Source organism: Lampetra planeri, chromosome 21, assembly GCF_965212315.1.
Source record: "Lampetra planeri chromosome 21, kcLamPlan1.2.h2, whole genome shotgun sequence".
Taxonomy (NCBI): domain Eukaryota; kingdom Metazoa; phylum Chordata; class Hyperoartia; order Petromyzontiformes; family Petromyzontidae; genus Lampetra; species Lampetra planeri.
In genome coordinates, this window is record NC_136127.1 from 973,091 (window position 1) to 1,085,793 (window position 112,703).

A 112,703-nucleotide genomic window follows, 5' to 3' on the forward strand; every position below is an offset into this window, starting at 1 on the left:
AGTGGCGAGTGTGGAGCAGAGTAATATAGCAAGCTCCTAAATAAAAAAACTATCTGTGGTCTGAGCAAGATCACACAACTAAAACACTTTAGTTTACCAGGTAAGGCCCACCGAGCTATTCGCCCTTTTTCAGAAGCGGCCTGGCCACAAATGATGGCTCAACGAAGTTGCTTATAATGTGGAAAATGTATAGCAGCCAAATACTATAAACGTGTGACTAAATGTGGTGCGAAAAACATGAGGACCCAGATAAAAATCCACGCGACCACGGGGAGAACATTCAAACTCCAAATATGCAGGCATCAGGGTTGGAATTGAACCCATGACCTCTTGAAATCCAGGTGAGGGAGATAACATCTCCTAGCCACCACGGTGCCCTAGATCACGGTAAGACACACAGGAGATACAGTAATCCCTTGCCAACCGCGAATTTACCAACCACGAGATTTGAGTGCACGCGAATTTACTTCTGTACACCTGTTTACCAACCGCGAGCATCTCGGTTTGCGTGATACACGCGAATCGCGAGTCATTGCACCAAGTCGTGAAATCAAAATTGACGTTGCCGCAGAGCATCCGCCCCATGTCTCGCACACAGGCTGGCATCATGAAAGGGGCCACAATGGTGGGGGGAGAGGTTGATCTAATTACCTCATCAATGTCCCCACACCTATTAGCACGGTTGGCTACATATGGTGCGAAAGGTCAGCATAATACATAAACCGCAGTTCAGATAGTAAAATACGGCAATGCCAGAGAAGGAGACATCACAGCTGAGACCTCACATTTGAACAGGGCAGAAAGCATAAATTATGCTGTTTTGTTGTAACTTATACTGTAATAAGATAGGAGATGCTTAGACACAGATGTCAAGTTATTGTTCTATTGGAAAGGGACGTGGTTATTTACCTCAGTGTTAATAGCCAACATCAATGTAAATATCCACACCGAGAGGATATATTTAGTTAAAGTGTTTATTTTCATCAGTCAGTTCTGCGGTGGTGACAATTGTCTGGTCTGTAGCGACGTGGAACAACCTGATGATTGCGTCACAACTACCAAGGCATTTTTCGTGATCGCGTGGTTGTCAAACATGAGATCAAGCAAGGGTTCAAGGTGTTGTCTACACGGAGAGACACAAACTTGACTCTTGGTGCTAACAAATACAAATTTAGATTTCATGGGACTTTGTTGATAGAAGCGTTTTTCCGTATATCGCTTTGAAGCAAATACTGTACTGAAAACTGCCAACTTCTTCGGTGTCCAATCTGTCACCAATACAAAAATAAAGTACTCTGCCTCACTACAAATTCTCACAGTGAATTTAATTTCCACGTACCTAAGAATACCTATATCATGTGTGTGTATTCGCCTCATGTGTACAAGTATACTTTGCAAGGAGTGTGTTCTCTCAGTGTTAAGTGTGCTTCGGTTTTTTACACAGAGTATGCGGACTTATTTTTACATTGGGTAGGTGTGCTCTCTTAAGTGTGGGTACAGTGTTAAAACATTGCGTGCTCTCCCAGCTACCTTATATAATAATTCTCAGTTTGGTCTTAAAACCCTTTTGTGTATCTTATCCAGAACGGTACCAGTCACCCGCTACTGTGCATATCCCATAACCAACTCGTGACATTTTCTTCTCTGACTCAGTTTCTATGGTCAGCGAATTCCTCTCGTCGCCAACCAAACAGCACCATCCCTCTATACCAGGCCTCCTAAAACTGTAGATTCGCTATAAATAGCGCCACATATCTACAAACTAAGCCTGGCTGCGTCTACAAACTAGTGAGTGCACGGAGTGCGCAGTTGCATAATCCGCGGCAAGACGTACCGCATCGTTATACCGAGCATTGCAGCTGCAGCAACATGGGAGGGAAGAAAGTGGCGACGCCGTTCCAATCCTCACACACCCTTCAGTATGGGATGGAGCTCATCACGACGGAGGCCAATGGCGCGCAGTCCTGTCGTTGCTTGTTCTGTGTTCACCAAGGCTGTGATGTGGTCGAGGTGACGGGCGACTCGGGCCGCAAGCGCAAGAACCGCACCGACATCAAGTACTTCACGAAGCCGTTCCTGCCGCATCAGTACCGCCACCATCTTGAAGGGCAGCACAAGGAATCGTGGATGCTCTACCAGACGCTGTCGCCCGATGAGAAGAAGAGCTACTTCAACGGCATGGCCAAGCGCACCAACACGCTCCACAACTACATGGACCTGTCGACCGCATCGATCGACTACGTGATCCAGAACAGCATCGTTGAGACAATTATCGGGGACTTGTTCTTTCGCGATGGCGACGAGGACAGCGGCGATGAAAACGACGACGAGGACGCGGCCGCAGCCATCGCCAAGAAGGCCGCCAAGAAGGCCAAGGAGAAGGTCAACGCGATGAAGCTGTTCGTTAAGAAAGTGAACATCGAGACGGGGACGTATACGTACACGGCAACAATCAAGAACGAGATGCGCTTCGAGCTCGCCATGGACCACGTCGGTGTCGGCATGTCGTTCCGTCAAACGGCTGCTGCCATCGATCATGTCAGGATCCGCACCAACACGCCGAAGCTGCAGGGCATGAACGACCTCATCGTCGCACAGTCAGTCCGTGTTCTGGTGGCCGTCGGGCTGCAGATGATCGCCAGGATAATCGACGATCCATCGGTGTGGGCCTTCTCTCTGGCTGGCGACGGCAGTACTCACCGCGGCCAGTCGTTCTTCGACCTGCGCACCCGCGTTTGTTACCGCGGCTTCCTCGTCAATCTGCACCTGGTCGCGATCCCTATGTTCGAGCGTCACACTGCTCAGAACATCTTCCGCATGCTCGTCAAGTTCCTCGACGCGCTGTACCCCAACTGGCGCGCCAAGCTGATCGGCTTTTCATCGGACGGCGAGAATACGATGACTGGGCGTCATGGGGGGCTGGTGACGCTCATTGTGAAGGAGGCCGAGAACGACGTCATTCGAATCTGGTGTCCGCCTCATCAGATCGATATTGTGGTCAAGAAATCCGCCGAGTGCGTCTTCGATGGCAGCTGGGTGAAGATCGTGTACCACTTTTCGGTGTACCTCCGCGCCCAAAACAACCTGATCATCAAGATGAAGGTCAAGTGCCCCAGGAAGGCTAACCGATGGGCCAATCTCGGGAACGTGCTCAAGTTCTACAAGCAGTACCGCCGAGCATTGATCGAGTACACTACTGAGAACAACCCCGCGAAGCTGCCCACCGCCGATTGGTGGGTTCTTACCTACGCGCTCGCGCCCGCCATCGACGCCATCAACGTCACTATCGTCCAGCTCCAGAGCCAGTCGCTGCTCATCGCGCAGCAGGAGGAGCATATTCAGTCGCTTATCGGGTCGCTCACCGTTTTGTTCAGTGTTGAGATTGTTGATGGCGTCAACAATCATGATGAGGCGTACGTGTCGTATCATGATCAGTCGATGCGCATCGCGTCTGCCGCGATCATTGCCCACATTGAGGACCAGGGATCGTTTGCGCAGGAGAGCTACGAGGGTCTCAATGAGGTCGACAAGACAAGGATCGTCAAGGAGATCTCGATATATGCGATGACGCTGATCGCGGGTCTCAACGACGTCAAAGCAGAGCGTAACGACGCCAATCGAGCTCTCGACCAGGATGCGGCGCCCGTGATGCCCGCTCAGATCGTGAAGATGCGTCCTGGTGTTCATGAAGGACGTGCTGGCAGTGCGTCGCGTGCATGTTACGAAATTCTGGTCAGCTGTGAAGGTCGACATGGTCGAGGAGGAGCATCGCCAACTGGTCAAGCTCTACAAGGAGGACACGATCATTCACGACGCCATCAACAAGCACACCAACACGACGACATTCAACGAAGCGTGGGATGTGCTGCCGAGTGGTTTCGACAACCTCCGCGCTTTCAGCGGCGGGTTGGCATCGGTGCTCGCCAACACGACGGCGGTCGAGTCGGACTTCTCGATACTCAAGTGGGAACTCGACGAGTTCCGCAGTTCTATGATGCATCTGTCCCTTGAGGGCATCTTCCAGACAAAGCAGCGTCGCCTCCTGGTGTCGTTGCTTCGTTAGCGAGCGTAAATCAATGAAACAATGGGGCTCTATAGATGATCTACATTTATTCTACAAACTAATCCTGGCGGTGTCTACAAACTAAGCTAGTCTGTATAGTTTGTAGATATGCACAGTTTTAGGAGGCCTGCTCTATACTCTCAAAGCTCGACCTGTCCTGCGTCTCCGCTGCTTTGCAACTCCGGTTCGGTCCGTCACTCCAACCCAACTCCCACTCTAACCCCTCAGTTCCATTTTATCTACCTCACCAGCCTTCTAGAATTGTCTGTATCCCTTCATATCCCAGTGAACTGTCAGCCCCGGTAGCTCCTACTAATCTGCTTTGCAACATTTTCCTCCTGCACTGTTTTCCTCCTCTCATCTCCATCACCGCTGTCTGCTGCTTACTGCTTATCTATCAGTACACTAGCATTGGGCTCACAATAACATTCACTAGAAACAAAGTGTAAAACAATCCGATAATTGCAAAAATTTGAGCCACTGCAGATACAAAAATTACACTTTTGGTAAAACTTAAAACACGTACAAAAACATTGGAATGCAAATATGGCAAGAGATAATTGGCCAGCCAGGTAGCTCAGTGGTAGAGCAAGAAGTTCGCAATTATAAGGCTGCCAGTTCAAATCCTGGCTTGGGGTTCGACTCCAGCCCATTATCCCTCCGAAGTCAATAAAAATACGCACCACTTTGTGCATTCGTCAACAGTGGTCATCCTATTGATAGACCCACCCCTGATATAGGAATGTATCATTTACACTGGCTCAGGGCTGTAAACAGGAGATGAGCATTGCTTCAATGCTCATTTAAGCAGGAAATAACTTTGAAGAGGTCTTCAGTTTACAGTAACAAAAGCACACTTCGTGAGACAGCAACGTGGACTCAAACCCTCGCTAATTTTAGGAGCCAGGCACTTTGGCTTGCTTGAAATTTGCATAGTGAAGTCGCAGAAGTTCCTTTTGCACGTGATTATTCGTCTTGGCTGGTGGGACGGGTCCTGTCGACACTGTCCGGCTCAGGGCAGCAGGGACAGCATGTAAAGCAGCCCAATGGAGTCCACGGTGACCAACCGATTTCCATCTGGGGAGGTGTGCACGCGCTTCAGGAGACTCCCTCGAGGGTAGAACGTCTGTAGCACACGTCCACTCTCCACATCCCAAAACTAGCAGACACGCAGATAGACACAGACACGTGCACACAGACACAAAGACACACACAAACACGCACAAAATATATACAAAAACACGTGTACACAGACACAAATAGACACAAATGCCCAGACAGTGTTACACAGTGATGAAGGCACAGAGTGCTACACACTGAAGGAGTTGCACATCAGGAATAGCTCACTTTGATGTTGTCAGCTGCCGAGAGTAATATCCGCCCCTCTCGCACAAAGGACACCTGAGTCACCCAGGCGTGATGGCGAGCCGTGGGCTGGCAGCTCCACTTCTGGCCACTCTCCACACTCCACAACTGCAGCACAGAGCATACCCACACACCGTTTCACATACCACATGTACTCCATATCATATTACCCACACCACACCTAAATGTTTGACATACGACACCGCAACTATTCACATTCCACACCACACCCACACCAACCACACAACGCAATGCCTACCCACACCGTAACGTATATATACCACACTCCCACACACCGGAAGGTTCCACGTATGATCCTTATGGCGGTACCCCGGGGTACCAAATAATACAAAATGGCCGAGGCAATTAAATATTTTATTTCTCGGACACTATTTTTTACAGGGGTGTAATTAACTCCGCGACTGGGGTACCAATCAATCCGAAATCAGTGCTACTCCGCGATGTTGATAACGGATTTTTAGCATAAAAAATCCGTTATTGAAAAATTCAACTTTGAATAGTGCATCGTGTACAGCTCGTCGAGATGAGTCGATTGCTGCATTGCTGACCATCACCAGATTTAAAATGACTGCATCACGGACATTATGCGAGAGCCGGGGTACTATGGTACTCCGGGGTACCGCCATAAGGTTCATATCACAGCAAAGACAAAGATCCACCGTATAGCATGAACAGACTGTTGGGGCAAGTGCTGTTAGCAAGCACCGATGAAGGCCGGCACGGCACACGAGGGGGTGGGATGGCCAACACCGCGTCCCGGCTGCCTTTGTCCCTTCAGTGGCGATGTTTACACACCACATCAGGTACTCATTTGAGGCTGAGTCGACCTAGGGGAGGCCCAGGACCGGTTCAGATAATCGTCACTGGTGTTGGCCTTGAGTGGGAATCAAACTCAGGTCGCTAGGTTCGTAGCACAACGCGCTAACCGCTACACTACCGTTTCCCACGACATATCACAGCACACCCACATAAAAACGCAGTTTCAAGCACACCGCACCAGAACTTGATAAGGGTGACCTAGGCCAGTCTTGCAAACGGGACTAATCCTTGTTTCTTGGGTTCTCAACTGGTTAAACAGAATCAGTTTGAACTTGAACAAAAAAACAGGTTGATCACATCATACGGGACATTGTGACAACCGGTCAGTTTGATTGTGTTGAACCAATGCTGCTGAAGCAACGTATTTCCAGAAAGTCATGTGGCTGCTGGGATGTGTAAAAAAACACTTATTTTTGTTATATGACAGATATGTGGAGATATATATACTTTTGCCATACAAGCTGAAAGATACTTCCATAGATGTTGGCAAACAACTCAACACAAGTTGCTACTTTTCAAATTAAAATACTGCCCTAAGTGCTCTATGTCAGGTAGAGTCCACATGCTGTAGGAATGGTCACATCAAGAAGGCGTCTTGTTCATAACCCAGTGATTCCTGTCGTCGCTCACACCAACACATGCCCTGCCATCATCATGGATGATGAAATCAGTTACAGGGAATCCCCATAAACGTGCATCACATTACTAGGCCAAATGCACACGTTAACCAATGTTCGGTCATGGATAATTTTGGAAAAAATTTTCGACTTTTTCTTTTCATTAACATCACAAAGCCTCCATCGTCCCCAGTGCCCATCACTAACGTCACCACCATCGTGTCCCAGCAGCAAACGCATTCACCACTTATTGTAGAGGTTCGCGGTTTGAATCCAACATACCGCCCTGATTAATAGTGCTGCTGTATTAACTGTATTAACCATAACAAGGTCTGCTTCAGGGTGGATGTTAAAAATCCGGTGATGTCACATAAAAACTGGAAGGCCATCACGTGCCGACGTCGTGGTCCAAATTAGCCAAATTTGAAAATGTACCTGCACATAACTTAATCGGGAATACAAAGCATGGCGAAATGGGATTTATTGGAAGTTATTGTAAATATGTTAATGTGAGTGTATAACAGGGGAATGGTTTACCCATAAAACACCCCTCATGTTGATCAAGGGATTGGTTTAACCCACTAAACAGCCCTCATGAATGACACGGAAATGGTACAGCCCATAATCCACAGCTGGTCACTAGGAGAGGAAAGTTCAAGACTGTGAGAGCCATGTGCAATATCGGCATGAGGTCTTTGCTCAAGGACGAATCATTTGGATATTTTGGGCTAAGGACAGGTGTACGTAGTTTAATTTAATACAGTAAGAAAATGACTGTTTAGAGAATGCAGATACATGGGGGAAGCTGATTTAAAATTATGTTAAAGTGAACACCAATACAGATAATCGTCCTGTATATTTACTGTATAGGTATAGATTGTGTTATACAAGTGTATAAACCAATGAAATGTTGACTATGGTTGAAGGTATTACACCAATAAATGTTTATTTTGGGTTAATACTGTTAATGTGGAGAAGTAATGTTCATGTGTTACGATGTTGTTTATATCTGAACGTGATTCCCAAAATATATTACGAGGACATAATTAGAGAAAGTAGGCGTAATATAATTGTCGAAGAGGGATATTGGTGGGTGTTATGGGGCTCTGTACAATGGTGCGCTCATTGTCACGGCCACGTTATTTGGAGCTGAAGTCAATGAGTGGCTGAAGAGGAGGTGGATAAGGTGGTGACTCCGCTGAGAGCATCGTCAGGGGTCGTCAGGCTATGCAAGAGGATTTTAAGCGCGCTTCCCCTGTTGACATGGAGAGAGCCGTCGGGCTCCCTGCTCATCTTTTGGATTCCCAAAGACCTATTCCACTCCTGCAAACCAGGCTGTTATAGCAACGGCAGTCTAGTTACAGAGACAGTGCTCCAAGAATTGAAACGTCCAAGCTCTGTCACTGCGCTTCTGTGTGTGCAAAACCGGAGTGTTGCTGTGCTATCTAATTGTCCTGTTTTTCATGCTTGTTTTTTTAATAAACATGAGATAAAAGGCTCTTGGTCATGTGCCCCTTTTTCCAAAAATTTATATTAAGAATAATTAGGTCAAAAAATATATATTTTTTAAATTAAATAATGAAAACAACCCGCTAACCCTCGCATGCCACACAAAAAAAACGTGGAAGGCCATTAAACGGCAAGACTTCTGAGCACAGAGAGGTCAGAGATATCCAGATGGACGAAAGGTCGATGGCCTAACCTTCCCAAGACGTCTGGAGATGCACGGATAACGTGCAGAGCAGAGAAAAACAACTGTTGCAACTCGCGTTTTCTTTAACGTTTTCCTTAACGAAAAGTAGAAACTTAACAAAAAGAATCAACCAACGGTATAAGACTGCAGCCTACAATAGGTGCTTTGTATTAGTAATTCCCTTATTTTACTCGTACTCACCGCATATATATTATTTTGTATTGTATGTTTCTATTTACATGACCTTACCAAAAACTAAAGAATACGAATTCCAGCAGTCAAGAAAGCTTAAGTGGAAACTTAGTTACACTTAACCTCAGGACATTAAAATATAACTTGAGTAAAACAGTGCAATCCCTGTATACAGATAGACAACAAACGTCAAAATCTCCTCGGCCACCTTTGTCTTCCCACGATTCGGCACGAAAATAGGCCCGCAATAAATCCGTGGAGGGAACCTCTCTGGCCTCGGGATTACCCACTCAGAGGGAGTGGGGGGTCAGGGCGGTCGCGAGGAGGGGTCGGGAGGGTGTCTGTTTTTTTCGGTTTTGTTGTTTCTCTCGCAAGAGATGCGCAAGGAGGGAGTCAAAGGGTCGCGAAGGGGGGGTCTGTGCCTGACACTCCTAGCGTATATTTTTTTTTTTTCACGTTTTTGGGTTTTAAGCACAACGCACATCACGCAGTGCAGTCTGGTTCGAGTCGCGCTCAGTCTCGTGACTCGGCTTGCGACGCAGCATTGCGAGGGAGGCTGAGTTGGGGCGCATCGTGCCTCGAGGAGAGATGGGAAGAGGAGGGGTCGTTAGAGTCACAGAAGTCTGAGTTCAGCCTGGGTCGAGGCTGGGTTTCAGCCGTGCCCAGGCTGGCGGTGCCGTAGTGAGGGAGCAAACACTGATACCGATGGCCGGTGTCGCTTCTCGCAGAACGAAGTGGCGAGGTGTGGTTAAGTGCGAGTGAAACTGACGGAGATTCCAGTTATCATTCTCGAGCAATAGCGAAGTCAACTCAACGTCAACCCAACGTCCACCCAGCAACGAACGAGAGCATCGTTCATCGCCAGAGCGCTCCAAGCCGGTGAGCGCACACAGCCGCGTCGTCCAGAGCCTGAGCCAACGCAGCCCTGAAATAAGGGCGGGTGTCCGTGTGAAGCTGGCAGCGATCAAGGAGAGAGCACGGAGAAAATGAGGAAGAGGAAAGCGCCATCGAATGCGCCGTGTGTTTAATACACATACATACCGACCAACACCCGCTGAGAACAGAGAAGACGTCCAGCGGTGGCGGAGCTGCGCGCTATCCGACGACGGAATCATCACGCACCACGACGGCGAGTGTCGTGCCGACGCCGCTCAATCTAGCAGCGGAGAGAGAAAGCCGACTACGGGCTCGCTGCGGCCACGCCCAAGCGAGAGAGAACCTCTCTGAAGTGTTGGTGGTATAACCCCTCCCCCACCCCCCGCAAGCTAACGACACAACTCCCGGCTCAAAAAATAATAATAATAATAATTAATTTTACAAGGGGACAATGCACACACAACACGCACACGAATAAGACTTTCAAAAAGTTATCTTTGTGTTTCAAAAAGGGTTGCCATTTCAAGGTGGTACGTTCAATATCAACTGATCGTGCAAAACAGTTGCTGCCGTCGAGTTACATGAATAAGAAATGTTTTAGTCATTTATTTTCGTTAATTGCATAATCTTGCCGATGAATCTATTGACGTATGCTTTCGCCTTTGCATATTAGAGTGTCATATGTTTGTTTAGAATTAAAATTGCTTAACAAAAGCGTTTGAGTGTTCTTTCCAAGTCCATGCAAAACTGTCTTATTTATAAGAACTGTATCCGGCGTTGAGATATGAATTTGGAGACCTAACATAATACAAACACACTAAGATAATCAAGAAATGTTTAATCAAAGATAATCGTTTTATCCTGATTGATACAACTCTGGATAACGAAACTAAGCCTAATTATCATAACTACACACATTAACATAATTGCAAGCATTCGCATAAATTACTATGATTATCTCCGTGATTATCGTAATTTATGCATATAATTATACACATTAGCATTATTTATGCGAATTACGCATTTTTTTTTTTCCAATTTTCATAATCCAGTAAATACAACACACCCTCCTCAACCCATCGGACTCTCACACACCCCGAGCTGCAAATTATTCGGCTCCGTAACACGTAGTGTCAATCATCGCCCGATACTGGAAGCCTTCAGATTGCAGGCCAGGTGCTGATTCATCTTGTGCCACACAGGGCAAAGGGGGGTACCATTTCAAATGCTTGCGATGAGATGTGAAGCTGCTTATGGAGTGCAAAGCGGTCTCAGATGCCCCTGCATAAAGGGAAATCTATGAGAAGCAAATCACCACTGTAGCAAAATTTAATCATTTCCAACTCCAATAACATGTAATGCCTTTCAATTGTGGATTATTTACGGATGGTGCCTGCTCCCATAATCTGCGGCACACCGCAACAGATTGAAAACGCCTTGCGAAGGCACAAACCAGCATCCGTAAAAGTTAGCGGTGCTAAAGCAGAGCTACAGAGTGAAGCTGCAGAGAAAGCGCAGATATAAGATTTTTTTTATTTTGCCTCAACACAGACTGGCTGTGCTCATGTGATTTGTTGAGTTGAAGATGTTTTGCATTTTGTATACTTTATGCACCTGCCCCACCTGGGTACGTGCGCTGGAAACAAGTCATACTTTCAGCATTTTTTAGACTTCATCATGTCAAAAAAAATTCAAGACATTATTTTACACAGAAAATATTACCTACTTTTAATCCGCAAATTTAGATCGGATTAGTATAGCTGCTATTCACATGCTGTGCTTCCCCTGTTACCTGTGATTTTTTTTTTGTAAATGAACAAAATAACACAGCTCTTTGCTCCTATAATCCGTGGCACACTGCGTCGGCCCAAATTTTAGTTTTTTACGGATTATAGTTGTAACCTCCGTGTTGCATGCCGTGGATTACAGGATCTGTGACATGGTCCCCTCCCTGCACATTAGCGTGGATTATTGGATTCCTGCTGCATTACCATCACAAAACCTTCATCGTCCCCGGTGGCGAGGATCTTCCCGTCGGGGGAAAACCCGCAGCTGCGAACGCAGTCCGTGTGTCCCTTTAGCACATGCAGCGGCATCGCACCACCGTCCAGCTGCCACACCTGCGTACGGTGCGGTGGAAACAAATCACTGTTCACCATGACCCATGCTCTCATGATGCAGACATGTGACCGTGCTCTCATGAATCAGACATGTGACCGACGCTCCACCATCACCACGTCCTCAATTCCATTCAACATGTCCACGGGCGACACAAACATACCGATAAACTTTATCTGGAGCATGTTGACTTAACTTTGAATCTCTTCCCGAAACCTGAACAAAATGTTAGTGTGACCCAAATATAAAAACATAAAAGCGGCAATTATAATTGATATGTTAACTTTAAGTCCTAGAACTGCCAAATACAAGTATTAATCTGGCAATGAGAATGTTTTAGTATGGCCAAATTTCAGGATTAAAGTCAGCTGAAAAATAATAGAATCAGAAGGTCGTGAGATCAAATCCTAGGTTGAGGCTGACTCAGCCCATCATCCCTCTGGGTTCGATAAACTGAAAACCACTTTCTGGGGAAATCAACAGTGGCTGTCATAAGGATCGACTCAGCCCACCATAGTAATGTGGAATTTCCACCACTGGCTTAGAGCTGTAAAGTTGATGTGAGGCACTGCCCTGAATGCTCATGTGAGCAACATGAGACTACACAGTGAGTGTCTGGTTGACGAGTCCTCAACACGGGTAGAGATACCAACGAGTGAAGTTCACACGAATAGTATAACAGCACGAAGGTGAAGTAAGTTGTTTGTGCTCACCTTTGCTGTCTTATCGGTGCAGGTGACGACAAAGAGGCCTAGGCTGGGCATCACCTGGCACGACAAGATGGCGGCGTGTGGCTCCTGGCCACAAAATGTCCGCACTAATGACAGCTCGTTCAGGTCCCACAACTGCAAGTAAAGTGGCACAATAACAGGATAGTGGCAAACACAGCATAACACAGACAGCACATTAAACTATTTCAACTTTTTTTTTATTTACATAGAACTTACCTCACCAATAAGAGGAGGGCAAAGTTCAAAAATGCATCCCCAGACTGCCCTAAATGCCTGCGGGGAACTATATAGACATACCTGCATGCCATTTGTCTGTGCCTGGATATCACTAGATCGTATCAAGACACTTAACTATTTGAACAAAAAATATACATGGCCCTCGGTAAAATCCCCTCCACAGCACACTCTACTCCAAAATTGTCAACGTCGTAAAGAGAAAAGCTATAACTAGGCAACTGAATAGATCACGAACCCTCATTGTAGTTTGTTACCTACGTCAGACGAGTCGGCTGGCCATGCTGCCCATGAGGGCGGGGCGGGGTCAGTGTCTAACGCAGTACACTTTTTTTTTTAAACATCCCATCCATATCCCCTTTATAAGGTGCGCCTCTCTCATGGGTAGGTTCTCAACAGTTGCCGTTTTCTCTGGCAGAGGGAATGCGGTGATGGAAAAATGAATTCCCAGGACACCCGTGAGGGCAATCCCCGCAATGTTTTTTTTCACGTTGAATGGAGCCTATCGCTAAACTATATAGACCTTCTTGAGTGCATATGGATCTTATATTTTTAGGTTTTTTCGGTAAAGTCACGTAGGTAAAAAATTAAAATTAATAAAAGTAAAATAAAAATAAAATAAAAATCACGACGTTTCGGAGGCAACACAAGCTTCCGTCTTCAGGTGGAACAGTCACAGCACGATAGCTGTATCAAGTGAGAGAAAATTCCAAGAAAACCGTATTTGTATATATACTGGTTGAGGGTGGGAGGAGCCAAGGTAGGCCCTGAATATTATTTTTGTGAAGTTCGGTGCGGCTGAGGCACGCTGTTAGGAATGAGCCTTTGTTGTGTAAACTAGGTGCGGATGATGTAAAGGTGCATGTAAAAGGGACTGAGCCTTTTTGTTATGTAGAGATAATGCGGCTGAAATCGCTGCCAGGAAATGAGTCTTTGTTGTGTAGAATGGTTGACTGAGCCTATTATTATGTAGAGGTGGTGCGGCTTAAATCGCTGCCAGGAAATGAGTCTTTGTTGTGTAGAATGGTTGACTGAGCCTATTTTTATGTAGAGGTGGTGCGGCTGAAATCGCTGCCAGGAATGCTCCAAATATGTGTAGTTAAATCTGCATATGCATCTGTTGAAATAGCTTGACGAAATTTCATCCGCCGATAAAAAGCTCGCTCCCTCGGCCCCATCGTCTGCCTAGATATATATATATTTTTTTTACCTGGTACACCTCAAGCAGTTCCTGCTCAAGGAAGAAACATACCCAGATGGCACACCCCTCCCCCTGTCATGATTGTTACCCTTGTCTGTATGTGCCCTCTGTTGTGATTATTGATATTGTACTCTTAGGTTTTTTGGTAATGTCACGTAGATCAAAAAAAATAAAGAATAAAAATTATAAAAATAATAATAGAAATAACATAATAAATCACGACGTTTCGGAGGCAACACAAGTCTCCGTCATCAGGTGGGACCGTCACAGCTAAATTTACTGTATCAAGTGAGGACAAATCTAAGAGACAAGCTCTTAAATACGTGAATTTACCGAAAAAACCTAAGAATATGAATACTTGCAGTCACGAAAGCTTCAAATCTAGAATAATTGATATTGGGTAAATACACGTTTATTTTACCAGGTAAGGCTCCACTGAGCTATGTAGTTCTTTTTCAGAAGCGATCTGGCCATCACAAATGATATCTCAATGAAGTGGTTTATCATCACGTGTAAATATATATAAGCAGCCAAATACTCAAAATACATGTGGATTCTAAATGTGGAGGGAAAAACCGGAGGATCACACGACCAGGGGGAGAGAGACATGCAAACTCCAAATATACAGCAGGTGATCCACTTCTGTATAACGTACTTCCCACACCATTTAGGTCGTAAGCACAGACATAGGTGCATAGATTTACACAATACCTGTCAAATAAAAAAAAAATTTAAAGCAATAAATCTATCTAATGTGAGAGAAAAATCCACGCAGCCATGGAGAGAACATGCAAACTCTAAATATCCAGGTGTTAGGATCGGGACCAATCTCACAACCTCCTGCATATCAGGCGAGGGAGATAACATCTCGCCACCATGGCGCCCAATTATAATAACATGCCCTGGTGTATTGATTGACAAGTAAAGGAGGAATTTCAGAGATAGATTGAAATTAATGAGGGCCTGAGATGGGGTAGGGACTGATACTTTTTTTCACTGAATATACGTGTGGATAAGAGAAGAATAGGAATTTAAGATGTGGTCATATCAACTTCTTATAGTAACCTGGTAAGAGCAGCAGAGTGGACGGATGAAGAGAGAAAATCATGAACGTCGAAAGTCAAGACACTGACAATGATGTGGTGAGAAGCAGCTGATCATAGATAGGAAATCAATAATTCTACCATAATTTATTAATCGAGGAAAGCCTTTACAAGTCTCAAGACTCAGCAGGATCTTGAAGTGATATGTTTGACCAATTCTCGTTTAAGCAGTATTTTGCTTGGGAATTAAAGTGGCCAGAGAAAACCCACATTTGTGAAAGGATAATATTTAAACGTCTGTACGGAACGCGAATAAATTAATAGGATGGGAAGTATTGGCTTTAGCTAACATACACCACAATAACCAGTCTCGATTGAACTCATTTCTTTTTAACTACTTTTGGTGTTTAGTTTGTTGTCCTTCCCCCTGCACCTACGATTATCATGGTTGGCTATGTATGGTGCAAAAGAAGTTCAACATATACATGCAACACGGGGATTAATGCAGCCAAGATTAATATTTCTAATTCATAGATTTGGCCAAATATGTGTGGTAAGACCCTCCACCACTAACAGCCAAACAAATCAATTGCCAGACATGCGTTTGACATGCTGATTACAATTATTGTTACAGTGTTTGGATAAGTTGAAGAACAATATTCACAAACAAATTTATCACTTTGTATAAAGTTTCGCTTGAAACTGGAGCCAAACTTTTTTCAGACAAGATCCAAGAAGTCAGAATAAAATTTAAAACCTAACCCAAAAATAAATGTTTAATCAAAAGGTTTTAAGGTTGCTTGACGAAAGGAAAATAAAGGTTACATGAAATGCAACTGGTGACATTCCAATGCTGAAATACTACCCGCAAATTACTACATTTGATTACACACAGCGACAAAGTCAATCTCTAATGTGAAAACCTGTCTGGACCCTCCTGAAAAAGGGTTGAGACTCCGCATGGCTTTCCTGAGTAAACAATAAAAGCCTGTACTTTACCCCTCATACAACACCTGAAATAAGTTTTCAGAATAGAGGGTTGGGAGACCGGGAACGAGGATAAGGGGCATAACAACGGCAGATTAGACGGGAGCCGGACTCAGAGGGGTAGAAAGAAAAAATACTCGTCTCGTCGTCCCTTATGTTTTGCTGCTCTTTATGTCAGCTGTGTTTCAGTTAAACCCCTCTCTCCTTTCATCATCCCTTCCCCTTTACTAAAAAAAACTCACCCTTTCCCCCTTCGGTGAGACCCCCCCCCCCTCCCCCGTATGGTCTGATGCAGCGAGCCCGTTCCGCATCTTTTTATCCCCTTGATTTTCGTAACCGGTTTGGCTTATGTTAATGGTGTGTACACATAACGGGCCCGCACATTGCCTCAATAATAAAAAAAGGCTGTACTTGAATACATTTTGCGAGTGTGTGCGGTTACCGCAGTGAGGCCTTACCTTGGTGGTTCCGTCAAATGAGCAGGAGAGCAGGAGGCTCTGGGACAGAAGGCAGAAGCACTTCACGTCCTCTGTGTGCTCGTCAAGCAGGGAGCACTGCCCCCCCCCTTCCCTCCACCTCCACATCTGAGCACAATGGAAGACAATTAATTCAACCTCCATTTATAAGAGCAGATAATTACAATTTCACTTGCAAGTAAGTTGACACTCTCGTAACAATATTCTTTGCATTTATGTGGCATTGCTTAAATGCCCCGACGACTCGAAGAACCTTAACATCCTCGTGGCACGTCCCCACCTTTGACTGCGACTCCATCATTAAGAGTCAAGGTCTTCAGAGAGAATCTAATTCCCTTCCAAAGTCAATTAAAAGTAAAGCCCCTATCTCATGGCAGATGTCCCTATGAGACAATTGCACCTCCGATTAGCACGGTTGGCTACGTACTGTGCGAAAGTAGTTCAACATAAAGTACATACATAGGTGACTAAGCACCGGCCTGCAAGCAGTGGGCAATAGTTCACCAGTAGGGGGCAATGATTGCTATGTTTGTAATCCCAATTCGTGAGTCATTTGCCAGAAATGTTTTGCGAATTCGGAAATCTAGGAACACATCGCACACACAATTGCCTACTCGTTTGGAACGACGTAAGGGGATTTTTGACATACATCCGCAGCATTAACCAGGATGGCCTGCCGGATACGATCCACGAGCCTCTGTAACAAGCAGTGAACATGCTATCGCTGGGCTATGGCTTATTTCACACAAAGCCTCCTGCTCACTCTTAACACGTCCCATGGAGATGAGAGACCCCATGACGCTGTTTTATTATTTACCACTGTCAAGCAGCTCATGCATTGCTATAAATTAAGAGCGGAAACATCTAGTGTCTGTGAATCCTCTTATATGCGGTCTATCTTCCACATCATCGTCACAGAAGAGAGGCGTTCTCCTCAATGTGAAAAACGTGTCCCCTTGTGTCATAAAAGTTTGGGTGATGCCCAGTGGGGGGTGAGGTTGCTGTCATCCGAATTCAGTAAATTTGCAGGTAACTTTTCAGCATCAGAATGTTTGCCCAATAATGGTTACTTTATTTTAAACAATAATTTGTGGGAGGAAACGGGGGATATCACATACAGAACATGGTGGTGTAATCTCATACAGAACGTGGTGAGAGCATACAAACTGTGCACACAGATAGGCGTCCGAATCAGGAATCAAATTCAGGGGCTTCTTGCTGTGACGCACGGGTGTGTATGCACGTGGGAAGTTGAGTGCATGGGAAGTTGAGTGCATGTGAAATCACGCACCCTCAGAGTTGCATCATCGGAACAGGAGAGGAGAACGTGTCCATCCATCAGGAACTGGCATTGTCTCACGCACTTTGTATGCCCCTCCAATACGTGCAGGATGTTGCCACTCTCTGTGTCCACAATCTAGTGCACACACACAACAGATCCCTCAAACTATGGGGCAAGTTAAGTTTATTATATTTAACTAGATGAAAACTCTTTAGAGACACGGAATAGTCTCATTTGCAAGAGTGACTTAGGTGACCAACGCTATGAGAAACGTATGGGGGCCAGCACGGTGCACGGGGGGGTGGGGGAAGTGGTGTGGCCTGAACCACTCCTGGCTACCTCTGTCTTTCCATTGTTGACGGTCATGCATTGCACCAAATGCTCGTGTAAGGCTGAATCGACTTAAGGACAGGTAAGGGCAGGTTCAATCATATCTTTTGATGAACATGCATGGCGAGATATCAAATACGGGTTTGCTGGAATTACAGAAAAATACAAAGGTTAATTGTATAACCATTACAGACTGTTGGGACAAGTGCTGTTAAGCAAGCACCTTGAAAACCAACACGGTACACAGAGGGGGTTATTGTGGTCACTGCTGGTGTCGACTGCTGCACCAGATAGACTGAGTCAACCTAAGGACGGCCTCGAACAGGTTGAGATATGTGCCCGTCATGTCGGAATCAGAATATATTCAGCATCAGAATATTAATTTTTACTGGAGGAATGCCAAATTTCATTCGTGTTACTGTGACGTGAAATTTTCCAAAACGTCGCCGATTACACATTTTTAATTTTAAGGCTACAGTGTTATTGACGAATGAGTTGATAATTGTGATATTTATGCTAGTGAACCACTGCCAATGCAAAATCACCAAATAATTTGGTTAACATCCATTCGGATGTTTTTTCTCTTGCTTATTTTCGTACTTAAATTTTATGTGATTTTTTTGTAATGTTGTAGCGCTGCGCACTAACTACACCACTGCTCCATGCACCTTTCCACCGCTTTCCAAAGACAAAGATCCCCCCTATATAGCCTAAACAGACTGTTGGGGCAAATGCTGTTAGCGAGCACCGATGAAGGCCGGCACGGCATACGAGGTGCGTGGCCAACACCATGCCTGGCCGCCTTTGTCTCGCTATTGGTGATGTTTACACACCGCACCAGGTACTCATTTGAGGCTAAGTCAGCCTAGGGGAGGCCCAGGACCGGTTCAGATATTTGTCTCTTATGTGGACAGTGAGCGAGAATTGAACTTGGGTCCCCGGGTTCGTAGCGCACCACCCTAACCACTACACTGTGCTGTGCAATGAAGTCTGCGTGCGTGTAAACCTGCATGATTCCGCTCTCACAGCCCATCGCCGCAATGCTTCCATCCCCGCTCAGGCAGCAGCAGCGAACACGCGATGGCAGTGGGTCGCTCACGCTCACCACCTGCCCCGTCTCGTCAACCACCTACACCCGCCCACACACACACACAACAATGCAAGTTTCTCTCTTCCCCCCTCCCCGCCTCTGTCTACCAAGCGGTAAGCATGGCTACACCACAGTTAATCAATCAGCAGTTCGTGGGTGGTAGGGTAAAGTGTGGGTAAGGCCGACCTCTTATAACATCTAGTCAACGTGGTACAGTAGACCAACACAATCTTGAGCATTCACGCCGGTGGAGGCCGTTCCACCAGCAGCTGAATGAGCAAGCAAATGCAGGGCTGCCCCTGTGCCTTTCACACACGTGTGTGTATGATATGTATCATCCATCGACTAAATTTGAGTATCCAAAGGTAAGTACGGTGTTAAGGAAGCCACATGACATGGGTTTCACATCGTTGCATTACAGCATGACCTCATGTTATTGCATAACGTCATGTTACAGATTGTGCGGGGCCGTAGCTGAACAGCTGTCCGTCTTATTTGTTGTACATTCCGTACAATAATTCTCGCAGGGCATAGACCGTGTCACATCGCAACCACATTCACGTTGCGTCTGTGGCCTGGAGGAAGAGGGTGGGCTGAGCCCCTCCTCCTTCTAAATCAGCTTTTCCTCCATCATCTCATTGTCATCATCGTTAATATCATAGGTATGTAAACTTAATTTAATGTTTATTTATGATTTATTATGTTATTGTGTCATGCACTGTATTTTACTCGGTGTTTAGTTAATAAACAGGCAACTTAGTTAAGCTATGATGAGTATGACAACGGCCGTAATTCCCCGAACCTATTTTCCATATTCCTTGTACTTTCAAACCACGGATTTGCCTACCGCAGCATTTTCCAGGAACCTAACCCCCGCAGTTGGCGAGGGATTACTGTATGCCTAAACAATGTGCAATGAACACTAATTCATGAGCAAATGAAATGCAAATGTACGCAAATAGAACGTGGGGGGGTAGCCTGGATCGACTCGAACTTTCCCATCCCCCCTCAACCTAAAAAAAGGCAACCCGGCTAAGCGTGCTGACGAACAACGAGCTGTGCACAGATCGAGGCGGTCTACGCTCCCACACCCGCAGGCAGTTGTTGATGTCAGGAGCAGCGATATGGAGAGAGCCGTCCTCCCGGAAGAGCGTGTGCGTGTCGCGTTTGAGGTACACGCCGGCCGCACTCTCCTCCCCGTTCACCTGCCACAGCTAGGCACACACACCTCCGATTAGTACGGCTGGCTACGTACGGTGCAAAAGAAGCTCAACATACATACATACACAAGGGGCCCACGTTTACTAAACCAAAAAATGATAAACTGCTTTCATTTCACCAAGTAAGGCCCCACTCTACGATATATCTCTTTTTGAGAAGCGACCGGGCTATCACAAATTATAGCTAAACAAAGTGTCTTATCATCACGTGGAAATTTATATCAGCAGAATAAATAACAAACGAACAATAAGCAGAATAATATAAGTAAATATATAACTGGAAAAATATTGATAACTATAAATAAAAATGAACATATAATAAATACACCATATGCTACTACAGCAATATACGATTACTACAGTAACTATATACGCTACTACAGTAATACATACTATATACGCTACTATAGAGTTCAGAGCGAAGCGGTCAGGTAGAGTGATGATCCAGCACTCACCGATTCACTCCAGTCACTCGCAACACTGGCAGTCAGACACCTCCTTGTCACTCCTCTCGCTTCTACCATGGTTACTGTTCCCGTGAACTTCACCGATGCCTTCACCCATGTTGAGGGCTCGGTTTACCAGACTGACTGTTTTATCTCACCCATACCGTGTTCTACCACCACACTGCAGGTCACAACAATGCACTCACTCACCCACCTACCTCACCCCCTTCCCCATACACCACCCACTTCCCCATACACTCACCCACCTCACACTCACCAACTCCACCACTCACTCACCACACTGCAGGTCACCTCACTTCTTTGTTTCTTCCTTTTCCATTGCTCTACTTTGGAATTCCCTACCATTGTCTCTTGCTCAGTTCTATAAACATGATAACTTTAATCTATTTACAACTTTATTAGTGCTATTTGTTGCTGGGCCGCTTGACGTGTTGATCCCTTGGGGCTGTGCTTAGCAACAGTGTAAAAGACAAAAAGCCTTTCCTTCAAGTTCAGAATGAGGGCACTCACGGAGACTGTGTGGTCCTCCGAGGCAGACAGCAGCCACGAGCCGTCGGCTGAGAAGGCGACGCCGTGCACCCAGCCCACGTGACCCCGGTAGTCCGCCGTCTTGCGGCAGCTCTTGACGTTCCACATCTGAGAGGACGATGCAGAAGAAACAACGCGGGCGCAAAGCGAGGTCGGCCCACTGCGCAATCGACCTGCCCAGTGCTGGCCAACGGCTCGCGCAACGCAAAACTCAAGCGCACCCTGGCTTACACATCCAGGAATCTCCTCCCATCCCCACACAGCTGTAGAAATGTCCAAGGTTCTCACGTTTCTAATTCAAATTAGGGCGGCAGGGTGGCAGCACTTGGGCCTCACAACAAGAAGGGCCTGTGTTCGATTACAGACTCGGGTGCCTTTCTGCGTGGGTTTTCTATGTTCGTCCCCTGTTATCTTATCTTAAAATAACTTATATATCGCCTTAGATAAGGCGATATATAAAAACAGAATTAACAATGATACATATGAATGTAATGGTGGAGATGGGGTGAATGAAATAGATGAGAGGAAGCAATGGCCAATCTCGGATGTGTGAATTCGGTGAAAGTTAAATTGATGACAGTAAATGATGATGAATGGACTGGATGAATAGGGAATGAATGAAAGCCATATCATGAGAATATGAAGAGGGAAAGTAATGGTGGTGGTTATGGGGGGAGGTGAAGGGGTCGTGGGGTGAGCTAGGGAACAATAAGTGAGTTTTGAGTGTGGAGCGGAAACTAGTGACCGCAGGTGACTGCTTAACAGTAATCAACGCAGCCAGGTGGCTCAGCAGTAGTTGCGGCTCGCAAGTGGAGCTTACGAGTTTAAATAACGGTTGGGGTTCTACTCGGCGCATCATCTCTCTCAGGGATTGATAAAACGAATACCACATTGTGGGGAAGTCAACAGTGGTTGTCCTACGGATAGACTCACCCTCGCTATAGGAATGTGGAATGTATGCCGCTGACTCAGGGCTGTAAACACGAGACAAGCACCAACGCCTCGACGTTCGGTTGAGCAGGAAAATCACCGGAACTTCACGACCACCGCGCCGCCTGTTCCAGATGTTGCAGCACCAGTACCTCTAGGGAGTAGGAGGAGAGCCCCACGGCGCAGTGCAGGCTGTCGGGAGCGAAGGCCACTGCCAGGATGGTGCAGTGGGCGTGAGTCCTGAGCACGTTCTCGCACGCGACCGTGAGAGCATTGAACACCTGGCGAGACAACGACGCCACCCCCAGGTGAATTCCGGCCAGATCGGGGGGCCGGCCCCACCTGCTGCCCAGGGCGCAAGGGCGGTGTTGCTGAGCTCGTTTAGGGCCGCGCGCGAGTAGGGGGATTAACGAGGCGTCATTTGCGACAGAGACCTGGGGAAATTCATTGACCAAGGACGAATCGCAACATGCGCGTCCATTACATATGCCGGGTAAAAGACTATATGAAAAATAAAGTCATTGGGTGATGGACATTAACTTGGTTGAGCCTGGTATGCAGCAGGTCTTGGGTTCGCTACCGACGCCTGTATATTTGGAGTTTGCGTGTTGTCCCCATGGTCACGTGGACTTTTCCCTTCATATTTAGAAACATGCGTTTAGATCAGGGGTGGGGAACCTTTTTTCTGCCAAGGGCCATTTGGATATTTATAACATCATTCGCGGGCCATACAAAATTATCAACTTAAAAATTAGCCTGTTATATTTGGTCAAAAATTTAATTAACTCACCCCTAATGTGATGGCTGTAACTGCTTCTCTTTGGCAAGGCGTGTGATGTTAGCTGGTATTGATGATGTTGCTACTTGCAACTGCTTTTCCAGGTTTGGTCTTAGATTTATTGAATTTCGAGTTCCGCCTGCGGTTGCCTTGGCAGGGCCAGACCAAATTATTTGGTCGTATACGGTCCGCGGGCCGGACATTCCCCACCCCTGGTTTAGATTATTTGGCTGCTATAAATTTCCACATGACAAGCCACTTCGTTGCACTATCATTTGTGGCCAGGTCGCTTCTGAAAAAGAGCTGCACAGCTCAGTGGGCCTTGCCTGGCAAAATAAAAAAGACAGTTTATAGAGTTTGACTTATTTATCTGATGACGTCACACATTTGACCAGCTGGCTCGGCGGTAGAGCGAAACGGCTCGCAATCAGAAGGTCGTGAGTTCAAATCCTGGTCGGAGGTCCACTCGGCCCATCATCCCTCGGGGCTCAAAAAAATTTGTACCACTTTTTGGGGAAGTCAACAGTGATTGTCCTATGGTAAGACTCATCCCTGCCATAGGAACGTGGAACTTCCAGCACTTTTTACAGCTGTAAACGAGAGATGAGTGCCGCCTCAGGAAATCGACCACTCACGAAGATGATGTTTTCTGCGACGGCCACGATCCGGCTTCCGTCCGGGGACCACGCGCAACTTCGGAGGGCGAGGGAGCGCTCCCCCCTATTCGTTGCCCCATCCTCGGAGTCGACGCAATCGCGCACGTCGACAGAGCACTCCTCCTGCCGCAGTTTTACGCTCCACACCTAGGGCGCGGGTGCGCAGACCCAGACACACGCAGACGTAGAAAGACAAAGATCCCCCCATGTATAGCCGTGACAGACTTTTTGAGCAAGTGCTGTTAGCAAGTGGCATTTACGAAGGCTGGCATGGCACACCAGGTGGTGGGTGGCTAGCACTACACCCAGCAACCTTTGTCTCCTGAGTGGCGAAATTTTCAACAGGTACTCATTTAAGGTTGAGTCGACCTAGGGGAGGCCCAGGACCGGTTCAAATTATCGTCACTGGTGTTGGCCGTGAGTGGGAATCGAACTTGGGTCACAGCGCACACAGTCACATGTACACAGACACACACACACATGTATTAAACAGCGCAGATACACATGTGCACAAGAGTTGACAGGATGTAGCCATGAGCGAAACACTTATGAATGGAACTGGCCAAACATCCAGATGCAGGAACCTCCTGTAAAACGTAGTCTTGATATTCAGTGAGGCTTTCTTGGGTAAATAAAGAGCATTATTTATAAAGAGCCTTATTTATCATTATATATCTACGCGAGTGGCTTGAATAACGAATGTGGAATTTTATTTGTATGGAGTGCGATGCCATCTGAGTGGCAGTACCTTGAGTGTGCAATCAACAGAGCAGCTCACAAGACGCTGGTCATCCGGAGAGAAACAGCAGCAGCGAACCGGCCCAGAGTGGCCGAGAAGGGCCGAGCCTTTCCCCTGTCCCTTCCACTCCCACAGCTACGCACACACACACAAAAAGACACAGATTTCTTATCGTCTTAACAGACTGTTGGGGAAACTGCTGTTAGTAAGCACTTAGGAAGGCCACTATGGCACACGAGGAGGTGGGTGGCCAGCGCCTTGCCCGGACACCTTTGTATCCATAGTGGCGATAATTACAAGTTCCTAACAGTGACATAACTTAACACTATATTGGATCATTCTTACAAGAGTTATTGTGACCCCATGTTACAGACAAACGGACCATCACAGATAATGCATAAATGCATGCAGACTTAGCTGGAAAGCATCAGCAAATAAATTGCATTTCCTACCCTTTTGTAAAACAAAAATATCAACATGAATATTCTTGCGAACAAGATTAATTGCATTTACTCTGGATTTTAATATAGAACGATATAATCATGTACGTAATTAAACATACAATACAATGCAACATAAGTGCATGTACAAAATAAATATTGGACCAACGACCCTGAAGTACATTCATAATAATCGTTGCATTATTATGGCATTTCTTATATGGCTCAGCAACTCAATGCGCCTCACATCTCATCATAAATATGCAAAGGGAATTCCCCAGTGGCTGTTCCTGTGCAGCACCGGTCTTTCTCAATCTTGTTTGGCCCGCGGACCACTCGGCCGATAAGAACAAATTCGCGGACCACCCAGCCCACAACCATTTGTGACAAAACGCATTCACTTCTCTCTCTCAAGCAGAATCTTTATTGAGACGAGAGGAATCCAATGAGCTATGAAGCTCTTTTTCACAAATACCAGTCATCTAAAATTATTCATATTACTATGTAATGCTGGCCCTAGAGAGGCACGGCGTGCGGTGTATTGACATCGCAGACACCACTTGGATGTGGGTGCAATACCGGCCCTAGAGGGGTTTGGTAAGCGCTGATCGATAATGCTGGATGGCACCACGATTGGCGTGGAGTGTCGGCCCCGAAAGGATAGGGTGTGGGAGTGCCGGCCATGGAAATAGGGTTACTAAGGGCCGTGGCACTCCGGTTGACCCCAGAGGACACGTGACCGGTTAAGTCTACACAGGGACCCCAAGTTGGGGCTAGGGGTGGTCACGTGTCAGGGTCGAGATCCTGCTCGAGGATTCTGGAAGTTGGTCATGGCCAAGAGCGGAGCCAGCCACGCCACAGAGGATATAAGCCGGGTCCCCCAGAGGGACTGGCGCTGTTGTTCATGCTGAAGAAACCTTCGTCTACGTTCTACGTCCTACAGAGTCTCCAACACGTGGACCAGGATCCAAGCTGCGGTCCGGTCCTTTGTAGCTAGTTACGGTGCAATTAGTGTAGTTAGCCTGGTGGTCACCACCATAGGTTGTTATTCTGTAAAGGGGCAGTTGCCCCGTGTGTTGGTGTTAATAAATGTGCTGCCTCCAAAGAGTACGTCTGCGACTCAGTTGAACTCACTACACAGGTATAAGTTTTTTTTTCCACGTCCGACACAAAAGGTATAAACGTTGTCATTATTGTCTGGATCAACCGGCGTTTGCATCACAGCCCCGCGGACCACACAGGTGGTACCGGGCACCGCACTCTGAGAACCACTGCTGCGCAAAACGAGGTGACCGAGCACCTGCCCACAAATGGCTACGAGGTTGCAGTCGGAAGGCGATGACTGCTGCTCCGTGTGTAGACCCACTGGGTGACCGAGGCGAGCGCGAGCCGAGATGAAGCCACTGAACCCGTGTGAGCGTTGTACCTTGATGGAGGAGTCCTGAGAGCACGTGGCGAGCAGTGGCTTGTGGAAGGCGTGCGCGAACGTGCAGTGCTGCACCTCGCCGTCGTGAGCCCTGTGCGTGCACAGCAGCCGGCCAGACTGCGCATTCCACAGCTGCAGTGCCACCCACAGCACACATTCACAATACACCACAGTTGAGTATCACAGAGCATCATCATCATCCATGATAAATACCCTGCTGAATGAAGGCCTCCCTGAGCTGGTGCCGCCGCCACCTTACAATACAAGAATCCATCCAGCACCTGCACATGGACAGAGTTCATTGCTCCGTCTCTCAGAGCATTATCCTACAAAGGGTCACGCACGTTTATCTATGCGGATGACCTTGTCCTGGTAACGCAAGCAAACCACTTTCCACAACATCGAATCCACTCTGAACCAAGACCTAAACACCATTGGGAAATATTTCCGGAAATGGAGTTTCAAGCCAACAGAAAGTGTGTTCCGGATTAATTGCTCTTGTGGCAAATGCTATGTTGGTCAGACAGAATGAATGATCAGCATGGAACTTAAAAAAACACTAAAGGAATATTGAATATTCCCAAATATAACTGTTGGCAGCGTTAGAACATGCGTGCCAACAAAGACACTCAATTGATTTTGATAATGTTGAAGTCCTGTACAAAACTAGTTACTACTGGCCAAGGCTAATTACAGAATCCATCGAAATTGAGAGAAATAAAAAAATATTGTACTCGTTCAGATATTTAAAGGCTTAGTGCTGCACTACACTGTTTAACTGCATGCCTATACAGGTCACCATAGGTCGATAGTGATTAAATGTGAGCAGACAACAATAGGTACTGCGATTTTACATGCTCACAAAAACAGGCATGTGCGTGCATGTGCATGTATAATGTATGTTGATTACCCTATAAATATCCAAACCGGTAATGGATATCCATTGTAATGTATATGCATATGTAATAAGAGAGCGCCATCTCCTGTATTATTGTTGGGGGTACATTACCTTATACAGGCTATGTTTATCTATAGTGGGCATTACATCTACGTGAAAGGTGATGGGGCGGAGCCTCTGTAACGTTCCCGAAGGTTCCAGGAGGATCGTGGACAGAGGCGGGGTTTAGACTCCGGGGAGCGAATATAAGCCGGGGGCACAGCAACGTTAGAGGTCGGTGTCTGAAGATCAAGAGAAGCTCCCCGTCGCTGCTGCCCCGCCATCTCCACTTGGCGGCTCGACCTCCAGCCGCTCAGCCGCTCCCTAGTGCGCCGTCAGCCAACGGCGTATTGGTGAGCGGGTGAGTGCCACGTGGCACGGGGCAGCGCAGCTACCCGAGTGGGTGGACATCCGCAGAGAGAGAAACGAGGCTCTACCGAAGATGAATTAATAAACAACTTGAAGTCCTTACTGTGTCGGAGCCACTCATTACACATACATTAACCCCCCCCTCCCGGCCTTCGCACCTGATTGGTTCACAAGTGACGACATCACATTTATCCCTCTATTTAAGAACGAAACAGGAAGATTTCTCCATAAATCGGGTTGTTGCCTGATGCTAGTTGTAATTACTGGTAAAACCTCGTACTCGAATTGTAAATGTTGTGGGTTTAGTCTCTAACACACCGGTGTGCTGTACTAGTAATGGATTGGCATGTATTGTTTACGTGATAAACCTTACTAATTGGCTGTGTCAGGTGGTGGCAGGTTTAACGACATATTTACGCAAACTCACCCAAAAAAAACCTCTATTATGGATAAAATTAGAGCAAGTGGCCAGTGCATAAGAGGGGAAAGCTTAGCAACAACAAGAAGAGTGAGAGCAGCAGCCGGATGATCCACCACCCTCTTGCACTCTCTTGACTCCCCTACTCACTCATCCAAGGGGCTGTCCATAAATTACGTCATGCGATTTTGGACGATTTTTTACCCCCCCCCGTCACACGGCGTCACAAAAGGTCAGACCTCTCCCCCTCAAATATGACGTCACAAAGCTCTGCCCCCCCCCCCCCCAAAAAAAAATAAAACATGCTTCAAATCGCTTTCAACTATTGTCATTTTAGTGCATATTTAATGTGGCGCTGCACTCTGATGTTGTAGGAGAAAATATTTATTAAAAAGTCTATTTAATTATTAGAACGTGTTGTTAATATTGATTTAAAGTTGCGCATTTTGATGTGACGTCACATTTCTCAACCCCCCCCCCCCCACGTTACACATCGTCACAAATGTCTGACCCCCCCCCCCAGGTGCGTGACGTAATTTATGGACGGCCCCCAAACGCATTCCACCAAGCTTTCGAATCATCGTTGGTGAGTATTGTATTCATTTATTTGTTTAAAATTAGTAAAAACTCATACCTTTATTAAAGTCTCTGCTTCAAATGATGAAAGCAATTACACTGTAAATGTAATGGCCTTAGGCTGGCAAAAAAATCTCTCCCTGGAACCTGGTTCACCAAGGAGCAGCGACATGGGGAAGCCGACGATGCGCCCTGGCGGGTTTGGTTGTCCCACCTTGATGGTGTGATCGGCGGAGCATGTGGCGATGACCCTCCCATTTGGCGCGAAGGTGCAGCAGAGGACAGGCTCGTCATGGGCGTAGGTGGCCATCAGCTCCTCGCCTGTTCGGGAATTCCACTTCTATGTTCCGTACACACAGCACAAACCACAAACACTGACAAATGTGCACAACCATTCAAACTCACAACAACCATTTTTTCCACTGGCACCTCGGGGACGTGTCACCGAGGAGCCGTCATGGTACGAGTGGGTACCCCACCGGCTGCTTCCCGTGCCGACCCAAAACCAATTGGTGCTCCGCTGGCCCCTCACTAAGCATCCAATTCTGGCCCGGGGCGTGGATGACGTGCGTTATGCGTTTCACATCACACCTGAACAAGCGCAATAAAAACTGCATCCAGACATAGTGGGAGCCTTGCGGTGCCGAAGAAGTGTTTGTGAGAGAGTGTGTGAATGTGTAGTGTAGCGGTTAGCGCGCTGCACCACGAACACGGCGACCTGAGTTCGATTCCCACTCATGGCCAACACCAGTGACAATTATCTGAACCGGTCATGGGCCTCCCCTAGGTTGACACAGTCTCAAATGAGTACCTGGTGTGGTGTGCAAACATTACCACTGGGGAGACAAAGGCGGGTGTCGTATTGGCCACCCTCCCCCCCCATGTGCCACGCTGGCCTTCATTGGTGCTCGCTAACAGCACTTGCCCCAACAGTCTGTTCAGGTTATATGGGGGATCATTGTCTTTGAGTGTACACCAGTTTGTGCGAGCCAACTCAAACACAGCATCACTGCATTGTCTACACGAGTCTCAACCGAATCATTGACATTGTTTTTCTAAAAAGATGACACCTTGGGCACAAGACAGTGTGGGGAAGGATGTGGATGAATGTCATAGACAACATGATGACCGGAGAGTATGACGCAGGGATAAAAGAGAGCGGGTGATGCGAGGCGGCCAGGCGCCCAGTTGTTTACCTTGAGGTAGCCGTCGCCAGCGCACGACGCCACGTATTCCCCTGAGCGCGAGAAGGCAGCATGGTACACGGCACCCGCATGCGCACGCACCACCAAGCGCTGCGACACCGCCACACACGCCTTGTTCCTGCCACGTGCCAGCACAATGGGGTGGAAGATAACGGCCATCTTGCGGTCTCACCCCGTTACGCTTGAAGCCACAACGAATGCCATTAGCATGGCGACCGAATGTCAATCGTCGACCTCTCGGTGGGAAGATCATCTTTAGAAGCCATCAGTGTGTTCCTGCTCAGGACCAAACCTTCCATCAATCACCGTGGTTGTGTACAGATTCGTCATCTCAACATTGAAGGCTTTTTTTCTCCGGGCGAAGTGCGACCATCTAGCGAAGATCCAGAAGACGAACAAAATCAACATCCTCGCACTCCAAAAAACCCAAGGTTCCAGCTAGGAATTAGCGTGCCGTCATCACATACACGGTTAGAAGCCGCTAACAACAAGCCATGCCCACTCATCAACATACAACCAAGCAAATGAGTTCATGTGAGAGCACAACAGGGCCTGCAATGCTACAAAGCCTACAGGCCGATGTAATGGCCACTAGAAAAACGATCCTGAGAGTGTTACTTTCTTTGGAATTTGAAAATCGACTGAAAAAACATAACCGTATGTTGAGCTTGGTGATACATGCAATATGAACTTAAATACTTTACCTAGTTTATATATTTATATTTAATGATCTGTTTACCTTTCCTACACATTGCACTCCGCCCGTTTTGTGTTGTAACTTTCTCACTCACCCCTACTGGACATCTGTGAAAAAGAGCTTAATAGCTCATCGGATTCCTTCAAGATAAAAATTCTGATTCTGAATCGAGCTAAGCTAAACAATATTTTGTTTTACCAGGTAAGGCCCACTGAGCTATATAGCTCTTTTTTAGAAGTGACCTGGCCACAAATGATAGCTCAACGAAATGGCTTATCACGTGGAAATGTATAGCAGCCAAATACTCTAAACACGTGATGTTGATTCTAAATGTGGAGGGAAAAACCGGAGGACCAGAAGAAAATTCCACGCCACCACAGGGAGAACATGCAAACTGAACAGTATCCATAGCTCTTGCGTAAGCATGTAACACAATACTCATACAACACACTACACTACTACAAACCACTGATATGTGTACCCTCCTGTGTAAGCGTATAATTAATCGGTGGTGACGTGACGAATAGATCGAACTTCACCACGTTCACAAGAGGGACTCTTTCATTTTCACTACCACTGGCAACAAAGGGGAATCCATAGGGGTACCTTCATTTTGTTTGTAAAATGTACCATTCCAGGTGAAGTAAGTATTGGTAAGGGAGTGTGCCTTACCAAACCTGGTACATCTGAATGTTTTCATGGAGAAATTTGAAACAGATGCCATCCTGACATCCACGTATCTTTTCCTTGTGGAAAAGATACGTAGATTACACATTTGTCATCTGGCCACATGGCCAGACAGCACTGGACCAATTTTTCAACCACATCAATTCCATTCACCCATCCATCAAATTCACCATGGAAGTATAAAACGATGGCAAGCTACCATTCCTGGATGTTTTAATCGAGAAGAGACCTGATGGCTCGTTGGGACATTCTGTCTACAGGAAGGCCACCCACACAGATTCCTATCTAAAACCTGATTCCCACCACTATCCAGCCTAGAAGAACTCCCTCATCAAAACACTACGCCATAGGGCACGTTGCATCTCCGACCAGCAACACCTAGCCAGTAAGCTGGAACATGTACACCAAGCCTTCAAGATGAATGGATATACAAACCGCACAATCCGCAAAGCTGTATCCCCAACCATGGGGAGAGAGCCATCTGAGGACCCAATCAAAACCATCACCTTGCCATAAATAGCAGGTGTTACCAAAAAGATTTTCATAATTTTGAACAAACACAAGATCCAGGTTCGATTCAACACACAACACAAAATCCGTGATTTGATCCCTTCTGTGAAGGATGTGATTACTGACATGCAATACCCTGGTGTCTACAGACTAAGTTGTGTCTGCGGTAGCAGTTACATCGGGGAAACGAAATGACATGTCTCAGACTGTGTTCACAAACACAAGGCAGATTTGAAACACGGCAGAACCAATACCTCTGCCGTGGCTGATCACTGTTAGAACGCGGTCGGTTCACACGACATTGTTTTTTCAGAGACCAAGGTACTCTGCAAACCTTCGGGCTACCATCAAAGATTTGTCCATGAAGCCATCCAGATATATAAACACAGACACAATTTCAACCGAGAAGATGGGTACAAACTCATCAATCATTGGAAGGATGTTATTAACCATGTAAGTCATAACATATAATAATAATAATAGGGTTTTTCCTTTTTTCTGGCAACAAAACTGAAACCTTTTTACAAGGATTCATGTCTGCATTAACCACAATACTTGCAGTCAAAATGCAAACAAAAAACATACTATGATAATATATGCATTGTCCTTGAAACTGATTGGTCCACACCAAAGGACGGCCTTCTTTTGAGCCTCGACCCAATTGGTGCTCGATCAGAGGACGCCAAAAGGCTTACAGCTCAAAAACAATGCACTATCAAAGTAATAAGGGCTCGGGGTGAGCATCTACATCATTATTCCTCCTTTTCCAGTACCAAAATATAATAATAGGGTTTTTCCCCTTTTTTCTGGCAACAAAACTGAAAACTTTTTTAAGGACAATGCATATATTATCATAGTATGTTTTTTGTTTGCATTTTGACTGCAAGTATTGTGGTTAATGCAGACATGAATCCTCGTAAAAAGGATTCAGTTTTGTTGCCAGAAAAAAGGGGAAAAACCCTATTATTATATTTTTATGGACACTTCAACCACTGACTATTTGCTTACCAAGGAAAGCCTCACTGAGTCTCAAGACTGCCAGGAGGGTCCTGCCAGGTTTTCACAGTGGGCGGCAATGTTACCATGTATAATCCGATTGAGTAATTTGCAGGAAAAATTTTGCATTGGAATGTTTTGGCCAAAACCAGTTACATTGGGGGTGGTTTTTTTTAGTTATGGGAGGAAACTCCGAAGGAAACCCATGCAGAGCAGGAGGAAAGCATACAAAACTCCACGCATAAATGTGCCCCAGTCGGGAATCGAAACCAGGCTCAAGTGTTGCCACTGCACCACCCTGCTGCCAAATTTAACACAATTTATATCTGAATTTGAATGCCATCAATAAATAAAGCTGCTCAATTCCGAATTGCAGTAATATTTTAATCAAATGCCGTTCCATTATGCATCATATTGCACCCTGTAAAGCTTAAACAGCAGTCTGCAATGAGGACACGGGGTAGGACAATTTATTTTAGATAAAAATATGGAAGACATGCAGCTTTGAAGTTCAATTTTAAACACACCATGGAGGATCTTTAAATAGCAAGATACTAATTCTCTGGTTTGGGATGAGGCTTCCATTCAAAAGGTTAAATTCGGAGGATTGCATGTTTTGCGGCAAATAAGTGTGGTTAATGCAGACTTGATGCTTTGTAAAATGTATCTATTTGGTGTTTGAACATCTTAACACCTCTTTTGTTGCAGGAAAAGGTAAAACCTCTTCTTATTTTTTCATATCAAATAAACTTATTGACTGCAAAATAGTACAAATGTTATCTTCGAAAGGATGATGGGCTGAGTCTATACGAAATGGAATGTTAACTCCTCTGATTACGAGTTAAGTGCTCTAACCAGCGCCACCGCGGCCCCTATATATTAACGCATACATGTTGCAGGTGACGGGTGGCTTGTTGCGTCCCAGGATCATGAGAGGTGGAGGCGGCTTTGGAAGGCCACCATCCAGCAGCGAATTCATCATGGTTGATGATGAGGATGACAGTGTACTTCTCTACGCATACAGACAAAAGTCTTGTACAACATATTTACGGGTCGGGTGTTGTTGAAGGTTGTGCCGGCCGAGAATTATGACCGAGCTTGGTAACGTTGCGCCGAGGATGCAGAGAACCGAGAAAAAAATCTAAAGACTCAATGGAGAATGCGGCATGGCCACCACTCACAGCCAGTCGAGGTAGACGGTGTTTGGTGGGTGACCGTGGGCAAGGCGCGCACGAGCCTGAGCGCAAACCGCCGAGCTGTCAGGCTGGCACAGCGCCAGCTGCAGCACGTCTGGCAGCCGCGTGGGTGTAAAGTGGTGTCCATTCACGGACAAGAACGCAAGGAAGTCCTTCCACATCGACCGCTCCTGCACAGAGATTCAGAGCGTGGGTGCGCAACGCAAAGCCAACGATATCGACATTGTAACTTTAAATATATGTTAATTTATTTACGATACAGAATAGATTTTTGGGTCAGGCCACATAATAATCTAGCCTATTTTTTGTTGTGAAACCACCCACCACATAACATAGCCAAATTAATAAAATTTTATAATCTAATTTGTACAACCTAGCCTAAGCCCCCGGGTTTGCCGGCACGGGTTCTGAATTTGACGAGAGGCCTCACGCAGACTTTCTGGCAGGGACTGCAGACTAACCGATTAGTCTTTAAGTCCTGAATTCGAATGTATTATGAGTTTGCATGCCCCTCCCCCCCTCAAGACAGAGAGTAAGAATATAACCCCTGGTTCACTCCAGAACTTAGCGACCTCCTCCAACAAATAAAACAAAGCATCACGGATCACAGCAACAAAATCCAAAACTCCTGCAGCCTCCCACTTTTTCAGAATACTCCATAATAAGTGTACTTAACATCATTGGAATTTCATTTGCCAGTAAAAATATGATAATTGTTTTTTTACCCTTCTATCTGGCAACAAAACTGACACCTTTTTACAAGGAGTCATGTTTGCATAGACCACAATACCTGCAGTCATAATGCAAACAAAAAACATAACTCTGATAATGTGCACTGTCCTTGAAGTTGATTGGTCCACACCCGAGACAGCTTTCCTTAGAGCCTAGTCTCACATGAGTTGGACCAGATGACGCCAAAAGGCGCACAACTCAAAGACAATGCACCATCAGAGTATGAGAGCTCAGGGATAAGCATTTACACCATTGGAATCTCATTTGCCAGTAAAAATATGATAATTGGTTTTTTACCCTTCTATCTGGCAACAAAACTGACACTCAACATGTTATTGCCAATAGAGAGCCAGCTTTCTCTGGTGAACATTCCTATAGCTCCAGATTCATCGTCAGGGAACCACGATGGCGAGATGTTAACTACCTTACCTGAGATCATGGGTTCGATCCCGACCCTAACATATGTATATTTGGAGTTTGCATGTTCTCCCCGTGGTCGTGTAGATTATTCTTCGTATCCTCCGGTTTTTCCCTCCAAATTTATAAACATGCGTTGAGAGTATTTGGCTGCTCGGTTACTCTCTCATCTAAATCACAATGCGATGCTCAACTTTCAATCTTGATAACTTCGCTTGCGTTTTGACATCCATCCTTGTTTGTGTGGCACACCCTGCCATCCATGCATGATCCAATAATACGATTACATAAATTTGAAAGTATGTTACATAACACCTCTCGTAATTCTTCAAACGTCAGCATCAGAATATTTATACTGGATGAATCCGATGAGCTATAAAGCTCTTTTGCACAGCCTCAGTGGTCAACTGAGGTCACTTCACTGTGACCAAGACATTTTTTTGTTCATGGGAGCTCATTGGACAAGATAATCAGGCGAGGGGATCCAGCTCTTGGACGTGTGTAAGATCATGCAAATAGCAAACCAACGATTGTGTTGAGCAGTAATATCTTTATAAAATGCATATTTATTCCAATATAACAACAAAACACGTGCAATTCACTCGGCTCTGCTTGACTCTTTTAAAACTTCACTTGCAAATTCCAGCTGCTATAGATATGTTAATAACTATAAATTAATGTTGTACCACAATGAGAAAAAGACCCATCCAAACTACACTGATACGGTTTCATAAACACTCCCGGACATTTCCAAGGTCATGGACCCCCAATTGAAAATAGCAGCGAGTCAAGAGGAGGTTGAAGTTCGTGGAGGGAGTGGAGGACTCGGCGACGGTGCGGGGAAGCACCTGGCTCGAGGTCGTGATGAGCTCCTTGTGCTGCAGGTAGTCGTTGATGAGGTGGGCACAGCCCACGACTCGCAGTTTGGCCTCCACCCACTCGAGGGAAAAGAGCAGCTCGCACAGCTCCTGCACGCATGCGCGCGCAAGTTTAAGTGTGCACACAGATTCACTGTTGTAATGCAATGCCCCCCCTCCCGCCCCCTCTCAGAGGACAAAAAAATAAACAGAAAATCCAGCAGCGTGTGCTCACAGTCATCTCCAAAATTGGCCAAAACGTAACAAAGTTTGAAGGAAATATGCGAGTCCCGGTGTGATCGCAAAGCAGTGGGGCGTGGCAGTGGTTGCTAGGGATCATATCATCACTCCCACTTCACAAACCAATCACCGGCCAGAAAAATAACCCCATGCAACATGGCCACCATATCATCATCGCTCCATGCACATCAGTCATTGTGGTCGGGGCAAGTATATGTGTTATTAATGTTTATTATATTTGTTATTAATGTGAATAATTATGTTATTTTATTAATTATCAGTTAACATTGTTTTACTTTGACAATAGAAGTTCTCTCCTCACATCACACGGTTTACTTGCCTTAACTCCCTTATGGAAAGAGTTTACGAGTCTTAGCTTACACAATTTCTATAATTGCGCAAGTTGTTCTGTACTCTGGCCCCAGCATCTGAATTTTACCTGTTGTGATGCGGTGCATGAGTTAGTTTATAATGCGGAAATACAGTACACAGTGAGCTCAGCAGCAGAGCGAGTGGCTTTCAACCATTAGGTTGCAAATTCAAATGCTGTATTGGCCCATCATGCTGGGGGTCAACAATGATTGTCATATGGATAGACTCATCCCTACCAGTCACCATCTATTGGGGGTATTGGAAACCACAATATTAAACAAACTCATGAAAATATTTGGGTCTGTTGATAATTAAGAATAATAATAAAAAAAAACTGTTATTTCAACTCCATATCGACAACATCTCAAAGAAAATCCATGTAAAATGAGGGTTTTTGAAAAGAAACAAGCACTGCCAACTGGTCCGACTATGTCCTCAGACTGTGGAAGCCACTGCTCCGCCGCGCTTTGACGATTGTGACGTCGCCTCCAGGTGAGCCGTAAATACAACACTCAATAAACTCAGCCCAGTATTTCGCCTTGCACTCAAGATTTGCACTGGATTCACCACACAAGACCGCACTATTGTGACCTCAAATACCACGTCACCTCAAATACCACGTCATTTTGTTCCAGAGCGATTTTAGTTGGGCTCGATTCAACTTTAAAGTTCTTAGGGACAATTCTGCGCTGTATCCAGCCAACTCTTTAACGCCACTATCAAACCCAAGGCCAATAGTTTTCCTACCCGGCTGCATGGAGATGTCTGTGTATGTGTGCACAAACCTTTTTTTGGCCCGCCTCCGCCATGTGAGTCGCCAGAAAGAAGTGCACGTATCCATCGTCCGGCAAAGAGGAGAAGTTTTTGCCGGAGTGTGCAAAGTAGCGATCGACAAGCTTCGCGTGACGCTTCTGCAAGTGGACAGCATCATCTTGAATTATCACAGTTGCTTTCGTATGGCACTCATTTAAATGCCTCAGCAACTCCATTCGCCTTACATCACATCTCATCTTGTACATTTTCATGGCACCCCTAGTGGCAGCTGTCCATATGTGGCACAATCTGACAAAGCATCTGGCCTGCAAACAGGCATTGAACATCTTAACACCTGTTTCATGGCCAGAAAGGGTAAAACCTATTCTTATTTTTCATAAAGCAGAAATTAGTCTGATAGTAGGAGGTAATGATTGCTGCTGTGAACAATTCAAATTGAGTAATTTGCGGATAATTTATTCAATTTCGGACCCTGGCGCTGGCACACAATGGCCTACCCTTGCGAATGACACCAGGGGATCTTTAATATTCATTGTGAAGTAGATGACACGTAGTATTTTATAAGTAACACACTCACAGTAATAACCAGGGTGGCCTGCCGTATTCGAACCACGGCCTCTGCAACAAGTGGTGAACGAGCTACTACAACAACAATACTGTCATTGGTACAGGTTTGTTGTATATTTATTTGACATTATCTGAGCACAGGCTCAAAGTCCCAAAACGTCAGGTGGGGAGCAACAAATAGCACAATAAAAGCTGTAATAGATCAAAAGTTAACGCATTTCTTGAATTGAACGAGGTTATCATATAAGAGCTTGGGAACGAACGGAGACAATGATGGGAGGAAATTCCAAAGTGGAGCAGTGCGAGGGATGAAGCATAAAGAGAAGCGAGGTGACCAGCAGTGTGGTGAGTGAGTGAACGGGCGTGCGGGTGAGTTATTGTGATCTGCAGTGTGGTGGTTAAACACAGCATGAATGAGGCGCAACAGGCAGTCTTGTAGAGTCCTTCACATATACAGGTGTAATGGCTATCTTGATTTGAAGCTTTCGTGACTGCAGGAATCCATACTCTTTGGTTCTTTCGGTAAAGTCACTTAGGTATAAAATAAAATAAATCACGACGTTTCGGGCGCAACACTACTAACTACGTGACTTTACCGAAAGAACCAAAGAGTATATAATGGCTATGTTAAAATGCAGACATGTGCCAAATTATCCTTATGGCGGTACCCCAGGGTACCAAATAATACAAAATGGCCGAGGAAATTAAATATTTTATTTCTGGGACACTATTTTTTCCAGCGGTGTACTTAACTCCGCGACTGGGGTACCAAGAAATCCGAAATCAGTGCTACTCCGCGATGTCGATAATGGATTTTTTAGCAATAAAAAATCCATTATTGAAAATTTCAACTTTGAATAGTGCATCGTGTACGGCTCGTCAAATTGAGTCGATTGCCGCATCGCCGACCATCAACAGACTAAAAATAACTGCATCACGGACATTATGCGAGAGCCATGGTACTATGGTACCCCGGGGCACCGCCATAAGGTTCAAATAAAAAATGCATTACACTGTACAAGCCAGGCAGCTAATTAACCCATCTGGGTGGCACCGAGGAATCAGTCAACTCACTCCAGGTGGCTCAGCAGTAGTGAGCGGCTCGCAATCAGAAGGTCGCGATCAGATCCTAGTGACTCAGCCCATCATCTCTCTGGGTTCAATAAAATTATAACTACTGATGAAGGAAGCAAACAGCGGTTGTCCTATGGTTCAGCTCGTCCCCACTGTGGGAATGTATAATTTACACCACTCACAAAGAGATGTATACAGGAGATGAGTACCACCGGAATGTTGATTTAAGCAGGTAATCACTTTGACCTTTTAAACCCAGATCTCCTACATCATCAGTTTTTATTCCGATTCTGTTCCGATGACGTACAAGTACTAAAGTAAAATAATTTTGCCGGTACCGAGGTTCCCACGAGGCCACACGGGAGGCCATGTCGCACACTTTGGCCTCAGCTATCATAGACTGTGGTCATGTCATTATGGTTCTCTGCAGTGAGTACAATGTCTTTAAAAACAACGACGCTACGCCTCTCTAAATAAAATTAACGCTCAACTGCTTGCGCGTTCCGAGATTCAGCGGTGAATTGGACTCCACCCTGCAACTTGCAGATGTCTTGGAACGGGAAAGACTTAAGATCGTCGAACTCTTGGGACAAATGGTCAAGTTTCACCTGCAGCAGAGCATGGTTCTTTTCCACCAGGAAGTCGTGCTGCAAGTCGTGCAAGGAGTACGTGAAGGTGTCAGCGTCCTCTTGCTGAAAGGCCAGGGACTTGTCCACCAGGACCTTCATTGTGTCCTCCACCTCCACCACATCCATGTCCCACAGCACACTCAGAACCTGCAGGCACACAGCAGAAACTCTTAATTACAGTAACAGTGAGTCACACACACGAGCGGCTGTCTCTGGGGCTCGCAGCCTCTGCGGGTCCGCATAAATTTCAAGTACGGACGACGTACCAAACCACGAATTGTGGCTTACATGGGTGCCCCTGGTGTCTCTTCCAAATGAGACCATCGCGGTTTCATGCGTTCTCATCTGGTTAATAGATTTTGAATGCCTGTACGTTATCTTAATGTCTGTGTGTCTTTATGCACCCATATCTCTCCGTCTCTTCTGTCTTTCTGTGTGTCCAAATTTCTCTTGGTATCTCAGTGTAAATCTATTTGCAAGTCCCTCTCTCCATGCTCTTCTCCATCTCTCTCTCCCTGTGTCCCTCTCTTACATATCCATGTCCCTCTCCATTACCTTGCCCGTGTCTCACTTTATCTGTGTGTCTGTATCGCTGTGTGCCTCTCCATGACCATCTTTATGGGATCCTCTTTGCGTGTGTCTCTGCCCGTGTTTCTGTGTCTTTGTCTGTTCCTCTTTCTCCATAGCTTCTCTCCTTCCATCTTCCATTTGTATGACGTGGTGCAGTAACTGCTCAGAGGGTGGTCAGGTTTTTCGACCGTGCTACAACAATAATCGAGCCTTGTCTCGCAGTCAGAACACTGATTGGTTAGAGATACATGAGCGGCAGGTGATGAAGTGCTACCAAGCTGCACGTGCCGGGAAATGGATGATCACCCAATAGGGCACCAGGATTACCACCTGGCTCTGGATTAGTGGGACTTGCGCCTGTGGAGGGTGGGAATGAGTCATCGCCAGAACAGGTGATGAATGGCTTGCTCACCATTGGTCGATGTTCCATGCTTTGAAATCAAGCAGCTGATTGTCTGAAACCTTTTGTGCGTGGGTTTTTTTTTCAAATTTTGGAGCACAAGGTCTCCCTCAGGGTTGAGATGGCCACAGTTACCACCCCTCTGGCCTTGTGAAGTACCGTTGTGTGTTTTTGCACGATAATGCGTTTCTACAGTGTAACGGCAAAGTCTTCGAGAAGACATCAAAAATGTTAACGAATATATTTTTTTTATCAAAAACACAAGTATATCCAATTTACTTGCTGAATGTATTTTTCAAATCCAATAATTAGTTTAGTAGATACAATTACACCAATTAAAATCACACAAGTAAAAATGCACACTTGCATGATTAGACTCTAAAGTAATATATATAATGAACACTTTAGATGCTATTTTTGCCAAAATGGATAAAGTTAAAAAATAAGCTTGTACCTTTCGGGTCTGACACACTGATGTTTGATTACATTTCTAATTTAAAAGGTCACCCCTTGGCATAACAAATAAAATAGCGGCAGGGAAAATCACCACACTGAAAGTCACAACTCTCTTCTGCTTCTTCCATCGCACTGCTCCAATTTCGAATTCCCTCCCATCGTCTCTTTTCCAAAGTTTTATAACATTGCTCAATCAGGGGCACGTGTGAACTCTTATCTGTTACACAACTCTGAGAGGGCTGTTTGTATCCGAGGGCTGTTTGTATCCGATCGCTTGATGTGTCAGGCCCTTGTCAGCAAATAAACAAAAATCCTGTGGCCACTGTACCTTTGAGGGTATTTTGGTGTCCTTCTGGAAAACGACGAGGTCGTTGTAGTGATCTTGAAGCTCCACCTGGAGGGCGGACACGCTGATCTCCATGGCCTCGTCCAAAGCATCGTAGTCGTAGGAGGACGGTTTCCGAATGCGCTTGAATTGCTTTTTCTGGAGCTGTTTCAGGTAATAGCTCCAGCGAGAAGGAAAGTCCTTGAGCAGGGCCCCAATGAGAGTCACCACCAGAGGAGAACCTGGTCAAAGGAAAACAGCATCAGCCACTCCCCACCAATTAAAAGTAGCTGGGGACTGCGATGGGCATAGCGAATCATAATTGATTTTTGGGCTTCAGCCACGTATATGATCTGGCCACATTCTTGTCGTGTAGCCCTTCACCACCCAACATAGCCAAGCATTAATTTGCCACGTGTAGAAGCGTTTTAATGCGCCAATTATTATCGTTTCGGCTCAAAGGTAAATTTGAATAAAAATGTTCATGACCAAATGCGTCAATTTGATATCTAACATTTCGCTTGAACCTGCGGCAAGCATCTTCAGGTCATGAAAAAGGTCATTATGACGTTCTGGTTGGCGTGTTTATGCACCACGTTAAATGACTGGACATGTGACAATTTAATTTGTTTGGTTACATCACGAAAAAGACATTTCCGCAAGGTTACTATGTTGCCAGACCCAAAATCAATTACAAATCATATTGGCTGCGAAAAAACTACTACGTGTTAGGAGGTCGTGTTTTGTGTTGTCAGTGTAGAGGGCACTCCAAAACGCCAAGGATATCAGTTTACATCATGTGATGGGAGGTTCTTTTTCCATGAGTTCACTTAAAAAAACACAAAGCTGACAGCACCCAGGCTGTTCCTTAGAGTTCAAATGAAACGTCATAATGAAAATTCGATTTGGTGAAAAAAAATTCATACAGCAATTATTGTGGAGCCCCTTTCATTTGTCATTGTGTGTGGATGTGCTGTGTGTGATTTTAAATTCTTTGGCATCTAAAAGTCACAACCAGATTTGCTGAGAAAAATTGTATAAGTTTAGAAACATGTCTGCTGCAATTTAATCGTCAGGCACCGCGGTGGCGAGATGTTACCCCCCTTGCCTGGTACGTAAGAGGTCATGAGTTCGATCCCGACACCTGTATATTTGGAGACCGCGTGTTGTCTCCCCATGGTCCTCAGGTCCACCAGTGTTGCCATCCACATTTAAAAACATGCACTGATATGATTTGGCTGCTACGATAAATGTCCACATATGATCACCACTTTGATGAGCTATCACTTGTGGTCAGGTCTCTTCTGAAAAAGAGGTAACAGCTCAGTGGCCTTGACCTGGTTAATAAAATTAATTTACATTTAGTGTGTGGCACTAATGGGTGGAGAGAGTGTATTATACTTACATTCCTCTTCTCTAGTTTGCTTGGCAATGCCATCAATTATGATTGCCAACCTGCATTTGTTCTGTGCAACCATTGTAAACCCTCGCTCCCCATGCAACAAGCGTGGTGCCATAGCAGCTATTTTGAATGTGGTGCCATTGAAAAGGAGCTATTGGCTCAATGGGCAAGCTTCCTACCACTCTCTCATGTTTGTCCAACGACCTTCAAAACATTCCAGTCATTTGTAGTTTTGCCACTTGAAAGTGGCAGCAGGTGTTGACTGGCTCCCAGCTTTCTTTTTGTTTTCTGGAATGTTCAAACTTAATATTTTAAGTCGTGGAAAATATATTCCCTCAGGGACTGTGAGCCGTGTTGTGATTCAAGACATATTTAAATTGTAAATGTGCAAATACAAAATGAGCGGAAATATTTTTGTAACTGTTCCGTGATTTTCCATTTCTGCAACGGCGGGGGGGGGTGGTGGATCTTGCGTGACCAAAGTTAGCTGAGGCTTTTACCAAGTGAGGTGAGGATCTACGGCTTTAGACATAATTCGAGGCCATTGTGCATCAGCAATTTGTACCACAGTATATTCTATTCATTCTGATGGCACTTGTGGCAAAGCGCTGCTGGTAAATTCAGTACATTAATTCTAGATTTGAAGCTTTCGTGACTGCAAGGATTCATATTCTTAGGTTTTTTCGGTAAAGTCACGTAGGCAAAACATTAAAATTAATGAAAGTAAAATAAAATAAAAAATAAAAATCACGACGTTTCGGAGGCAACACAAGTCTCCGTCATCAGGTGGGACCGTCACAGCCAGATTTGCTGCATCAAGTGAGGCAATGATTCAAGATGTAATCCCTTAAAAGCAAGTTGAGGGGGGAGGAGAGGGGGGCGGAGCTCATCAGAATGTGGTAGCCAATGAATGGAACGTATCGGGAGGGGGGCGGGGCTCAAAGACGGCACGACGTGTCACGTAGAACGCCTCGGGAGGGGGGGCGGGGCCAAAAGAATGCACGACGTGGTACACGTCGACGGCGTGGACGTGGTTGTGCGCAAGCAACTACTGCTGCACACGCCAACGCATTGGACAGAGAGGGGGGGGAGGGGAGGCCAAACGAGAGTGTGGTGCAAGTGTACGTGGACATGTGTGTGTACAAGCACCTGTTGATACACATGATAGAAAAGAACGAAAATGCCCATGTTTATACCAGTGCTGGCTGAACAATGAAGAGAGTACTGTTAAACACTGGAGATGTTAACACTCGGTAAAGTAAAGTAAAATAGTGCCTGTCAGATAAGATGGTCCAAAAATGTGTAATTAAGTCTTTTTTGCGTGGTTGATAACATCTTTCCAATGATTACTAAGTTTGTACCCATCATCACGGTTGAAATTATGTCTGTGTTTGTATATTTGTTTGGCTTCGTGTACAAACCTTTGGCTGCCATCAAAGGTTTGTACACGAAGCCATACAAATATACAAACACAGACATAATTTCAACCGTGATGATGGGTACCACCATCATCCCGGTCCCGAAGAAGTCATCACCCTCCTGCAACAATGACTACCGCCCGGTCGCACTCACTCCAATCCTTATGAAGTGCTTCGAGCGGCTAGTCCTACAACACATCAAGTCTGTCCTTCCCCCCGCCCTGGACCCTTTCCAGTTTGCGTATCGGTCTAACGGCTCGACCGATGACGCCATCTCCGCTACCCTCCACTCAGCTCTCACCCATCTGGAGACTAAAGACTCCTACGTCAGAATGCTGTTCATCGACTTTAGCTCAGCATTCAACACAATCATCCCCCAGCAGCTCATCCACAAACTAGACCACCTGGGGCTCAACACCTCCCTGTGCAACTGGCTGTTGGACTTCCTGACAGGGAGACCACAGGCAGTTCGAGTTGGCAGCAACACCTCCGGCACCATCACACTGAACACAGGGGTCCCCCAAGGATGTGTGCTGAGCCCCCTCCTCTTCACTTTGCTGACCCACGACTGCACACCATCATTCAGCTCCAACCTCTTCATTAAGTTTGCGGATGACACAACTGTGGTGGGTGCCATCAAAAACGGGGATGAGACAAACTACAGGAGTGAGGTGAGCAGGCTGGCCACGTGGTGCAAGGACAACAATCTCCACTTGAATGTTGAGAAGACGAAGGAGATTGTTGTGGACTTCAGGAGAGTGCACACCCAGCATACTCCGCTAACCATCAACGGTGCTGCAGTGGAGAGGGTGAGATGCACCAAGTTCCTGGGTGTGCACATCTCTGAAGACCTGTCGTGGAGTCACAACACTGCATCACTGGCCAAAAAAGCCCAACAGCGCCTGTACTTTCTCCGCAAACTGAGAAGAGCAGGAGCCCCGCCCCCCATCATGCACACCTTCTACAGAGGCACCGTTGAGAGCATCTTGACGAGCTGCATCACCGTGTGGTACGGCACCTGCACCGTGTCCTGCCGCAAGACTCTGCAGCGCATAGTGAGAGCAGCTGAGAGGATCATTGGTGTCTCTCTCCCCCCTCTTCTGGACATTTATAACACCCGCATCACCAGCAAAGCAATCAAGATTGCAGGTGATCCCACCCACCCATCTCACAGCCTCTTCAGCCTGCTGCCGTCAGGGAGGAGATTGCGGAGTCTTCGGGCCAAGACCAGCAGGCTCAAAGACAGTTTCTTTCACCAGGCTGTCAGGAGACTCAACTCCCTCCCTGCTCTACCATCACTCCCCCCCTCTGCCCACCCTCCCCCCTTTGCCCCCTGACCCCAACCCCCACACACACATTCACTCGTACATCCTGATCTCTGGACTGCACATTGCACTACATCGCACTACCACACCGGTTTAAATATCTTATTTCTTTAAATATTTTATTTAAATAATATTTTACATTTTATAATTCTTGACTGTTGTTTATTTTAAGTCTATTACATTTTTGATTTTTTATCTTGTGTTGATCGCCGATTGTTTATTGTTTATTTATGTCTGTTAATTGTGATTCATTGTTTACTTGCTTGGTTGCACCGTGGGACCAAAAGAGAGGACTATAATTTCATCTGTGTTGTATGTCATGCATGTGTAATAAACGACTGGACCACGATGTCTGGCTCAGTGTCCTTTATTCGGTTCGTGCTGTACACCCACACGGCTGTCTTTACTCTGTAGCTTCTCCACGGTGCTGACTCCAATGTCGGCCCGATCCACAACAGCAGCTCCGCTGCTGTTTCTCTCACACAGCCCCCCTTGGCTGTACTCGCTGCAACTCCTCTCCCTCCGCAGCTCTGACAGCCTCTTGCTGTCTCTCTCTCTCTCCGCAGCTCCTCCTGGCAGCCACACCGCTGCCTCTAACATGCAGCCCTTCTGGCTGTCTCCTCTGCAGCTGCACACCACTCCGCAGCTTCCTCTTATCTTCGGGGTTGGCTCCCGATGGCCGTCGGCGCCCCCCCCTCTCCACACTCGCCCGCGTGGCCTCACTCTTTTCCGCTCACACCCCGACTGCCTTCCCCTTCCGGTTTACCCGCTTAAGGACCCGAACCTTCCCCCCACGTCACATGACTCCACCCCCCGTGACGTCACATCCGGAAGGTCGCTTACGCCCGCATTACACCACCCTCCCCCGTAGAAAAATCCCAGCCGACCTCGGCTGACCAATAGCAAATCGTAATGCGGCGAACCGAGCTTCCCCCCCTAAAGGACACTAAGCATACAATGTAACAGCAAAAACAACAACAACGCAATTAACATCAACGAACGTACAAAAAGCATGCAATAAATACAACTGTAAGAAAAAAAAATAACAAGACAACAACAATCAACGAAACGTAAGCGATTTGGAACGTGTGCGGGTCGCCGGCCCGTCCCGGACGGTCGGCGGCCCACTCGCAGAACGGGAACGCGATGAAAGTCGAGGAATGACAGGGGGTAATCCCCCTGTCGCAGCTGGAAGTCCACCGCCGTCCCGTGTCTCTAAAGAGTTAGTCTTGGGCTTGTCCTGTGACCGTGCCCGCAGCTGGGTCGGAAGGGCTGCAGGGCACGAAGGTCCCGCAGACCTGGCAGGCGTCCTCCGAGCAGGGCCCCTCGTCCCCCGCAATGTCACGGCCGGCCTGTCTGGAACAGGTACGACAGGCGCTCTAGCAAGATCAATGGACGCAGGCAGGGGAGAGTCAGCAGCAACAGACCCCGGCAAGGCAACATTGGGGGATGACGCATCATGTAAGGGAGCAACATATGGTTTCAAGCGCGACGTATGCACAACCCAGCGACGAGACCCAATCTGGACGCGTGCTGACTGTGGGTTGGGAACCGCAATGAGGCGTACGGGACCATGCCAGGGTTTGTGCAATTTCGGCGAGGTCCCCGGACGTACCTGTGGACAATGAAGCCAGGCTAGGTCCCCAACCTTCCAAGGGCACTCCCCCTCAGACCGTCGCGCATATCGCTCGTTCCGGGCCTGGGCTTTGGCCGTAGCCACGCGGGCATTCTCCCGCGCCTCCGTGACTCGGCGAACCGTGTCCTGAATGTATTCAGGAAGTGGTTTACGAGGTCCCTTCACCCCAGTTCCCAATTGCACATCCACCGGCGGCACGTTTTCCCGACCATACATAAGGTAAAACGGCGAATATCCTGTAGCCGCATGAGGCGTCATCCTGTACGCCGAAAGCACCCCGGGGATGTGCAGATCCCAATCTGATTGTTGTTCACTCACGGTATGGCAAAGCATGGCAGACAATGTCCTGTTCAGCCGTTCAACCATACCATCCGTCTGCGGATGGTATGGGGATGTCCGTACTTTCTTAGTCCCAAGGCCCGCGCACACTTCCGCCAATAATTTAGAAGAGAAATTCCTGCCCTGGTCCGTGAGGAGTCTCTCAGGCGCCCCCTTATCCATAATATACCCAAACAAAAAGGCGTCGGTAATGGCCGCGGCCGACTGATCGGGCAACGGCCAGGCCATCGGCCAACGGGAGAGGTACTCAACCCCTACCAGCAAATATTTATTACCCCTCGCCGATGGTGGAAAAGGTCCCAATATGTCCAGTGCCACCAATTCATTGACTCGAGACACCTGAATCGACTGGAGAGGCGGCACGTAAGGATGTTTCGGCGGCTTACGTCGTGCACACGCAGGGCACGCGCGCACGTGCCCTACGACATCTGTCGCCATGCCGTGCCAAAAATAATGACGTTGCAACGTCAACAAGGTCTTCTGCACCCCTAAATGTAAGAGAGTGTCACAATGGAGGGTTCTAATCAACTCGAATCGCAAGGACGTTGGTACCACCAGGCGCCAACGTTCCTGGAACCCCTCCCGCCACATAAGCAGACCATCTCGGAGAGCGGTTTGCGGCCCCACAGCCGTACTCGGACTCCCATTGTCCTTAGCAGACCGCTTCCGCAAGGACACCAATGACTCATCCATCATCTGTTCCCGGATCCAGACAGACCGCGGCAGATTCAAAACCCCGTCAGCCGGTCCCGGTTCCATCGGAGTGTCCGACTTCTCGACGGCCAACGTAAGCGGCTGAGGGGGGTTTGGAATCGGCGAACACCTATGCGTCCCCGACTCACATTTACAAGGGGCGCGCCGCGGTAATCTGGAAAGTGCGTCAGCGTTCGCATGGCGCACTCCCTTCCGATGTTGAATTTGGAAGGAAAATTCCTGTAGCGTGTCCAACCAACGTGCCAACTGTCCGGATGGCTGGTCAATTTTAAGGGCATATTGCAAGGCCGCATGATCCGTACGCACAATAAAAGAACGACCGTAGAGGTATGGTCGAAATTGCCGTAGGAAAAAAACAACCGCCAATAGTTCTCTGCGAGTGACACAGTAGCGGGTTTCCGCAGGAGACAAGACTCGGCTACCATACGCCACGACACGCTCTACACCCCCTTTAGACTGTGATAACACCGCCCCAATACCTGTGTCACTCGCGTCCGTATCAAGAATGAATGGGTGATCGAAATCGGGATAATCCAATGTTGGGGCCGTGGCCAATAGATCACGCAGACTCCGAAAGGCCGCCTCCTCCGGCTGTCCCCAAACAAACTTCCGTCCTTTACCCGTAAGGAGATGCAAGGGCCTCGCAATCGTCGCAAAACCCGGCACAAATCTTCGGTAATACGAGGCAAATCCCAAAAACTGCCGAACATCCCCCACGGTGGCCGGAGTCGGCCAATCCCGGACGCACGCCGTCTTTTCCGGATCCGTGGACACTCCCTCAGCACTCACAATGTGCCCCAAATAGCGGACGGACCGTTGCAGTAGGTGACATTTCTTTGGTTTGAATTTCAATTTGGCAGAACGCATCCTCGTGAACACTGTCTCCAGCCGCGTCAAATGTTCATCAAATGTGCGGCTGAAGACAATGATATCGTCCAAATATATAAGACATGTCTCCCACTGCAACCCCGTCAAAACGAGCTCCATCAACCTTTGAAATGTAGCAGGGGCCGCATTCAATCCCATCGGGAGACAGTTGAATTGAAATAACCCCTGCGGCGTACGGAATGCGGTTTTCTCCCGTGAGGACTCGTCAAGGGGAAGCTGCCAAAATCCCGAAGAGAGGTCCAGTGTGGAAAAGAACTTAGCCCCCGACAATGCGTCGAGGGAGTCATCCATACGCGGCAGGGGGTACGCATCTGCCACCGATATCTTATTCAATTTGCGGAAATCAACACAAAATCGCAATTTGCCATCCTTCTTCTTAACCAAGACGACTGGAGCGCCCCATGGGCTGTTAGATGGCGATATAATGTCCGCAGCCAACATGTCTTCCACTGCCCCCCGTACGTGTTCTCGCTCCGCAGGACTCATCCGATGCGAATTTAATCGAATAGGGGCAGCATCGCCCGTCTCAATGTGATGGTAAAGCAACGAAGTGCGGCCCAAATCCAAATCATCGGAGCTGAACACATCGGAATATGTCAACAACAATTTACGCAGCTCACCACGTTGCTCCATGGACAGGGAAGAATTTTCGTCACATAAATGAGCAACCCAACGATCATCCGAACTCCTTGGCTCGGAAACCCCAGCAACAACTCCCCGGCTATGTGGACAATCATGGGTCGCAAACGCCGTAGTGGCATGTGCCACAACCGTACCGGCCGGGACACGGACGTTTTCTCCCCCCGCATTAAGCACCTGTAAAAACGGTAATTGATCCGGCCGGACGATGGTCTGTGCCCCCACTAACGCCAACCCGGTTGTTATCGCGGCGGACGGTGACAACAAGACCCCTACTGCTCCTAGCCGATCAGGCAGGGGCTTCCGATACCGCAAGGGTATAAGCATCTGTGTACCAGGTGGGATGTCCACAGATGCGACGGACAGCGCCTGCACTTGTACGGCCGAAGCAGGTCGCCCCCAGGGCGACGGCAGAAACGAGATTTGACGGCCCCCCGGCAGTTCAATACAATTCTCATTGATTTTGATCAAAATGGGCATCTTAGCCAAAAAATCGGTGCCTAACAAACAAAGAACCGCCAAAGATCTCGATATCAACACAACACCCAAGGCCGACACATCCCCAATAGATATCTTAGCATCCACCTGACCCACGATACCCATGCTACCCCCGTTGGCAGCGACGCACGACCCATAAACCGGACGCACAGCCCCCGGCGGGATGCCCAACAGATGAAAAATGACATCCGAAATAATAGTCGCAGACGCGCCGGAGTCGACCAAAATGCGTACGTCCACCCCTTGTATAGACCCCGGTACAGTGGACGAGCCCGTAGCGGCCGCGACGACTCTCCGTGCCAACTTGCGCCATTGCGTGAGCGAGCGACAAGGCCCCGTCGAAGGGCATGCTTTAACCACAACGTTAGGATGGCGCAACGACGGTGATGGGTGAGGTGTAAAGCCTTGCCGAGTGTCTGGTGCGTGCCGACATGCCTGTTTCGGAGGATCTTTAGCCGACTTGACCGGTGCCGAGGCCTCCTGCTGCGGCGGAGCCGGGAAGCGGGCCCAGCAGTCTCTGGCGTAGTGGCCCCTACGCCCGCAGCGGAAACATTCGGCCTCGTTGCGCCGAAGCGCAGGCCTCGCCTCCTGACGGCCCCGTTCTGGTAGCGCCGCGCGCGGTCTCGGCCCGCCGCGTCCCGTCCATGGAGCGGAGGCGGCCGTCAGTTGTTGAGGGCCCCGGTCATCCGGAACATAGACAGCCTGCGCAGGGTTCCACCCCAGCGCATCCCCTTCTTTGACGGGCCCCCCCGTCCACGCCGTCACTTGTTTCCAGCGACGGAGGTTGAATTGCGCATCGAGACACTTAGCAGCCGTCCGGGAAGTTAGCTTCTCATGCCCACACACAGGCATGGGGATCCCTAGATCCCGAGACAGCTCCAACATTTTCCCTAATATGAGAGGCTCGAGCAGGTCCTGTGGCGTCTCAGGATAAGCTGCCATGGCCAGCTCCAGCACCGCACCCCTGAACGCCACGGGCGACTCCTCTGGTGCTCGTTGTCGTTGAGCGAATCGCCGATGCGCATCATCTGGTGGCTCATAAGCATCGGCCATTTCTTGAAAAACACCACATAAAGTTGCCTTCTTATCGGTCGTTATGGAACGGAAGAATCGGACAGATTCGTCGTCCAGAAGAGTCGGCAACACCTCCAAAGCCTCCGCATCGGTCCATCTTGCTGTGCGTACCGCCGCCAAGAAGCGGCAGGCGAACGCGCTCCAGTCCCCACCGACGGAAAATTCTTTAACCGTTGTAAGGTGGCGACTCCGACTCCTCTTCCCGCCGTCTTCCAATGGTGGTGGTTGTGATGGCAAATTCAAAATGGCGTCGGCCCGCGGCGTGGCCAAGATGGCGGTTTGGCGCCACGGAGCGCGCAAAATGGCGGCCTCTTGCCGCGTGGGCAATGGCGGCGGCAGGACAGGCAACGTGGCGGCCCGCGGAGCACCACTTGCATCATCCATCGTCCCTGGCGCGACGAGATGGCATAGATGCGCCAGGACGTCCTTAAGTGCCTCCAGTTGTACCGCCATCGCTTGCCATCGTTGATCCGCGTCTGATGATGTCGACGGACCCGCCACCGCGCCAACATCCTCCACTCCCGTTCCCGTGGTCGCCTCAGCCGGGCTCTCCTCCACCACCCCAACAGGATCCGTGGTTGGAGGGAGTTCGTCGTCGTCGGACGAAGAAGCCGATGCAGGCGCCGGATTAACTTTCTTCCTCACTTGTTTCGACATGCCGTTGCACTTCCGACACCAGTGTAATAAACGACTGGACCACGATGTCTGGCTCAGTGTCCTTTATTCGGTTCGTGCTGTACACCCACACGGCTGTCTTTACTCTGTAGCTTCTCCACGGTGCTGACTCCAATGTCGGCCCGATCCACAACAGCAGCTCTGCTGCTGTTTCTCTCACACAGCCCCCCTTGGCTGTACTCGCTGCAACTCCTCTCCCTCCGCAGCTCTGACAGCCTCTTGCTGTCTCTCTCTCTCTCCGCAGCTCCTCCTGGCAGCCACACCGCTGCCTCTAACATGCAGCCCTTCTGGCTGTCTCCTCTGCAGCTGCACACCACTCCGCAGCTTCCTCTTATCTTCGGGGTTGGCTCCCGATGGCCGTCGGCGCCCCCCCCTCTCCACACTCGCCCGCGTGGCCTCACTCTTTTCCGCTCACACCCCGACTGCCTTCCCCTTCCGGTTTACCCGCTTAAGGACCCGAACCTTCCCCCCACGTCACATGACTCCACCCCCCGTGACGTCACATCCGGAAGGTCGCTTACGCCCGCATTACACATGTAACACACTTGACAATAAAGTGACTTTTGAATTTTTTTTTGAATTTGAATGGGTACAAACTTGGTAATCATTGGAAAGATGTTATCAACCACGCAAAAAAGACTTAATTACACATTTTTGGACCATCTTATCTGACAGGCACTATTTTACTTTACTTTACCGAGTGTTAACATCTCCAGTGTTTAACAGTACTCTCTTCATTGTTCAGCCAGCACTGGTATAAACATGGGCATTTTCGTTCTTTTCTATCATGTGTATCAACAGGTGCTTGTACACACACATGTCCACGTACACTTGCACCACACTCTCGTTTGGCCTCCCCTCCCCCCCTCTCTGTCCAATGCGTTGGCGTGTGCAGCAGTAGTTGCTTGCGCACAACCACGTCCACGCCGTCGACGTGTACCACGTCGTGCATTCTTTTGGCCCCGCCCCCCCTCCCGAGGCGTTCTACCTGACACGTCGTGCCGTCTTTGAGCCCCGCCCCCCTCCCTCCCGATACGTTCCATTCATTGGCTACCACATTCTGATGAGCTCCGCCCCCCTCTCCTCCCCCCTCAACTTGCTTTTAAGGGATTACATCTTGAATCATTGCCTCACTTGATGCAGCAAATCTGGCTGTGACGGTCCCACCTGATGACGGAGACTTGTGTTGCCTCCGAAACGTCGTGATTTTTATTTTTTATTTTACTTTACTTTCATTAATTTTAATGTTTTACCTACGTGACTTTACCGAAAAAACCTAAGAATATAAATTCAGTACAGTCATCATCCTATATAGCAGCCATGCTCTATCCACCACTGATTTAAGGCCTCCTCAAGTCATGGCCTTTTATTATGGTCTCTGTGATGCAACGATGCATCGAGGTGCTGCACACGAGCTGATGGCATCTCTCCATCTCCATGGTGAAAGCCCTTGTGTCTCGTTCCCTCCGTGGTTACTCTCCCATCTAAACCGCAATTTAGTGCTGAGATGTAATTTCTTCATGAGAACGTCACTTTGCAATTGCATTTGACATCGTGTAGTGTTGTCCGTTTACATATTAGTACAATACTCATCCTATTTCTGTTTCATGTTTCTACAACTTGAGTGTAATTGTACTCTGTTTAGCGGAAAAATAATTCTGCCCGAGCTAACTTCCACTGCAGGGAGTTTATTAATTAACAGCGATTTAGGCGAGTGCAATATTTTATAAGTCTTACGTGACAGCTGATTTTGCCCTGATTTCTATTTGCATCATCGCTTCACGTTATTCGACTGGTTTTGTTTTTGTCATTTTGGTGACCGAGGTGATTCTTGTGAATGAGGCTAATCCTGGTCTCATGAGTTCTAACCCACTTCAACAACATCAACTTGGAACTTGAAATGACTGCAAATCCATCATTAGTTTCATCTAAAACATTATTATTGGACCCCCCAATGGCAGCCATCACTGTGTGGCAGAAGTTGACTGTGCACTGGCCTGCAAGTGGGAATTAGTCTGCCAGGAGGGGGCGATGATTACTATGTGTGATCCCAAATTAGTAATTTGTAGTGTAATCTGTCAAATATGGCAAACTTGGACCATGGCGATGGCACACAATGGCCGATTGTTTGTATGCTGAACTTCTCTCGCGCCGTGTGTAGCCAACCGTGCTATTATAGCAATATGAGTTTGAGTATTTCATTCAAATCCAATAACAATTGCGCGTTAACCTGTATGGCAGCGATACGCACGGCACTGCCGTACCCATGATGCCACACCGTATGTATGTTGAACTTCTTTCGCACCGTATGTAGCCGACCGTGCTTTTTGGAGGTGCTCACAGCGTGGAGCCCACACGTTTGACTCCACGAGAGTGTTTACCTCGGCACTCCGCCACGATGCCTGCAGCCTCCTCGGGGAGGTCCTTGATTTCTCTGCCCACCCACTGCGCCAGCACCTGCAGACATTGTTCCTCCGACAAGCCCTGGTCCATGAACACTCTGTGTTTGGCCCCTTCAGGGAAGATTCAGATCAGGAGTCATCACTGACAAAGCAGCAAGCGGATTAAGTTCTATCTGTACGGGGATTGACCACGAATTTTCACCAGGTTCTCTGGTTTCTTCCCATACGTACAAAACAATAATTAATACCTCCAATTAGCATGCTTGGCTATGTACAGTGTACCAACCATAGAAGCCAGGTCAATCAGAGTAGTTATTCTTTGGTTCTTTCGGTAAAGTCACGTATAAAGATAAAATAATAAATTAAATAATTGCATACTACGACGTTTCGATTGCAACACAAGCAATCATCATCAGGTATAAAAGAAATAGCAACAAAAATCTAACCAGAAAACTATAGACAGACATATAAGCAGACAGATATCACAAAAATACACAAAGAGAGAACACGTATCGGCACAAAGAGAGAGATCGTCTCTGTGACGAGGCCTTAAATATAGAGAGGGGGCGGGGTCGGAGAGAGGGAGGGGGCAGAGAAAAAATTAGCATGTCAATGAGTGGACGACGACGTGGTACGGTACGCAAGCTTGAAAATTAGGAGAAAGACACAATAAAATTAAATAACCTAGCAAAATATCGAAATGTAATGTAATGCAACACAGAGAGTCGGTCAACACACATAAGGCCTCGTCACAGAGACGATCTCTCTCTTTGTGCCGATACGTGTTCTCTCTGTGTATCTTTGTGATATCTGTCTGCTTATATGTCTGTCTATAGTTTTCTGGTTAGATTTTTGTTGCTATTTCTTTTATACCTGATGATGATTGCTTGTGTTGCAATCGAAACGTCGTAGTATGCTATTATTTAATTTATTATTTTATCTTTATACGTGACGTTACCGAAAGAACCAAAGAATAATTCCTGCAGTCACGAAAGCTCCAAAATTAAGATTAAATCAGAGTAGTGTTTGACTCAAGTGCTCCATTTCAGGGCATCTCACTGAATGAAGTTCTGCTTACCAGACCAGACCTAACCAATAGCCTCCTATGAGTGGTACTCCATTTCAGGAGAGAGCCTGTCGCTCCAAAAGCCGACATCGAGTAGATGTTCCACTGTTTCATGGTTCAAGATGAAAACGTCATCAATGAGAATGTTAAATACAGGATGAAGGTACATGTCTTTGGTAATCGTTCATCACCCGCAGTAGTAGCCACCTCTGGACTCAGCAAGACAGCACAGGAAGGAGAACAGGCATGCGGTACGGACGCCAAACAGTTTGTGGTCTTAAATCCTTGCCTACAAATGCAGAGGCCATGGATCTGCTAACCTGAGGCTCCACAAAATAGCATCTAACAGTGCTGATAGTAATGGATGCATTCCCTTCAGACGACCATGCAAAGGATCTAGAGGACTTAGATCTCGGTGTCGACACACTAAAGATTCAATAGAGACTTGGGGGGTTCAGCTGGGACCTCAAGATGGACACATTTCATATTCCAGGTGTCAGTCGATGAAAAACCATAAAGCCAATGCCATTATCCCATCAAGAGTGAACAGCCTCTATAGTCCACCTTGGTTTGTAGCTTCAGTCACCATACGAGGGAGGTTCTTGCTTTAAGAGCTTTCTTCAGATTCACAAGACTGGGATACCCCACGACCCAATGAAAAGCTACAACAATGGGAAAGGTGGAAGGATTCCCTGCAGGCTCTCAACCAGCTCCAGATCCCATGTCCCTACACCCTTAACTCTATTCTTTGGTTCTTTCGGTAAAGTCACGTAGATAGAAAAATAAAAACTAATAATAAAGAAACAAAACAAACACTAATGTAAACGGTAGCTTGGTTCTTAATCGGAGTGAGTCTACTGGAAATCTATAATGTAGACTGTAGCCTGGTTATTAAGTTTGGTGAGTGTACTGGTAGTCTATAATGTAAACTGTAGCAATGGTTAAGCTGGGTGAGTGTACTGGCAGTCTATCATGTAGACTGTATCCTGGTTCTTAACCTCGGTGAGTGTACTGACAGTCTATTATGTAGACTGTAGCCTGGTTTTTAAGCTGGTGAGCATATTGGTAGTCTGTAATGTAGACTGCAGCAATGGTTATTACACTGAGTGAGCGTACTGGTAGTCTATAATGTAGACTTATTACTGGTTCTTTGAGTAATAAAAATAAAATAAAAACCAGGCAACAGTCTACATTATAGACTGCCAGTACACTCACCGAGGTTAAGAACCAGGCTAGTCTACATTACAACCTGCCAGTACGCTCACCGAGGTTAAGAACCAGGCTACAGTCTATATGATAGATTGTCAGTACACTCACCAAACTTAATAACCAGGCTACAGTCTATATTATAGATTGTCAGTACACTCACCAAACTTAATAACCAGGCTAGTCTATATTATAGATTGTCAGTACACTCACCAAACTTAATAACCAGGCTACAGTCTACATTATAGATTGTCAGTACACTCACCAAACTTAATAACCAGGCTACATTCTACATTATAGACTGTCAGTACACTCACCAAACTTAATAACCAGGCTACAGTCTACATAATAGATTGCCAGTACACTCACTCTGATTAAGAACCAAGCTACAGTCTACATTAGGGATATTTATTTATTATTTTTCTTCTTATTCACTTTTTTTTTATCTACATGCCTTTACCGAAAGAACCAAAGAATATGAATTCCTGCAGTCACGAAATTTTTAAGTCTAAATTTAACCCTTAACTCTCTTTCTGAAGCTCGGCGCAGAGGGATCTGTGTCTTGAGATGTCTCAATGAAAGACATACCAGCCGTGTCTTACTTAAAAACCACAGATGCCACAGGAATGTACCACATACGGTTCATCCTCGGGAAAGTCAAGCTGGCACCACAGCGAAGCTGCAACAGACCCCGTTGAAATTGTGGAGCCTGGATCAGACACAGAGATCCGCCCTCAAGTCTCACGTACATTGCGTGCTCCAACAATCATCGGAACCACTCGACTCTCCCAGGAAGTTCTTACAACTCTCATGGCCGAGGTTTCAGCTATCGTCAACGCGAGACCTCCGATTCCCGTGTCTAGTGACTCAGGAGTCGCCACTCATCCTGACTCCTGCTAACTAAATATTAAATACTCACAAACACAACTGTCGGTAGTTGCAGAACATGTTTGCGAACAGAGGCATTCAATAGATTTTGATAACGTTGAAGTGTTGTGTAAAACGAATTATTACTGGCCAAGGCTAATGCGAGAATCTATTAAAATTGAGAGAAATACAAATAACTTTAACCATTCTGACAGCTACAGGCTTAGTGCTGCTTGAAAGCGTATGAAGTAATATAACTTACAATTGTATGCCTTGTAAAAGGCATCACATACTAATTAACTGTGATTAACAATCATTGTTATATAATTACAATAAAACCCCTCTACTCTCTGCACCTGTTTGGCTCACAATGATGACTTTATCTTGCTCTATTTAAGACCGGAAGCAGGTAGATCTCGTAATAATTCTGGCAAAATCGGCTGATGAAGCTGGATGTAATTACCAGCGAAACGGTAAAGTACTCAAATTGTAAATGTTGTAGATTTACTCTCCAACACACTGATGTGCTGAACTCGTAACTATTTGGCACATTTTCTTTACATGACAAACCTTACTAATTGGCTGTGTCGGGTGGCGGCGGGTTAACTACACGTTGAAACTTACGCGATCTAACTCTAAAAACCTTAAATTTCGATTTAATGCTTTCGTGACTGCAGGGATTCATCTTTTTGGTTCTTTCGGTAAAGTCACGTAGAAGGGAAATAATACATTTTATTATTTTATTATTTCCCTTCTACGTGACTTTACCGAAAGAACCAAGAAGGTCAAAAAACCTTTATTGTGAATAATAGTGGTCACGAAAGCCTACATGTCAAACTGCTGTTTGCACGTGTGTGGGCTTGTCAAGGCTGTGGAATAATCAGTGCCGTGTCTTACCAGTGGCTAGATCAGTGACACTGCTGTCTCGTGAGGTAAGCAGGACGCGGCTATGGACATCAAACGCCTTCACCACACGGCTATCCCAGACATCATCGAGCAGCAACAGGCACCTGCAGCCACAGCAACAACAACAGTTGCCATTCGCAGCGCTTGACAAGGGGGACTTGGTTATCGGGGTCAAGAGGGGGGAAGATAAGATTAAGAGAAGGTGACGAGAGTTGGGGGAGGGCGGGGGGGAGAGACTGTGGGAAAAATAATGAGGGTGCTGCGAGGTTCCCGGGAACCTGGATGGGAACTTAACAGCAGTGGACAACAACGCTGCCTCTAGCATCTGTAAGAGAATGAGGAGGATCAGGGTGTTAACATGAAATGGGAACTGTGGGAGGGGGTCAATTTGACAGACAGCGGGAAAAGGAATACCAGACCAAGGGGACAAAATAATACATTGAGCGACAACTTAGGGGGTTTTAGCTGAAATTTTGGTCTTGATAGATGGAAATGCCTCTTGCATAGCCAAAGAAAGTTTATTGAACTACGTGGTGAATAGATGATGTTAAAAAGCATAGGGGTCAGGCACAGACAGCATCACACTGTAACACAAGTCTACAGTGCTTCGACTCAAGCAGTGTTTCACTGTCGCTGGGCTGCTACTCCCCCCCCCCCAGGGGTGTCACAAAAGACAGAGAGGGGAGCCGTGGGAGGTCCGTCTCTCCCTATGTCTCTTCCCTCACCAACTCACTCGCTTTCCCCATGTCTCTCTCTTTACCTATGTCTCACTCGCCGCGTGTTTCTCACTCTCTCACTCACTCTCCCCGTGTGTCTCTCTCTCCCCGTCTCACTTTCCATGTGTCTCTCACTCTCTCCCCTCGTCTCTCTCTCCCTGTGTTTCCCTCTCCGCATGTCTTTTTCTCTGCATGCTTCTTGACAAACTCTTCATTTTGATTTAAAGCTTTCGTGACTGCAGGGATTCATATTCTTGGTTCTTTCGGTAAAGTCACGTAGAAGGGAAACAATAAAATAATAAAAAATAAAAAATAAAATTCTCACGACGTTTCATTTGCAACACAAGCAATCATTATCAGGTGGGAAACCCACCGCAAGAAAATTTTCTTGCTGTGGTTTTCACAGAATTTTCTTGCTGTGGTTTTCACACTTGATGATGATTGCTTGTGTTGCAATCGAAACGTCGTGAGAATTTTATTGTTTTATATTTTTATTATTTTATTGCTTCCCTTCTACATGACTTTACCGAAAGAACCAAGAATATGCAACTCTTAATTCTTCGTGTCTCTCTCTATATCTCTCTATTCATGGCTCTCTGCTATCCTCTCGTCTTTCTCTTTCCTATTATCTCTCCTCCCACGCCTCTCCTCAGGTCTCGAACTTAGGGGAATCTGACTTAGGTAGCCAGGTTCATAGCGCACAGTGGTAACCACCGCACCACTACTAAATAACAAACTATTTTTCGTTTAACACGTAGGCTTTCACGACCAATATCATCCATAATAGAGGTCTTTGGGGTTAGATCGCATACATATATAAACGTGTTGGCAACTAGCACGGGTTGTCACGTAAACAGAACATGCCAATGCGTTACAATCTGAGTATTCAGATTGTAAATCTCCAACACACCGGTGTGCTGTACTAGTGACAAATTCGCACAATCTGTTTACGTGACAACCCTTATCAGTTGACTGTGTCGGGTGGTGGCAGGTTTTAACGACACATATTTACGCGATATAACCCAAAATACCTCTATTATAAACTATTTTACCAGGCAAGGCCCACTTGAACTATGTAGCTCTTTTTCAGAAGCTACATGGCCACAAACAATCGCTCAAAAAAGTGGCTTATCAGGTGGAAAATGTAAGCAGCAGCCCAATACTGTAAACGCGTGATGATGATTCTAAACGCGGAGGGAAAAACCGGACGACCCAGAGGAAATCCTAACAAAACCTGACACTCATGCTGCCATGAGGCGCTCGCCTGGGGTGGTGTCGCGTCAGTATAAGCCTCAGCGTGTCCTTGGCCTGCTCGAGGTTGTGCAGGTCGAGCCGCTCTCTCTCTGGCTGCAGACGCTGGCACAAGTTCTGCAGCTTGATGAGGAGCGTGGGCTTATCCACCTGGCCCACGCAAACCCAGAAGACACCTCCTGGGAAACACTCTGCACACGCGCACACACCGCCACACCACACCACGGCATTGCTACGTGCTCACAGCTAGCACTCAAGTGTTTAGGTGTCATCGTACCCAGATCCTACAGCTGTTGCATAGTAGACACGCGCCCTCCTGAGAATAATACCGGCTCCTACCATCTGCTCTTAAGTCTTCCCTTGGTCGCCGGACTCATGGAGACCACTCCAGTGTCTGCCTCTGCAATCGACCCTCCCCCCATCCTTCACACACTTCCCACCCAGCAAAACCGTGTTTGGTTACATCATGGAACCTCCTTTGCCAGTACCAACATATGAGAATAGGTTTTCCCCTTTTTTCTGGCAACAAAACAGGTGTTAAGATGTTAAAACACCTTTTGGCGTCCTCTGGTCGAACATGAGAAACCCTATTCTCGTGTTTGGTTAATTATCTCTACAACAGTCACCTGCCAAGCTCTCTTTCGGCCTTCTGCATTTGCTTGTCCTGGCTTGCCACAAAATTTCCAGCATTCATCTCAGACATCTGTGCTCAAATGCCACCTATTTTGAAGCCTTTCCATGTATAGCGCCCTGTGAAGGATTGTTTAAGGGCGCTTTATACATTTTGATATTATTATAAGATACAGCTCTGCTTCAAATAATCTTCTCTTTACACTCACATCTTTTCTCTTCTGAAGTCGTTTCCAAAGTCCATCAAAAACCTGTCATGCTAAAGCAATATGCCTCCCGATTTCCTCTTCACACCTCCCTGCATTACGGACATAACTGCCCAAGTATAAAAACTTCTCTACCACCTCAATCTTTTCTCCTCCTACTGTGTAGTATTTTATGGTTAATTAATTAACCGAGGGAGGGTGGGGGCCTGCCAGATTAGAAACGTGAACCTCTGCAACAAGAGGCACTACCGCTGGGCCCACCTACCTTTCACAAGCTTTGGGTCCCTCACTGCTTCGGCTGCAATGACCGACTTTCCGCAGCCGGCCATCCCGTGCAGCACAACCCACCCTGGCGCTCCGCGTAGCCCCAGCAGCGCCTCACGCACGGCGCCCAGCTGCTTCGTACGCTCCACAAACACCACGGGGCGCTGCGGCACGCCACCCTCCCGCAGCATCATCTCAACTGGTACACGCACACACGCCGTTACATTAACCGCATTTCACAGCACGTTATTCAACTACTTCGTTGCAATTTAAGGCATTTTTTTTTCTCATATCTGTAGTACCTCTGTGATCACAACGTAAAGATCTTTGGTACGATTCACATATTGGTGGAATGTGGATGTGTTCGTCTGTACATCTGACACTGGCCCATTCCTTGAAATGTTCTCAGCATGAAAGGAGCAGAGTTCATGCTCCATTCACCAAAAGTGGGAAATGCGAGTTGAGGCAGGCACAATGTTATTTTTGTATCATCACTAAGCCATCACGTAACCACCACAAAGGCCTCAGATCCTGCCAGCTTACAGGTGTCAAAGTTTTAATTCAAGCATAACAAGACGTCATCATGGCCAACAACCGTGGATGCTCCCCAGCTTTTAGTTAGGGCAGTGGTTAAAATGTAAATACGGAAGTACCGCTTTTAAACCTTTACACCCTTTAGCCCAGGTTCATTTTCGTTTCCCTCTGGAAACATCGCACTATAGAAGTAGGAACTGTTCTGAAGAATGCAAGTGTACAAGTCTGGTGTTCTGAAAAATGCCGGTACGGCGTACTGTCAAAAACCTGTAAATTTCCACCATTGATTAAGGGCAAATAAAAAACAATGAAGGGTTTCAGTAAATTTCAACTTGAGAAATGTGTCATGTAACCAGTGCACACTAGCCACAGCATTTCAACAGCGATTCATTTTCTGGGTAGACGCATTATACTCAATTTTGTGATGACTAAAAACAAAATGCACCTTTGGAAGATACAGCAAATCTAACAGCACAGTGATCCCTGGCAGACCCACGTGCGCAATTCTGAGTGCATCCCAACGATGGACCGAAATTGCTGCGATGGGCAACTTACAGGCACTGGAGCCACATTTTATGTGATGATCAGGTTCTTCGGAAGGAGACATGGGGATGGGCAGGAAATCTTGTAGCAATGCAGCCAGATCAATGTAGCTCTCCTTCACCAGAGCATTGTAGAATGAGATGACTGCGTAGTTGTCCTTATTCAAGAGCAACTTCAATAGTTCTGATGCCTGTACTTGGCGGGCAACCTAGGCAAATATAAACCACTTAAAAAATCATAAAAATATATCATACTGCCTTGATAAAAAATCGACTACACGAGTTTGCTTGTTTTTATGGACTATCACAAAAATTAAAAACATTAATGTACAAGACATGAACAATATATAAATGCCACTCTCCCTGCTCACCTATCTCTGTGAACAAAACCTCAAGATAGTAAAAGATGACATTTTTATGCTCAACTAATTCATGAAATTAAAGTATACCGTTTACATTTTAACGGTTTCCAACTACATTTGAAAGCCTTAACGAGTTAGCTCTGACCGTCCATCTGTCTGTAACTGTGCGGCACGATTACTCTTAAAACGATGATTCGATATGAGTGCGAGTTTATTTTTAAGTTGTGTTGCTAATAGGGACCCTGTTCGTGTATCAACCAGAAAATTGTATAATCCTGGTTGGGGGTTGACTCAGTCCATCATTCCTACCTCCGGGATCAATAAATGCGTACCACATTGCAGGGAAGTCAACGGTGGTTCTCTCATGGAATGTCGAATTGTCATCACTGGCTCAGGGCTGCAAATGGGAAATGAACACCGCCTTAATGCTCATTTGAGCAGAAAAGTACAGCGGAAAGGAGTCTTAAGAACACAGATTCAAAACTGGTTTGAGATAGCAGCGGTACAGATGGTTCAGAAACGTCACGGACAAACCACGAGAGTGCAGATTCACTGAGAAAGATTAGCAGGAAACAAGTGATTTGTTACATGCAAAGAATAGTGAAGGACTGCAGAACTGTTACGTAGGATTGAGAACCCTACGGCAGTAAAACAGCTGACGCTCCGTGTCTTTGCTATGCCGGTCAGAGGCAGATATATAAACTTCCCAAGGAGGGTGGGAGGGTCCTGAAATTAATACAGCTTGTTACATAGGACACTACGTTAAAAAAAATGTATTCAATGAATAATCTCTGGTGAATAGAAATAAAGTAGTAATTTTCCGAGTCTTAAGGGAGAAATCGCCTCCATCGCTCCCGCCCCCCCCTCCTCCTTGACTCAGCCACTGGTGGCTGTGTGGGCTGTGCTTCGTCTCAGGCTGCCGTGTCTGTGTCATCACCTGCGCTCGCAGCTGCTCCTCTTCCGCATCGGTGAGCACGCCGTCGCTCACCAGGTGGTCGAACAGCAGCACCGGCTTAAGGTCGCGCACGAGGTGCGTGCGGTGCTGCAGCAGGCCGCTTCGAGTCCGCTCGTCCATGGCAGCTGCAGATCGACACACACATCCACGCATACGACACGTCATCATCATCACTATCATCAGCCATGGTGAATCCACTGCTGGATGAAGGTCTCCCCGAACCACTGCCACTTCTCACAATCCTACGATGCAAGAGTTTACCCAGCAACTAAAACACGACTTAATTTCATCGCTCCATCTCCCTGGTGGACGTCCCTCGGATGCATTCCTTTCCTTGGTTGCCACTCCGTTTTTAAGCTCGACAGTGGTCCATCGTCCCTTCAAGCGACTCATCCTGCCCAAGCCCACTGTACTTCTCTTAACGTCATTAACCTGCACATGTTCTCCAATACACGTGTAGTGAGTCCAACTGAGTTGCAGACGTTGCCTTGGAAGCAACACTATTTATTTCACCAACTCAACATAACACAACCTACACTTGGGTGTTGAATGTCTATCTAGCCACGCTAAGGCAGAACTAGACACGGTTCGCTATCCCGGCCCGGACCACAAGCTGGGTCCCAGACCGCATGGCTAGAGGCTTCTTTAACCCGACGTGGATCTTCTTCACCAGCAAACCAAAGAACCCCGAGCCCCTCACGGGGCCCCGTTATATCCCCCCGGGCTGGGGTTGGCTCCGCCCTTCGCCCCGCCCACCTTCCAGATCTCTCGCTCTTTCCCGAAGGCTCCCGAAAGCTCTTTTATACCACGTGACCGCCTAGCGGTCCCCGTCCACCAGTGGCCCCCCTCCAATATCATCCGGTCACGTGTCGGCAGGTCAACCAGCATATCATGCCCCAACGTAACCCTGGCTGGCTGACATTCGCTCTCGCTCCCTCACCGGCTTCGTAAGCCCAGCACCACACAGTGACATTCACAGTCACTACACACGTACAGGTATTCCTCGATTTACAAAAAAGATGCATTGTTCAAAAAGACATGGCTTTTGCCATTAATTTAATACAAAAAATGAGGGATGTGTCATTCCAACTCTACTAACCTAAAAATATACAAAAAAAAATATCATAAAAATAACAGAAATATTAAAACGATTAAATAATACATTTTAAAACAAAATTGTTAACTTTTTCAGGAATCAAAAGAACAGCATGATTGAATGACTGGAAATGTGATGTGGAGGTGTTATCGTTGCACTTAGGGATACCATGACACTTTCGCGGAAGGATAATGCAGCCTCCCGGGTGGTTTTCATTTGATCTCATGGCACATGCCATATGAAATTAAGTAAACACGGAAATGAGATTTCGTTAATCGAAAAGTGTCCGTAATTTTCAAATTGCGTTAATGCTCAATTTTGTAAACAAAATATTCGTAAATTGAGGGATACCTGTATTGCTGTCTGTGTAATTTCAAGCATTACATCTCTCCATGCTTCTTTGCAAAACTCTGTCGTTTGTTCCATTTTTGTTATGCCCATGTTTAGGACCTATATGTCATAGCAGGTAGTACACATTGAAAAATTATTTTTTATAGGCACATTTGTATCGAACAGGAAACTCGAGACAAGGCTTAGGCAGCAAGAAAACTATGAGATGAATATTTTCGGGGCACAGTGCACAATGGGCCGAACCAATTTATGGAATTATCACCCTCAAGAACGACAAAGCCGACGGTTTCGACATTCTGGACAAATCCCGTTTTAATTAATAATATATAATATAGGGTAAAGCACAATCCACGATAACACGTGAGATGCGTACGCAGGCTGAACAAAGACTGAGGCGCGTGGGTAGCACCTCGGCGCATCCAGCAGCATCCCAATGCCTTGTGTGATGCTACGTCGAGGCAGCCGTAAAACCTCGCACGACGTAGTTCCGTTTGCTCAATCGCGTTATATCCAATTCGCATCCGCGTTATAAAAAAGTGTTCCCTAACATATTCATCGCGTTATATACAATTCGCGTTATGAAAACACGCGGCACTATAGGAGAACGGTCTGTACTGAGCTCACAACAAGAACAAGGAAATCAAGTGGCCGCTAAAATCCGGAGCAAGCCAACTGCGTCAGTGTATTCGTGTCTGTGTGTGTCTCTCCGTATGTGTCCCCCACTCCTATGTCAGTGGTATGTCTCTGTGTCTCCTGATCCGTTTGCTCAACTCTGCATGCATGGACATAAGAGTTGAGAGGGCCGGTGGTGGGGGCTGACGGGAATCTGCCGGAATTATGCACCGCGGAGTCAAATGTGTTCGTGGAGTCAATGGAACTGTAGAGCTGAGTGTCATCGCTTTCGAAGTTTGCAGTCGTCATTGAAGATGGAGTAGATACACCAAGGAAAACAAAGCGCCAAACGTTATATTGTGCAATACAACAGCACGGCGAATACCCATGCAGAGAATACAAGGAGTACGCACAGTAAACACAGTGCTCACACGTGTACACACACACACACGTGTACACACACACACACGTGTACACACACACACACGTGTACACACACACACACACACGTGTACACACACACACACACGTGTACACACACACACACGTGTACACACACACACCCACGTGTACACACACACACACGTGTACACACACACACGTACACACACGTACACACACGTGTACACACACACACGTGTACACACACGTGTACACGTGTACACACAAACACACGTGTACACGTGTACACACACACGTGTACACACACACACGTGTACACACACACACGTGTACACACACACGTGTACACACACACGTGTACACACACACGTACACACACACGTGTGTACGTACACACGTGTGTGTGTACACACACGTGTGTGTGTACACACACACGTGTACACACACACACACACGTGTACACACACACACACGTGTACACACACACACACGTGTACACACACACATGTGTACACACAGCACAAACAAAGATCCCCCGTAAAGCCTGAACAGACTGTCAAGTGACCAATAAAAGCCGGCTCGGCCCACGAGGGGGTGGCCGGCCAACACCACACAGTACAGTGTACACACACACAACATACACCAATTTATTTACCAGGTAAAGCCCACAGAGCTGTGTAGCTCTTTTTCAGAAGCGACTTGGCCACAATTGATAGCTCACCGAAGTGACTTATCATGTGGACACTTCTAACAAGACTGTTGGGGCAAGCGCTGTCAGCGAGTAGCACCAATGAAGGGCGACACGGCACACGAGGGGGTGGGTGGCCAGCACCATGCGCACAGTACACACAGTGTACACACACACACAGAGTACAAACAGTGTACACACACACAAAGTACAGTGTACACACACAGTACACCCAGTGTGCACACACAGTACACACAATGTACACACACAGTACACAATGTACACACACAGTACACACCGGACTCGCTTCCCAGTTGCAATTCCACTTCCCGCTCGCGCCGCGCTCCCAATTGGTTGCGTCACAGAATAACTTTATTGAGTTACTCTCACGTAACTTTATTGCTACCGCCAATGATAACTTTATTGAGTCACTCACGTAACTGGGTTAGGGCGGTCGCGGAAGAGCTCGCTCGCGCCGCCATCTTGTTTAGTTCCTTCATAGCCCTGACCCTGAAGACATCTTGTTTAGTTCATTCACAGCCCCATGGTATTCCTGAAGCATTCTTGTTCATCTTCTTGGTTCTTTCGGTAAAGTCACGTAGAAGGGAAGTAATAAAATTAAAAAAAAAAAACATAATAAAATTATTCTCACGACGTTTCGGCCACAACGCAAGTAGCCGTCCTCAGGTGAAAACCAGGTCTGTCGAGGCGACAGCGTCTGAATGAAACAGCACACGCGCTTGGAGCATGTATATACGCTGGGTTGGAAGGGGGGGAAGAAAGGGGGAGCCTTGAAAAAAGAATATGCATATCAAGAGGAATTTAGCATATTTATGGGAAATGCAGGTGTGTGATTAGTACTGCATATGCCCGTGCATTATGCAGGATTAGCAGCATCAAAGGGAGGGGGATAAGGGAATTATTTTCTCTGAGATAAGAGTTAAGCTAGTTCTAGACAGAATTCGTTAATTATTAGAAGAAGTTACAGCAGCAGATGTTAGTGTAAATGCGTTTGGTATTACTTCTTCTAATGCTAAACGAATTCTGTCTAGAACTAGCTTAGCTCTTATCTCAGAGAAAATTATTTCCCTTATCCCCCTCCCTTTGATGCTGCTAATCCTGCATAATGCACGGGCATATGCAGTACTAATCACACACCTGCATTTTCCATAAATATGCTAAATTCCTCTTGATATGCATATTCTTTTTTCAAGGCTCCCCCTTTCTTCCCCCCTTCCAACCCAGCTTATATACATGCTCCAAGCGCGTGTGCTGTTTCATTCAGACGCTGTCGCCTCGACAGACCTGGTTTTCACCTGAGGATGGCTACTTGCGTTGTGGCCGAAACGTCGTGAGAATAATTGTATTATGTTTTATTTTTATTATTTTATTACTTCCCTTCTACGTGACTTTACCGAAAGAACCAAGAAGATGAATCCCTGCAGTCACGAAAGCTTTAAATCATTCTTGTTTAGTTCATTCACAGCCCCGGCTGTGTTGGCTACGTCAGGACTCAATCGTGGTAGAATGTGTTGCAGAGCCCTGATATGAAAATTGCAAGACTTGACTATATTTTGCACGTGGTGATCAAACGACATTCTATTTCAGTATGGTGCCGAGGCTCTTTAGATGTGTAGGAAAAAATATCCTGGAGTGTGCGACCGCCACACCTTCCCACACATGTTTTCACCTGCGCCTCGGAGTGTTGGGGCCGACGTCCACCCCCTCCATTCCCCCCTCCTCCCCGTCGGACGCCTCTCGCCGGGCCCCCGCCGATCGGGTGATTCCCCCCCCCCCCCCGCACCAGCGCCCTCTCTGAGGGACATCGCGACTCGGCTGGCTCACCACCGCCCGGGGTTATCTGCCACACGCTCACACAGCCCACCACAAAAGGTCAGCGCTGAACTAAAACAGGACCCTGCGGGGTGGGCTGGTAGGAATAATACTAATACCGGTACAGGTGTAATAAAAGACTTGACCACGATCTCTGGCTCAGTGTCCTTTATTTGGTCCGTACTGTATTACCCACACGGCTGTCTCTCTTATTCTCTCAGTGCTGGTTCCGATGTCACTCCAGTCACCGTCAGCAGCTCCGCTGCTGTTCTTTGTCGCTCTTGCAGCCCCCACAGCAGCTCCGCTGCTGTTACTCACTCTCAGCCCCCTTGGCTGTAATCGCTGCTGCTCACTCCGCAGCGCTGACAGCCTCGTGCTGTCTCTCTCTTTTTTCGTCGCTCCTGCGACTCTCTGCAGCCACACCGCTGCCTCTAACACACAGCCTTCCTGGCTGTACTCTCCTCTCTCTTCGTCGCTCCTGCGACTCTCTGCAGCCACACCGCTGCCTCTAACACACAGCCTTCCTGGCTGTACTCTGGGGTCGGCTCCCGCTCGCCGGCGGTGCCCCCCTCCTCTCGTTCGCCCTCGTGGCCTCACCCTTTTCCATTCACAACCCGACTGACTTCTCTTTCCGGTTTACCCACTTAAGGACCCCAACCTTTCACCCACGTCACCTGGCTCCACCTCCTTGTGACGTCACATCCGGAAGGTCGCTTTCGCCCGCATTACACCACCCTCCCCCATAGAAAAAACCCAGCCGACCTCGGCTGAACAATACCAAAGCGTAATGCGGTGAACCGACCTTCCCCCTTAAAGGACCCTAAGCATGTAATATAACAACAAGAACAACAACAGCACAAAGCACAACAACGCACATCCGCATGTCGTACACGACAGCCACCCGGCCCCAGGGTAGTGGAGATGATGTAATTCCGGGCCGCTTAAGAAAACCCCAATAATTACCCAAATAACCGCGATGGACGCCCCAGTATTTACATTTTAACAACAATATTATTTACACGTGAAAACAACAACAACAAAAAAATTTCTGCTCTTACCCACCAGCAGTCCTCCCTTGAGGACCAGCACAGACCTCAGACGTACACAGCATGTACCCACAGTCACTCTCAACAAACCAACAACCCCTAATCGCACACCCTCGCGTGGAGAGAGCCACGCTCCCCAGCGGTAACGTTTAATTCGCCGTAACCCTCACCGTGGTCGTCAACCCACGGCAACATCCATTTACCATACTCTCAGCTAGTGCCATTTCGGGGATGAGCAGCACTCGGCCATGCTCCTCCCTTACTATCCCATCAGCGATGGACACACACCAGCCTTGCCAAAAATAATGACGTTGCAACGTCAACAAAGTCTTCTGCACCCCTAAATGCAATAGTGTGTCACGATGGAGAGTTCTCATCAACTCGAATCGCAAGGACGTTGGTAGCACCACACGCCAGCTTTCCTGGAACCCTTCTCGCCACATAAGCAGACCATCTCGGAGAGCGGTTCGCGGCCCCACAGCCGTACTCGGACTCCCATTGTCCCTCATAGACCGCTTCCGCATGGACAACAACAACTCATCCATCATTTGTTCCCGAATCCAGACAGACCGCGGCAGATTCAAAACCCCGTCAGTCGGTCCCGGTTCCATCGGAGTATCCGACTTCTCGACGGCCAACGTAAGCGGCTGAGGGGGGTTTAGAATCGGCGAACACCTATGCGTCCCCGACGCACATTTACAAGGGGCGCGCCCTGGTAATCTGGAAAGTGCGTCAGCGTTCGCATGGCGCACTCCCTTCCGATGTTGAATTTGGAAGGAAAATGCCTGTAGCGTGTCCAACCAACGTGCCCACTGTCCCGATGGCTGGTCCATTTTAAGTGCATATTGCAAGGCCGCATGATCCGTACGCACAATAAAAGAACGACCGTAAAGGTACGGTCGAAATTGCCGTAGGAAAAACCAACCGCCAAAAGTTATCTACGAGTGACACAGTAGCGTGTTTCCGCAGGCGACAAGACTCGGCTACCATACGCCACGACGCGCTCTACGCCCCCTTTAGACTGTGATAATACCGCCCCATTACCTGTGTCACTCGCGTCCGTATCAAGAATGAAAGGGCGATCAAAATCGGGATAATCCAATGTCGGAGCCGTAGCCAATAGATCACGCAGACTCCGAAAGGCCGCCTCTTCCGGCTGTCCCCAAACAAATTTCCAACCTTTACCCGTAAGGAGATGCAAGGGCCTCGCAATCGTCGCAAAACCCGGCACAAATCTTCGGTAATACGAGGCAAATCCCAAAAACCGCCGAACATCCCCCACGGTGGCCGGAGTCGGCCAATCCCGGACGCACGCCGTCTTTTCCGGATCCGTGGACACCCCCTCAGCACTCAAAATGTGCCCCAGATAACGGACGGACCGTTGCAGTAGGTGGCATTTCTTTGGTTTAAATTTTAAATTCGCAGAGCGCATCCTCGTGAACACTGTCTCCAGCCGTGTTAAATGTTCCTCAAATGTGCGGCTGAAGACAATGATATCGTCCAAATATATAAGACACGTCTGCCACTGCAACCCCGTCAAACGAGCTCCATCAATCTTTGAAATGCGCTTCATAGCCAAGGGAAGATCAATCCCTCGGCAAGGCCAGATATCAACGACCCCCCCCACGGGGTAATGTTCTCTTATAGAGACAATAACACCCTAACCCAAAACCCGTGAGCCCCCGGCACACCAGGTTCAGTCTGCCACCGCACAACTGAACCATGACTCCCCGAGCCATATGAGCACACGGCCCATTAGTTTAAGACATACCACGGAGGTTTCGCCTCCGGGCTGTCAGGTCAGCCATCAGCCATAGGCCGACGTGACCACCACTCGTGCATCACCCAATCAACAATGGCAGGCATAACAGATGGAATATTTGCCCCACCGAGGTTTTTCCCGCGTGCTCAAAATGGCGGCCCCCTTCGCCCAGCGCGTTCGTGCAATATCTCGCGCGCACTCAAAATGGCGGCCCTTTCCGCAAAGCGCATCGACGCCATACCCCGCGTGTGCGCAAAATGGCGGCCCAACGTGCGAACACGTGGCCAGTTTTCTCCATTCGTGCACCCCAGCTTCCCTTTGCTGGGGGTCACAAATTGCTTCCCCCGTCTTATTGTAACAATCCCAACAACGATAGACGCACAGCCCCAGCTTGCTGCGCGCAGCAGTCATATCGGGGAATTTTTAACCAATATTTTACCAGCCACATTGGTTACACAACCCAACTCGCAAAGCAACTCGTGGCTGCATGCGACCAACCGAATACGCGACGCAACTTGGCGCCAATTTACGGTCCCATTAGCATTAACCTTTGAGACACCCACAACGGCGTCATCACGCACCCTCAAAGCGCGCTCTCTCTCTCACAAAGCGCCGTTACCCATAATATACACAAAATCGCGTGTACATAACATCCATACGACCAAATAATAGGGTCCCCCTCGAATTTGTTACCAATTTCCAACAGGTACGCACAATTAATAACATCCCAACCCCAATAGTCAATCAATGCATCGCACCCCATAACCGTACAGAACGGTGTAACAGCACATACAGTCAGCATATCGCGATCACACGCGCACATTTAAGCACAATAGCAAGCCGATCTGCAGGTAACCAACACACCATTAATCCAGTCGTAACATTGCAGCAACACCAATATTCTCTCTCTTGCAACAACCACATCGCACATAGCACCTCGCAGCACAATACACCAAAAAAAAAATATATATATTTTTCAATTAAGCCCATCGCACAAGGTAACCCACGAGATGATACAGCGCAAGATACCCGACGCTCCCGAGTTAATAATTAACTTCGCCATCAATATAACAACTCCACACCGCAGCGCACACACACAATTTAACACTCAGCAAGCACAGCATACTCTCCGTCCATTCTCAACACACGTACACACTTTAATTGACACCGAGCAACAAGCAGATAGCGCGTTCATCGTTATTACACACACATACCCACAGTCCGAACCGCGCTCCGCACAATCGAGTCATGAGAGAACAAAATCGCCCCCCCCCGGCCCTCGAAAGATAAGTGAGGTGCGTGTAAAGGCCGGGTGCGTATCGTTACGACCCGCCCGGGGCTGCAGCAAGAAGAGGACGGCAGGGCGGCAACTTGAGTCGTCTCGCAGAACTCGTTCGGCGACTTGACTGCTCCGTTGTCACGCACCCGAGCCAGGACGGGAGAGCTCCCGCCCCAGCAGCTGTAGCGTCGTCGTCCTCTCCTCGCAGCTCCCCCTCGCAAAACAGCAGCTCACAGCAGGCTGCTCTCCCCGCGGCACCTCCAGATGGCAGCGCAAGGCTGCCTCTCCGCCGCGATGTTGAAGATGGCGGCGTCTCCCCGCCGCGGTGAAGACAAGATGGGGGCTTCCCGCCGTTTCTCCCCTGCCACGCCCAAGATGGCGTCTCCGTGCCGCGTGGCAGATGGCGCTGGCAGCGCAGGCAAGGCGTCGGCCTGCAGACCACCCTCGGCTCTCCCCACTGCCGTCGTCGGCGTGGTGAGCTCACACGGTTTTGCCAGCACGATTTTCCAGGTCTCCAGCTGCGCCATCTGTCTCAATCGTAAGTCGGATGATGTAGCAGATGATGGCACAGGAATATTCTTTCTTCCGAGCCGTCTTGACAAGCCGTTTCACTTCTGACACCAGTGTAATAAAAGACTTGACCACGATCTCTGGCTCAGTGTCCTTTATTTGGTCCGTACTGTATTACCCACACGGCTGTCTCTCTTATTCTCTCAGTGCTGGTTCCGATGTCACTCCAGTCACCGTCAGCAGCTCCGCTGCTGTTCTTTGTCGCTCTTGCAGCCCCCACAGCAGCTCCGCTGCTGTTACTCACTCTCAGCCCCCTTGGCTGTAATCGCTGCTGCTCACTCCGCAGCGCTGACAGCCTCGTGCTGTCTCTCTCTCTCTTCGTCGCTCCTGCGACTCTCTGCAGCCACACCGCTGCCTCTAACACACAGCCTTCCTGGCTGTACTCTCCTCTCTCTTCGTCGCTCCTGCGACTCTCTGCAGCCACACCGCTGCCTCTAACACACAGCCTTCCTGGCTGTACTCTGGGGTCGGCTCCCGCTCGCCGGCGGTGCCCCCCTCCTCTCGTTCGCCCTCGTGGCCTCACCCTTTTCCATTCACAACCCGACTGACTTCTCTTTCCGGTTTACCCACTTAAGGACCCCAACCTTTCACCCACGTCACCTGGCTCCGCCTCCTTGTGACGTCACATCCGGAAGGTCGCTTTCGCCCGCATTACACAGGGATATCGACCGCACATACACGCGCACACACACACGCACATACGCGCACACACGCACATACACGTACACACGCACATACACGTACACACGCACACACACACACACACCGCACGCACACACACACACACGTACACACACATGCACGCACGCACACGTAATGAAGTTGTGTTGCTACGCTTCCAGTTCGCCGTGAATAACGATCCGAAGCCCAATAGCGCCCATTCATCACGCCGCTCGAGTGGGCCGGACACGCACACACGCACGCACACACACGCACACAGTCACACATATACACACACGCACGCACACACAAACACGCACACACACGCACACACACGCACGCACACACAGACACGCACACACACGCACACACACGCGCATACACACGCACACACACGCAAACACACGCACAACAACAACAACAACCGCCATTCGCCACTAAGTGGCGGTGACGTCACCACGACGCTTGTGCCAGGCCATGTGCACCTTGAGGCCACGTGAAGTGTCGAACGCCCGCTGACAGGAGGTCACGGGGCAGACCCTGGTGCCACCGGTCGACTGACCAAGATGACCGAGATGACTGGCTGATGCACCACCTGTGCCCCCTACTGTGCCAACTTGCTGTGCTTTAGCCACCCGGCGCTCCGCTCGTTGTTGTGAGCGTCGCTCCTCCGCCCTCCGTTGTTGTTGGAGGGCGACTGCCTCCAACTGCCCAGTAGCGTCCTTCACGAGCCTCCTCCACTGAAGCCGATCTTGACATCGCTGGTACCAGTCATCGGCAAGTCCACTCAGCTCCACGTCCTCCTGTACCACATCACTCCATCTCTTCTCTAGCCCGTGCCGCGCCCGTTTAGCCCCCTCGATCCGGCCGAACAAAAGCTGTTTAGGCATGCGGTGGCTGGGCATGCGGGCTACATGACCCAGCCAACGCAGCCTTGCCTGCCGGAGGAGCTCACTGATGGGACTTTGCCCAGATCTTTCAAGGACTTGTGAGCTCCTCACACAATCCAGCCTGGTTAAACCCAGGATGGATCGTAGGCAGGCCAGCCTAAATGTTTCCAACCGGCGAAGATGCTCCACTAGGGGGGTCCACGTTTCGCAAGCGTAGAGAAGGGAGGGAATGACCGTGGCCGAGAAGACCTGAAGCTTCGTGCGGAGCGACAGACCAGGTAGCTTCCACACAGCGTTACGCAACCGATGAAAAGATATTGCCGCTCGACTGATTCGGAGTGAGATCTCTGCTGATAAACTGGAGCCGGTCATAAGCACACTGCCCAGGTATGGGAAACTCTCCACTCTCTCCACAACTGCCCCATCACCGATTGGGAGTTGTGGGGGTGGAGTGCCCGATGGTACAAAATACCCAGGCAGGTGCTTAGTTTTGGTGGGGCTGATGGTAAGGCCCCACCTCTTAGTGGCACACTCCAGTCTCAGCAGCAGCGTCTCCAACTCCTCTTCTGAATGAGCAGCTATTACCAAATCATCGGCATACATAACGTGGTTGACCAATAGGGAGCCATCCCTTGATCGCACCCGGGCGTCGATCAGCCTCCCATTATATCTGTACCAAATGGTAATTCCCCCGGTACAGCTATTGAAGGCTTCATGAACTACGCAGTCGAAATAGATGTTAAATAATGTGGGAGCCAGAGGACATCCCTGTCGCACCCCAAGGTGTACAGGGAAAGGCTCCGACTCCCGGCCACGTAGTTTTACCCGGGCCCGCTCACCATCATGAAGGTCCTTAATGATCGTGAGCAGAGGGTCAGGGACTCCGAAAGCACGAAGAACAACCCAGAGCCCAGTCCTACTGATGGTATCATAGGCCTTGACCAGGTCAATAAAGCAGAGATGTAGGTCTTTTTGGAATTCCCACACACACATACACACACGCACGCACGCGCACACACGCGCACACACACACACGCACCTCTCACCTGCAAGGCAGCGGTCGCCGCTTCTCCTCCCACATCTCTCGTCGCGGCAGCTGTAACGATGGTGCAAGTTTGTTTTTATCATCAATTCCTCCTCCACCCCTCCCCGCCACTGTTCACCCACCAGAATAAATGAGTTCGCCCATAGTCAGTCGATCAAAAAGTTTCGCCGTGAGGCGCCGGAAGCGACGGCCATCTTGTTTAATTCACAGATCGCAGGGGGAGCGGGCGGCCATCTTGTCGGACAGGGTCATGCTAAGTGTTTGCAGTAGGGGGCGATGTTGATACACGGACGGACGGACGGACGATATAATCTATTGGTGGTCTGGTCCACTTCGTTCCTACCAGTATAATCTATTGGTGGTCTGGTCCACTTGGTTCCTACCAGTATAAACGGCGGCATGAATATGCACGCCTACCACGGCGGGGATAGGTCTATGGGGCACGCCTCCGTCAACTACATTTTTACCCACTTCCCAGTGTGCTATCGACTGCAAACTTGAAAAACCTATGTCATATTGATGACGATACTATATTCTATCATTAAAAAAATCCGAAACATATATTTAAGCATTTTACACGCTTTTATTTAACTTGCTTTGTGTAGTATCCTAAAATCTTGTAACTCAATTTCAACCGTATTCACAAAGTCGCATCGACTGCAAGCTTGGTATAGGTATGTCATACTGATGACAATACTATATTCTATCATTAAAAATATATTTTTTTAAACAATCTTTTTTACGGCTCTAATTGTCTACGCTCAAATCACGTTGCCTGTAAATCACCACGGTCCCTGACGTCACGGCAAGCCACGGGGAGCCACGCCGAGAGGGGCGGGGGATGTGGAAGGAGGGGTGGGGAGGGGCGATGGGGGAAGGCGGCAGGGGGGAGGGGCAGCTCGGACAGTACATGTCATTAAAACGTGCTTTTTAAAATAATATTTTAATTTTTTACTGTGTAAACACGCACGCGAGCGTAAACACGCGCAAACGACGACGGCCGTATATGCTGCAGTACACGCGCACGCTCAAATCACTCACACCACACCTACGCTGCAGCCCTGCGCTCGCTCTCACACCGGGCACACCGTTGCTCCACGCAGACGCACCACACATAGATCACAGACGCTACGCCGATGTTCTGCCCACACACACAGAAATCACACTACACCTATATTCTGAACTCGAGTTTATTAATGGCGCCAATACACATTACCCGGAGGAGGAATATTTTGCGAGGAGAGCCGAGCGTAACTCTGCCTATGAACCCAGCTACTCAAACGTCCTACCCCGTACCTTGAAACTGGACTTGCGGCGTCCCACGGATAATGCGAGAGTAAGAGGGAGGACGAGAGAAGACTTGCCCAATCACTGTCTGGCATCACACGGATGCTGTGAGTGGCTTGAAGAGGCAGGACGGCAGGCAGGGAGTGGGTCATGACGGCCCGGAGGTTGTAGACAACTGCCCCAATCGTCCCGGGGCTCCCACCTTTATACTCTTGCTGCCGCCCCACCCACCCATTGCTCTCCCATGCCCAGTTGTTCGAACCTTCGTTTTTTTTTACACTCTTTTCGCCCCTTACCCATTTTTTCCCGTGCCCAGTAGTTTGAGCCTTCGGTTTTGCTCTTTATGCCTAATATTCCACCCTCCATCTCCCCCCCAATTTTGTGAGTAACTCATTGCGGTGGGCCCAGGGAACCTTTTCTTTTTGCGCCCATACAATTTTAAGCCAATTTAGGGGCACCGCAATGTAACCTGTCCTGTAGGGGTCGGCCAATCTCCTGGCACCGAGAAACCGTGGGACTATCCCCCTAGGGGCCCTCCGGATTAAAACCCGATGTGCCAGGACACTACGTGGGTGTGCTTCATGTGGGCGTGTGTTCAGTGCGGGGGTTGGGAGGGGATCGCGGCCTTCGCAGAGTTGCTCTGCGGTCGTGGAGCTGAGGTCTCTCCGAATCTTGTGATCAGCTGCGTAACGCTGTGTAGAAGCTATCTGGCCTGTCGTTCCATACAAAGCTCTGGGTCTTCACGGTCAGTTATCCCCTCCCTTCTCTATGCTTGCAAGACATGGAGCCCTTTAAAGGAACATCTGCTCCTGTTTAAAACATTGTAGCCTCGAGAGAGTGTTTTGCATATGGGAGGAAACAGAGCCTCAGAGTGCAAACCCACAAGAGGCAAGAGCACTCATCAGAATTTGCTTGGTGCTCTCCGTTTTGAAACAGTTGGTGAGCCGAGGCCGAAAAGGTCCAAATGTCAAGCGGCCAGCCATGATCAATCCACTGTTGGACCAAGTTCTCCCCAAAACTGCTACCACCTCTCACGATCCTACAAAGCTGCAATAGACAAGAGTGGACGGGATGCAGCCATGAGCGAAACACTCATGAATGGAACTGGCCAAACATCCCAACACAGGACCCTCCTGTTAAAAAAGTAGTCTTGAGACTAAGCGAGGCTTTCTTGGGTAATAAAGAGAATTATGTATGACTAGTTCATGAAGCCTGTCTTCGCCAGGAAAAAGTTTTCAATAAATATAATCATTCATCTGATATGATTTTGTACAATTTCTATCTATGATCAGACACTAACAACTACTCCGAAAAAATTCATTTTTCCGCAAAAACCACATACAAGAATTTTACTTGATTCAACTACTTGTATTTTAAGACGTACCCATCGGAAACCGCTCAATTGAAAGATTCCGTTCTTTTTTTTATTAGAAAGAACAAAATGTATTAACTTAATACTTTGAGGGGGAAATATAATTATTCAGATTTGGACATCATAAACTCCTTAAAAAATGTTTTTTTTAAAACAACGGTTTTATTTTAAAGTGCACTAAAAAGTAAATAACTAGATTGGACAACGGGAAGTGGACGACATATTGATTACAAGATTTGACGACGATGTACAAACTTTTATCACAACTTCGTTTAACTCACCGTCGAGAAGTACGTGAATGATGCGGCGGCTGTGCCTGCTTCTTGGGCGAGGTGATTCCAGAGTTTAGTTTTTGAGCACCACAAATATCTATGATTAATAAGTCGTTCATACAAAAAGTTAATTGCTTTCAAGAAGCCAATTAATTGATTATTTGATGGTGATTTTTATACAGGCATGCATTGTCACCAGATCTGAGTACGTGTGCAAAATTAGGGATTGATTGGACAACGGGAGTGGACAAAATGTAGATTACAAGATTTGACCACGATACAGGAGTCAAGTTAAGTAAAATCGTTGAAAAAAACAAGGTTTTTTTTGTTCAAAACCACTTTAATCCGAAATATCTCAAAAACAATAAAAAAAATATAGAATGGTTCTCACGTTACTTTTATTTGCTGTGGAACGTTCTATCAAACGCCAAAAACTGCAATCTTATATTTTGAACTGTTTCTGAATGACACGCACAAACATACTCTTTGGTTTTTTCAGTAAAGTCACGTAGGTAGAAAAATAATAGATCACGACATTTCGATCACAACACAAGCAATCGTCATATGGTGGGACAACCACAGCAAGAAAAAACTGCTGAAGTAGGCGAGAGATCTGCCGTGGCACGAGGTTATATAGGCCTCGGCAGTAGGGGGGAGAGAGAAGGGGGGGATGAGGCGGGGCAGAAAGTGGACCCCGCAGCACAAACATGTTTATGGCGCACTTAAAATTGAAATTTAGGGGGCTTAATATGAAACATCTCGGATTTTCAGATGTATCCTGTTGTTTGCGTCCTAAAAGCTACCCATGTACTAAATTTCAGCTTTCATAACTTGTCGGGATGTACCCTAGCGGTTTTTGAGACGTGAATACAGATCAAGGTCTTTATTTATTTCTATTATTTAGCCACGTGAGCGGCTTGAATAATTGAATGTGGCATTTTCTTTGTATGGAGTGCGATGCCATCTGAGTGGCGGTACAGCTGACGAGATTCTCGGTGGTCATCCGGAGAGAAACAGTAGCAGCGAACCAGCCTCTGGAGTGGCCGGAGAATGGCCGAGCCCTTCGCCTGTTTCTTCCACTTCCACAGCAACACACACAAAGACAAAGATCCCCCGTATAGCCTGAACAGACTGTTGGGGCAAGTGCTGTCAGCGAGTTTTACCTATGAAGGCCGCCACGGCACACGACGGGGTGGGGTGGCCAGCACCACGCCCGGCCGCCTTCGTCTCCCCAAGTGGCGATATTTGAACACATCACACCGGGTACTCGTTTGAGGCTGAGTCGACCTACAGGAGGCCCATAACCGGTTCATATAATGGTCACTGGTGTTGGCCGTGAGCGGGAATCTAACTCGGGCAGCGGATTCGTAGCTCTTACCGCAACACAGTACACACACGTATACGCGTGTAGTGCTCGAACCGACACAACAGCTTCTTGTCTTTTCTCGTCACTTTATTCACGTATATAGTTCCACATCTCTCCCGTCAACACCGCTCAATGTTCCTCCGTCAACACCGCTCAATGTTCCTCCACTCGCTCGCTGCGCTCCGCTGGCCTCGCTCGCTCCCCTCTGCTCCTCCGTCGACTCTCCTCTCCGCTCTTTCTCTCTCTCCAGCTCGGCTGCTCTTTCTCAACTCTGCCGTCCCACTCCGTCGTAACCCTCTCCGTTCTCCTTCCACCCCCAGCCGCTTCCTACTCTGCGTCGTCTCTCTCTGATGCTTGCGCTACTCCGCTGCTACCCTACACTATCCTCACTCTTCTCCACTGCTACCCTATGCTGTACTCACTCTATCCACTGCTACCCTACGCTGTACTCTATCCGCTGCTCCGTCTCCTCATCTGTCTGTCTCTGCTCCCAGGCACCAACTCCCGTCTCACTCCACAATCCCTCACTTTATCCCTGAACAAATTACCCCCAATCAATTAGGTCATCCCCCGCGATGCCACTCGGCCCCAGCCCCCGGTGCCACGTGGCATTGTTTTTCCAGACACGACGGCTCCAATCTCAGACAACAGCCCCTCTCGTCCAATCAACGCCCTGCATCCTGAATTACCCCTGGCCACCTGCGGCCCCCTTAACTATCACGCCACCTTAATTTGGACAACAACAACGGCCAGCCAATCAGCGCCCTGTATCCTCATTCACCCTTACTGTCCGCCGCGTGCGCGCATACTGACCCAGCGTGTGATGCATATTTCAAGCACTACACGTGTACACACGTTTACACACACGTGTATACGGTGGCGAGATGTTAAGGGGCCGTCCATAAATGACGTCACGCACCTGGGGGGGGGGGGGGTCAGACATTTGTGACGATGTGTGACGAGGGGGGGGGGGGTTTGAGAAATGTGAAGTCACATCAAAATGCGCAACTTTAAATAAATATAGACAACACGTTCTACTTAATTAAATCGACTTTTTAATAAATGTTTTCTCCTACAACATCAGAGTGCAGCACCACATTAAATACGCACTACAATGACAACAGTTTAAAGCGTCAAAAATTGCGTGACATGATTTATGGACGGCCCCTAACCATTTACGGCCTTCGGCCAGGAAAGTCACGAAAAAAATTGCACACGAACAACGCATTCACGCAAGCACCCAATGCTCCAATTTGAAGTTTTAAAATAAAATATCTTTGAAATGTATTGTTTTGTATTATAAAATTGTATTTCTTTATTAAGAGCTTATACCATTTTACATCTGGAAGACTTCATTGAAAACGACATTTCATGTGAATTTTCTCTCGTCGTTAAGTAGATGATCTTGCTGGGGGTTCGGTTCGATGCGGACTTTCACCTGTTTGGGATTGCGGGATCGAAATAAGGCGACATAGAGCTGGCCGTGTGAGAAGACCACCGTCTGCAGATCGATTCCAACGTAATTGAACGTCTGTCCCTGTGCCTCCGTCGTTCATGCAGGGGGCATGTAGGTTTGCAGCGCCCCCTGCATGAAAACGACGGAAAGTGCAGCGTTCATCACAGATAAATTTTGCGCTTAAAAATTGTGGTAATATGTAAACAGACAAGGATATGTCATCTTTCACTCGCCAGTGATTTTAGCCATGGAAGGGGACAGAACTCGGTTTGCCAGGTTTGCAACGCAGTGCCACTGCGCAGCACCTGATATTATAATTAGTTTATTTATTGGCTATTGAAGCGCTGCTTGTCTCCATGAAATAATAACCAGTGGTGTGCACCGGTTAATTATTCATGTTTGACTGGATGAGATCTTCACTGTGTAATAAGTTACATAGTCTTCTTGTTTTTTTTCGGTAAAGTCACGTAGAAGGGAAGTAATAAAATAATAAAAATAAAACATAATAAAATAATTCTCACGACGTTTCGGCTACAACGCAGGCAGCCGTCTTCAGGTGAAGAATGAGACACTGCCAAGCTAGGAGCTTATATATAAGCTGGGTTGGAGGTGGAAGAAGAGCGCCTTAACAAAAGAATGTGCATATCAAGAGGAATTTAGCATATTCATGGGAAATGCGTAGGAAGTGGGCGGGGGGGTTTCAAAGTCATATTATGCCCATGCATTATGCAGGATCAGCAGCACCAAAGGGAGGGGGCAGGGGGTAGCATTAACAAAGGGAGGGAATGTTAATAGTATGTAGAAGCAATGAAACATGTGAATGGGAGAGCGGTGGCAGGAGACCCGCAGCGGAGCAAATAATGCATTCCTTGTGGAGAACACAAGATACACAGTTAATGCCAGTGAGTGGACTGCGGTCTGAAAGTCACCGTAAACGTGAACAACAATCAGTTAGGATCCGAAATGGTTTATTACGTCCTTCCAATGATTGCTGAGCCAGAATCCATCTTCTCGGTTGAAATTGTCTCTGTGTTTGTATATGTGGATCGCCTCATGAACGAATCTCTCATGGTAGCCAGATGGCTTGCAGATAACCTCTGTCTTGGAGAAGTCAATGTCATGTGAGCCCACTGAATTGTAACAGTGATCTGCCACGGCTGAGGTGTTTGTCCTACCGTGTTTCAGGTCTGCTTTATGTTCACGGATGCGGTCCGAGACATGTCGTTTGGTTTCTCCAATGTAACTGCTACCACAGAGGCAACTTAGTTTGTAGACGCCAGGGTACTGTATGTCTGGAATCACGTCTTTTACAGACGGGACCAGATCACGGATTTTATGTACTGTGTTGAATCGGACCTGAATCTTGTGTTTAATCAGGATTTTGGAGATCTTTTTTGTGACCCCAGCAAAAGTTACATAGTGTGAGTCAAATGTTTATTCACTCGTCGTTACGTGTTTGCAATGCAGGTGTCACTCAACGTCCTTGCAAACGAGATGTTTCCACATCAAGGGATTTTTCTTCTTGTTCCAAAAATTTGTATATATGTAATGCGGGCGTAAACGACCTTCCGGAAGTGACGTCATGGGGGGAGGAGTTACGTCACGTGGGGGAGAGGGTAACGGTCTATAAGGGGGTAACCGGAAGCAGTCGGGAGTGATCGGGGACTGGGAGAAGTGAGAGGCCACGCAGGGTGAAGGGTGAGAGAGAGTGGCGAGGTCGCCACACACCCAAGCCAGGAGGATCGGCACCGTCGGCCAACGGTGACCGACCCTGGGGCAGGAGGAGCAGCGAGGAGGCTGCAGAGAGCAGCGGGTCTGCAAGGGAGGAGTCGGCAGCAGGGGTCTGCACGGCGCGACAGCAGCCTGGGGCTGCAGAGTGTGGGCTACGGGAGCGACAGCAGCCTGGGGCTGCAGGGTGGAGAGTATATAGGGGAGTACCGTGAGGGAAAGAGATCGAACCCAAATAAAGGACACAGGACAGAGAGAAGCGTCCGAGTCTTTTATTACACTGGTGTCAAAGTGTAACGGTATGGCTAAACAATTGAGAAAAAAGAATATTCCGTCTCCGGCATCGGCTTCATCTTCCGACGACGATGACCTTCCTCCTGCGGTGGATCCAACTCTGGCAGAGGAGGAGATCCGTGCTGGGACGAGTGCGGGTCCAGGGGTCCAAGATGTTGCCGCGTCGGCGGACCAGTCTGCACCAAAGGACGCGGATTTGACATGGAGTCAGATGGCGGAGCAACTTGAGACTCTCAAGAATGTGCTTGCACAGTTGTGTGCGCTTGTTACGCCGAGGACGGCGTCGGAAGGCGATGTTAGTGGTCCGCAGGAGCCCCGGTTGTCTTCAATGTCGACCCCATCAGCCACGCGGCATGAAGATGCCATCTTGGGCGTGGCGCACGATGAAAGGCGGGAAGCCGCCATTTTGGGCCCTCCGCGACGGAAGGCCGCCATCTTGTCGACACCACGCTGCGACGCCATGTTGAACATGCCACCGGAAGAGTCAGCGGCTGGAGGGAACCCGCCAAGGCGTCGCAGTCGTCACCTAACGACTGTCAAGGAATTCTCCATCGGGGGCGATTGGAGTGCGTTCGCCTGCAGATTTTTGGCAGCGGTGCGCTCGGCGGGGTGGACTGACGCCGAGGCATTAGAAGTTCTTCCGACTCTCCTTGATGATGAGTCCGTTAGATTCTTTTGCTCTATAAAAGCCGCGAAGAAGAAAACATTGCGTGGTGTGTTCGACGAAATGGCTGACGCTTACGAGCCGCCGGATGACGCTCATCGCCGGTTTGCGCAACGACAACGCGCACCCGAGGAGTCTCCGGTGGCGTATAGGGGCGCGGTACTGGAGCTGGCAATGTTCGCATACCCGGAGATGGAGCCTGACCTGTTGGAACCTCTCATCCTGGGGAAGATGTTGGAGTTGTCCCGGGATCTCGGCATTCCCATGCCGGTGTGCGGTCACGAGAAGCTCACATCCCGGGCTGTGGCTAAGTGTCTGGACGCCCAGTTCAACCTGCGCCGGTGGAAGCAGGTCACGGCGTGGACGGGTGGGCCCATCGTCGAAGGGGGAGCCGTGGGTTGGGACCCCAAGAATGCGGTTTATGTGCCGAACGACAGGAGCCCGCAGGAGCTGTCGGCTGCCGCTGCTCCGTGGCCGGAGCCGCGGACTGCGCCGCCGACACGGCCGCGTCGGGACGGGGCTCCCGCAGCAAGGCGCAATAACATCGACTGCTTTCGCTGCGGGCGTAAGGGCCATTATGCCAGGGACTGCTGGGCCCTCATCCCGGGTCCGCCCCAGCAGGAGGCCTCGACAGCGGCCGCTCCAAGGAAGGATTCGCCAGCACAGGCAAGTCGGTGCGCACCAGACACCCGGCAAGGCTTGACACCTCACTCATCACCATTGTCATGCGATCCGGGTGTTTTTAATAACGGGAGACCATTGACTGTGCCTTGTCGTTCGGTAACGCAGTGGCGTAAGTTGGCTCGGCGGGTCGTCGCGGCCGCTACCGGTTCGTCCACCGTACCTGGGTCAATAAAAGGGGTGGACGTACGGATTTTGGTAGATTCCGGGGCGTCCGCGACCATTATTTCGGATGTAATATTCCATCTCTTGAACATCCCACCAGGGGCCGTGAGTCCGGCTTACGCTTCCTGCGTCGCCGCGAACGGGGGTAGCATGGGCATTGTGGGCCAGGTGTATGCTACAATTGCTATCGGGGGAGTGTCGGCCTCGGGTATTGTGTTAATTTCGAGGTCTCTTGCGGTTCCTTGTTTATTAGGGACCGATTTTCTGGCCAAAATGCCCATTTTAATTAGAATTAATGAGAACTGCATTCAATTACCGGAAGGCCGTAAAATTGCCTTTTTGCCGTCGCCCTGGGGGCGACCTGCTCCTGTCGCCCAGGTGCAGGCGTTGTCCGAAGTGTCTGTGGATATTCCACCTGGCTCACAGATTCTCATTCCTTTGCGTTATCGGAAGCCTGTACCTGGTCGTCAAGGAGCGATTGGGGTTTTGTTGTCACCGTCCGCCACCATCACGGGTGGATCGGCGCTCGTTGGGGCACAAACTATTGTTAGGCCAGACCAGCAGCCGTTCTTGCAGGTGCTTAACGCGAGTGCCGAAAGCGTGTGTGTGCCGGCGGGTACCGTGGTGGCACATGCCACTACTGCGTTTACAGCTCATGATGATCTGTCCGGCCGGGGGGTTGTTGGAGGTGTTTCGGGGCCCGGAGCTGTGGATGACCGCTGGATTGCTGAACTGTGTGGGGAGAATTCAGCTCTTTCTGGGGAACAGCGTTGTGCGATTCGTAAATTGTTATCGAGCTATTCTGATGTGTTTAGTTCCGATGATTTGGACTTAGGACGCACCTCCTTGCTTTACCATCATATTGACACAGGGGACGCTGCCCCTATTCGGTTGAACTCGCATCGGATGAGTCCGGCTGAGCGAGAGCATGTTCGAGGGGCAGTGGATGACATGTTGGCTGCGGACATAATATCTCCGTCTAACAGCCCATGGGGCGCACCTGTTGTTTGGGTCAAGAAGAAAGATGGCAAATTGCGATTTTGTGTAGACTTTCGTAAATTAAATAAGGTGTCGGTGGCGGATGCGTATCCCCTGCCGCGTATGGACGACTCTCTCGATGCCTTGTCGGGGGCGAAGTTCTTTTCAACGCTAGATCTCTCTTCGGGCTTCTGGCAGCTTCCCCTCGACGAGTCCTCGCGGGAAAAGACTGCTTTCCGTACGCCACAGGGGTTATTTAAATTTAACTGTCTTCCGATGGGGCTGAATGCGGCCCCTGCCACTTTTCAGAGGTTGATAGAGTTGGTGTTAACGGGGTTGCAGTGGGAGACATGTCTTATATATTTGGACGATATTATCGTTTTCAGCCGCACATTTGATGAGCATTTATCGCGGTTGGAGGCCGTGTTCACCAGGATGCGTTCTGCTAATTTGAAATTTAAGCCCAAGAAATGTCACCTGCTGCAACACTCCGTGCGGTATTTGGGCCACATCGTCAGTGCGGACGGGGTGGCCACAGATCCGGACAAAACTGCGTGCGTCCGTGACTGGCCAACCCCTGCCACGGTGGGGGATGTGCGTCGGTTTTTGGGGTTCGCCTCATATTATCGGAGGTTTGTTCCAAATTTTGCTACGATCGCGAGGCCTTTGCATCTCCTGACGGGTAAAGGCCACAAGTTCGCTTGGGGACCCCCGGAGGAGGCGGCGTTTCGAGGCCTACGCGATCTATTGGCTACGGCACCGACGTTGGATTATCCGGATTTTGCGCATCCCTTCATTCTGGATACGGACGCGAGTGACACGGGTATTGGGGCGGTGTTATCTCAGTCCAAAGATGGTGTAGAACGCGTGGTCACGTATGGTAGCCGGGTTTTGTCTCCCGCTGAAACCCGCTACTGTGTCACTCGCAGGGAACTTTTGGCTATTGTTTTTTTTCTCCGCCAATTTCGACCGTATCTGTACGGTCGTTCGTTTATTGTTCGCACGGATCATGCGGCCTTGCAGTATGCTCTTAAAATGGACCAACCATCCGGCCAGCTGGCGCGATGGTTGGACACGCTGCAAGAATTTTCCTTCCAAATTCACCATCGGAAGGGAGTGCGTCACGCTAATGCGGACGCACTTTCCAGGCTGCCGCAGCGATCCCCTTGCGCATGTGCGTCGGGGACGCACAGGTGTGGCCCGATTCAGCACCCCCCTCCGCCTATCGCGCTGGCAGTCGAAGTGCCGGAAGCTCCACTTGAGCCGGGGCCGGCTGATGGGGGACCGGCTGATGGCATTCTACATCTCCCGAGATCTGTGTGGATTCGGGAACAGATGTTGGATGATTCCTTGGTAACGTTACGTAAGCGGCCTGTCAAGGGGAGTGGGCGACTCGGTGCGGGCGGCGTGCCAGAAACCGCTCTCCGTGATGGCTTGCTGATGTGGAGGGAAGGGATGCAGGAACGCTGGCGTCTGGTTGTACCGGCATCATTGCGGTACGAATTGATTAGGACTCTGCATTGTGACACGCTTTTACATCTGGGGGTGCAGAAGACGCTATTGACGCTGCAGCGAGACTACTATTGGCACGGCATGACGACGGATGTCGTCGGGCACGTTCGCGCGTGTCCCGATTGTGCCCGCCGTAAGCCTCCTAAACATCCATATGTACCGCCGATACAATCCATCCAGGTGTCTCGAGTTAATGAGTTGGTGGCGTTAGATATTTTGGGACCCTTTCCGCCATCCGCTAGGGGAAATAAATATTTGCTGGTAGGGGTGGAGTACCTCTCCCGCTGGCCGGTGGCCTGGCCTTTGCCTGACCAGTCAGCGGCGTCTATCACGGACGCCTTTCTTTTTGGGTATGTTATGGACAAAGGGGCGCCGGAGAGGCTCCTTACAGACCAAGGCCGGAATTTTTCCTCCAAATTGTTGGGGGAGGTGTGTGCGGCGCTGGGTACAAAAAAAATACGGACATCTCCCTACAACCCACAAACGGATGGTATGGTGGAACGGCTTAATCGGACCCTGTCCGCCATGTTGTGCCATACGGTTAGTGAAAAACAATCGGATTGGGATTTGCATATCCCTGGGGTGCTTTCAGCATACCGGATGACGCCACATGCGGCTACAGGATATTCGCCATTTTTTCTAATGTACGGTCGTGAAAACGTACCGCCGATTAATGAACAGTTGGGAACCGAGGCGAGGGGACCTGTCAAGCCTCTTCCTGATTACATTCAGGACACCGTTCGCCGAGTCACTGAAGCGAGGGTGGAGGCTCGCATGGCTACGGCCAAAGCCCAGGCTCGGAACGAGCGGTGTGCGCGACGTTCAAAAGGGGAATGCCCTTGGAAAACGGGGGACCTGGCCTGGCTCCATTGTCCACAGGTGCGGCCAGGTACCTCTCCTAAATTACATAAGCCATGGCAAGGGCCGGTTCGCCTCATCGAGGTTCCCAACCCACAGTCGGCGCGTGTTCGGTTTGGTTCTCGGCGTTGGTTCGTCCATACATCTCGGTTGAAACCATACGTGGCCCCTCGACCGGATGCGTCATCTCCTGAGGTTGCCTTGCCGGGGTCTGTCGCTGCCGACTCGCCCTTGCCTGTGCCTGCTGACTTTGCTAGAGCGCCTGTCGTGCCTTTCACAGATGAGCCGGCCGTGACGCGGCAGGGGAAAGCGGACCCAGCTCGGGGTGCGCCTACCACGGCTGCGGAACCTTTGAGGCCCGCAGCCCTTCCTACCCTGCCGCGGACACGATTGCGGGACGCCTCTGGTGCTGCGCCTTCAAAAACAGGGGACCGGGACGTTGCCAGGCCTCCAATAGCGACAGACGAACTTCAGCCTGTCGCTCTTAAAACCCTGCCACGTTCCCGCTCGGCGGGAGGGCCACCGACCGTCCGGGACGGCCCGATGACCCGCACCCGCTCGAAATCCCTCACATTTCGTTAATTATTGTGTTGTGTTCTTGTTCTTTCCGTATATTATCGTGTGTTCTGTGTCCTTTTACGTATTCGGTCGTGTTCGCTCGCATTGCTTATTGGAGTTGTGTTCAGCCGAGGTCGGCTGGATTTTCTCTACGGGGGAGGGTGGTGTAATGCGGGCGTAAACGACCTTCCGGAAGTGACGTCATGGGGGGAGGAGTTACGTCACGTGGGGGAGAGGGTAACGGTCTATAATGGGGGTAACCGGAAGCAGTCGGGAGTGATCGGGGACTGGGAGAAGTGAGAGGCCACGCAGGGCGAAGGGTGAGAGAGAGTGGCGAGGTCGCCACACACCCAAGCCAGGAGGATCGGCACCGTCGGCCAACGGTGACCGACCCTGGGGCAGGAGGAGCAGCGAGGAGGCTGCAGAGAGCAGCGGGTCTGCAAGGGAGGAGTCGGCAGCAGGGGTCTGCACGGCGCGACAGCAGCCTGGGGCTGCAGAGTGTGGGCTACGGGAGCGACAGCAGCCTGGGGCTGCAGGGTGGAGAGTATATAGGGGAGTACCGTGAGGGAAAGAGATCGAACCCAAATAAAGGACACAGGACAGAGAGAAGCGTCCGAGTCTTTTATTACATATACATTAAAAATAAATTAATCCATCGACATCAAAGCCAAAGATCCCACGCATAGCCTTAACAGACTTTTTGGGGCAAGTGCGGTTAGCGAGTAGCACCTATCGATGAAGTCCGGAACAGCACACGGAAGGGTGGGTGGCCAGCACCACGCCCAGTCACCTTTATCTTCTTCGTGGCGAAGTTTTTACACACCGCACCAGGTGCTCATTTGAGATCGAGTCGACCTAAACGAGGACTAGAATTGGTTCAGATAATCGTCAATGTTGTTGGTCGTTAATTGGAATTAAACTCGTGTCACGGAGTTTGTAGCGCAGCGCTATCCACTGCGCCACCGCTCCTAACGTTCACCTCCCACGTGCTGCGCTGATACATCGTGTAGACAGGAGGACGAGCCACGGCGTGGTTCGGTACTGGAACACATTCTATTCTCTCTCTGTATATGTAAATAAATGTACTCGTCGTTAAAATTATTTTGTAACATGTTTTTTGCCGATGATACCGTTTTGTTATCTAAGCGTTGCTCACGTAACGATTTGCAAACCAAATTACAAAATGACTTTAATGTTAGTCATCATCATCATCAACTATTGGCTTTAAAACTTGTTCTTAACATTAGTAAAACTAAACGTGTGTTTTTTCTCTGAAGAGGAATTGTGGGGCTTCCCTTCCAATCTCGGGATTATTATTGATTCTGCCTTATTCTTTCATATGCATACTGATCAAGTAATCAAAAAAGTTATATGTAAGGTTGGCTTCTTGTACAGAAACAAGCATTGTCTTCCAATTCCAATTCGTATACATTATTTAAGCTGAAGTCATTCCGTTATTTGACAACTCTGATGTAGCAAATCGGGTTGCTTCTTTGAATACACTTGTAGTGGCTGTTAGCGTCACGACTGGATGCCCACACACACTCACACGTGTGACATCACTATGCCGGGGAGCGTCACTGCCACAGAGGCCTGCACACACACATATGACGTCATCCCGTCCGGAGACGGGAATGACGTCAAGGCCGGTTCAGGGATCGGAGGGGCCACGGGTGTGGTGTGAGGACATGGCACTCTGTGTGACCCCGACTGGACACGTGACCGGATCCCAGTGGGGGCCGGGGGGCACCTTGTGAGGGCACGTGAACAGCCGGGATGCTTCGAGTGGGTTCTCGAAGAGAGGCGTATCTGGGGTGGGGCCCGGGCACGCCGAGACCCATATAAGCAGCCTCCTCACGGGGTTCGAGGCGGCTCGTGTCAAGATTGAAGATGCATCGTGAAGACGTCCCAAGAGAAGAGTCAAGCCTCCAGTCAGCGTGACCAGCCAGTAGCCCACCTGGCTGGGTCACACCAGTTGCATCCGAGAGTCTGTGTTAGAGAGACGGTGTGTGTTAGATAAAGTAGGTCAGTGGACACCACCCGATGTTAACAGTGTTAAGAAAATAATAAATAGTGTTGCCTCCCAAGAAGTCGTGTGTGTGCCTAATTTAGACCATTGCACACTTAAACAAACTTAATTCATTCTAGATTCGAAGCTTTCGTGACTGCAAGGATTCATATTCTTAGGTTTTTTTCGGTAAAGTCACGTAGGTAAAAAATTAAAATTAATAAAAGTAAGGTAAAAATATAATAAAAATCACGACGTTTCTGTGATTTCTCAGATTGATGTAGCCCTCAGAGGCATAGGACACATCTATGCGGATGTAGCAAGAGCTGAAATAGCCACTATTCTTAAGAATGCTCTGAACTCGCGGACCTAAAAAAGAGAGATGATATAGTCATCCTTTCGGCAGACAATGGCAATGCCACGGTCATCATGGATAAAGATTCATACAACAACAAAATCCTGGACCTACTTAATGATGGGAGTTACTCCAAAATTAAAAACGATCCTACTAACAGCCTAACGACAAAAACTAACAAAATCATCACGAGTTCGACTTCCCTAATCGAACCAACCAAACGTCCGTCTCTAAAACCATCGGCGGCAAGACCTCCCAGACTCTAAGGTCTTCCCAAGATCCATAAAGAATGCACCCCGCTACGACCCATCGTTTCGACGATCAACTCTCCTACCTACAAACTAGCCCGGTTTCTATCAGATACTCTGCTTCCCTTCACAGGCAAGACCTCTTTGGCAGTACTCAACTCAACCCAATTAGTCTCTATGGTCAAGGACATGGTACTATCTCCTGATGATATCCTCGTCAGTTTTGATGTAGTATCTCTGTTTACCAAAGTCCCAGTACCTGACACCCTAACAATAATTGAGGACTTGGTCCAGCATGGATTGTATTTGGATGTACCTGCGCTGGTTAGGCATTGCCTCACCAACACTTATTTTACCTGGAATGCACCTTCTACAAACAGAATGAGGATACCCCTATGGGCTCCCCCTTGTCACCAGTGATAGCCAACATGTTCATGGAAAAGTTTGAATCAGACGCCATCCAGACATACACCCCGCGTCCTTCCCTGTGGAAGAGGTATATGGATCACACTTTCGTCATTTGGCCACATGGCTTCCCAGCATTGAACCACTTCTTGGACCACATCAATTCCAGACACCCATCCATCAGATTCACCATGGAAGTGGCGAAAGATGGTAAACTACCATTCTTAGATATTCTGTTTGAGAGGAGACCTGACGGATCCTTGGGACATTCTGTCTACGGTAAAGCCACCCACACAGATTCCTACTTGAAACCTGATTCCCACCACCATCCATCTCAAAACAATTATCTCATCAAAACGCTATACCACAGAGCTCATGGCATTTCTGACCAACACCACCTGGCCAGTGAATTAAGACATGTGAAGTATTGGAAATGACGGCAGGAAACTCCTTGACGGGTAACACACTTCTTTTATTAAATCTTCACTCGTCTCGATACAACGTGTGGTCTCTATTCTTCCGAGTACGGTCACCATACACCGGTACAACTCGTGACCTCTATTCTTCTTATAGCACACTTCACTCCGCTCGTGTAGACTCTGAGCCCCTGGCTAACTCCGTGCCTCTGGCTACACTCTTCACTCGTCTCGTGTAGACCTTATGCCCTTATGCCTCTGGCTACACTCTTCACTCGTCTCGTGTAGACCTTATGCCTCTGGCTACACTCTTTATCACTTGTCTCGTGTAGACCCTATGTCTCTGGCTACACACACTCATTACTTATCTCGTGTAGACCTTTCGTCTCTGGCTACACACTCATTACTTATCTCGTGTAGACCTTACGTCTCTGGCTACACACTCATTACTTATCTCGTGTAGACCTTACGTCTCTGGCTACACACTCTGCATGCTCACACTGCATGCTCACACTACACTCCCCTCAGGGCTCTATCTCTCCGTCTTCAGTCTTCGATGGTTACACTCCTGCCTTACGCCTGTGTGCATCACCTTATATAGTCCCTCCTCCCGGGAGACGGAGCGGATGCGGACCTCGACGTGAGCATCGCTCCTTAGTGAACCAATCACGACGCGCTATCTCTACGATCCGTTTTCCCCCAGCGCGTGTTTCCACTCACCAACCAATCACGCCGCGCTGCCACCCGATCACTCCCTCACCAGCGCGTCACCGGCACCCAGCCAATCAGCACCACACAACCCACGATCCCGCGCTGACCCCTGATCCCTCACCGTCAGCGCGCGTCACCACACACCCATCCAATCACGACGCGCTGGCACCCGATCGCTACCCCAGCGCGTATCACCACTACATCACCCCCCCCCCCACATAGCTCGCAGCCGTCCCGGCTGCTAACCAAGAACCTCACACAACGTTAACACAACAAAACCCCCACCCCCTGTTGTATATGTTGGGTGTGAAAATTTTGATGTGTTGTATGCGTGCGTGGGTGAAATTATTATGTTGTATATGTGGGTTATGAATATTCAGTGAAAATAATAATAATCAATCGAAATTTGGCCAAAGGTGTAATTATCCGGAAATACTTTAATCCATGTAATTACGCACGTTTAATTATGCCAATTCGAGAGGTAATTGTAGTAATTATGCGAGTGGGTGTAATTATGATAATGCAAGTCGTTATGACAACCAGACCCCGCCTCGGTGACGAGGGTGGGTTATCGACCGGAATAAGGCAATTAATCGTATGCAGTTATGCAGGTGTGGTGTAAGTATACAAGATTAACTTAGATTAACTCGGCCTCGTTGTCTAGGTTCGTCTCATTCTCGCTTATTTAGGTCCCCGGTTCGCCCCGTTATCGCTTTAACATTTACTGAGTATGTGTTAGTGTGTTTATTAAGGTCACCAAGTTCAGATCTCAACGCAGAAGCAGATCTTATGCATAGATTTCAGGAAGGAATCACACAACCACTTCTGTATTAATCAATTTATTACTAATTCAACCTCAACTATGATATAGTATGCGAACTCTCAATCTCGGAACGTCAACACGGCATCAATACAGTATCATCAACGATTGTCTGATTTCACTTGACAACGGCACATGGATCCCGCGTAACGCGATGGTTGTTAGTGAGAGAGAGTCGTTAAAACATGCAAATACTATGCTAAGAAAACCTTAACGTTACTGAATGATTATACTTGAAAGATTATACGGCGATAAAACACAATCAAAACAGTTATGATTCTTAAAGGCACCAATCTCAACAGATACATCGCAGGTTATCTGACAACAGAGTGGCTCGGCGGAAGGAGGTGCCAAGAATCAATTCGTATTGATGGATCTGTTGGGAATTTATGCGATTAAGAGTACAGTCCACTAAATATTAAAGATAATACTCTTACAAATGACGGATGGCCATCACTCGGTCTCGAGTTTTTCTTCACAGCCACGGATGGCTTATGGGTTCGAGTGGGTTTGAGTGGTAAGAGTTGTCTTCAATAGTCAGTGTTCGGAGTCGGTTCTTTATGTCAAACAACGCCTGGTGGTCGTGTGGTGAGGGGGCGGTGCGCGTCATACGTATTAGTCGCTCCTCTGTCGCCGTGGGGAATTGGTTGGATGCCTGTTGATACGCTGTCGTAGTTCGGAACCCGGTCGGTAGGTGGCGCCCGCAGCTCGCTCGCAGCGCACCGTCGTCCTCTCGTCACCAGACCGCGACCCTGGCTGCCAGCAGGGGCTTCTGACGCGGCAGGTTGAACTGTCAAGCGGGTCTTGCCCGCCTGCAGAGGCGACGGGGAGCTGCTTGAGTCGAGCCCCGAGAGCCAGCTGAACTCGGCTGAGTCCCAGAAGCTGAAGAGTCGAGCCGACCCGTTAGTCGCAGCTCGCCCTTGAGTCGACCCGCTCGGTCGAGCTCCTGATGAGTTGACACTTCTGGTCGGACTCGGCTGATGAGTCGAGCCGACCCTTCCGGTCGAGCTCGCTCATGAGTCGACCCTGTTGGTCGCACTCGTGATGAGTTGACTCCTGGTCGAACTCGGCTGATGAGTCGAGCCGACCCTTCCGGTCGAGCTCGCTCATGAGTCGACCCGTTGGTCGCCCTCGTGATGAGTTGACTCTCCTGGTCCAACTGGTTTCCAATGCTCAGAGTCCTTTCTTTTATGCCGAAAAATCCCTTTGGGTCCTGCCCACAAGGCGGGGTTTTCTTTTGATTTACTGTGTCAGGATCTGTCCGTGTGTAGGTGTGTTCATGTGTGTGTCCGTACGTCCGTGTGTCCTTGTGTGCATCACCCACGATATATCCCGTGGTCATATTCCCTCCATAAAATCCACGAGCAAACAATCAGGTGTTACAAATTGCCTCGAGGTCGTCTCTCTGTCTGGGTGCAATATTATCCCTTGTTTGGCCTTCTTCATGAACCAAAACACAGACGTTACAAATCGTCTCATAGGCATCTTTGTCCGTGTTGCACCACCTGGAGGGAGGGGCACACTCCCTCCGACCTTCGCTGACGCACGAAGAAATGATTAAAAGTTTTAACATTTGTCCCTTACCATTTCCCAGTTATGATTCTGTATGTAGCCTAAGGTCTGTCATTTCCCATCGTGGTGCTTGACTCAAGTGGAGGTTTCCCCGAGCGTGTACACACTCATATCCCGCGCTGCGGGGATACAAAGACGGCCGGGATCTCCCTTTCTCTCCGACCCTGGATTTAACATCGCTCTTTTATTATGTATTTATTCGACCTGGTGGTGATTTATCCCGTTATGCTTCGGGTCGAGTTGTATCAATAACTTTAGCCTACCCTGTTGTTAAACTCCGACTTTAACGTTATTTTAATAGCAATACAGAATAATTGAGCTTTTCGACTTAACTAGGCAAACACGAACTTTTGGTAACCCCCCCCCCCCCCGCAGCCTCGCTGTTCAGCTGAGCCTGCAGCCTTGAGAGAGAGAGAGCAACACCCTTATTTTCGTCTCACTGTGGTCATCCAACCTTCTGCTCTGGGAGTGTGATTAATTTCAGGACAAGGCCCCCTCACGTTCAGACGTGCAGTGGTTGTTGATCAGCCCCCTCTCCTGTATACACAACCTTGAGCTGGGCTTATCTTGGCTCTTTCAGCTGCAGCAGAACAAGGCGTATTCCTCCTCCCTGTGTGCACGTGTTCCAATTAGCTCGAAATCCCTAACACACAATCAGTGATGACCCCCCCGGCCTTCTGTGGCCGTGATCCAGACAAAGGCGCCTCTGCTCCTTTCATTGCCCAATTATTTGCCCATGTGCTGAGGTCATAGATGGTTGGGCTTTTTGCTTTAACTGTCTGGCTGACTCTCCCACTGTCTCTGCCCTTGCACGGGTGACATGCCCGTTTATCAGGCCTTATCTATCCCTGAAGCAAGGTTGCAATTCTGCCATCTTAGCCCTCCTCCCGTTCATTACTACAACACCTGGTGTTTTGCAGTTTACTGCGCTTTGGTGTGTTTTCATTCATTATATATCAATGATGATAATATATAAAAATCTCAAGTTTGGAAGAAGGGTTAGGATACAACATTCCGCCCTTTTAAAAATGGCCAGTGGTCAAATGGCCACGGGTTATTTTTAAAAAAATGTATACCCTTCTTCCATCATGAACCATCGATTGTCCTCAAGTTTTGCTGCTATTTCCTTACAACGCGCGCGTACGTGTCACAACTTACATGGTTATATGTGACAAGAGAGAGGAGAAAAAAAAATTCTAAAGGAAGGTAACACGATAAGGGAGGGAGAAATTATTCTATTGACTACGTGTTATAGGAGATATCGTTAAAAATATAGTTTTTACGGTTATTCTTGGGTGGCATCATCAGGCCTTGGCTCTATCTAGCTTGGCAAGGTACGTTAGCAGGAGCGTGAGCAGGAGGGCTGCCATTTCCTGGAAAACATGTTACACATTATCGTAGTGTGATATGCCCATTAGTTTAGTTCCCCAGAGATTGGTGTTTTATTCTGAGTTAATTTTTTTTATGTCCTAAGGTTAAGCGTTATTATGTTTCCACTTAAGCTTTCTGGAATTCGTACCCTTTAGTTTTTATTTTTATTTTTTTTTGGAAGGTCGTATAGGTAGGAAACATATAATAATAAAAAGTATTGTTTGTTGGTTAATTATCTTTGTTAAGTTTCTACTTTTCGGTACGGAAAACGTTAAGAAAACGCGAAGTTTCAACCGTTATTTATTCTGCCCTTATCTGTATCTCTAGATGTCTTGGGAGGCTAGTCCATACATCTTTTGTCCATTTGGATGTCCATGACCTCTTTGTGACTGAACTCTCAACACTTTAACCGCCCTCCATGTTTCATGGATTCCTGGTGTTCTTGTGAGGAGAAGTGAGTTGTTTTCATTAATTAATTAAAAAAAGGTATATATATAAATTTAAAAAAAATTATTATATTTTTTTTTGAATTGTTCTTAATTAAAAAAATAGTCACAACAATCCGGCCGTTTGAAAATTATCAGGGGTCGATTTGGCCACTGGCGAATTTTCAAACCAAGTAAATGCCCCTTTTTTTGTGTTATGCATCTATAGGCCGCCCTCACTCTCGGCGGTTATTCTTACGACGCGCACATAGGTATCACAATCGTAACATGGTCACTTTTGAAATAAGCAAAAAAAAATAAAACACCACGTTAAACATCGGTACTAATCCATAACGCATTCCTTCCAAAGCGCGCGCATGTATCACAATCTTAACAAGGTTACATTTGGAATAAGCAAAAGAAATAAAACCCAACTTTAGCATCGATATCACCAGTTACATGGTTCTCATCCCTCATAACTCCGACGGATATTAATTTTCCTTGTTTTTGTTAAATCCTGGGAAACGATAGGTAGCGGTTTCGAACGCATTTTTGCGTTAATTCCCTCCTGTTACATCCTTGCAATCTTTTTACCAAGTTCCGAGTGTCTGGTTTACCACTTATCACTTTGATCATTCGATCACGGTTTTCCGGTTCGTTTTTGTAATTTCCCCTCTCACTCTCTCGCGTCGTGGGAGTGTGGGGTGTAAAATTGTGCTGCACATAATCAGAATTCGCGCACACAACCAACTTCTGTACTCCGTCCTCACTGGCATTCGCTCTCTCTGCGATTACATGCACATTTGCCGAGTCAGTGTGTCGATTTAATTCTGTCCCTCGTAATGTTGCCCTCTTTGCTTTTACGAGTGTGTTGGATTTCAACACCATTCCCGATACGTCATGGACATTCGTCTCCATTTTAGCACTCCGATCCACTTAAATTTTGGTTTCCCTTGGATATTTTCCATTCAAAGGCTCATGCCTGCGCTCCTCAGGGCGTGTCCCTGCTGTCGGTTTTTGTACTGTCCGATCACGCTTCAATGCAACCTTGTCCTTGTATTCGATCCGCGCGTCATTTACGGGAGTACTGTCCACGCCTTTGCCCGCCCTGTCACCTGCAGCCTGCCTGTATTTCTCATTGAGTTTCGGGTTTAATACCTCGGCGGGTGGGGCGCGTGTTGGCCGCTCGCTCGCGCTCACTATGGGTAGTTCATCATGTCTTTGGACCGCATTCTGTGTTATTCCTCTATTCCCTCCTGGTATAGCCGGTGGAGGAATTGGTCGGAATTGGATCGATTGTGTTTGACCTCCCATCCTGCGATTACTCTGAATGTTCGCATCCATACCTCCGCGGTCTGTGTAACACCTTCCCGCTAGGTGGTTATCTTGCCATCTCTGTGCGTAATTTTGGCCTCGTGTGTGTCGTGGCATGGGGTGTTGGTATGGTTCTGTTCCAAACCTCCCCCTCCTGCGATTCCTCTGAATGTCCGGCTTTATGCCGCTCTCATTCTCGTGCCAACCTCTCTCTGGGTTATTTTGCCATGTGTGCGTGCGCCCTTGCTCCGTCCTGCATTGTGGGACTGCTCGGTGATTTTTATTCCTCTCTGAGAGGCTGGGTTCTTTATCCCTCTCCCTGTGTTCTGGATCCGAATTATGATTCTTAGCTCTGTATAACCATGCCATGTACGCCTTGCTCTCTATGCGGCGTAAGGATTCACAACCATTCTCACCCTTTCGGTAATCTCTGGCTCAAGGATTCAAAAAACATAATTTTGAACATTTTATCTCCTTCGTGGTATTGATTCACATCGCCTGGGTAATACGCTCTTTTAAATTGCACGAGGTAGTCACGTGGATCTTGGTCCATGCCCTGGGTCATCGATTTTACAGCATAAAACCCCTCAGTGAGTGTCGAATATTCTCCAAACTTCCGAATCACTGCCAGGCTCAGTTGTTTAAAATCATTTCTAACCTTGTGTGGTAGTGACTTTACCCATGAAATAGAATCTTTATTTAAGCTTCGTTTCAACAAACTCGCTTTTTCATCCCGTCTCATCAACCCTCTAATCATTGCCTCCTCTTCCACTGTTGCGATATGTGTGTGGATATCCATAGTCTTATTGTGGGGGTCAAAATCGGGAATTCTGACTAGAGCCTTGTCCATCAATTTAAGGGTTTTACTGTTGAAAAAGTATTCCGAAAGTTGATCGCCGTCAGCGTCATCATCAAACAAGTTATCATCAGGCAATCTGTCACTTTTATCTGTTCTGTGTGGGGCGTGATTAAGCGGTGTGCATTTCCTGTGTGCGCGCCCAGTGCCGTGTCGCTCGTGTTGCCATTTCCCTTCAGTTTCTTCCTCTGCCCTTAGCGGAGCACGTCCTATCAACTTTACTTTAACATTTTGCTTCCCTCTATCTGTGAAGTTGTCAATCTCACATGTTTTTGTTTGCATATGTATCTCTCCCTCCCTTCTCTCGAATGAGTGTGATTTAATGTTACTTCCACATTTATTCTGTGGATCCACGTCTGTGAGCTCCGCTGGTGTCGCGAGCCCTGATTTCTCCTCCCTTACAATGGTGTGAGGACATTTTTCCTCGTTTATTAGAGACGATTTATCTCCCGTTTCCTTTCCAAATTTCCCTTTATTCCACCATCCCTGTCTGTATGCCTGTGTGAGGAGGAATGAGTCCTGTCCTGCCTTTCCTGTAGTTTTTGCATCGTGTTCGCCTTTGTTACATTTTATCCAGTCAATTAGTTTCCCCCGAGGTGTGTTCGTGTTATCGATACAGCTCCCTCCCCATATGTCTCTCTGACTGTACTGCTTTGTAACAGATTGGTCGGTACGTTTTAATACGAGCTCCCCGTACCCCGTCACCCATTCAAAAATTATTCTTAATCCTATCATCTCAAGTGGCGGAAGTTACTCTAGACATTCCTTTTCAGAGCACTTATACACAATTGTATCACAGGATGCGTCAGTTCAACTCGAGCAAATAATTTCAGCCCAGCTGTCTTTGTTATACTCTGCTACTCTGGTATTCCCTTCAGAGCGCGTTTTGTTTTGTTTTACGCCCGTTTACAATCACAAAGCAACGTCAGTTCACAACTCTTTGATTAACACAACAGTGATTCGTTCCTGAATTCATGCATAAACTGTCTGCGAGAAATCCCGGGCGACGCCCCCATTATGTTGTATATGTTGGGTGTGAAAATTTTGATGTGTTGTATGCGTGCGTGGGTGAAATTATTATGTTGTATATGTGGGTTATGAATATTCAGTGAAAATAATAATAATCAATCGAAATTTGGCCAAAGGTGTAATTATCCGGAAATACTTTAATCCATGTAATTACGCACGTTTAATTATGCCAATTCGAGAGGTAATTGTAGTAATTATGCGAGTGGGTGTAATTATGATAATGCAAGTCGTTATGACAACCAGACCCCGCCTCGGTGACGAGGGTGGGTTATCGACCGGAATAAGGCAATTAATCGTATGCAGTTATGCAGGTGTGGTGTAAGTATACAAGATTAACTTAGATTAACTCGGCCTCGTTGTCTAGGTTCGTCTCATTCTCGCTTATTTAGGTCCCCGGTTCGCCCCGTTATCGCTTTAACATTTACTGAGTATGTGTTAGTGTGTTTATTAAGGTCACCAAGTTCAGATCTCAACGCAGAAGCAGATCTTATGCATAGATTTCAGGAAGGAATCACACAACCACTTCTGTATTAATCAATTTATTACTAATTCAACCTCAACTATGATATAGTATGCGAACTCTCAATCTCGGAACGTCAACACGGCATCAATACAGTATCATCAACGATTGTCTGATTTCACTTGACAACGGCACATGGATCCCGCGTAACGCGATGGTTGTTAGTGAGAGAGAGTCGTTAAAACATGCAAATACTATGCTAAGAAAACCTTAACGTTACTGAATGATTATACTTGAAAGATTATACGGCGATAAAACACAATCAAAACAGTTATGATTCTTAAAGGCACCAATCTCAACAGATACATCGCAGGTTATCTGACAACAGAGTGGCTCGGCGGAAGGAGGTGCCAAGAATCAATTCGTATTGATGGATCTGTTGGGAATTTATGCGATTAAGAGTACAGTCCACTAAATATTAAAGATAATACTCTTACAAATGACGGATGGCCATCACTCGGTCTCGAGTTTTTCTTCACAGCCACGGATGGCTTATGGGTTCGAGTGGGTTTGAGTGGTAAGAGTTGTCTTCAATAGTCAGTGTTCGGAGTCGGTTCTTTATGTCAAACAACGCCTGGTGGTCGTGTGGTGAGGGGGCGGTGCGCGTCATACGTATTAGTCGCTCCTCTGTCGCCGTGGGGAATTGGTTGGATGCCTGTTGATACGCTGTCGTAGTTCGGAACCCGGTCGGTAGGTGGCGCCCGCAGCTCGCTCGCAGCGCACCGTCGTCCTCTCGTCACCAGACCGCGACCCTGGCTGCCAGCAGGGGCTTCTGACGCGGCAGGTTGAACTGTCAAGCGGGTCTTGCCCGCCTGCAGAGGCGACGGGGAGCTGCTTGAGTCGAGCCCCGAGAGCCAGCTGAACTCGGCTGAGTCCCAGAAGCTGAAGAGTCGAGCCGACCCGTTAGTCGCAGCTCGCCCTTGAGTCGACCCGCTCGGTCGAGCTCCTGATGAGTTGACACTTCTGGTCGGACTCGGCTGATGAGTCGAGCCGACCCTTCCGGTCGAGCTCGCTCATGAGTCGACCCTGTTGGTCGCACTCGTGATGAGTTGACTCCTGGTCGAACTCGGCTGATGAGTCGAGCCGACCCTTCCGGTCGAGCTCGCTCATGAGTCGACCCGTTGGTCGCCCTCGTGATGAGTTGACTCTCCTGGTCCAACTGGTTTCCAATGCTCAGAGTCCTTTCTTTTATGCCGAAAAATCCCTTTGGGTCCTGCCCACAAGGCGGGGTTTTCTTTTGATTTACTGTGTCAGGATCTGTCCGTGTGTAGGTGTGTTCATGTGTGTGTCCGTACGTCCGTGTGTCCTTGTGTGCATCACCCACGATATATCCCGTGGTCATATTCCCTCCATAAAATCCACGAGCAAACAATCAGGTGTTACAAATTGCCTCGAGGTCGTCTCTCTGTCTGGGTGCAATATTATCCCTTGTTTGGCCTTCTTCATGAACCAAAACACAGACGTTACAAATCGTCTCATAGGCATCTTTGTCCGTGTTGCACCACCTGGAGGGAGGGGCACACTCCCTCCGACCTTCGCTGACGCACGAAGAAATGATTAAAAGTTTTAACATTTGTCCCTTACCATTTCCCAGTTATGATTCTGTATGTAGCCTAAGGTCTGTCATTTCCCATCGTGGTGCTTGACTCAAGTGGAGGTTTCCCCGAGCGTGTACACACTCATATCCCGCGCTGCGGGGATACAAAGACGGCCGGGATCTCCCTTTCTCTCCGACCCTGGATTTAACATCGCTCTTTTATTATGTATTTATTCGACCTGGTGGTGATTTATCCCGTTATGCTTCGGGTCGAGTTGTATCAATAACTTTAGCCTACCCTGTTGTTAAACTCCGACTTTAACGTTATTTTAATAGCAATACAGAATAATTGAGCTTTTCGACTTAACTAGGCAAACACGAACTTTTGGTAACCCCCCCCCCGCAGCCTCGCTGTTCAGCTGAGCCTGCAGCCTTGAGAGAGAGAGAGCAACACCCTTATTTTCGTCTCACTGTGGTCATCCAACCTTCTGCTCTGGGAGTGTGATTAATTTCAGGACAAGGCCCCCTCACGTTCAGACGTGCAGTGGTTGTTGATCAGCCCCCTCTCCTGTATACACAACCTTGAGCTGGGCTTATCTTGGCTCTTTCAGCTGCAGCAGAACAAGGCGTATTCCTCCTCCCTGTGTGCACGTGTTCCAATTAGCTCGAAATCCCTAACACACAATCAGTGATGACCCCCCCGGCCTTCTGTGGCCGTGATCCAGACAAAGGCGGCTCTGCTCCTTTCATTGCCCAATTATTTGCCCATGTGCTGAGGTCATAGATGGTTGGGCTTTTTGCTTTAACTGTCTGGCTGACTCTCCCACTGTCTCTGCCCTTGCACGGGTGACATGCCCGTTTATCAGGCCTTATCTATCCCTGAAGCAAGGTTGCAATTCTGCCATCTTAGCCCTCCTCCCGTTCATTACTACAACACCTGGTGTTTTGCAGTTTACTGCGCTTTGGTGTGTTTTCATTCATTATATATCAATGATGATAATATATAAAAAATCTCAAGTTTGGAAGAAGGGTTAGGATACAACACCCCCCAGTGTGCCCCGTAACACAACAACAACAACACAACAGCAACCTATGTACAATTTGACAATTAACACAAGAAAAGTCAACAATACCACACACAACACCTTATAAGAAGCTATATACAGCCCGACGAACAACATAATAAAAGCGATTTCCAGAAAATGAACGCGCCCAGCGTCTCTGCAACTACACGCAGTGACGAGGCGCTCCAACTGCCTCGACTCCTCACGTGGCAGGTCATACAAAGTAGCGCGACCTGGCGCGAGTCCGTCTGGCCGGTCCGTCATATGGGACGGGACACTGACGACCGTCCGGCGGCTCCGGCTGCTCTAGACGGCGTGGAACGGGCCTGAAAGGGCCGGCCCCGCCGCGAAGATCCGGCCGCCGGTGGTCGGCAGCTGTCAGTTCCGAGACACCTGGGAGCAGATCAGGCGGAGACATGTGAGGATCAGGCAGAGACATTTCCCCCTTTGGGTCGTCGGTCACGTCACATGCTCGGCCCTCACGACACAATGGGAGGCCATATGGAGGCGAGAACGGTTTCAGTCGGGAGGGGTGGACGTACCACCGTCGTTTTCCCCATTTTATCTGAACGCACTGGGGCCGTGCAACGCGCACGACCTCCACGGGCCCCCGCCATGGCCTCAACAATTTAGGCGACGTAGCCAAGGGTGCCTGAGGGCAATGCAGCCAGGCCCTGTCACAAGGTTTCCATTCGTGCACGGACACCTTCCGTGCCCGCAACCGTTCATTAGCAATTTGGCGAGCCCGCGAATTAAGCCGTGCGGCCTCCCTTGCCTCTGTCAGCTTGTGAATATTGAATTTAATGTGTTCTGCCAATTTAGAATTAGTTCGTGGAGCGGACAGGCCAAGCTGCGTTTCCATGGGCGGGTCGGCTTCCCGACCATACATCAAATAGAATGGGGAAAAACCCGTCGCTGCATGGGGGGCCATTCTATACGCGGCAAGGACCCCCGGGACCTGCAGGTCCCAATCTACCTGTGCCTCACACGCCTGCTGGCACAGCATAGAAGTCAAAGTCTTGTGAAGTCTCTCCACCATCCCGTCCGTCTGCGGGTGGTACGGGGAGGTACGCACCTTCTTGGTACCCAACAGATCGCACACCTCTTGCAACAATTTACTCGAAAAAATTTTCCCTTGGTCGGTCAGCAAGCGTTCGGGAGCCCCCTTGTCCAGGACATAGCCCTGGACAAAGGCGTCCGTCACAGCCGCTGCCGACTGGTTGGCGAGAGGCCACGCCATAGGCCACCGGGTGAAATATTCGACCCCCACCAACAGGTATTTATTCCCTCTAGGCGTGACTGGAAAAGGCCCCAGAATATCGAGTGCAATGAGCTCGTTAGTGCGCGAGACCTGAATAGATTGCAGCGGTGGATTAGCTGGCACGGGCGGTGGTTTCCGTCTGGCGCACTCAACGCACCCCTTCAGAATATTTACCACGTCACTCCCCATTCCCGGCCAATAATAGTCACGCTGAAGCAGGGCAAGCGTTTTGTTGACTCCCAAATGCAAGAGGCGTTCGTGGGCCGCCAAGACAACCTTCCCCCGTACAGCGGAAGGCACCACAAGCGCGTGCCGCCGGGACACACTGTCCCATTTAATAACATGCCCTGCTTAAGTACATAGGAGCCGGTACGCTCCTGGTCCTCCTTGGGACCCCCCACCTTGCGGCGCAATGCTAGCAGCGAGCTGTCTGCCATTTGGAGACGGCCCCATTCACTGAGCGACAATGAGAGCAGCGAGTCCTAACCCTGAGAGGTAGCGGTAACATCCACGATCGGTGCGCCCGCGGTCGCAGCCAGTGCCCCCATATCTCCCGCAACCGGCGGTTTACAGCGCGCCGATCCCGACAAACACGCACATTTATGACAAGGCAACAATCGCGACAGGCCGTCGGCATTTGTGTGTCGCAACCCCTTACGGTACGTAGTCGTGAACTGATAGTCCTGGAGGACTTCCAACCACCGCGACAATTGGCCCGAGGGTTGGGCGACCCTCAATGAATACTGTAGCGCCGCATGGTCCGTTCGGACCGTAAAGTGACGACCATAAAGATATGGTCTGAACTGTTGTACAAAAAAAACAATGGCAAGCAGCTCGCGACGGGTGACGCAGTAGCGCTGCTCCGCCGGAGACAACACCCTACTACCGTAAGCGACAACTCTTTCGACACCCCCAACGACTTGGGATAGCACCCCCCCAATGCCCGTGTTGCTAGCATCCGTGTCCAGCAAGAAGGGACTCGCAAAATCGGGATAGCACAAGGGTGGGGCACCCACCAAGGCGTCCCGGAGGGAGCGAAACGCGGCTTCCTCCTCCGGTCCCCATCTGAACTTCACTCCGTTCGCCGTTAGAGCGTGCAAGGGTTTTGCAATAGTGGCGAAGTGCTCAACGAACCGCCGGTAATAAGAAGCAAACCCGATGAAACTACGCACGTCGGAAACTGACGTAGGTGTCGGCCACGAACCGACACAGTCCGTCTTCGCGGGATCGGTAGAAATCCCCGAAGAGTCGACAATGTGACCCAAGTATCTAACCGACTTACGAAGAAGGTGGCATTTGGCCGGTTTAAATTTCAATTTAGCCGATCGCATTCGCAAGAACACCCCTCTCAATCGCTGGAGGTGTTCCTCAAATGTTTTACTGAAAACAATGACATCGTCCATGTAAATCAAGCACGTATCCCATTGCAAGCCCGACAAAACCAACTCCATAAGGCTCTGAAACGTCGCTGGAGAGGAGTGAAGTCCCATGGGTAACCGGTTAAACTGGAACAGGCCCCCTGGAGTCCGAAATGCTGTCTTAGGTTTCGACTCTTCGTCGAGTGGCAACTGCCAGAAACCCGATAACAAATCAAGAGTCGAAAAATATCGCGCACCGGACAATGCATCGAGGGACTCGTCCATCCTGGGGAGCGGATACGCGTCCGCCACAGAGATCTTATTCAGGCGACGGAAATCTACGCAGAATCGCAAGGAACCGTCCTGCTTCTTAACCAGCACAATAGGCGCTCCCCACGGACTGGAGGAGGGCGAAATAATGTCGGCTTCTAGCATCTCGTTAACAGCCGACTGAACATGTTCCTTCTCAGCAGGACTCAGTCGGAAGGGATTTAGCCTGACCGGCGCCGCATCGCCCGTTTCAATGTGGTGGTGCAACAAATCTGTGCACCCAATGTCATACTTATGTTTACTGAACACATCAGAAAATTCTATGAGCAACTCGCGCAGCGCACCCAACTGTACCGCTGACAAATCGTCCGAGGCGGCGCACAGCGAATGGACCCATTCAAGGTCCTCCCTTGGCTCAACGTTCTGCGTGGGGCTCGAACCTGCCTGCGCAACCAACCGCTCATCCACAGGGACCCGCGCCGCGTGAGCCAGCACGGTGCCCTGCTGAATGATGGCTGGCCGCGACCCCGCGTTCAAAACCATTACAAACGGATCCTTATCAGCCCGCACCAAAGTGTGAGCCACCGACAAATCAAGACCCCCGACAGCCTTGTTAGAAGGACCCAAAAGCATGCCTTGTTCCGAAGTCTCCCTCACCCATGGTTTCCGCAACCGGAGGGGAATTAACATCTGTGAACCCGGGGGCACGTGCACGGTCTGTGTCGCCACCGCTTGTATCGTAGCGCACGCCGTCCGAATTTCAGTAGGGTTCGTCAAAAATGAAATCCGGCGACCCGATGGCAGTTCAATGCACCGCTGATCGATAAGAATTTTAATGGGCATTTTAGCCAAAAAATCAGTGCCCAAAAGACAAGGAACCGCCAAAGAAGACGAAACGAAAACGGGTCCCGACAATTTGATATCTCCAATGCAAATGGACGCCCTAATCTGACCGATAATGCCCAACGATCCCCCATTAGCGGCGTAAAATGGCACATCCACTGGGAGCAGCGGACGACATTTGACTGGGAGAATATTATAAATGAGGTCCGATATAATAGTCGCCGACGCCCCCGTGTCCACTAACAGCCTGACCTCGACCCCATCAATAGATCCCGTAACGACGGACGAACCCGCTGAAGCAGCCACAATTCTATGCCCCAATTCCGCCCATTCAATGTCTCCCTGGTCCCGGCCGAACCCCCCTCGCCGAACTGAATCCCCGAACCTTAACCGGCCCTCCTCCGCCGCAACGCGGCGTCCCATGTGTGTCGAGTATACAGGCCGAGCATGTGAGGTGCCGCGACTTGCCGGGGATTGTAGAGATGACTTGGGCCCTTGGTCGTCGTCCAGCCGAGCTCCCATGGCGCGCTGACGTGGAGCGCGGCACCCGGACGCCACGTGGCCCCGGAGGCCGCAGTTATAACACGTGATGAGGGTCGGAGTAGATCTCGGTTGCTCCGGCTTGCGGGCCGATCGCAGAGGCGACCGAGCCCCCGGCCTCCAGTCCCCTGGTCGTCCCGCGGTGAACACCTCCTCTCGTGGGCTGACGACTTGGGGTTCGGTGACTACCGAACCCGGAGCTGAGACGACGGCAGCGTTGCAGACAACTCCCTGTTTTCGTTGTAGGACCTCGTGCGCTTGAATACTCGTGGCGACTCTCAAGGAAGAAATATCGATCTCGTCAGCCGTGTTGATAGGGACCCCCAGGTCTTGCGCCAACTTGAGCAGCTGCTCCAAAACCATCGCATCTTGGCCCTCCTCGTCCATACGAGGGAACGCAGCATCGGCGAGAGCCAGCAACGCCGTGCGATAGGCAAGCGCGGTCTCCGTGGCCGCCTTCCGCCTTGCATAAAAATGATGGCGGCACGCCGAGGGAGGTCCGTAGATCTTGGCCATGAGACCCAGCGCATCCTTCAGCGTGGAGCGGTCCGACTTCCGTGCGGACCTGAAGGCCGCGAGCGCGTCGTCGTCCAGCATGGCAGGCAACGCCCGCAGCGCCGTAGCATCGAACCAGGCGGACATCTCCTGATGCGCCAAAAACCTGCGCTGAAATTGGCCCCAGTCCCCGCCTTCCGCCTTGAAGGCTGACAATGTGGGCAGGCGCTGTTGAAAGATGAAGTCGTCCGCCTCGTGGTTCCTCTCCGCCTCTCCGTCGGTGTGTAAGATGGCGGCTCCAGTGGCGGATGTAAAATGGCGGACCCCATCGCGCGCTGATGACGTCGACGTGCGGGCTTGAGTAACCGCCGCCACGTGGCGCTCGCCGTTCCCGCCAAAAGTCGGCGCCGATGCAATGGCGGGAATCCCCCATTCATTTTGGCGGGAATCTGCGGTGCGACCCTGTAGAATGTCCGCCGCCGTCCCCGCTCCTCCCGACGAGCTGATCTCCGCCAAGATGGACGCGGCGGCGAGCAGCAGCTCCGCCAGTCGGGAGTGCGCCTCGCGGAGCACGGCATCGGTCCCCGGTCGCTCGCCCGGCGCCGTCGACAGATCCTGTAGCGTGGGCAATTCTTCGTCCTCACCCCCGCCACCAGCGGGCCCGAGTCGTCAAGGTTATCCTCGCGGTCAATCCCGTGGGTCCGACGGGTCTTCCTTGTTTCCATGCTTGGAAGCCTGTTTCACTTCTGACGCCAGTTGAAGTATTGGAAATGACTGCAGGAAACTCCTTGACGGGTAACACACTTCTTTTATTAAATCTTCACTCATCTCGATACAACGTGTGGTCTCTATTCTTCCGAGTACGGTCACCATACACCGGTACAACTCGTGACCTCTATTCTTCTTATAGCACACTTCACTCAGCTCGTGTAGACTCTGAGCCCCTGGCTAACTCCGTGCCTCTGGCTACACTCTTCACTCGTCTCGTGTAGACCTTATGCCTCTGGCTACACTCTTCACTCGTCTCGTGTAGGCCTTATGCCTCTGGCTACACTCTTCATCACTTGTCTCGTGTAGACCCTATGTCTCTGGCTACACACACTCATTACTTATCTCGTGTAGACCTTTCGTCTCTGGCTACACACTCATTACTTATCTCGTGTAGACCTTACGTCTCTGGCTACACACTCATTACTTATCTCGTGTAGACCTTACGTCTCTGGCTACACACTCTGCATGCTCACACTGCATGCTCACACTACACTCCCCTCAGGGCTCTATCTCTCCGTCTTCAGTCTTCGATGGTTACACTCCTGCCTTACGCCTGTGTGCATCACCTTATATAGTCCCTCCTCCCGGGAGACGGAGCGGATGCGGACCTCGACGTGAGCATCGCTCCTTAGTGAACCAATCACGATGCGCTATCTCTACGATCCGCTTTCCCCCAGCGCGTGTTTCCACTCACCAACCAATCACGCCGCGCTGCCACCCGATCACTCCCTCACCAGCGCGTCACCGGCACCCAGCCAATCAGCACCACACAACCCACGATCCCGCGCTGACCCCTGATCCCTCACCGTCAGCGCGCGTCACCACACACCCATCCAATCACGACGCGCTGGCACCCGATCGCTACCCCAGCGCGTATCACCACTACACATGTACATCGGGCCCTCAGGATGAACGGATACTCTGACCGCACCATCCGCCAAGCTGTTTCTCCCACCATACAGAAACAGCCACTTGAAACTCCGATCAAAACTATCACGTTGCCATACATAGCAGGCGTGACCAAAAAGATCTCCAAAATTCTTATCAAACATAAGATCCAAGTCCGATTCAGTACAGTACATAAAATCAGTGATCTAATTCCATCTGTGGAAGATGTCATTCCTGACTTACAATACCCTGGAGTCTACAAACTGAGTTGCAGTTGTGGTGATTGCTACATTGGAGAAACGAAACGTCATATCTCTGATCGTGTCCGCGAGCACAAGTCAGATCTGAAACACGGCAAAACTGATTCTTCCGCTGTTGCCGATCATTGCTACAACACTGTGGGCTCTCATGAAATTGTCTTTTCCGAGACCAAGGTACTCTGCAAACCTCCTGGCTACCATCAAAGGTTTGTACACGAAGCCATACAAATATGCAAACATAGACATAATTTCAACCATGATGATGGGTACAAACTTAGTAATCATTGGAAAGATGTTATTAACCATGCAAAAAAGATTTAACTACACATATTTGGACCATCTTATTTGACAGACACTATTCTTCAGTTACCGTATAGTTTCTTCTTTTTTCACACACTGGTTTTTCCTGCTTTAAGTTTTACCACCCATATTTGGCAAATCTAGAATTAATCCCAGCAACGTAGCAAAGTGCTGTTTCATCTACAGCAGCCGCACCTTTACAGCAGCCGCACCTTAACAACTCTTGGAACCTCCCAGTTCAACAAGTTTACACAACAAAGGCTCATTCCTAGCAGCGGTTTCAGCCACACCATCTCTACATAACAAAGGCTCAGTCCCATTTACAGCAGCCGCACCTTTACATCAGCCGCACCTTAACAACTCTTGGAACCTCCCAGTTCAACCAGTCTACACAACAAAGGCTCATTCCTAGCAGCGGCTTTAGCTGCACCAACTTCACAATAATAATAATATCCAGGGGCCTGCCTTGGCTCCTCCCACCCTCAACCGGTATATATACAAGGACGGTTTTCTTGGAATGTCTCTTACTTGATACTGCAATCATGCTGTGACGGTTCCACCTGAAGACGGAAGCTTGTGTTGCCTCCGAAACGTTGTGATTTTTTTACTTTTATTAATTTACATTTATTACCTACGTGACTTTACTGAAAAAACCTAAGAATCTAAACTTCATTCGGTTTACCGTGCTGCATTAATATTCGCAGTGGGTGCTCCATATCGGACGCATCACTGTGACCTCTATGCCGTGGCTGGAAATGTCTTTGGACGTGGGATGACAGTGCCATTTTCATTTACAAGGCTATATTGTCTGTAGATCTGCCCTTTATTTGTCTGACCTGTTGTTATTAGTGTAGTGGGTTAAATTCAGGCGCACATTGGAACTTTGGAGGCAACACTCTTTATTAGCTAACACAACAGGTAACACTTAACATAACGACTTAAGGTGGTAGTCACCGTTCCTAACTTAGCTAACCCATGGGGGTACTACATCACTGAACCAGGACAGCCCAACACGTTGCCTGGTCCACTAGCAGAGACCGGAGAGCTTCATCCCAGAGATGACCCAGCAGCATAGCAGAACAGCCCAGCTCTCCTTCCACTCCCCACTTATAACCACTCCGGCGTGGCCGGCTCCGCCCCAGGCCACGCCCCCCTTCTCGATCCTTCGGGAAGGCCCGAGCCCCCAACTACGTGACCCCCCTGGGGCCTCTGGCCCCCCTTTATCCGGTCACGTGTCCTGTTGGGTTCACGCAGAGTATCACGGCCTGACACGACTTCCGTGACACCCGCCTACAGCCCCCATACCGAGCCGACACAATCGTGTCATTCTACTACACTACATCCTAACATTGGACAATACAAACACATCTGCAACGCGTGTCTGATTGTCTGATAATAGTTTTCAGATTTCCCACACAATTTTTTAAATGTAGCTTTCCCAAAGTGCCTAGAACCGCCCCGTTTCGTGTCTCGGCATCTCCATTCTCTACCATCTCTGTCATTTACAATTAATTACTCTTTTGTTAAAAAAAAATAAAGTGTAAGTGTCAATATAATTTTACTATGTAATTGCAATAAAAAAAAATCTATAATTGTGGAATGCTTTAATGTTGTCTGCCGGCCGAATCGCCCTCCAAAGAGTGTCTGAGCTTATTTTTATTTTTTACGGCTGATGTAGATGCAGAGCAATAACGACAAACTCACAATCAGTTGGGTCAAGCCAGATAACCGCGTCAGGAGTAGCGAACTGTATCATCGCCGTGATGTCTCCTTCGTATTTGTGGATCGGGCATTGCGTCG

The 112,703-nt window shown here is 48.5% G+C and overlaps 1 protein-coding gene across 3 annotated transcripts; it reads right to left on the reverse strand.

Annotated features, from left to right (window-relative positions):
• Positions 1-960: 960 nt before the first annotated feature.
• APAF1 (apoptotic peptidase activating factor 1) lies at positions 961-67,361 on the reverse strand. Of its 3 annotated transcripts, none has more exons than XM_078603698.1 (27): positions 67,289-67,361; positions 63,824-63,966; positions 62,538-62,733; positions 61,450-61,647; positions 60,362-60,539; positions 58,373-58,485; positions 54,316-54,447; positions 41,330-41,568; positions 39,555-39,722; positions 37,317-37,442; positions 35,911-36,030; positions 33,899-34,083; positions 29,819-29,945; positions 28,837-28,962; positions 26,323-26,454; positions 24,466-24,591; positions 23,697-23,864; positions 22,436-22,564; positions 21,336-21,461; positions 20,230-20,352; positions 19,055-19,177; positions 17,728-17,853; positions 16,419-16,544; positions 12,478-12,609; positions 11,638-11,766; positions 5,411-5,536; positions 961-5,222 (listed from the first exon to the last, which is right to left on the reverse strand). In XM_078603698.1, exons 2-27 carry the CDS (start codon positions 63,959-63,961, stop codon positions 5,076-5,078), a joined length of 3,759 nt encoding a protein of 1,252 aa, XP_078459824.1. In that variant the 5' UTR covers positions 63,962-63,966; positions 67,289-67,361; the 3' UTR covers positions 961-5,075. The 3 variants fall into 3 exon arrangements, 2 of the variants coding, with proteins under 2 accessions (XP_078459824.1, XP_078459825.1); XR_013586511.1 differs by lacking the exon at positions 961-5,222 and adding an exon at positions 9,812-9,926 and having other exon boundaries at positions 5,462-5,536; XM_078603699.1 differs by lacking the exon at positions 20,230-20,352.
• Positions 67,362-112,703: the final 45,342 nt, after the last annotated feature.

What these genes read in the sequence shown, in the direction of transcription:
- APAF1 (XM_078603698.1), bottom strand. Translation starts at nt 63,961, where the DNA reads ATGGACGAGCGGACTCGAAGCGGCCTGCTGCAGCACCGCACGCACCTC. An exon ending in ACCGTCTACCTCGACTGGCT is followed by an intron (nt 29,946 to 33,898) that starts GTGAGTGGTGGC and finishes GGCACGTGGCAG; the next exon opens with GAACAAGGCGTGTGTGGCGG. An exon ending in TCTCCTCCTACTCCCTAGAG is followed by an intron (nt 21,462 to 22,435) that starts GTACTGGTGCTG and finishes TCGTCCTCTCAG; the next exon opens with ATGTGGAACGTCAAGAGCTG.